The sequence below is a fragment of the Microcebus murinus genome, chromosome 4, assembly GCF_040939455.1.
Source record: "Microcebus murinus isolate Inina chromosome 4, M.murinus_Inina_mat1.0, whole genome shotgun sequence".
In the NCBI taxonomy this organism is placed as follows: Eukaryota; Metazoa; Chordata; class Mammalia; order Primates; family Cheirogaleidae; genus Microcebus; species Microcebus murinus.
Genome location: NC_134107.1, coordinates 55,169,069 through 55,291,360, shown reverse-complemented (window position 1 = coordinate 55,291,360; position 122,292 = coordinate 55,169,069). Strand labels below are relative to the sequence as shown.

At 35.9% G+C, this 122,292-nt stretch overlaps 9 protein-coding genes and 1 pseudogene across 11 annotated transcripts; 5 read left to right on the top strand and 5 right to left on the bottom strand.

Annotated features, from left to right (window-relative positions):
* Positions 1-6,388: 6,388 nt before the first annotated feature.
* LOC105883392 (olfactory receptor 52E8-like) lies at positions 6,389-7,330 on the bottom strand. Its single transcript, XM_012786458.2, has one exon. The coding sequence runs from the start codon at positions 7,328-7,330 to the stop codon at positions 6,389-6,391; it is 942 nt and encodes a 313-aa protein (XP_012641912.2).
* Positions 7,331-18,080: 10,750 nt separating this feature from the next.
* LOC105883391 (olfactory receptor 52E8-like) lies at positions 18,081-19,022 on the bottom strand. The gene has a single exon (XM_012786457.2). It carries the CDS (start codon positions 19,020-19,022, stop codon positions 18,081-18,083), a length of 942 nt encoding a protein of 313 aa, XP_012641911.2.
* An 11,250-nt stretch (positions 19,023-30,272) lies between these two features.
* Positions 30,273-31,214, bottom strand: LOC105883390 (olfactory receptor 52E8-like). Its single transcript, XM_012786456.3, has one exon. It carries the CDS (start codon positions 31,212-31,214, stop codon positions 30,273-30,275), a length of 942 nt encoding a protein of 313 aa, XP_012641910.2.
* A 12,783-nt stretch (positions 31,215-43,997) lies between these two features.
* Positions 43,998-44,961, bottom strand: LOC105883389 (olfactory receptor 52E8). The gene has a single exon (XM_012786455.3). It carries the CDS (start codon positions 44,959-44,961, stop codon positions 44,020-44,022), a length of 942 nt encoding a protein of 313 aa, XP_012641909.2. The 3' UTR covers positions 43,998-44,019.
* A 9,714-nt stretch (positions 44,962-54,675) lies between these two features.
* Positions 54,676-55,651, top strand: LOC105883330 (olfactory receptor 52E8-like; annotated as a pseudogene).
* Positions 55,652-58,315: 2,664 nt separating this feature from the next.
* Positions 58,316-119,711, bottom strand: LOC142870474 (olfactory receptor 56A4-like). 2 transcript variants are annotated; one of them, XR_012918843.1, is made up of 2 exons: positions 119,417-119,497; positions 58,316-59,012 (listed from the first exon to the last, which is right to left on the bottom strand). XR_012918843.1 is itself a non-coding variant. In XM_076001288.1 (2 exons), the coding sequence occupies exons 1-2, from the start codon at positions 119,663-119,665 to the stop codon at positions 117,943-117,945; spliced, it is 945 nt and encodes a 314-aa protein (XP_075857403.1). In that variant the 5' UTR covers positions 119,666-119,711; the 3' UTR covers positions 117,911-117,942. The 2 variants fall into 2 exon arrangements, 1 of the variants encoding a protein (XP_075857403.1); XM_076001288.1 differs by lacking the exon at positions 58,316-59,012 and adding an exon at positions 117,911-118,638 and having other exon boundaries at positions 119,417-119,711.
* LOC105858864 (olfactory receptor 52E4) lies at positions 72,608-73,546 on the top strand. Its single transcript, XM_012742274.3, has one exon. The coding sequence runs from the start codon at positions 72,608-72,610 to the stop codon at positions 73,544-73,546; it is 939 nt and encodes a 312-aa protein (XP_012597728.3).
* LOC105883466 (olfactory receptor 52E5) lies at positions 84,629-90,429 on the top strand. Of its 2 annotated transcripts, XM_076001287.1 has the most exons (2): positions 84,629-85,560; positions 90,423-90,429. In XM_076001287.1, the coding sequence occupies exons 1-2, from the start codon at positions 84,629-84,631 to the stop codon at positions 90,427-90,429; spliced, it is 939 nt and encodes a 312-aa protein (XP_075857402.1). The 2 variants fall into 2 exon arrangements, with proteins under 2 accessions (XP_075857402.1, XP_012642039.1); XM_012786585.2 differs by lacking the exon at positions 90,423-90,429 and having other exon boundaries at positions 84,629-85,582.
* On the top strand, positions 99,279-100,226 carry LOC105883329 (olfactory receptor 56A3-like). Its single transcript, XM_012786392.3, has one exon. The coding sequence runs from the start codon at positions 99,279-99,281 to the stop codon at positions 100,224-100,226; it is 948 nt and encodes a 315-aa protein (XP_012641846.3).
* Positions 108,478-109,425, top strand: LOC105883468 (olfactory receptor 56A3). The gene has a single exon (XM_012786587.2). The coding sequence runs from the start codon at positions 108,478-108,480 to the stop codon at positions 109,423-109,425; it is 948 nt and encodes a 315-aa protein (XP_012642041.2).
* Positions 119,712-122,292: the final 2,581 nt, after the last annotated feature.

Here is a 122,292-nt window from a genome sequence, read left to right as displayed (position 1 = left end):
GCTGGTCCTTATGTGACCTTATAGCCTGATTTTATACCAGATGCTCAGAAGGAATTTAAAGTTATCTTGGATTGTCCAAAGTACCAGAAAATGACAGAATCAAGTCCAAATGTGTTCTTGGGGAACCAACTTTTATCACAGGCCTCAAAGAATTTTAATACATAACCTTCTGAAGAAATATACCTGTAGTAAAAAATAATTAACACAAAAAAAATGAAGAGAAAAGTCCACAGTAGTAGAATCCAATGCACAAAAAAGTTGGTATTATTTGATAAGGAATATTGGACAAATTTCCTGACTAGATTTGAAGAAATGAAAGATAAGCTTGAAAATATAAGAAAAGGATAAGCTTAATTAAAAGAAGAATGTCATATCTCTTAGAAATGAAAAATCATAATAATTAACATTAACATTTTATGAGATATGTTTAATAGTAATTAAGTAACAATGGATGAGATAATTAGTAAACTAGAAGACAGAACTGGAGAATTTTTAGAATTAAGTTTCAATGAACACATAGAAAATGTGAAAGCGTAAACAAGGATATGGAATTCTGATTTGACTTAATTACTCCATGTTTTTATGTTTTACTGGGATTCAGAAGATAAAGTCCATAAATCAAACTTTTTCTCAGGGCACTGGAAGTATCAAAAGTAACAAAGCAGATCTAAAAGAAAACTAGACGTATTTAAAAAATACAATAGGAATAATAATAATTCAAAGGGTGAATTTAACAATAGATTAGATACAACTAAAGAGAGTCAGGAAACTTTCAGAAGGAAGGTTAGGAGAATCTTCCAGAGTGGAGATAGAAATAAAATAAAAACAGATGGAAAATACTGAAGAAAGTGTAAGAGAAATAGGAGATAGAGTAACAATGTCTAACACACGTCTCATAAGACTCCAGATTGAAGAAGAGAGAATGAGGCAGGGCCTTTTGATCTTATTATCAGAAGAAATGAAATACAGCAGTCATCAGACTTAAGAATTCTAATAAATATCATTTGGGATAAGTAAAAAAAAAAAGTATACCTAAATATATCTAGATTATTCTAAATGTATACCTATATGTCATCTCATGGTCTAACTTCAGACACCAAAGACAGAGGGAATATTTTAATGATCAATACATATGACTAATACAATCAGAAAAATAAGTACGTAGAAGGCCACTGGAACTAGAATTCCAGGTTAAGAGTAACACATTAGCTACAGAATTCTTGGTCTGCTTTTTAAAGAGTAACTTTACTCTCAAAGCACTCATGCTTCTCCTTCTAACTCCCTGAATTCATATCATTCTTCCTTCTTTTTCCCAATTGTTAGCTTTCTTTGCTCATGTTAATAAGATTTCTCTGCCCATTTTATAGTTCCAAGTAGTCTGCAGACAGCCCTCTAGGGCCAACACTTGAGATCTCTAAAGGGGCTGTTGCACACAGGGATCCTACCCAGGGATTTGAAGACTGTTGTTCTTGGTGTCTGGAGTAGCCATGTCTGTGCAGAAGCTTTTCTCCATGATCACTTTTGGGTATCAAATAGAGTATATGGGATTCTCATTAATCTCAAAAAAATATTGGCTGTGACATCAAACTTGTTTAGTAGGGCCTGTAAATAAGAAAGGGGTAAGGAGTGATAAATAATGACAAAGGGAAGAGAGAGAATCATTGAATAGAAAAAGGTGCTATAAGTTTACTTCCTCTGGGATCTTATTGGTCTGGAGGAAGCTGCGCATAGTGGGGGTAAATCTAGGTTAAATAAGTGGAAAAAAGACTGAGAGAGTGAGTAGAAGGAATGGGGAGAACAAAAGCATATGTATCCAGAAAATAGATGGTGTGGAAGAGATGGAAAAAGAGAAAACTGAAATTAGAACAAAAGACATTGCCCTGAGAATAGAGAGGACAAAGAAAGCAAAAAGGAGTAAAGAGCAAACAAAGGAGTAGGTACTTTTAAAAAACAGAAAAAGGAAGGAAAAGGCAAACTAGTAAAGATTTCTAATTAACGATGATCAAGAGAAGGTTACTGGAGACCTTTTTTTCCCTTCCGAATTTGCATTCTCCTTCAGACCTCTGAATTCCCTGTTCAAACCCCTTCCTAGGGAGCACAAGAGTCTGGGCTCAGCCTTGGAACAATCATCTGCATCTGGGGTTCCATACCAATTCTCTGCTTAAATGCTTTCTGCTACTTTCCTTTAAGCCCCAATCCTCATACTTCAATCCTACAGCCTTTTTAATTGCAAGCCAGTTCCAGTCTCAGCTCAATTTCTGCTCTAGCCAGGTGTCTAATATCACAGTGGTAACGTGGAGCCTTCATTTTCCCATGGGGCCAAACTTACTAGATGGAATCAGGGACCTCTCCCAGGGAGGAATATTCCTGGTGCTGTGTGTCTGAATCTTCTACTCCTGGGCTCTCAGAAAGGAGAGTTTATGTCTAACTTCAGCCACCTAGGCTTCCCCAAGGAAAGACAGCCTTGCTGTCCCTGAAGGGGCTGGAGAATCCAGAGTCCAGCATTCTCTTATTCCCAAAGGAGAGAGCTTTCCTCCCAGCTCTTCATGCCCTGTGACTCCCTGAATGAGGTTGCTATTTCCCCTAAAGGCAAAGGGAGAGTCTCAGAGTTGATCACCTAGCACCAGTTGAATGGGTAGAATGTGATACTTAGGACATACTTAGTATGATTCATTATACAAAAGTAAAACCTTTGGGCAAGAAGGTTAAGATGAAATGCTCTAGGGTACCAGGTTCTGATTTCCAGAAATGTATTGATTAAAAAGTACACATAGTTTACATAAAACCAATCATGTGTACTCCTACACTGATAGATTGTAGTAATTATAATATGCTCAGAGAAGCTCCCTAGTTGTACTTGAGTGAAATGTTTCAGGAAGCCCTATTCTTGTGACACTATTAATACAAAAATCCAAGAAGATTGTATAAGCTTCATCATTTACTTCATCATTTACTTCCTCACTCCCTTCATCGTCAATTTTGTACATGCCAAGTAGATAACATTTTAAGTAAGACATTCTAAAATTCGTTGAGATATTGTAATTTGTTTTGTTAATGAAGATAAACTTAATTTAATAATATTTAAGCTATCTAAGCCTCCTTTCTATTTTTTAAAATTGATTCACATTGGGGTGATTGGAAGATGGAGCAATGTTCATAACAAGGACCTTTATTAATGTCAGTCTCATGACAACAATTGAATACTTGGCTCCTTAGAATCATTTTGTGATTCATCATTTTCTTAATTTCATAATTGTTCTAACAAAAATACAGTTACAAATTTTTTGTGACCTGATCAGCATTTATGATTGGTACTTACTTATAAAAAATAGTTCCTTTGAGTGTCTTCTGAGAGTTCATTTTCCTCATAAGAACTGCTATATTGGTGTTGCCATACTTCATAGGAGGCCCTAATGTTGGAAGCTGAGGCCCAGGAGGCTGGTGAGTGATTCATTCTTTCTTTATTGCTTCTATAAGATCAGTTCTTGTCTTCTACACAAGGCCAGTGACAATTTCCAGGACAGGATCTGTTATTGGTTGAACAGTGTTGGATAAAACTCTAATGATAATAATCCAATGACTTCTCTTCAACAATAGAGGGTGGCTGGCCTTCACACAGTTCACAAATTACTTTAGAATTCAGATGCACAAATTCTTAGGTTCCCATTCAAGCCTTGCTAGCACTGTCCTAAATATTTCTGTGTGTATATCGCAATGTAATACCTTCTTTTTCCCAGGCTTCAAGTACTGCAATTAGTGGCTGCAATTTTCACTGATTCTTACACTTGGATTTCATCTCCACTAAAGAGTTGAGCAAATAAATTAAGGAGTTATTGAGTAATGGAGAATTGTGGATTAAGAAACAGCTGTTTCAGGGACAAGGCTAAAGCTCAAGTTATTCATATGGCTAAGGACATTAACTAACATAGATGTCTTCTTAAATAACTGGCGATACAGGGTTGGTGGAAGAGATAATAGCTACAAGTGAATGGTCTACCTATGGATATAGGAAAGCATTACCTGCCATCTAGAGATTTCAAAACTCTGAGACAATTTGGCTACAGGACCAGTGAGTGAATCAGTAATAAGAGATTTCTTCTTATGGCAATACCTCCCATAACTGACAAATTGTTCCTTTGAGGCATTTCCACTAGAGGTTCTCCTTTGCTACATAATTCCAGTAAAACACTAATAGACCCAGTTATATTATTTATCAAAAAGAGGCAAAGAAAGGTAGCATAATGAATGGCTAATAAATAGTAATATTTATTGAATATATTTTATGTTCTTTGCATGCTTTTTTTTCCTCTTAATTGTCACTAAAGCCCTACTAGGTAAATTGTATCATTTGACCCATTTTATAGATGGAATATCAATATTCAGAGAGATTAAGCAAATTGTCTATCATAAAAAAGCAATAATTGGAGGATGCAAGGTTAGAGAGTATATCAATGTGATTTCAGAGAACTCTCTGTAGAGATATTATTATCTCAGTACCAAGTAGTGCCTATGAGACATGTAGTCATTTACAAGACAGTGTAGACTTCCAAAATCTGTGGATATATAAACTATCAAGGACAGACCTAATAGATTTGTCTGTTCTACTTTTTAAAAGACGTTTTTCAGTAATTTCATTAAAACATACTATAATGTATACTTTATTAAAATATACTATGAAGAGTATAGTGAGGATGGCTTTCATGGTGCTTTTAATTGTAAATTTAACTTTATAGAGGTTTCTGAAGACAACACCACCAATTTTAATACTTTAGTGCATATACTTTTGTGTGTACACACTTTTTCAAAATGAGATCAGTTTAGTAATTTGCTTTTTTCAATTAACAATATCCTAGATCTCGTTCAAATTTTCTGTCAATCTAATTAAAATATTTTTTTTTAGTTGGCTCTCCCAAATCATTAATATCCTTTCAGGAACATTTCCTCCCACCTAATACCTAACTACAACCAAGTATTCTGTTGACCAAAGGACATTTTTCTACAACCAGTGCTCCCAAATCAGTATCTAATCTAGGACCACACATTGCATCTGGTTATACCCTTTAAGTCTTTTTAAATATGATACTTAAGGAAAAATAAATAAAAGATACTGGCTCATGGCATAAATCAGGCCACTTATACAAAATTTCTAGATTCGAATGGTTGCTTCTCAAGAAATCATTGAGGCTCTTCCCCTCAGCCTTGTATTTCCTGCAAACTGGAATTTGTATCTGAAGGCTCAATGGATGCAAGTCAAACATTTGGGGCTAGTACACGTCATATGTGATGTTGTATTATATTTTATGTTTCCTTATATTGGATATAATATTATGTTTGTATCTAATGTAGATATGTATTATATCTAATATAATGATACTAATGTTGACCACTGAATTAGTGATGATATACATGCTGTTTTTATTGAGTTCATTTTTAAAATAGACTTCATATAGTCTATTCCAATGCCATACATTCTAATATTTTATCCCATTCACAAAAAACTAATTTTGGTTTGCAAATACACTCAACTTTGTTCCAGTGGCTTTGTAACTTAGAACACATGGTTATAGTGTATGAGCAGAATATGAGACTGGTATGAGATAAAGCAATATGGTAGGCTGGAGCCAGAATGGGAACAGCCTTGAATGCTAAAATGAGGAAAGTGAAGTTCACAAGGGTGCCTTGGATATTTTTAAGAACAGTGACAATATCAGATTTGGGTTTTTAAAAAGATCAATCTGGTAAGACTAGAGCAAACAGAACAGTTTGGAGGCTGCCTAAGATCATGAAGGTTTGAACTAAGGAAGGAGAAAAAAAAAGGAAACAGGGTTAGTGAGATATTTAAAAAAATATCTTCAAGTTTGCTGATTCTTTCCTTTACTTGCTCAAATCTGCATTTGAATTCCTCTTGTAAAATTTTCATTTGTTACTGGACTTTTCAGCTCCAGAATTTCATTTGATTCCTTTTTATAATCTCTTTCTTTAGTGATATTCTAATTTTTTTCAAACATTGTTTTCTTCACTTCGTTCATGTCTTCCTCTACATCTTTGAACAACTTCAAAACAGTTTTAAACCCTTTGTCCATTAAGTCAGACATCTGGGCATATCCAGGGACAGTTTCAGTTATTTATTTTGTTCTTTTGAATGGTTCATACAGAAATAAATAACACCTATTTATGTAACAATAAAATTTATATTTAGTACAGGGATAAGTATTTACTGTATAAACTTAGCTCCAATCTGATATTGCATGTAAGAAAACATTTCCTGTTTAACATCAAATTCTGTAAAGCATTTACTCCACTGAAGCTTCATAACACTTAAATTTCCCTTTTTAAGAATGCATTAAATAAAAGATTTGAATACCATCTCCAAATCAAATATTCAGAGTCAAACTTCCTTAGAAAGGAAGATCATCACCACCCGATCTCGGATCTGCTTAGTTCTTACCCCATAAATGAGGGGGTTTAGAGCAGGAGGGATAATCACATATAAATTAGCTAAGAGGATATGAATATAACGTGGAATGTTGTGGCCAAATCGATGAGTCATAAAGGAGAAAAAGGCTGGAGTGAAGAAAGCTAAGATGACACACACGTGGGAACCACAGGTATTAAGAGCTTTGAGCCTGGCCTCCCAGGATGGGAGTTTGAAGACGGCATAGAGAATCTTCACATAGGAGATACCAATCAATATAACATCCAAAAGTATCATAGAGATAAGAATTAACCCAAATAATATATTGACCTTTATGCTGACACAGGACAGACGAGCAATGCCCATGTGTTCACAGTAGGTATGGGGTATAATATTTTGTCCACAGAATGAAAGCCTTAGAAGGAGAAATACAAGTGGAAAAACCAAAACAAAATTTTTCAACATTCCTACTCCAATAATAATACAAATTGTTCTGCTGGTGAGGATTGTGTTGTATCGGAGGGGGTGGCAAATGGCAACATAGCGATCAAAAGCCATGGCTACAAGCATGAATGTTTCAATGCCTGTAAACAGATGTATGAAGAACATTTGAGCTAAGCAGTCCCCAAAGGCAATCTCGCTGAAGCCAAACCAGAATATACCCAGCATTTTAGGGATGGTTGCAGTGGACAAACCCAAGTCAGTCAGAGCCAACATGGCCAATAAGTAGAACATAGGTTGGTGAAGGCTGTGCTCAATCTGGATCACAAAGAGGATGATGACATTCCCCAGGAGGGCAACCAGATACACTGCACCAAATGGAAAGCCAAGCCAGAGCTGCACATTTTCCAGTCCTGGGATTCCCAACAGCAGGAAGGATGAGGGGTGAAAACATGAGCTATTGGCTGAGGACATACTGTCAAGGGCCTCTGATGGTCACACTCACTTGAAGGGATCTTTAGTTTTATATGAGAATTCTCAACACCTCATCAATATTGCTAATACTGAATAAAAACAAAAAGATGCAATTAGTACATTTTCTCTCTGAGCAGAAGAAAGTCATGTTTTTCCTCATACTTCCCCTCCTCTTTTACTTTTCATTAATATATATAACAAATGAAAGAAAATATTCCTCAAGAAATAAATGGGCATTTGGGTATTGGACTACATGATTTAAGTTATTTTAGTGAGAACATAAACCAATCCAATTGATATGGGATTCTATATTAGACTCTAACGTTTAGAAATATTTAATTATAAATTGGGAGAAGATGCACACTTTGACATACCAATGATAAATGATTACAGACTGGGAATGTGGGTAATACTGTAGGTTTAAAAAGCACACCTTAAAGATCATTTATTTAACTTGATATATGAGTTCAATATATGCCTCTGGGATTTCCACTAATAACCAACAAATCTTTATTTCTGCTCCTTATATGGACTATATTTCTACCTCAATCTGCTTATAAATAATTTTCATCAACATCAAACCTTTTTTTTCTTCTTCTAAATTTGTGTTATTAATTTTTATTTTGTCATCAATAGATGAATACATTAGTTTTATTCTTTGAAACAAGTAACTTGCTCTATGAGGCCACTAACGTCACAAAATTCAAAGCAATATAATTGATCTTAGACATAAAATCACCTCTTATTAGGGAGATTGATCCGGGTTTAAAGCACTGGCTGAACTCTTCAAGCTCCCAATTTAGTTCCCCGCTTCCTCACAGAAGACAACATGGGCTCACTTCATTTCTAAATAATGCATACCATATCCAACTTTGTTCTTAAATGGGGAATCATGGATACTATGATGATAATGCTTATTATTATCATCATTGCTATTATTTAGAAGAGAACAATTATTAAAATAATGGTATCACATAAGCATTTAATATTATCTATTTTATAAGAAATTTTCAGACGTATAATTTTTACTCATATTAGTTACATAAGAAAAACAGCACAGACTCTAATTCCTGAATAAATGGATATCTTTTATGTCTGGATCACAGGTGTGTTCTCCATACTCAAAATGAAGCTTCTCTGTCAGTCACCCAGCTCTCTGATTTCTTGGTATTACTAAGGCTCTTCCTAAATGTATTTATTCCCTGGACTTTTGCTTCTGTTCAACCATTTAGTCCATCATTCAATTTTTTTGAGCTAAATTGTCCTTCATGATTAGTTACTTTCAGATTTCCTCCCAATTTACTCCTCCTATTCTCTGCTATCACTTGCATATTTTACTAATGTAGTTGGTCTAAATTCACATTTCTAAAAGTGGGGGAGCCAAAGATCAGTAGGACCTTAATTATAATCCATAAGGAATAGTTCTTTGAAGAGGGTGAAAGAGTATTAATAATGGGAAACATGATATCTTTCTAAGCACCAAGGAAGTCAGGACATGGCACAATATACAATGCACTTGAGATTTTAGGAAACAAAACTAGAAAATTTTAAGAATAAAAGAGGCATGATTCTGTGATAGAAAGAGAGGAAGATGAAATCTCTAAATATGGAAATGTACCTGATGGAAGCTTCTTAAGACAAGTGTGGGGAAAAGGAAGGAGGAACCAATGTCATCTCCTATTAATCCTCCATGCCTGTACTTCAGTGACCCATTCTCAGAAAGGCCTTTACTGAACTCAGTGCGGTGACTTGTAATATTCCCTCCCAGAACTCTCTTATTCTACCACATAGCACATTGTATGACCATTTAATCAATGTCTGAGTTTCCATTTAATTGTAAGTTTCCTGAAGAACTGAGGGAGAAGGCAGAGAGTAGTTTTGTTCATCATTATTTCTCTAGCACACCATCTGGAATATAGCTACCATTCAAAACATATTTGTTAATGATAGATTGAATAATCAGGTAATTATTAATTTTGACTCTTGGTCAAAAGTCCTCATGTTAGAAGGATATGACAGAAATCACACAATGTATCTAGAAGCTAAGGTTAGAGAAATGAGAAGAAAACTGTAATCCTCATAAAGGAATACTGTGGGTATAAAAGGAAGATGACTCTTCCATCAGAGGCTTTCCTGACAAGGGGAGCCATCAATGGGACTGTGATATAGTAACAAGACACTACAGGGAAGACACTCTAGGGAGAGTTTAGTCAAAGCAGGTGATCATGACAATAAACCAGAAATGAAAAGGAAAATGTAATTGATGGACTTATGTGTAATTTATTTTTTATGGAAATTCCTGCCTTTTGTGCCTCTATATGGCATCAATGAAACATCAATAAAATAGTTTTCTCATGGTACATCTCCAAAATCTGAATTTTTAAAACTTTTATGAAATCAATTTGTTGTCAGCATAAATCATTATCTATTCCATATAAAGCAGTGGTCCCCAACCTTTTTGGCACCAGTGACTGGTTTCATGGAAGACAATTTTTCCACGAACGGGATTGGAGGTGGGGTGCAGAACTCGGGCAGTGATGCCAGCAGTGGGGAGTGGCTGTAAATACAGATGAAGCTTCTCTCACTTGCCAGCCACTCACCTCCTGCTGTGAACCCGGTTTCTAAGTTTCATGGAAGACAATTTTTACATGGTATGGGGTGGGGGATGGGGGAGAGGCAGGGCTCAGATGTTGATGTCCGGCAGCCTGGTTCCTAACAGGCCACACACAGGTACCCTCCTGGAGCCCAGGGGTTGGGGACTACACATATAGAGTATCTAAACAAATAGAATTGCTCAAGGAGCAAAAGAATAATGCTAGAGACTTGCAAAATCTGTAATAAGATCCTTAAACTTGTGAGGAAACTCATGCCTTTATGTAGGAGAGAAATACACTAGGAGTAGTAGAGGAATTGCTGCAAACAGCTTTATTCTGCATGCTAGGTATTTAGTTCTTCATTTTCACTATATAGGAGATCCTTATCCCTACACAGAATGAACAGCAAAAGCTCAGGAACTGTGTTACAACCAGAAATATGTTCCATTAAGTATTCTGCCATGCTGGGTAAAGGAAAACTTTTTTTTCTGAGATAAGAATTTTTCCTCACACAGTACTGAGCATGCCTCGTTCAGGAGCAGCTGCTTACCACTCAGGAGTCTGTCTGCATCTGGGAAAAATTTGGAGATAGGGTAATGTTAAAAATGTCCAGGTTATATGCAACTCAAGAGTGTTCTTGAACAGCCATAAACCAGATAGATATATATCAGCTCAAAAAGATCCATCCTCCCAACTCATACCAAATAGATAAATAGAAGAATAGCTAAATAATTACATTTTCATGATCTGGGATAGAAAAGGAGGATCTGAGTGAGTTCTGTCAATTGTCATCTTTATGGAAAAAAAGTGATATTTTTAAAAACCTCTTCTCTTTTTGAATGTGTTTTTATCTACAGGTTATATTTTTAATGTTAAAATAGCTTGATAATATGAAAGAGTATAAAGCAAGAGTGAATATGTATGTTAACATATAGCCATAAATGCACATGTCAGAATGGAAGAAATCCATTGTACGCTTTTCAGAAACTACATACAATTATCTGGATTCATGAGGTATTAAAGTAATGCTGTTATTCACCATTAGTGTCAATGAAATAAAGATAGAAAATGTATTGATTGGAAAAAATTTGAGAATGCTATTTTGAATATTAAATACAAATTCTGAAATAGCCAGTAACATGATAAAATTCTGTAAAATTAGACTAAAAGAGAGAGCTGGGAAAAGAGAGAGAGACAAGGGAGAGAGAGAGAAGACAGAAGACAGAAAACAAAAGGTAGAAGAGAAATAACAGGAGAGAAAAGAAAGGAGAAGAGAGAGAAATTCAACAATACTTCAACAAAACTAGTTGCTTGTTGCCTGTCTGTTTTTTCTTTTTCTTTTCCTTATTGTTAAAAGTAGATATATTTATTAATAAAAAAGGTAAAACACTAAAATATGCAGAGTCACCTGAAATTCTACCAGTTACAAATAAGCATGCAAAATATTTTGGTTTATCTCCTTCAAATTAATATTTGTATCATATACAAAGGTAATGAGGGGATTAAAACAATAGATCCAAGTCTAAACCTTCTCAATCTATACGATCAAACATGTATGATATGTTTGATCTATCCTATATCCACCTCACCAACCTTAACTATAGCCAACATTGAAATAACCTGCAATCCTGGCTGATAACTTCTCCAAGTGTGTGTCTCAGCTTCATAACTGTGGTTCAAGGAGAAAAGTTTATACTGAAATTGAAAATCCTCTCTCTGACCAGGAATAGCTGCTCTTCTGGGGCTCCATGGGATGTCAGCACAAAAGACAAGAATTCAAAAATTCTCACCACAAATTTATTGGCATAAATAAAGCATATGCACAAAGGAACCCCTTGGGACTTCAAGTTTCTCCTCTTAGGTCCCCAACTTATAATAACTTCTCATTTTCTAACTACTCACTTTCTAATTACTCTGTTATCATTATTCCCACAAGAGTAATATTTCAACCAATCTGTAGTTCCCCATCTTATTGTTCAGGGCTGTTATATTTTCTAATGACAAGGCCATTTTTTCTCAACAGCTATCATTTACTCCTTCTAGAAGTCAGGTAAACCATTGAGCATTTATTTAAGATTATATATTCAGATATGTTTTACATCTGTAATTCATTCCCTCAAGAAACTTATAAGCTGGGTGTATATATAATGCTATAAATATAAAATATTTTATAAATATCTATAAATATAAAAATAATTAAGTTGTAAGTTATATGCTAAGTTTAGAGTTACAGGAATTCAGAGAACCAGTAAGTTTTCTAGGCTTTCCAATTCAATTTTCTTTCAAATGGGGTTGAAAGGTATCATAATAAAAACTGCAAAGTAACATGGACTATATGCACAGACTATATGCACAGTAAGATTGTCTAGCCAAGTAAGATTGTTCTAGACAAGTGTAGAATCATGGAAGACTGACTTTCTTCTGAGAAAAAATTAAAAAGTATCTCTAACAGCTGTCAGCTGATAACTGACCTGACACAAACATCTTGGCCATGGTGATACCCACTTAATAAACAGGTTTAAAAATATGAACATCAGGCAAATTCATTTTGTTTCCATGATAATAGATTGAAACAAAAACAAAACCCTTCCATTATGTATGTGCAGAGGTGAAAACAACAACACTGTCAAAAAAAAAAAAAAAAGATGTCTGATGTCCTCCAGGCTAATATGAGTGATAATGGCTATCTTATCAAATGTAGTTTTAGCCTTACTCCTTTCCCCCTACCTTCTATATAAAAAGTATTAGGATACTCAATAATAGACTTAGCTCCTCATCTTGAAACCACCTGTTTCTGAAACCATCCCCAAAACACACTTACTGAGACCAGCAACATTTCAGCACTTCATGTGGTCTCCCTTGTTGCAGCGAGTAATAAACCCTACTTTTTTAAACATAAGTGCATTGACTAAAAGGCATTGATATTGCCTATATATGAGAGTATCAGTTGCTTCACATGGCTACGATAAATTGGCATTCTGAGGGATATTTTTAAACCATTCTAATAGGTTTTAATCATACTTTCATTGGGTTTTTTGGTTTGCATTTCCCTAAAGTCAAGTGATGCTAAGCCTCTTTTCATGTGTTTATTTGCCATTCATATCATTTTCTTTGGTTAAGTGCCTGTTCAGATCCTTTACCCATTTCTTTGTGATTAGTTTTTTTTTAATTATTGAATTTTGAGAAAATTTTAATTTTTAATTTTTATTTTATTTTAATTGACAAATAATAATTGTATATATTTCAGGATGAAAGTATTTCATCATATATTTATACTTTGCAAATATTTTTCCTAGTCTGTGGTTTGTTTTTTCATTCCCTAAACAGTGTCTTACAAGTAGAAGTTCTTGTTTTTTAATGAATGCTATTATTTTCCTTTTATGAATAATGTCTTTGGTACCATATCTAAGAGAGCTTTCTGTTAGTCAAGGTTACAAAGATTTTTCTCGTAGGCGGTCTTCTAAAAGTTTTGTATTTTTAGATGTTACCTTTAAAATGTATGCTCTTTATTTCTTGAGATATATTTTAGTATAATTTATATTGAAGTTTTACAGACTTACTAGGAAAATGTAGGAAGCATTAAGAGTAGGGTTTGGTAAATTTCCACAAAGTATTAGTATAAAACAGATCCATAAATGTAATATTATTCATAATGCAGAAGCCATCTCAGATCAGCTCCTAGTTACTACTACTCCCAAAAAGCAACCACAATCCTGACTTTTAACACCATAAACTGCCTACTAGGAAACAAAGGATTAGCAGCAGGTTTGAAAACATTTTTCTCTCCCTCTTTGGGAGGCTCCAGAAAATCAACTACTCCAGTTAATTCCGCTTGTAAACATACTAATAACTAGTCATCCTGGTAAGCATATTAATTTTGCTGACTAGCAGATAGTAAATATGAATGCAATTATTAGGGTGTACATGGTTCATATAGGTTGATTTTTTTAAAAAAAAATAGACTTTATGGATTTATGGGAACTTAGCTTGATAGATAATGGTAGATAATCAATAATTTTATAAATAACATGATTAAGATGAGGATATACCACAAATAGAACAGCTCACTCTATGCAATCAATTTCTACACATATGTTGCTCAAACAAAACAAACCTCATATAAAAAAATAAAATAATCAGGAGGTTCTTAGGTCAATTTACATGCAAAAGAATGAAATTATCTTATACAGTGAACAAAAATCAAGTAAAAATGGAGGAGATACTTAAATGTAAGACCTGAAACTGTAAAATTATAGAATATTTCTAGAAGAAAACTTCATGACATTACTCTTGGGAGACTACATCAAACTAAGAAAGCTTCTGCACAGCAAAGTTAACAATCAATAGCATGAAAAGGTGACCTATAGAATGGAGGAGTATACTTGTAAACGATATATCTGATAATGGGTTAGTCTTCAAAACATACAAAGCACTCCTACAACTCAATAGGGAAAAACAAATAACCCAATTAAAAAATTGGCCTAAAGATTTGAATAGATATTTCTCCAAAGAAGACTTTAAAATGGCCAGCAGATATATGAAAAGGAGCTCAATATCACCAATCATCAGGGAAATGTAAATTAAACCCACAATGAGATATCACCTCACATGTGTCAGAATAGCTATTACTAAAAAACAAAAGACCAAAAGTATTGGCAAGGATGTGGAAAAATTGGAACACTTGTACATTGTTCGTCGAAATGCAAAATGGTGCAGCCTCTATGGAAAACGGTATAGAGGTCAGTTCTTCAAAAAAGTATAAAATGAACTACCACACAGAGCTTCAAGCATGTCCATCCTGCAGACGGCACGCACTGCACTGATTAGGTGTGAATATAGCCATCCCTTCCTCCCCCCTCCTATCTGCCCAACACCTCATGAATGTTACTACTATATGTTCACATAAGTGTTGATCAGTTAATACCAATTTGATGGTGAATACATCAAATTGGTGGTGCTTGTTTACCCATTCTTGAGATACTTCAATTAGTAGAATAGATGGCTCAGTACCATTACTGAATATCAATTATTTCCTCTACTTGATCTGCAATACCAATATCAAGTGCCATGTATCAAGTTTCTATATATGCTCCATTATAATCTTATGGGACCACCATTGTATATGTGGTCTGTCCTTCATTGAAATGTCTATGCAGTGCATGACTTCACATTTAATGAATTTTTTCATCTGATTCATTTCACTCAGTATATTATTTGTAATTATAGAGTATATCCCAAAAGTCTCCATTCAAAGGAAGAATTTCGTAAAATTTTGTCATGAATATTTTGTAAGTGAAGGTACATTTAGCTACAATTTCCCATTTTTCTACATATGGCAGCTTTTAGGACACCCTGTATTTGTTCATTCTCAATGCCACTTGATATTTCATTATATACATATATCACACTATATTTATGCATTCTACTATTACTGTACATTTAAGCTGTGTCAATTACTGGCTGCCATTTATAGTATATTTGTGATAATTGAGGCACATATCTTTAGGTGAAAATATGTAATGTTTTTGATGGATGTATACCTAGGAGAGGAATTTTGGGGTCATAGAATATGCATATGATTAGCTTTTAGAAATACTGCCAGTTTTCAAAAGTTATTTTACTAATTTACCTTCTCACCATCAATGTATGAGGATTCCAGTTACTCCACATCTTTCTATATTTTAGACATTCTGATCAGCAAATAGTGGAACTGTCTAGTGGTTTTAAATATTATATCTCTTTTTACTAAGTTAGTAGAGCAACTTTTCATATTCACTAGAAATTTGGATATCCTCCTGTTAAAAAAACATACAAATTTTTTGTTCATTTTTATGTGTTTTTCTTCTTACCAATTTGTAGGAATTATCTATATATTCTGTACACAAGTCAGCTGGTTTGTCTATTTTCTCTGTTAATTGTATATTTGATTAAAGAAGCTCTTCATTATACACTAATTAAGTAATATATTTCCGATATTGTTAGCATATGTAATTGTGTCCTATTTTTTAATCTCTCCTTATTGTAAGGTCATGAAGATAGTCTCCTTGCTTCTAGAAGCTGTACTATTTTCCCTTCCAAGTTTACATCTGCAATCCACTTGGAAAGAATTCTTTGTATGATAAAAGAACAAAAACACATAATCACTGTTTTTGTTTTTGTTTGTTTTGTTTTGTTTTTTGAGACAGAGTCTCACTCTGTTGCCCGGGCTAGAGTGCTGTGGTGTCAGCCTAGCTCACAGCAACCTCAAACTTCTGGGCTCAAGCGATCCTCCTTCCTCAGCCTCCTGAGTAGCTGGGACTACAGGCATGCGCCACCATTCCCAGCTAATTTTTTCTATATATTTTAGTTGGTCAATTAATTTCTTTCTATTTTTAGTAGAGACAAGGTCTCGCTCTTGCTCAGGCTGGTTTCGAACTCCTGACCTTGAGTGATCCACCTCCCAAAGTGCTAAGATTACAGGCGTGAGCCACCTCACCTGGCCCACATAATCACTCCTAAGCGTTTCCTACAAGAATTGACACAAGTCCCTTCTATAAATATTTTTATTTGCCACAGCAAGTCACATGGCCAAGTTTCACTACAAGGAGCTGGGTATGGGTAATCATTCCATGTTTCTGAAAGAAAACAAAAACTGAAAATATTGATGAGGTACTTACATTAGACAATGTAATACAAGGAGATATTTTTAATTTTCACCCTCTAATTATTAAAAAACCCAATCTGTATATTATTTCTTTAAGAAATCTTCAGAAACTTATTTTCTTCCCATGATTGTTTTATCCAAAGGCCAAGTTATTATACGTAATGTTTTTAATTTTTGCCTTTATTTATACATGAATGTCCAATACTATTTTTGCTCATCATGTACCAAGAGATAAGTTCCCATGTTGTCTATTTGGCTAACTAAAATTTTCTTACCTTATCTAGCTAGAGACAGAAAGCTTTAAATATAAAGGCTAGCTTGATTTAATTTGCCTGATATCTGTTTATTCAATTGACCTAGTATGTTCTCTTGATCAATTAGGTTTTCTAAATACAAAAAAAAAAAAATTAACTATAGCTTATGGAATTTTTAACAAGTATTACATCTATGCTTTCCCATTCACAATATTTTTCCTAGAATTATGACAAAATTTAGAAGGTACTACCTAAAATTCTTTATCTATGACCTTTTCTGGTCATGCAGTAGAATTTCCATTCTCATAAATTGAAAGAATTAGAAGATTTCATTGAAGTAAGAGAGAGAACGTAAATTTGGTAGATTCACTTGAATGTAGTTTCAAATGACAGCTTTTTTAATGAACTAGGTCAATAATTTGTCCTATGATTATCATAGAAAGTAAAAAGAAGTCAAATATACTTCCAGTTTTGTGTGGCTGTCTTCAATATATTGGCTTAATATCTGAAATATTTATTGTATATTATTATTAATACAAAGTTTCTAAAAATCCTCTCCCAAATATAAATTAAACACGTAAATCTATAGCATAATGTTCTTAGCCTAAATATCTTCCCCACATTGATTTCTCAGGACATAAGATTCTGTCACTTTATCTGTCTCTCAACAAATAGCCACACAGAATTCACATTAGAAACAAATATATCAACATAAGTAAGTGGTTATATAAGTAAACTTATATAAGTAAATTATTTAGAACAGCAAATGGTAATGACAAATAATGCCATTATTATTTTGTGAACCCTGTCACCAAAGTTATGTATAATGCCTAAACAAATTTTATTCCATTGCTGTCACATTCTCTTGGTTGATTCAGAAACTGCTACAATTTAAAAATCATATGGCTTAATTATCTACCTTCAACTAATAGCTGTATTTTCAGATGAAACATTTTATAGACTTAAAAATCAAGTTATTGATCTGAAAACTAAAGAATAACTTCTTTATAGGGTTACCTTGATGATCAAACAATATATGAATATAATCACTTTGTGAAAGATCTAATTCATACAGATTATGGTATTATCATCAATAAACTCATTAGTATCCTTAAACTGAAGAGGTTGTGGAGAAAGGAATGTCATTACTGTTCATATTCCTTGTTGCTCCCTGCTTTCTATCTTTTTAGAAATTAAATCCCTTCTAGTGAACATATGGAAGAAATAGGAACTGTAAGACATTCTAAGACTACTGATGATTAACCATCTTTTATGAAAAAAATCCTCAATATTCGTTCCCGAATCTGCTTGGTCCTGACCCCATAGATTACAGGATTGAGGGCTGGTGGGACAACCACATATAGGTTGGCCAAGAAAATGTGTATATATAGAGGGATATTGTGGCCAAAACGATGCGTTAAGAAAGAGAAAAATGCTGGTGTGAAAAAAGCTAAGATAACACCTATGTGGGAGCCACAGGTGTTGAGAGCTTTGAGCCGGGCCTCCCAGGAGGGCAGGCAGAAGACAGCATAGAGTATCCTGACATAGGAAAGAATAATAAAAATCACATCTAATAGTAAAATAAACATATCCCCAAGGCCAAATATTATGTTGACTTTGATGCTGCCACAGGCCAGACGGGCAATACCCATGTGCTCACAGTAAGTGTGAGGGATGATATGGTTCCCACAGAAGGGCAACCTTAGCAGAAGGAACACCAGTGGAACCACCATGCACAGACTCCGCAAGATGGCAATGCCTGCAATGAGGCTGATGATTTTGCTGGTGAGGATCATAGTATATTGAAGGGGCTTGCAAATGGCAATGTAGCGGTCAAAGGCCATGGCCACCAACACAATGCTCTCCATGGCAGTGAAGAAATGAATAAAGAACATCTGGGAAAGGCAATTTTCAAAAGATATTTCCCTGAGACTGAACCAGAAGATGCCCAGCATTTTGGGCATGGTAGCTGTGGACAACCCCAGGTCAATGAAATCCAGCATGGCCAGGAAATAGTACATGGGTTCATGGAGACTGTGCTCAGTCTGGATCACAAACAGGACAGCAGCATTCCCCAGGAGCGCAACAAGATACATAAAGAAAAAAGGAAATCCAATCCATATGTGTACATCTTCTAGTCCTGGGATGCCAAGCAATAGAAAGGAAGAAGGATGGAACTGGGAGTTATTAGGAATGGACATTCTCCCTGTCACTCTTGGTGACTGTGCATATCAGAGTCAAATATTGACTTCCCATCAGTGATTCGTTCCTCATTTCTTTCTTTTTCCAGCCTCCTGGTAAAAGGTAAAATAACATTTTAATATTTCTTTTCTCCCATTCAATGTTATCAACATTTTCTACTACGCTTACCTGAATAGCAGATGATTTCAGTAGACTTACTCTTATTCAGATCCTTTCATCCATAAAAGTTTGAATAATAAGAGAGAGGAGGAGAATATCCATCTATTACTCAGGGTAATAAGTAAGAACAATAAAGGTCTTTGCTCTTTGCATCTGGTGGTGTTATACATACTGCAGCTAAGGTACATGAAAAATGCTTTCGCATATATAACGTAATCTAGTCTCCTATTAGGGAACCTAAGGATCATAAATATATATATATACATATTAATATATACTCAATATATATTTACATACAGATCATTTTATATATTTTTAATGCATGTGTATACTGCTGAGTATCTGATTCTGAAAACAAGAGGTCACAAATTTACTTTTATTTATGTACCTAACTTCCTCACACGTACAAATTCTCAGAACACATGTTTGTTCAGCGTGCATATTATTAGTAGCATAACTTCCATCGTAACTTAGTCTTTCAAAAGCCATCTTCATCTAGAATATTTTGGATCATGAATAAAGACATGGTGAAAACATTTTGCAAAGGGACTTTTAAATTTAGGGTAAAACTTGGGTTTATAAAGTATTTTAAATTGAAATGGTCTTATCCATCAAATATACAAAAATTCAAATTTATTAATGAAGCTATCTTGGGAATGTCAATCAGGGGTACCTAAAGAGTTTCTCATTTCTTGACTCTACTCTATTTAAATCCTATCTAACCCTGCTTTTGCATGGAAAAGAGCATATTATTTTAGATACCCTTGAGATTGGAGTTCAATGTCTGGAGATTGTGATTATCACAACTAGAGGAAGTGCTGCTGGTATCTAGTGGGTAGATGTCAGAGATGTAGCCAAATGTCCTGAAATGCACATCTCCCCCCAGAACAGAATTATCTGGTCCAAAATGTCAGTAGCATAGAGGTTGAAAAACCCTGCTGTACAGCTTTTTAATCTTATCTCTACCTAATTTCCAGGCCCCTCGCATGGGCTACTATCAAATGACCTGAACTATCCGATGTTATCATATTTCTCAGCTGCCTTCCTACTTTATTCTTGAGCCCTATTATAAACAAAACAAAATAAATTCTACCATCATTCATGGTTATAATTTATTCATTCATGAATTCCTTTGTTCAAAATCATATTTGTTGATCTCACTTTCTAGCTCTGGCAATGTGCTAGGTACCAGGAAAACATAATCCTTGACCTCTTGATACTCACATTTGGTTCATAGCATATAAGGTGAGAAAAAGTAGCTGATCTAATACAGAATTTCTGTCAGTGTCTCATCAGTAGTTGCATATGTAAGATGCAAAGAGATAGATGTGAATGTAGGGCAATGTGTAACCATGCTAGTTTATGCATATAAAATTTGAAATGCCCAACACTTGCCTGTGGGTACTTTCTTCATCCTTTACAAACTCTCTGTATCATATACTTATTTTCTCTCCCCATTTTTGTCTTAGTTTAGCATGAACTCATTCCCCATCTCCCATACTATTTCCTATAGCCCTAACCAGTATACTACAGCCTTACCATGTTTTCCAAATATCTCTGAAAAGCTAAACTTCGAAAACATAATCCGATATCTCTCTGAACCCACACCTTCCTAAGCAAGGATAGGTATTTATACTCATACAGTAGCCCTGCTTCTACTGGAATGGGGACTGCAGTCTCCCGAGGTTCTCGGCATAAACTAAGTGATATTCACTGGAGAGTTCACCTAAGAAACCTCTTTCCCATACTGGAACTATGGGCCAAGAGTCATATACTCTTTATTTTCCAATGATACATTCTGTATCTTTTCTGCTTTCCAAAATAGAAGTCAAAGTTTCTGCTTAACAACTGAGTAGTCAATGAGTTTTTGCCACCTACTTCAATGGCATATTCCCTTAGTTTTCCATTGTTGTTCCGTCTATATCCTCCCTGTTATAGCTTATATCTTGGTATGTCTATAATCCTTTTGCCCTACTTCTCATAAATTGTGCAGGTGAAAGGCTGGATAAGACAACAGAGATATACAGGACAAAGATCCTGGTGAGAAGCTCACTAAAGTGAACACAACTTCCTACTCACCATTATTTCTACTGGTTTTTTAATGACTGTTGGAGCAGGGAAGAGGTAAGCCACTCAAACACAAGGAGACTTGCAGAGCTTTGCCAAATTATTACTGCTAGGTGGGAAAAAAATGCATCTGGGGATTCAAAAGCAGCCAGGATGTGAGGAAACATGATCTCACAGTGAAAAGAGGTGCAAAAAAGCAAGCCCAAAAATCTACACCACTCTTCTTGCAGCACATTTTCTTTCAGTTAAATCTGCATAAGGCAAATGGAGAAAGCAGATATAAAGCACAACATAATGTTGGCAGTCTTAGAGTGCTAAGGAGACAAAAATTAGTATTCAGGGCACACCAGGAAGGACGAGGCATAGTAAAAACCTCTGGAAAGCTATATCCCAAAAGTAGATAGAGTCTTACAAAGGTGATGAAATCTGGCAAAGAACAAAATAAATATTTTCTGCAGCAAAATAATGTATTCAAAAGCTTCTACAGCTTTTCAAACAAGTTATATGAACTTCAGTAAAAAGCTATCAGGCAAACCAAGAAAGCAGGCGAAGAAAATAAAACAGAAAACAGATTCACAAGGCAACCAGACACTGGACATATCATGCAGAAATTTTAGGATTACTGTGATTAATATATTCAAGAAAATATGACAAGACTAAGATTTTCACAAGGGAATTGGAGTCAATAACAATATTTTGTTATCTTATAACAAAATAAAAACTTGACAGATGATTATAACAGCATTTTGGTTATTCTTAAGAAATCTTAAAACAGGAGTTAGAAAACTATAAACTGTGAGCCAAATTCATCTCATGGCCTTCTCTGTTTCAGCTAGCAAGCTAAGAATCATTTTCATGCATTCAGTAAAGGTTAATGAGGGAGGAAGAGGAGAAGGAGAAGAGGAAGGAGAGAAGGAGAATATGTAACAGATACCACATGTGGCCCACAAAGCCTAAAATATTTATTTACTGTCCTTTTGCAGAAAAAGTTTGCCAACCCCTGATTTAGATTAGTGAGGTCAAAATATCAGCACAAAACACAGAGAGCAAAAAAATTGAAACACACACACAAATCCAAATTATATGTCATAGGTTTGGGAGCCATGCCTTGAATGGAAGACTGATGGACCTTAAGGAGACCAAAAGTGAGGGCAGGAAGAAAAGTGAGAAAAACAGAATTGGGAGCTAAAAGAAAGGAATTCTTTTTTATATGGAGACAGAAAGCCTGGCCAAACTGTTTTCTTCAGTAACACAGAAAATAGAAAATTTTCAAAATACACTGGTGGATTTGGCTAAGGAGATTTCTAGGCAGAATGTCGAAAGTGCCAAGTGATTTCTTTTAGTTAGTACAACAAAATTTGGATAAAGAAAAATGAGTTAAAATAAGATCATTTCAGTTTCAACCACAATCTAAAAGAAATATAAAGGAATCATTACTTTCTGGTTTAAAAAACCAAGCCAATTTTCATTCTTAGCTTCTCCTGACTACAAAAATTCCTCAAAATAAGAAATGACCAAATAACAAATTAAATGTGTGACTGTAAAACCTTTGTTAAGATCTTGGAAAGATTTAGGTTAGTTTCCAATTTATCAATTTATTCTTTTGCTGCTTGCATTTTGGTGTCATATTTAAGAAACCATTGCCAAATCCAAGGTCATGAAAGTTTATCCCTATGTTTTGTTTTAATATATTTTTACTTATGGGTCTTATGTTTGAGAATTTAATTCTTTCTTTTTTTTGAGACAGAGTCTCACTCTGTCACCCTGGCTAGAATGCCGTGGCATCAGCCTAGCTCACAGCAACCTCAGACTCCTGGGCTCAAGCAATCCTTCTGCTTCAGCCTCATTTTTAATTCATTTTTGTGTGTAGTGTGAGAAAATGTCCAACTTCATCCTTTTACATGTGGATATCCAGTTCTTCTAGGACCACTTTTTTTTAAATTTCAAAGTATTATGGGGGTACAACATTTTGGTTACATGTAATGCCTTTGCCTCAGCCAAGCCAGGGCTAGAAGTGTGCCCTCCCCTGATACAATGCTCTCAGTCTCCATTAGTTGTGGGTTTACCTACACCCAATCCCCCCCCCCCCCAACTGACCATTTTTTGAAGAGACTTTTCTTTCCTGCATTAGTTATCATGGTCATAGGTATTGCACCATAGATAATCAAATTTATTTCTGGAATCTTAACTACTTCCATTCATTTATATGTCAATCTTTATGTTATATTAATTACCATAACTTTACAGATAGTTTTGAAATTAGAAAGTGTGAGTCCTTCAACTTCGTTCTTTTTCAAGATTTTAACTATTTGGAATTTCTTGCAATTCAATATAAATTTTAAGATATCATTTTACATTTGTGCAAAAAAAGATAGGATTTTAACACAGATTCTGTAGAATCCTTAGATTGCTTTGGGGCATATTCACAATTTAACAATAATGAGCCCTCAACCCATAGACACGAGATGTCTTAACACTTATTTAGTTATTTTATTTCCTCAGCAATATTTTGAGTGTCTGTTGTGCAAATCTAGACTTTCCTTAGTTAAATGCATTCCTGAGTATGTTTTTCCTTTCATGCTATTGTAAGAGAATTATTTTCTTATTTTACTTTTAGATTATTTACTGATAGCATATACAGATACAATTGATTTTTGTGTGTTTTTCATGTCCCCTGAAACTTTGATGAATTTGCTTCTTAATTCAAGAGTTTTATTTTTCTTTGTTTGTTTCTTTTTTATAAAGGCAGCCTCCAAAAGATATTTTCCTGAGACTGAATCAGAAGAGGCCCAGGATTTGGGGGATGGTGGCCATGAATAAGCCCAGGTCAGTGGAATCCAATATGGCCAAAAAGTAGTACGTGGGTTCATGGAGACTGTGCTCAGTCTGAATCACAAACAAGATTGCAGAATTCTATAGAAGTGCAACAAGAACCACAAAGAAAAAAGGGAATCCAATCCAGATATGCACATCATCTAGCTCTGGATTGCCCAGCAGCAGGAATGAAAAAGGATAAGATTAAGTATCATTAGGCATAGACATTTTATTCTGCCAGGAATAGCTGTTGTGCATCTCAAAGATAATTATTGACTTTCCATTAATGATTCTTGCTCCGCTTTTCACTTTATTCTGATTGCAGGTAAAATGTAAAATAATATTGTTAATTTTTTATTCTTTTTTTTTTTTAAAGTAAAATACTCTTCTCTTATTCTGCTAGCTTCATGTAAGCATAAAATTAACCTCACTATGCTGTCACTTTCCCTGCTAGAACTTGCTACACATGAAGAAGAGAGGGGAGAAAAATCTCTACCTTCCTTATATAAATTAATAATGAGGAGTCTAGGCAGAAACAGATGAGAAAATAAAATTTCAGGATCTTTGTATTTGGTAGTTTTATACCCATTTTTTTTCATAATGTATATGGTGATTTATTTGGTATTTTCAATCTCAACCATTCCCTTATAAGGAATTCTGTGGACACTAAAGATTGTGTGTGTGTGTGTGTGTGTGTATGAGAGAGAGAGAGAGAGAGAGAGAGAGAGAGCATTTATTTTTATATGCATTGATGAATACTAGAGGGTCTGAGTCTGACAGCAAAGCAAAAATTCTAACTTGTTGATTCACATGCAATAAAATACATTTTAAAAGGTCTTGATTTTAAATTTTCATTAAATAAAAATAATTGTTGATTTTTCTGATTTCTGTATAGAGTCTAGTTATCAACCCTTTATTGCAAGTGTAGCATGCGTATATTTTCTCCCATTCTGTAGGGTGTCTATTTGCTCTAGTGATAGTTTCCCTGGCTATGCAGAATCTTTTTAATTTGATCATGTCCCATTTATTTATTTTTGTTGATGCTGTGATTGCTTTTGGGATATTCTTCATAAATTCTTTACCTTAGGCCAATTCCTATAAAAGTTTTTCTAACATTTTCTTCTACAATTATTAAGGTTTCATGGCCTTAATTTTAAGTCTGTTATCCATCATGAGTTGATTTTTCTGAGAGGTGAGAGGTACAGATCCTGTTTCAGTCTTCTACATGTGGCTATCCAATTTTCCCTGCACCATTTATTGAATAGGGATTCTTTTCCCCAGTGTATGTTTTTGTCTGCTTTGTCAATATCAGAGGACAATATGAGGATGATTTTATATCTAGGTTCTCTGTCCTGTTCCATTGGTCTATGTGTTCTTGTGCCGGCACAAGACTGTTTGGGTTGCTATAGCATTGTAGTATACTTTGGAATCTGGTAGATTGATGCCTACCAATTTGTTCTTTTTGTTTAAGATTGCTTTCACTATACAGAGTCTCTTCTCTGGTTCTATACGAAGCATAGCTGATGAAAAAACATACCATGTTCATGGACCAGAGGAATAAACATTGTTAAAATGTTTATACTACCCAAGTGATCTATAGATTCAATGCAATCCCTATTAAAAATACCAACATCATTTTCCAAGATCTAGAAAAAAATAATTCTATGCTTCATATGGAAGACCCCAACAGCAACGACAAAAATAAATAAATTGTACCTGATCAAATTAAAAAGCTTCTGTGCAAAGAAACTATCATTAGCACAAACAGACAACCTACATAATGGGAGAAAATATTCCCTTGCTATCCATCTGATAAAGGGCTGATAACTAAAATCTATTTAGAGCTCAGAAAAATCAACAAGCAAAAATCAAACAACTCCATTAAAATGTGAGCAAAGGACATGAACAGAAACTTTTCAAAAGAAAATATACTAAATCTTGGCCAAAAAATGCTCAACATCTCTAATCATCAGAGAAATGCAAATCAAAATCCCAATGAGATATCACTTGACTGCTAATAGAATGGCTTTTATCAAAATGTCACAAAACAACAAATGTTGTCATGGATGCAGATAGATAGGAATACTCATACACTGCTGGGTCTGCAAATAAGTACTACCTCTATGGAAAGTAATATGGTGATACCTTAAAGAAGTAAAAGTAGAATTAGCATTTGACCCAGCAATCCAACTACTGTGTATTTATCCAAAGGAAAAAAAGACATTCTATAATAAAAATATCAGCACTCAAATGTTCATAGCAGCACAATTCATAATTGCAAAGATGTGGAAACAACCCAAGTGCCCCTTAATACAGGAGTGGATTAATAAAATATGGTACATGTATACCATGGAGTACTACTCGGCCATAAAAAATAGCAAACTACATCTTGTATTATCCTGGATGGAGCTGGAGCCCATTCTTCTAAGCAAAGTATTACAAGAATGGAAAAACAAACACCACATACATGCACTCACCATTAAATTGGTACTAATCAATCAAAATTTGTATGCAAATATGAAAGTAACATTCATCAGGTGTCAGGCAGGTGTGAGGGTAACTCATACCTAACGGGTGCAGTGCATGCTGTCTTGGGGTAGGCATACTTGTAGCTCCGACTTGGATGGAGCAAAGACAATTCATGTAACCAAAGGGTTTGTACCCCTGTAATATTCTGAAATTTAAAAAATGAATAAAAAATAAATGGATAAATAAACTTCTTAAGATGGTATGTTTCCCTTGAATTACTCTTCAATACCATCTCTTGCTATTCACTCTTTCCTTCACTCCACTCCAGGCATGTACTTTGTGCTATTTCTCAATTCTAAGCTCATTTTTTCCCAGAAATTTTGTTTTTTCTACTCACACAACCTAATACACTCTTCTCTGATATCTTCAAAAGTCTTATTCCTTCACTTCCTTGATGAATGAAATTGCAGATGATACAAATGAAAAAATATCCTATGTTCATGATTAAAAGAATTAAAATCCTTAAAATGACCACTCTGCCCAAAGCAATCTAAGATTCAATGTAATCCATAACAAAATACCATTATCATTTTTCACAGAAAAAAATGCTAAAAATTCATATGGACCAAAAAAAAAAAAAAAAAAAAAGCCTGAATAGCCAAAGCAATCCTAAGTAAAAAGATTAAGGAAACTCTTATGTATGGTTAGTGGAAATATAAATTAGTACAACCTCTATGGAAAGTGGTATGGAGATTTCTTAAATAACTAAAAATAGAACTACCAGTGAATGCAGTAATTCGACTACTGAGTATCTACCTAAAAAAAATGAATCATTATATACCTGCAATCAAAAGATACCTGCACTTGTATGTTATTGCTGCATTATTAACAATATCAAAAATGTGAAATCAACCTAAGTGGCAATCAACAGATGATTGGATTCAAAAATCATGGTATATATGTACAATGGAATACTATTCAGCCATAAAAATTGAAATCATGTCTTTTGCAACAACATGGATGTAAGTGGAATTCACTGTCTTCAGTGAAACAAGTCAGACACAGAAAAACAAATATCACATGTTCTCACTTATAAGTGGGGGCCAAATAATGTGTTCAGGTGGAGGTAGAATGTGGAATGATAGACAATGGAGACCGGGAAGGGTAGGAGTGTGGGAGAGGGGTGGATGATGAGAAATTACTTAATGGGTAAAATGTACATTACTTGGCTAATGGATACTCTAAAAGCCCTGAAGCAACCAATAGGCAATCCATGCATGTAACAAAATTATACTTGTACCCCATAAATTTATCTAAATAAAAATAAAACAAAGTGCATTCAAACTGATACATACAATGCATTCAATCCACATTTGCCAATTAAATTGTCATTTACACTTTCCCCTCTGTGAGTATACAAACACACACACACACACACAAAAAGATTTTTAAAACTGTTTTAAGCTATTTATTTAGAGGCAGAAACACAAAGAAAAACTAGAAGATATTGAAACAAAACCAAAAATGGATATTAAAATATATTTTTATATATATATATAGTTGGGGACAATTCTTTTTGAATGTGTCTGTAAAAGAATATGTAACAATTCACTCTTACAATCCTTCTAAATTCCATCCACGTTCTTACCCACATTGATCCAAGTTTCTCTCTACCTATATTCCTTGGTGTCCCTTTTTTTCCCCTATTTCCCGCTGTTCCCTCAGGTCTGAGCTTTTTATGTGTCCAAATCCCCGATCCATCCTTGTCCATTTAGCATCCTTTACAATACACTCACCTGCCTTACCATGATCTGAGAATTTTCTCTGGGAAAGGAACCATCAAGCACTTCCAAAGCCTTCCAGCCTAAAGTCTGCTAGTAATTACCTGCCTTACGTTATTGCTGTGGACCTGAGGAAGAAAGATTACTATGACAACTATTATAGAACTTCATTGGGAGCCAAGAGAAGGGAAAGCCTCCATGTATTCATTCCCTGGAATCTACCATAGAAAAATAGAAATTGAGCCTAGATCCTTGTACATCCGAGTATTTGGAGACATACCAGGATGTAACAGTCCAGAAATGCCATCTAGTTTCCTTGTTCCATAACATGAGCTTCGGCATTGGCCTCTGTCAATTTGATTGGCAACTTTATCCTTTTTCCTCCCAAGATAACCACTGTACCACTTGGGAGTCTTATTAACTGCACCAAGTCTGGTTTTAACACATTTCCCTTTTGAAGGAGCTCAAAAGCAAATGACATAAATTAAACTGTCAGCTCAACTCTTCATTCTTGGAATAATTCTTGGTACATTCCCTGCTTCCAAGAACAGAGGGTGCTCTGTTATTTTATGGTGTCTATGGGTAGCAGGAAAAAGCCATTCCTGCACAATACATTCTGCTTTTATCTGATCACCCAGTGAGTGCCCTTATGACTGCTTTCTCTAGGATATCCTTGAATCACAGCTAAATTTAAGTATCTTTGCTTTATAGTTCTCAACATGCCAGCTGTGTGATCTACTGCCTGATATTGTATCTTAACTGTGTAAATGGCAGAGCAAGAATAAAGAACATGTATTCAAAATCTTCCTAAAACCATCTGCCTCCAAATTCTTTCTGAGTCCTCTATGCATGGAACAACTTTGAAATCTGCAGAGGGGAAAACATATTTCTCATAATTTCTTCTCTCCCAATGTAAATAATTTAAACATAATTGATTATGTATCTTTCTGTTATTCAAAAATCCATACATATAACATAGTAGAAGTATATATAGACACACACACATATATACACACATATAAATAATTAATGTACTATATAAATAATATTAATATAATTAAATAAGCAAAATAAATTAATCATATGTTTATGATGCACATGCCATGTGTAGACTTTATTTTTTCCCTTTTCCTTTATATCAACTTCTAATTTCATGAGTATCCCTGCTTCTCTATGCTCATGGGGGGAATTATAGTAACTTATAGTAATTATAGTAATCCTGAGTAGGATTATGATGAGCATAAAATGAGTGTAGGTGTGTAAAGTATACTTTCTATATATAGTACATTTATATAATCCTATATTCAGGTAAGTTCTTATTATTTTTAAAAGTCCAAAATGTTTGTACCCTCATAATACTCTGAAATAATATAAAATAAAATAAAATAAAACAGGACCTCTGGCAGGACCCACCCTTTGAAGCTCATTAGCTCCCACTCCCATGGCTGGTGTGGGAGGTATTATACTTTAAGAAAAAGAAAAGAAAAGTCCTGGAAGTCATTTATGCTGTTTGTAATCTTCTTAAAAATAGCAAGGTTATTCTGTATCTGTTCAACCTTTGACCACCCTGGAATAACAGAAACTGATGAAAAGTTGAAGGTAAGCTATTTGGCTAAAATCACTACTTCTTACTAAACATGGAGAATGAATAAAACACTTAACTTTCCCAAAAATCAGTATGTTCATTGAAAAATGAGGGGAAAGTAATATATTCTTTATAGGTCTAACTTAAAGATCCAGCATAGAAATAAAAGAACTTGGAAGAGAAAAATTTATGCAAATTCTACTATTCTTACTATTACGTGTAAAGACAAAAACTTCAGTTCATAGGTAAATAATGTCATTGTTGCAGCATTCCCATAGCCTTTGTTCTTTCTACTGGATTAAGCAAAAGATAACTTTACTTTCTAACAATGAAAGAAACATGAATTCCAAGTCAGACCTTCAACCTCCAAATAGTTAGCGATCTGTCTTGAGGAAAATCCTCAGCACTCGCTCCCGAATCTGCTTGGTCCTGACCCCATAGATTATAGGATTGAGAGCTGGTGGAACAACCACATATAGGTTGGCCAAGAAAATGTGAATATATTGGGGGATATTATGTCCAAAACGATGTGTCAAGAAAGAGAAAAATGCTGGTGTGAAAAAGGCTAAGATAACACCTATGTGGGAGCCACAGGTGTTGAGAGCTTTGAGTCGAGCTTCCCAGGAAGGCAGGCAGAAAACTGCATGGAGGATTCTAACATAGGAAAGAATAATAAGGAACACATCTAACAATAAGAGAGAAATGTTGCCAAGGCCAAACATAATGTTCACTTTGATGCTGGCACAGGCCAGACGGGCAACGCCCATGTGCTCACAGTAAGTGTGAGGGAGGATACGGTGTCCACAGAAGGGCAGCCTCAGGAGCAGAAACACCAGTGGAACCACCATGTACAGGCTCCGCAGGATGGCAATGCCTGCAATGAGGCTGATGATTTTGCTGGTGAGGATCATGGTGTACCGAAGGGGTTTGCAAATGGCAATGTAGCGGTCTAAGGCCATAGCCACCAAAACAATGCTCTCCATGACGGTGAAGAAATGGATGAAGAACATCTGAGAGAGGCAGCCTCCAAAAGATATTTCCCTGAGATGGAACCAGAAGATGCCCAGCATTTTGGGGATGGTGGCCGTGGACAAGCCCAGGTCAATGGAATCCAACATGGCTAAGAAGTAGTACATAGGTTCATGGAGACTGTGCTCAGTCTGGATCACAAACAAGATAGCAGCATTCCCCAGGAGCGCAACAAGATACACAAAGAAAAACGGGAATCCAATCCAGACGTGCACATCTTCTAGCCCTGGGATGCCCAGCAGTAGGAATGAAGAAGGATGGAACTGGGTGTCATTAGGCATAGACATTCTTTCTGTCACAAAAGCTACTGTGCATACCAGAAATGATTTTGACTACTCATTAGAGATCTTGCTCGATTGCTCACTTTATCCCAATTTCTGGTAAAATGAAAAATAACATTGTAATCATTTTTTGATCCTTTCAGAAAAACCATAAAATACTTTTATCTTTCTACTTGCCTCACTTGAGCATAAAACAGATCCAGGAATAATAATCAGCCTCACTGTGTGGCACTTACCACACATGAAGAGGGGATGGGAGAAAAATCTCTATGTTCCTTATAGAAATTAATAATGGAGAGAAACTGATAAGAAAGTAAAGGTCCTGAGTCTGTTTATCTGGTAATTTTATATCCATTTTTTCTTAATGTGCACACTGATTTTTAGATATTTATAATCTCTGCTATTTCTTTACTGGGAATCCCACTAACAATAAAGCTTGCATTTGTGAACTCTGTGTGTATGTGTATGCATTTTTACTAGAGAGTTTGATTTTAGAGCCGAGAAAAAAAATTATATTTTTTATTCACATGCATTAAAAATGGTCTGCAACTTAAACATTCTCAATTTTAAATGTTAAATAAGTGCATTAATTGAGAAGCAGGACAACTAATTTCAATGTGTTGTTTCAGACAATGCACAACTCCCTTTATATCATAACTGCTTTTGGAAAGAGAAAATTGTATTGTTCGTATTTGGAAAATGAGTAAAGCAAAGGCGAAGATACTTATTAAAGGTTATTTTGCATTAATAATTGTACTTAGGATGAAAGATTACTTTAAATAAGTATAGCATAGGTAAAGCTCACAAAGAAACACATCCATTTAAAAAAAACCCTATTAATGTGCTACTAGAAGGGAGGGTAATTTTTTTCTGCTAGACAATTTAAAATATTATCTCAGATTGCATGAACAGGAAGGACAGGGAGAAGAACTTTGCCATACAATATTTCCTATCATAGCAGTTCTCTATCTGGAAGTATTAGTGTTTTTATGGATATAGTCTTTTTTACAGCACACAAAGAAGAATAAAATGATTTTGTTTTTTAGCACTCTTCCTGACTATAGGAAAATTCTGAACTCATTCCTAATGAATTAAAAATTTCAAGCAATCAATATGAAAGATGTTATTACTGGCCAATTTATTTTATAAAACTGATTTTACAGATAATGTGGAAGTGATTGACTGTGATTTGCACAGTTGCACAGAAAATTTTGATTCAAATTTGAGAACTCTTTGATCCTGGGAGAAGTCAAGGTTGAGGCATCCCTATTAGAGATAAATATGTTTTGTACATTCTAAACTCATGACAAGAAAAGTGTCTGAAACAAAATATTGTATCCATTTGAAGTTAATGATAGCTAGAAGAAATGGAAGATAATTTGGGAAATTCTCTCTGAAGGGAGAATCTATATGTAAACATGGGTTTTTAAGGCTGAGGAGGAAATCTTTAAAGTTCTCCAGTTAGTAACGAGAATGTCAAAGATAAAGATACAATTCTGCCTTTCATTAGTGGATAATACACAGAAGATACAGAGGACAACCCTTCACAATTTATTCCATCAAATACTAAGAGGTCTTATATTTGCCAGTATTGATTTGAATAATTTGAATAATGCCTATCACATACTCTCAAGAAGACCATGGTGTATGAGGAAGATACAATTCCAAAGAAGAAATCTGAAAACTGCATTTCAAGTGCTATGGGAGAAATATACATTCAGTGCTGTGGGTGTAGAAATGGGTTAATATAAATTCCATGAAGATGATTAGGCTTATGCCATAACTTATAGAGAAATTTTTCCAAAAAATGAGAAGAAAAAAGACTTTATTCCAGATGGAAAGATTAACAAGGGCAAAGTGAGGAAAAGAAATATATTGGCCAGTCAGGACAGAATGCTGGAATCTCAGTTCTTTATACTGCGTTTTACAGAGATTCAGTAGATACCTAAAGTCTGCTGAACTCTAATTGTCTATGGACTCTTAAATCTTAAAAAATATCTCATGTTATTAGCTGGGCATGATGGCATTTCCCAGCTACCTGGGAGGATGAAGCAGGAGGATCGCTTGAGCCCAGGAGTTCAGGGTTACAGTGAGCTATGATAGTGCCACTTCATTCCAAGCTAGGTGATAGAGGGAGATGCCATTTTTAAAGAAGGAAAAAATATAACTCGTATATCAGTCACTCTTAAAGGTACAACAGAAAACCAGAAATATAAAATATGACTACTTGCCAAGAAAATCAATTTATCACACTTATCCTTGTGGATTTTTCAAAAGAATTGTAAAAGTGGGACTTCCCTTTAGCCTGGAAAAATATCATTTCCAAATCTATAAACATTTCTGGAAAAATCCAGTCAATTATTCTACAACTGAATACTGACCTAATATATATCAACATTCATTTGTATATTCTCCAGTCTGTTCTGGATTCAGATTTAAGACTAGGTTCTAGCCACTTTATTTTTGACCTCCTAACTCTGAGACCCTACATTATATCCAGCAGCCATGATCTCAAACCTTACACCTTTTCACTACTCCATCTTACTCTAATCACCAGCATCAAAATCTGCATACACACCTAATTCCATGTCCCATGTCAAATGACAGTAAGAAGATATAACATACATGTTCTCATTTTATATCTCTTTAACCACCCAGTCTCATGCCCATCATTCTAGCAGAAAATCTCATTTGTTTTATCAGCTTCTTCATCACCTTAGCCCTGGGACCTATTTTTACAAAACTCTATTCCTCAGGTCCATGCTTCATAAATCATTTTTTCACAAATTCATTCATTAATAACATATTTACAGTTCACCTTTACTATATCTGATACTGTTCTATAAAAATAGGGAAAAGTAGCCTTCTCCCTCTTGATATTATATTTTGGCACCTGTACACCGGTTCAGAAACAACAGCTAAACTAATATAGGATATATGACTATTTCTCCTTCCTCATCACCTTTGCAGTCCTGTTAGTTTTGCATGTGTAATTTTGTATTGTAATAGATATGTGTATGTAGGAAAACATGTATAGTCTTGGGAGGTCCTGAAAATGATTGTGCTCTCTTCCTCCATATGCTTATTATCTTTTGTCTCACCATATAAGCTTGACATAAGCCTTTCCCCATCTCTCCTCCTGTACTTTGCAGTTAAACCTTGATATGACTTACCTTGATCACTAAATCTCTAAGAAGCAATATTTTGAAACACCACTGGCCATCTGCTGAGACACACAATTTAATCTTCTAAAGAGAAGGTATTTATGTTGTTACTAAAGCCCATATACCCCTGGGATGAAACTATTATATCTATGAGACTTTGGCATAGCTTAATTAATAGGCACTGGAAATTTGTTTTGAAATCTCTTTCTCCCTACGCTGAGACTACAAGACAAAAATCCTTCATTGCTTCTTTATATTCCCAAATAATCTATTCTTTTACCAAGAAGAATTTGTATGACTTCTTCTTTTTAAATTAAATTTCAAAGTCCCTGATGAATACCTGGTTTATTGGCTCAGATACTATCCTACTTTCTTCATTATCTTATAACCATGTAAATCAATTCTTTCTCCCTCTCTCTGTCTCTGTCTCTCTCTCCACCACCCCACCTTGCCTCTCTCACTTGCATTTTACATATCTTGAAATGTTTATCTATAAGCCCCTTTCTACAATCCATATAAAATATTCAAATTTACAATTTTAACTACCTCTCTGATATATGTACTTCATGGAATGAAATTCTACTAATCCATCCCTTTTCCTTCTTTATTAACACTATTCAATAAAAACTTCTTAAGATGGTGTGTTGCCCTTGAATTACTCTTTAACACCTTCTCTTGACACTCATTCCTTTCTTCACTCCATTCCAGGCATGTATTTTGTGCCATTCTTAATTATATGATCATTTTTATCACAGGGATTTTGCTTTTTCTATTCACAAAACCTAGAACACTCTTCTCTGATACCTCCAAAAGTCTTGTTTCCTCACTTCATTCACCACACCTCAAATGCCTATGCCTCAAAGCAGTCTTCCCTGGTCATTGTATTTAAAATGCTAAGCCTCCCAACTCTATTTCTTTAGCCTGCCTTATTTTGCTTCATAACATTCATAGCTACCTAGAGTTGTATTGTATTTATTTGTTTTTCTCTCATTTTATAATTATATTAGTCCCATAAGGGCAGAGACTATGTCACTCTTTCATGGTTGTACCCTGAGTCATTGGAGCAGTGTCTATAATATAGTGATTGCATAATTAATATTTCTTTAATGAATAAATAATAAAGAAAATCTAAAAAAAAGAGTCTAAACACATTGGAAAATATTCTTATTACATGATCTCCTCTCGTTGCCACCTGTGTCATAGCTCAATGTAAACTGACCCTTTGAATACACTTTTCTCATTACCTTTTACAACTTCTCTCACACATCAGAATATCAGTGAGTCACTCCTCCAAAACTTGCTGTCTTCACAAGACTTCTATGAAAAACAAGTCTTTTATTTCTTCATATATCTCACTGGTAAAAGTGCAAGTGCACATTAGACATTCAAATAGTGCTAGTTCTAAAACCTTGTGTGAGAAACCACAGCTCCATATGAAAGAAAGAGCAAGCGTATAAATACATACCTTTAGAAACAGGTAATGCTGACAATAAGTGATTTAATATCCATTCTAACTAATCAGAATGAAATGGCAAATTAAATACAAAGAGATTAAAAAACAGAAATGAATAAAAATATGAAGTAGAAAACAAACATAAAATAAGAAGACTCAATGAGGTACATTCTTGGTTTTCAGAAAACCTACTAAAATTTTAAAACCCTTACCAATATCAATCCTGAATAAAAAAAGAGTAAATTCAAAACACATATTATAACCTCAATAAAATGTTATCATGAATAACTTTATTTGAATGAATTTGCTACTTGACATCAAATTACAAATTACTTGGGAAAAAATCAAAACAAAAAGTCACAGGAATAAATAGAAAATCTGCATAGTGCCTATGCTCCTAAGATACCACAGCAAGCATCATATTCAAAATATTTTGAAATATGTTCCCCATAGACCAAGAATAAAACAGACATAGTAATTATTACCATTTCTATTTATAATTATACTAGAGGTGTTTGTTCATTTAAAAAGACAAAAATGAATACATCAAAAAGTAAGAGGTATGAGGCAGCCAGGGCTGCAGTCACCTCATGGCTCATCTGCAGACATGCACTTCCAACTCAATTGCATAGCCATTGAAAGGCCTCAAATCCTTTCTGGTTGTTGTTCTGTGATATGTAATTTCCTTGCCTTATGGTCCTCTTCATAAAATAGGTCACATTTAGCTCTCCTCAGGTGAAGTAAGCTTGAGATGGCAAAAGATGATGCTGAAAAACATAAAGCTATAGTCATCTCATCATTCTCTACCCCATTCAATTTGCTAAAATAAAATACCTAAGTGGATAACAAAAAAATTAAAATTAGAATGTGTGTTTTGAATTTACTCTATTTTTTTCAAAACTGAAATTGATAAATGTTTCAAAATTTCAGCAGTTCTTTTAAAAATCAATGTTGTACCATGTTGAGTCTTTTTATTTTATGTTTGTTTTCTACTCCTCCTCATTCAAAACCAGGAGGTAGGAATTAGTGGGTGCCATTTCAGAGGCTGCCCATCACAGGCCAAAAGTAGAAATAACCCTAGTGTCAACAATAGAACAGATAAACTTTGATATATTCACACAGGAGAATAACATACAGCAATGAAAATAAGCAAACCACTGCTACATGCAAAAACTACATTCAAACATACATTTGAATTTTAAAAAGCCAGATATAAATGTGATCATGCTATGGTGATTCCATTTATACAAAGTTAAAATCAGGTAAAACTATCTGATAGTGATGGAAATTCAGATAGTGGTTATTTTTTGGTATGTAGAGACTGCAAAGGGGCATAATAGATGTTTCAGTCTGAGTTCTTCATAGCAACATAAATAGATAGACACACACACACACACACACAACTAGTAGAGACAATGAAGCAAGTTCCAGTTTGAGTGTAAGGGCCTGAAAATCAGGAGATTCAATGATATAAATTCCAGTCAAAGTCTGAGTCCAAAAGCAGGCAACTGGTAGCTTAACTCAAAGAAAGTTAGGCAGAAAAAAAACATAATTTTTATATACTCAAACTTTTATTATATTCCATCCTTCAATGTATTGGATGAGGCCTACCCACAGTAGGAAAGACAATCAGATTTACTCAATCTATAATGCAAATGTTAAACTCACCCAAAACATCCTCATAAACACCCATAAATAATGTTTATCCAAATATCTGGGCAACCTATAGCCCAGTGAAATTGACATATAAAACTAATCATGGCAATGGGGTTTAGGGGCAATTAGGGTTCTTTTTTCATGAGACAGAGTCTCACTCTGTTACCCTGGATAGAGTGCCGCGGTGTCAGCCTAGCTCACAGCAACCTCAAACTCCTGGGCTAAAGTGATCCTCCTGCCTCATCCTCCCAAGTAGCTGGGACTACAGGCACTCGCCACCATGCCCAGCTAATTTTTTTCTATTTTTAGTAAAGACAGGGTCTCACTCTTGCTCAGTCTTGAACTCCTAAGCTCAAACAATCCCTCCACCTCAGCCTCCCAGAGTGCTAGGATCACAGGCGTGAGCCACCACACCCAGCCAAGGTTTCTTTCTCTAGATTTTTGTTGTGGTTACATGGATTTTATCACTTTTTGGAAATTTATTGAACTGAATACTTGTGTTTTGAATGTTTTTTGTATTTACTCTGTCTTTACCTAAAGTTAGGAATTAAAAGAATATATCTTCTCTTTCCTCTATTTTAACCCTAGATATATTTTCTCTGACAGTATGAAATAAACTTGGCTTCTCATAGGAAACCAATAACCATACTAGGAAGTAGGTACAGCCAAAATGAACTTTACAAAGGAGAAATCATACTGTCACTTCCTTTGTCATTAACCTGAACTAGCACCATTCTTCAGGGAACAACTTAACATTCTCTGTATTCTAATGTGAGTCCAGGTAAAGTTCAGATTACTTATAATGTAGCCTTGACAAAATTTGCTAAATTCATATATAATACAATAGAGTATATAATACTACATAAGATATATAGTATAATAGAATGGAGATTGCAATAGAGAAAACTATGCATTTACTTCAATAATTTCACACAGACATAAAAAGAAATATACACATGCAGGGACATATACTGTGGAGATTAGTGGTTATATTGCAAAACTTTATAATTTTTGGATAAATATACTCAACTATATAGACTGAACTGTTCTGACATCTGTAACTTACCTTAAAATGTTTCAGTAAGAAATTATGTGTATGTGTGGATATGTGTGAAAAATGTGAGAAAATATTTATAATTGTTAAATGTGGTGTTGTGGGTGTTTTCTGTTCTATTTTTTCAATTTTTTGTAAGTATGACAAATTCTATGAAAAGTTTTTAAATGACAAATAACTGTTAAACATATAAATATTTTTAAAAGTTACTGAGCAAACAATATATAAAAAAGGTGGTACATCAATAGACTCATTATGAAAAAATAGAATTCAAAGTAACAATTGTTAGAGACAGAATGATACATGAGAAACCAGAATATTTATCTACCTTGAAATATAACTTCAAAATAATCACAACAACAGATAATGGAAATAAAAAGGTAACTGATATATCAAAATCCATATAGGGAGATTTTTAACTCCATTCTTCCATTCTTTTAGAAACTAAGTACACAAAAGTAAGTAAAAGTAAAGAAAATGTACATTTAAAAAAATAATTGGTGAATGAAAATTCCTTTTAAATCCATCAAGAATATAGTTAAATTACCATTTTAATGACACACCAAATTATAAACATAAATATCTTTTGAAATAAATAATAAAATACAACCCTACAAATGTATTAATATGCAAATTAATGCACAGTTTAAAATAATTGATGGCTTAACATGAGCACCCAAACAGAAATTAGAATCCATTTCAATTTAAACAAAAACAAAAGCTCTACATAGAAAAACTACTAATTTTCACCCAAATCAGTACTCAGGGGGAGATACAGAGACTTTAGTATACATATTATGAGATAAAAAGGATGAAGTATATTTTCAATTCATTACATAGCGAAAAATTAAAAATAAAATAAGAGTAAAACAAAAATATGACTTTATTTTTAAAAATATCACTTTAATAAAATACAAAACACAACATAGTAAATCTGGGGTCAAAGGTGATAATATATGTAAGGTATGTATAAAAAACTAAGATCTCAGAAATGGTTTTTTTCTTGCTTCCTTCCACTCAGTTTTATATGGCTAATCTGTTCCTGCATTCTAAAAATTCACTTTTTGATCTAGAATATCTGTTCCTCACAATTTTTTTTCTCTCATCTGAGTCCCAGACCTGAACCTGATATCTCCTTTGAAAGCCACCTTGGAGCTCTAGAGCCAACAGAGCTCTAGACTGTCATTTTAGAAAGTTAATCCTTCAAGAGGCTCAAGGACTGGGTTAGTCATTCAGAAGAAATTAATTCTCATACTTCTCAGATTCCTTGGCTAAAGATACATCAGCAATAAGTGTTCACAACAATGCAGGTCATGCAAGTTCTATGGTGGTCTTCATCAAGGTCTGAGGAAAAGGAGCTTTATGTTCACCTATAAAGACTTCGTATTTAGGTGATGGGTGACTAATTTTGATGGAAGCACAAAATACAAAAGATAAGGCACCTGGTATCCTATAGAAGAGATAAAACAATGGATTAGGTTTCTTTATTGTCAGGAGCTTCTCTAGGAGAGTAAATTGTCAGAACTCTATAACTGACAAAAGTAGTTATCCCTACTACATTAGAGTAAAGCCTCTAAGAGAAAAATCTCACTCTAGCTAATCATCTAAGCTGCCAAAACAGTTTTCTAAAATGCAAGTCCAACTCTGTCTTATCTCTGCATAAAGGAGTCTTTCGATCTCTATCATCTAGTTAAAATTTCTCAGTTTTGTACATAAAGGTGTCTATCTTCAAGACCAATATCAACATCTAAATACTCACCAGAAATCACTCATCCTCACATTCATGGCACAATCAACATTGGAAACTCTTTGAATTTAATGCGCCGTTTCACATTTCCTGGGCCTGGGATGTGCCCTCCAACTGTCCAAGTTCCTCTGTTTCTCATAATCACCATTTTAATATTTAGTAACTTATTTAGTAACTTATTTCATTATTCATATTTCATTAGACAGGTCATATCTTAAAGAATTGATCTGCTATCCCCCAAATAAACCCTGCATACCACATCTTACTTGATACATAAGTCCATCTTTTGATTTATAACTCTGCAATAGTATTTAATATATGCTATATGCCTATCTATCCCATACCAGATGTAAAGATTTTTTGAAAAATGGAGGCAGGAGAAAAAGTCTTGCCTATAACTATGTAGAAAGTGTGGGTTTAAGCAACAAAAATAAACAAATGGGACCTGATCAAATTAAAAAGCTTCTGCACAGCCAAAGAAACTGTCAAGAGAGCAAACAGACAACCTACAGAACGGAAGAAAATTTTTTCCAGCTACACATCCAATGAAGGGATGATAACTAGAATCTATTTAGAACTCAGAAAAATCAGCAATAAAAAATCAAACAACCCTATCAAAAAATGGGCAAAGGACATGAACAGAAACTTCTCAAAAGAAGACATAAGAATGGCCAAGAAACATGAAAAAATGTTCAACATCTCTAATCATCAGGGAAATGCAAATCAAAACCACAATGAGATATCACTTAACTCCAGTGAGAATGGCCTTTATCAAAAAGTCCCCAAACAACAAATGCTAGCGTGGATGCAGAGAGAGAGGAACACTCCTACACTGTTGGTGGGACTGCAAACTAGTTCAACCCCTGTGGAAAGCAATATGGAGATACCTCAAAGCAATACAAGTAGATCTACCATTTGATCCAGCAATTCCACTACTGGGCATCTACCCAAAAGATCAAAAGTCACTTTATGAAAAAGACACCTGCACTCAAATGTTTATAGCAGCACAATTGACAATTGCAAAGCTGTGGAAACAACCCAAGTGCCCATCAATCCAAGAATGGATTAATAAAATGTGGTATATGTATACCATGGAGTACTACTCAGCTTTAAGAAACAATGGTGATATAGCACCTCATGTATAATCCTGGATACAGCTGGAACCCATTCTACTAAGTGAAGTGTCTCAAGAATGGAAAAACAAGCACCATGTGTACTCACCAACAAATTGGTATTAAAAGATCAACACCTAAGTGGACATATAGGAGTAACATTTATCAGGTGTCGGGAGGGTAGGAGGGGGAGGAGGGGATGAGTATATACAACCACAACGAGTAAGATGTGCAACGTTTGGGGGATGGACATGCTTGAAGCTCTTACTCAAGGAGGGAGGGGGGCATGGGCAATATATGTAACCTTAACATTTGTACCCCCATAATACTCTAAAATAAAAAAAAGAAAGTGTGGGTTCAGATAATGCATTTAAACTAATACATACTATGCATTCAATCCACACAGATCAATTTAATTGCCATTTACCCTTTCTCCTCCAAGAGCATATGAACACACACACAAATACACACACACACACACACACACACATACACACACACACAAAAATACATTTGTTAAACTATTAAAACTATTTATTCAGAGACAGGAACACAAAGCAAAACTAAAAGAAGACAGTAAAACAAAAACAAAAATGGATATATTTTATGTTTGTCTGGTATATTTCTCTGAATGTGATTGTGAAAGAATATGTACCCAACAATTCATTCTTATAATTCCTCTAAATTCCATGCAAGTTGTCTTACTTTCTGGGATCTTACTCTCTACCCGTACTCCTTGGTATGCCTTTGCTCCTCCCTATTTCCTACTACTCCCTTAGGCTTGAGCTTTTTATGTCACCAAATTCCCCTGGCCCTGCCCTGACCACTAAACTTCCTTTAGAATATACTCAACTGCTTTACCATGGTCTGAGAATTTTATCTAGAAGGGAACCATGAGCACTTCCACAGCCTTCCAGCCTAACTTCTGCAAGTAAATGCCTGATTTGTGTCATTGCTATGTCCCTGAAGAAAAAAGATTTATATGACATCTAAAACTTTATCTGGACCAAGAGAGGGAGATCTGCCATGTAATCATTATCTATCATAGGAAAATGATAGAAATTGAGGCTAGATCCTTGTACTCTGGAGGTTTTGGGGACGGGCCAGAATGCAATAGCGCACAAATGCCTTCTAGTTTCTCTGTTATACCTCAACATTGGCCTTTATCAATTTGATTAGCATCTTTATCTTTTTTCCTGCCAAGATAACCACTGTACCACGTGAGATTCTTAGTAACTGCACCAGGTCTGGTTTTAACACATTTCCCTTTTGAGGAAGCCCAAAAGCAAAGAGACAAACTCTCAGCTCAACTCCTCATTCTTGGAAAATCCCTAGTAGACTCCATGCTTCCAAGAATAGAGAGTGCTCAATTATTTCATGGTATCTATGGATAGATGGCAAAAGCCATTCCTGCACAGTACATTCTGTTTCTATCTGGTTGCCCAGTGAGTAACCTAATGGGTGCTTTCTCTAGGAGATCATTGAGTCACAGCTAAATTTAAGTATCTTTGCTTTATAGTTCTCAACATGCCAGCTGTGTAGTCTACTGCCTAATATTGTATCTTAACTGTGCAAACTACAGAAAAAGCAGCAAAAAGAGCATGTATTCATGGTCTTCTTCCTAAAACTATCTTCCAAATTCTTTCTGAGTCTTCTATGAATGAAACTGCTAATAACCACACATCTTCCAAATCCCCTGAGGAAAAGTGTGTTTTTGGTGATACTTTAGGACTAATTTATTATCATTTCTTCTTTCCCAGTGTAAGTACTTAAAAACAATAGACTGTGTCTTTACATCTTTCTGTTGTTCAAAACCAATCAAATATAATAGAAGTTTATATATATGCATATATATAATGAGTGTACTATATAATATAAATAAATGAGCAAATAAATGTATGTTTATTTATGCATGCATGTGTTTCACGTAGACTCCATTACTTCCATTTTCCTTCATGTTAGTTTCTAAGTTCATGACTATGCCTTCTTCTCTATGACCACTGGGGAAATTATATTGACTACTAAGTAGGATTATGGTAAGCACAGTGTGTTTAAAGTAAAACTCTCTCTCTTTCTCTTTATATATATATATATATACATACTTATATATATTATGTGTTTATAGTGGGTTGATATAATCATATGATAGGTTAAGCTATTATTGTTAAAAATCCTGGAAGACACTTATTCTTTTTATAATTTTTTAAAGTAGCAGTGCTATTCTGTATTCTTGACCACCCTAGAATGAGAGAAAATGATTAAAATTTAGCAAAATATTTGTCTTAAATTACTACTTCTTATTAAACATGGAATATGACTAAATTACTTATTACATATTTTGAAACATCAATGTATTCATTGCAAAAGTGAAAAAAGTAATATATACTTCATAGGACTGTCTTGAGGATCTAGCTTAAAAATAAAGGAACTTTTAGTGGTAGATTTTGATACAAATTCCAATATTCTCATTATTACATTTAAAGACAAAAGCTTCAATTCATAGATAAATAATGTTATTGCTTGCAACATTCCCATCTGCCTTCGTTCTTTCTACTAGATTAGATAACTCTACTTTTAATAATGGAAAAAAACATGAATAAGTGTGACCTTCCAACCTCCAAATGGTTAGCGATCTGTCTTGAGGAAAATCCTCAGCACTCGCTCCCGAATCTGCTTGGTCCTGACCCCATAGATTATAGGATTGAGAGCTGGTGGAACAACCACATATAGGTTGGCCAAGAAAATGTGAATATATTGGGGGATATTATGTCCAAAACGATGTGTCAAGAAAGAGAAAAATGCTGGTGTGAAAAAGGCTAAGATAACACCTATGTGGGAGCCACAGGTGTTGAGAGCTTTGAGTCGAGCTTCCCAGGAAGGCAGGCAGAAAACTGCATGGAGGATTCTAACATAGGAAAGAATAATAAGGAACACATCTAACAATAAGAGAGAAATGTTGCCAAGGCCAAACATAATGTTCACTTTGATGCTGGCACAGGCCAGACGGGCAACGCCCATGTGCTCACAGTAAGTGTGAGGGAGGATACGGTGTCCACAGAAGGGCAGCCTCAGGAGCAGAAACACCAGTGGAACCACCATGTACAGGCTCCGCAGGATGGCAATGCCTGCAATGAGGCTGATGATTTTGCTGGTGAGGATCATGGTGTACCGAAGGGGTTTGCAAATGGCAATGTAGCGGTCTAAGGCCATAGCCACCAAAACAATGCTCTCCATGGCGGTGAAGAAGTGGATGAAGAACACCTGAGAGAGGCAGCCTCCAAAAGATATTTCCCTGAGATGGAACCAGAAGATGCCCAGCATTTTGGGGATGGTGGCCGTGGACAAGCCCAGGTCAATGGAATCCAACATGGCTAAGAAGTAGTACATGGGTTCATGGAGACTGTGCTCAGTCTGGATCACAAACAAGATAGCAGCATTCCCCAGGAGTGCAACAAGATACACAAAGAAAAACGGGAATCCAATCCAGACGTGCACATCTTCTAGCCCTGGGATGCCCAGCAGTAGGAATGAAGAAGGATGGAACTGAGTGTCATTAGGCATTGACATTCTTTCTGTCACAAATATCGTTGTGTATACCAGAAGCAATTATTGACTTTCCACTAGTGATTCTTGTTTCCACTTCTCCTAATGTTCAAATTCCTAGTCAAATGCAAATAACACTTTAATCTTCATTTATTCCTATCCACAACTAAGGTAAAATACTCTCCTCAGTTTCTGTAAGCCTCTCCTGATCATCATATGGTACCAGGAATAGAACCAGCCTTACTCTACTGCCCCTTTACCCACAACAAAGACTTATATAAAGAAGAGATGGCAGAACAATGTCATCTGCCTAATGCAAATTCAAAATCTGGAATGTAGCCAGGAATAAATGGGAAAAACAAAGTTCCAGGGCCTATGCATATGGTAGTGTTACACTCATTTTGCTTAATAGTCATGGAAATTTCTTTGGTATTTGTAATTTCAACTATTCCTCTATTTAAAAAACTAAAACCCTGAAATATATCATACATAATCCTGTTTATGTATGTTTATCCATTTTATGAGTGTTCATGAATACTAGACAATCTACTTCTGAGAGTACAAGAAACAATTTATCTTTGTTCATATACATGAAAAAGGTCTGCCACGTAATAGATCTCAATTTAAAATTTCCACAAATAGACAAATTGATTTAGAAGTGAAAGAACAGCAGGTAATTTAAATTTTACAGTTTAGAAAATAAATAATTTCATTCCCCTCCTACTTGTTTTTGAGAAAAGAAGCACTCATTAGACTTAGTAAATGGATAAAAACAGAGAGGCAGAACTTGACAGTATTTTGCAGTTATAATGAAAGGAATTGAGAGTTTATTTTAATCTAGATAAGCCTATCATTTCGAGAATACATAAGTAAACACATACAGTAAAAACTCTGGCCAGAGAGAGGTCAAATTCTGTGGGGCAGACTAAATATTCTTGGCTATACAATTTCCAAATATATTCATGGAGAGAAAGCAGAATCATTTTAGATATCCTATAATTTAATTGCTACACATATTCTGTGCCAGCTCTTATGTTTTTATGGATGACTGTATTATAGTAAATTCTGAACTTACTTATAGTAAATTTAAAATTTGAAGCAAATACGGGAGAAGTGCAATACTGTGCAACTCATTTGGAAAAAGCTAGTTTTAAAGATAATGTAGAATTGGTTGAATGTGATGTGGCAATTGCACAGAAAGCTTTGACTCGAACTTGAGAATACTTGTGTGTTGGAGGAAGTCAGAGTTGAGATGCACCCAGAATGGATAAATATATATGAATGTTAGCAGTTTCTACTAATACTGTAAACCTATGATAACACAAATGCCTTGCTAACAATGCCCATTTGAAGCCTATGAAGAATAGAAAAAAATGAGACATAATTTGATAATTTGGGAAATCATTACAGGAAGTGTGTGTGTGTGTGTGTGTGTGTGTGTGTGTGTGTGTGTGTGTAAACTTGGAATGCTGGGATGGGAAGGAAAAAGTTGAAGCTTTCAGTTTTGCCATGTGAAATTATTAGAGATAAAGGTCTAAATCTGTTTTTCATTAGTGGAGAATACATAAGGTAGGTAGAGAAATACCTTCCACAATTTATTTCATAAAATATTTCAGAGGTTCTCTCTGTACCAGTGTTGATCAGAAATTTTGAATAGAACATTTAATAAAACTGGTCATGTACCCTCAAGGAGACCACTGTGTAATAAAAAGATAAAATTCTAAAGATTAAATTTAAAAATTGTACTCCAAGTACTATGGTAGAATTATACACAGGGTGTTTTAAGTATAGAGGTCAAGAGTCAAGAAAAATTCTGTGGAGGAGGTTAGACTTATGCTAAGACTCATAGAAAGAAAATTTTATTATAGATGGAATAAAGATCAGGGACAAAGTGTGGAAAAAGAAAACATAGTGACCAGTCAAGACATAAAAAAAGGAATCAGGCATCCTCTCAATGACAAATGACCATATCCAGAGATTCAGTATATTGATGACCAGACAGACTCTTCATTCCCTGGTGCTTTGGTAATGCTGAGAGGGTCCATACAGTAAAAGCAAGAAAATAAAATATGCCTACACCCCCAGGAAATCAACTTATCCCACTCATCTCTGTGGATTTTACAGTAGGGCTTAAAAATTAGTGCTTCCCTCCTCTCTGGGACATCATTTCCAAATCTGTAAACATTGGTCAAAGCAACCCGTCACTTAATTACTCTATAAAAGTATACTGACTATTATTTCAACATACATTCATATAGCTTCCACTCTCTACTGGGTTCCAAAAATAAGTCTGTGTCCCAGCCTCTCATTTGACCCTGTAATAGGAAGTTGCTATATGGGATTATATTCAGCTATGTAGCAGCCGTTTTTTCAATGTGTCATCTTCTTACTCTACCCTATTCCATCAACCTCCACCACACTCCACACATCCACATTCCCACATCCTAGAACTGATGAAAATAACAAAGGATAATGTACACCTTTTTCTCTCATCTTTATCTAATGTCACAATCTCATGACCATTCTGCTATCATGCAGCGTATTCCCCTTCACAGATGCTTTATCACTCTAGCCCTGGGTCCTATTTTCACAAAAGTCTATTCCTCAGGGCTATGCTTCGTGACTCATTTATTCATGAATTAATTTATTCAAAAATGTATTTTTGATCACCTTTACCATACTTGGAACAGTCCTAAAAAATATAAAAAGCTAGTCCTTTCTTCCTCGTTATTCATATGTGTGCATGTGTACACTGGGTCAGAAACAATAGCTAAATTGATACAAAATATATTAGTACAATTCCTTTCTCGTTAGCTTTCACCCTTTTGGCTGATCATAGGTAAATGTAGATAAAAGTCTAGCCTCAGGAATTTGTAAGTATGACTGTGCATTCTTTCTTCATCTTGTCATTATACTTTCACCTTTCCTCCATCTCTCTGTACTTACTTGCTTGGCATAAACTCTTTCTCCATCTCTCCTGCTATTTGTCACAGTCTAACCACAATATAACTTACCCAACTTTATCCCAAATCTCTAAAAAAACGTCCCTTGTCAGATTCTTAAGGAACACCATTTATCATGCCAAATAGAAAATGCATATACTTTACTTGTAGCCTTGTTTCCCCTGTAATGGGGACCATAGTATCTTGGAGATCCTGATATAGTTTGGTTAATAGGCTCTGGAGAATTCTTTTCAATCTCTTTCTCCTTATGATGAGACAAAAGAGAGTTTACCACTGTCTTGGAGACTTTGATGTAGTTCAATTAATAGACTCTGGAGAATTCTTCCCAATTTATTTCTCCTTATACTGAGATAATAGAGCAAGAGTATATGGCTGCTCTCTTGCTTTTCCCAAACTTTCTACTCCTTTATTTACACTGATAGAGTATATTTACTTTCTCACTTCCAAATTAAATTGCTAAGCTCCTGATAAATACCTGGAGTTTTGTCCTTATCCTTTTATCCCATCTTTATTTCTCTCTCTCTCTCTCTCCCCCTTTCTCTCTCCCCAAATTCCTCTCCCTAGTCCTAACAAGATATTTAATTTCTCATTTAAAAATATCCTTGATAGAGTTTCTCATGGATTCAACCTCTAGTTATCTATTCCATTGTATATAAATAGAACATTTTTAATTCATCCATCCATTAATGGACACTTGATGGCAGCTTCCAGGCAATCCCTTCTCATAATGTTCATATGTATTTGACCTGACACAAAGCTCACTCATTCTGAACAAGATTTTTGTCAAACTATTAGTCAAAAATAATAAACAAAAAATGTTTAACATCACATCTCCCAGGAGCAGGAATAACAACTGGGGCTAGCAAGAAACTGACTAAAAAATTCAAAGGGAAAAATTGGGGAATTAATTGATCACAGAAGATTTCTCAAAGCTCTGAAATGTTCCTGAGAAGCTAAAAAGCCTTACACAAGTACATGACTATGAAAATGTCTATGAAAAATCTAAGAAGGCCCTAATTTGTCCCCTCTGGCTGATCTTGAGGACATAACATTAAAATATATAATGTGGTTCATTATACAAGAAAATGGTGCATTCAAGAAATCATTTTCACATAGACATATATATATACACAAAGAGAGACACAAACATAGTGGGGTTTTAATATTATGTGGCAGAATATACATATTTTTCAATAACAAAAAACAGAATACTCCTTATGAATATAGATGGAAAATCCTCAATAAAATACTAGCAAATCATATTTACCAGCATGTTAAAGAATCACACACCATGACAAAATGTGATTTATTTCAGGAATGTAAGAGTGTTATGCTAAAGAACAATCAATCCAGGCAATAAATCACATTAATAGAATGAAAGAAAAAAATGATCATCTCAATTGATGCAGCAAAAGCATATGTCAAAATTAAATACACTTTCATGATCAAAACACTCAGAAAACTAGGAATAAAAGGAAACTTCCTCATACACAGAGCATTTATGAAAAATCCACAGCTCCTATCATACTGAATGGTGAATACTCAAAGGAGAAAGTAAACTTTCCCCCTAAGATCATGAGCAAGACAAGGATGCTTGCTTTCACCACTGATGTTGGAAGTTCTAGCCAGAGCAATTGGGCAAGAAAAAGAAGTAAACGCCATTTAAATTTTTAGCCATCTATTTGTAGATGACATCATCTCTAATACACAGAAAATATATAAGGGAGCTAAATGATGGGTGTACATGGGCACAAAAAGATGTAAAGGACATTGGAAACTAAGAAGCAGGGAGGTGGGAAGGAGATGAGGGATAAAAACTTACCTCTTGGGTACAATGAACATTATTGTCCTGGTGGCAGGCACACTGAAAGCCCTGACTTCAACATTATAGAGTAGATGCATGTAACAAAACCTTTTGCACCACCTTAATATTTTGAAAGGAAAAAAAAAATTTAAAAGAAAATTATAAAGAATTCACAAAAAATCTATTGCAGCTAATAAACAGTAAATTTTCACCATACAAAAGCGACATAGAGACATCAGTTGTGTTTTGCTGAATATTGCTGAAAAAGTTTAAAGAATGTCTAAATAAATGGAAAAACGTTTTGTGTTCATGGATTGAGAGACTTAATACTGTTAAGATGTCAATTCTCCCCAAAGAGATCTATATATTATGTATAATCCCTATTAAAGTCTCAATATCTTTTGTTTACAGAAAAGAGAAAGCTGATCCTAAAATTTACATAGACTATCAAAGGCCCTGGAATAGCCACAACAATGTGAAAAAAAAAAAAAATTAGAGAACTCACTTCCTTATTTTAAAACTTACTACGAAGCTACAGTATTCAAAACAGTGTGGTGCTGGCATAAGAATAAACATACAAATCAAGGAAATAGAATTGAGAGTTAAGAAATAAAACTGTATATTTATGGTGTATTGCTTTTTGACAACGATGTCATGATTATTCAATGGGTGAAAAATAGTCTTTTCCCCAAATGGTGTTGACTCTTGCACAGCACTGTGGCTATAATTAATAATAATGTTTTATTTCAAAATTTCTAAATGATTTTAAATGTCACCACAAAGAAATGATAAATATTTGAGGTGATGGCTATGCTAATAAGCCTAACTTAATCATTCCACAATGTATACATGTATCAAAACATCACATTGTACTCTATAACATATAGATTTATTATTTGTCAATTAAAAATAAACCAAATATTTTAAAAAATGGTACCTGGATAACTGGATATCCACATGGAAAAGAATGAAGTTGGGTCCTTAACTAACACTATATACAAAATTAAATTAAAATTGACAAAAGACCTAAATATAACTAAAACAATGAAGCTCTTAGAATAAAACATATGGTAAAATATGAGCTTGGATTTGATTTCTTATGTAGGATGACAAAAACAAAGCAATAAAAGAAATAAATAAATAAATTTAACTTCAGGATTAAAAACTTTTGTGAATCAAATGTAACTATCTAGAGAGTGAAAAGACAACTCATAGAATGGAAGAAAATATTTTAAAATCATGTAACTGATAGTAGTCTAGGATCCAGAATATCTATAAAAAAGAATTCATAAAACTCAACAATGTAAAAATAAACAGTTTAATCAAAAATGGGCAAATGGCTTCAATATACATTTCTCTAAAGTTGTACAAATGTCCAATGTGCCCATGAAAAGATGCTCAACATCATTTAGTCACTAGTAAAATAAAAATCAAAAACACAATGAGATACCACTTGACACCCACTAAGATAGCTGTAATTTTTAAAAATGGAAAATAAGTGTTGGAAAGGATGCAAGAAATAGGAACCTTTATACATTGCTGATGAGAATATAGGTTGATGCAGTGACTATGGAAAACCATTTGGCACTTCATCAGAAAGTTAAATATGGAATTACCATAAGACCTAAAAATTTCACTTCTTGGTATGTACCAATGGTATGTACCCAAAAGAATTGGAAACAGGTGTTCAAACATAAACTTATACAAGAAAGTTCATAACAACACTATTGACAATAGCTAAAAGATGGAACAACCCAAATATCTATGAACTGATGAGTATAGAAACAAAATGTGATATACATGTACAATGGAATATTATTTAGCCATAAAAAGTAATGAGGTACAAATACATGTTACAATATGGATACAATTTGAAATCATTATGCTAAGTGGAAGAAGCCACATACAAAAACTATATATTGCTTGATTCCATTTATATGAAATATCCAGAATAAATTAATAGAGATAATGGAGATAATGCATAGAAACAGAAAGCAATTTATTAGTTTTTAGGGCCTGAAAAAAGAGAAGAATTGGGGAATAACTGTCTAATAGGTACAGTAATCACTTTTAAAACTCGATAATGGTGATAGCGTCACAATATTAGTAATGTAAAACATGCCACTGAATTGTAAATTGTAACATGTTTAAAATTTTAAAATTGTAAATTTTATGTTATATGTATTTTACCACAATAGAAAAAAAGTTGATGGTTATATAGATGCCCAACAAAACCCAAAGGATTAGTCCAAGCAATTCACAGACTGATAGAGAGAAGGATAAGAAAGAAGAAAGGAGAAAAGAAGATAATGGGACCTGTCACAAATATTATGTGAAAAACAAGAACTGGCTATTGACCAATTGACCAAACAGTGGGCCGAAGTTCACTGAGCTTTCCCTAGAGCTCCTTTGCAGTTGATGCAATGACAAAGGGGAATTTCTATTCACTGTAATCTCAATGCCCCAGACTCTGGCACCTGGAGACTTTATTATAAATCTACCATCCCAGCAAACACACACAAAGACATTTTGTTAACATCTTTCAGAGTGTATTGAGGCTCTATTCTAAACCATTTATATATATTTCAAAAAGTGAATGCACAGTTGTTACATGATTCAAGAAAGAGGAAGGAATGTTGGTAAGTATTTGTGATAAGTCTGTGTAATGTGTGCTTAAGACTGGAATTTGAATTCACAGAAATTGAGTTAGGACCTAGAGAATTGGGATAGGGAATAATATGGCATGTATCAGTGGTCTAGAAAGAGGTAGAAGGATGAATAAAATGGGAAGAAATTGGAGAGAAAAATATTTGCTGGACACCTACACTACTTCAGGCATATATGACCTCATTTATACCAGCCTTAATAATATGAGGTGGATAGTACTGTTTATTTCTAATGAAACTCAAACTCAGAACCTGATATAACTTACCTAAGGTCACAAAGGCAGTCAGAATGGAATCAGAACTCTATCCCATGCCACAGTTCCAATAATATTAAATACTCTGTGTTTTTGCTTCTACACGTCTCCCTTACAGTGATATAGTGAGTGATACACAAAGTTATATGAAAGCTACAGTGGGCAAAGAAAGATAGAATAATGAACTTGAACTCCTTTACACTTAGAATGACTGCACATGTTCCTTGATAGAAAAAAAGGATACAATATGGTGATCAGCTGTTGGTCTTCATGCTTCGCAAGGATTAAAATAAATTCAAATTTAATTATTGGGAGACCTAGATTTATAATTTAGGGCAGGGTCCAAGATGAGGCATAAAGTAAAAAGTTTAGATACAGTAGTACTAAAGAATATCTTTGGGACTGAGCAAACAGATAAAGAATTTGCCAAAGAGAGGTCTGGCATTTTCTTTTGGCTTATGGGAGGTAATCTACACCATAACTGATAGGTGTGTTTTTGTTTATAGTAGGGACTAGCCATACCAGATCACAGGGTAGGCGCTAGTCATGCCATAAATACCAATAATATGACTTAGAGTGGGGGCTTTGGGTCATGTGACATCAGTTGACCTGGAGACTGAGTTCAACCACATTTGCAATCAATCAAGCAAGCAAGCATGCTTATGTCATGAAATCATAAGAAAAATTCTGGACACCAAAGCTTGCATGAGCCTCCCTGGTTGGCAATGTGACTCTTCATATATTGTTACACAAAATGCGAGGAGGGTAATGCATCTTGACTCCATGAGAGAACAACAGATGCTTCACATTTGGAAACTTCACAGACTCTTGCCTAAGCATCTCTTCCTTTGTCTCATTTTGGTCTGTATCCTTTTTCTGTAATAAACTTTAGCCATGAGCATAATAGTTTTCAGTAAGTTCTATGAGTCCTTCTAGAGAATTACTAAACCTGGGAGTAGTTTTGGAAAATCCCTGAAATTGCAGTTAATGTCAGATGTGAGGTCAATCTTGGGAACTGTCCCCTCAAACTTTGCAGTGTAGTTAGCTCTAAGCAGCAGATCTGATTTGATGTTACATTTTTGAAAATTGTTACAGAAGTCAACAGGCTTCTGCAAAACAATTTCATATTGGGGATGAAAATTTACAGGTAAAAAGTTCCCCTTGAAAATTTCTCTTATATTCTCCCTTGGAGATACCTTACTTCTAGATACCTAGGCCCTAAGAAATATCTGGATCTGCTTCTGGACTTTCGATTCTGTTCCACTCTTTCTCTATTTTTGTTTTGCCCCTAATACACTGTTATGGTCATCATAGCTTTATAGGAAGTCTCAATATCTGATAGTGTAAATCCTGAAGACTTACTTTTCTTTGAGGAAGTTTTAACTATTTTCAATCCTTTTATTCTTTCCCAAATCTTACTTTTCTTTCTCTCTTACTATTTCCATTAGCAAGTATTGCAAAAACAGATCCAGATTAATGTCACATAGCTGAATTTCAAACTGGTTTCAAATCTTGACTCCTTTACTTGTTCACTTTGTAAACAATATAAACAATTAACTTATCAAAATCTTTCTTTTACATAAAACCAAATACCAGCAGGACTTGTGTCATAGAATTGTAGGGAGAACTACATGAGATAATATATTCAAATAATGGCAGGCACAATGTTGGAAAAATAGTTATCTATTTAATGATAGCTATCATTATTTTGGTAGTTGATAGTATTACTGATTTATTATTACCTCGTAGTGTCTATTTCTTGAGGAAGAGGGGAGTAAGTTCATTTATGTACTCTGAACTTTTATAATTTTAAAAGAGATATCATTAGCTTCTATTTAGCATCTCAGCCATTCACACTTGGAGTGCAGGTGAGGAGTGATCCTGCGATTACTTATGGAGAGCTGAAAGAAGGAAAAAAAATCAAAGACCTTTACAGAAACATTTCCATAATATGAATTCTTTATTTGAGTACTTTTTATTTTTAATTGTTTTAGATCTCAATTAAGTCCGGATGGAATGCCAAATGAAAACTGGCAACAGCCTTTAAAACCATGGCCACCATCAGCCTGCAGAAGAATGTTTTCTCCCAATATCACTGAGCTGCACCCCTCTTCATTCCTGCTGTTAGGGATTCCAGGACTGGAAACTGCACAAATCTGGCTTGGCTTTCCCTTCTGTGTTGTGTATCTGATTGCTCTTGTTGGAAATCTTACCATTCTGTTTGTGATCTTCACTGATAATAACCTTCACCAACCCATGTTCTACTTTCTGGCCATGCTGTCAATGATTGACCTGAGTCTCTCTACTGCTACCATCCCCAAAATGCTGGGCATTTTCTGGTTCAGCCTTCAGGAGCTGTGCTTTGGGTGCTGTGTTTCTCAAGTATTTTTTATCCATTTTTTTACAGTCATGGAGAGCATTGTACTTCTTGCCATGGGCTTTGATCGGTATGTGGCTATTTGCAACCCCCTCAGGTACACCATGATCCTCACCAACAAAGTTATTGGTGCGATTTCTGTGGTTGTAGTTCTAAGAAGCTTATGCATGATTGCTCCTATCATTTTTCTCCTCATGAGGCTGCCTTACTGTGGACATAGAATTATCCCTCATACCTATTGTGAGCACATGGGAGTGGCACGTCTGGCTTGTGCCAGCATCAGTGCCAATGTCTATTATGGTCTTGGGAATATTTCTATCTTGTTTATGGATGTGCTTCTTATCATTATCTCCTATGTGAGGATTTTATTTGCTGTCTTCCACCTCCCTTCCCAAGATGCCCGCCTAAAGGCTCTTAATACCTGTAGCTCCCATATCTGTGTCATCTTGGCCTTCTTTGGCCCAGCTCTCTTCTCTTTCCTCACCCATCGCTTTGGACATGGCATTCCCCAATATATCCATATCCTCCTGGCTAATCTCTATGTAGTCATCCCTCCTGCCCTCAACCCAGTCATTTATGGCATCAGGACCAAGCAGATCCAGGAGCGGGTGAAGAGTCTCTTTGCTAAACAAAGATTGAATGAGAGATAATCTATTCAGGTTATAAAAGTATAAGCTCCAAAAAGACTAAAATTGTGATAAAAATAATAAAGAAGTTTCTTTCACTAAAATTGATCATCAATTATATATATGAACATATATGTGAATATATGTAAGAAATATGGACAGCAATTGTTGGAGACATGTGTTTGTGTCTGAGTGTATACTTGCAATGATATTATCTGTTGACCCCTCACACAGAATACATCATACAAATGTAAGTTTTAAGGAGGAGCATTTTATTTATATTTATTTATTTATTGTTTCAGAATATTATGGATATTTCAAAGAGTTAAAAATGAAGGAGTACTTTAATTCACTAAAGAAAGAACTTTTTGGTATAACTGTCTGGTGTTTTAGATCTCTTTCAGGTAGTAAAAATAGTTCTTTCACAGAGTTATTCAAACAGCGGTCACACGGCCACTGACAGGAGTACTGGCATGTGGGTAGCAGTAATGCAAATAGGGAGGAGGTACCAAGTTGAGATACAGGGGAGAGACATAAGATTTAGTCACACACTAGAGAGAGGAAACAAGAATGTTTATTTATTTTGTTTATTTTTTTTAGCTGGATGACTTTGGTAGAGCATTAAAATATGTGGAAAGAAAAAAAGGAAAATTATTCATGAATTTGGAAAGACACGAACATAGAAAACAGAGGAAACAGAAATCAGATTATAAAGAAACTTCAAAATGGTTTTCAAAAATGGCAATAGAAAAGAAAGAATGATAATTTAAAGTAAAAGGACATTGAAAGAATTGAATGACCTGAGTAGACTATCATTCAAGCAGAGTTAAGGTCAAACTTGACTTTGAAAGGTACCACAGCAATCATTTCACCCAATTTTATGACATTCCTAGTGATTTTTACTAATTTAACATATAAAACAAATATTTTGAAGATACATTATTAATTATCATTGTACAATCTCAGTGAGAAGAGTTAATACTAAGGTAACTAAAAAAAAAATAAGAACTAACGTGTTCACAATTTTTTATAACCATCAATTTAATTTGATATATATTATCTAGTTTCATTTTTTTTTATCTCTTAAAGTAATGAGGTGTAAACTACCCACCAGATATAGCTATTTTATGAGTATTTGTTATAAAATTTCTGCCTAAATTTCTATGTCAATATTTTTGGGGGTACAGGTATTTATTTCTGACATGGATATAACAAAAGTTTCATACGGTGAAATAAAAATAAAGAAGGGGAGAATAACAAAGAAAATTCATACAGATGAAAATTATTTAAGACTAAATATTAACAGTTTCAATAACTGCCCAGTGGGGACACAGATATTATTTAGTGGAAATTGTAAATATAAGAAATACAAAGAAAATCTTAAACCATTCCATGGAAAAAGTGTCAAGTGAAAGAGAAGGAAATTAATATAGAGATACCTCAAAGAACTCAAAGTAGAACTACCATTTCATAGAATTTTCCCAAAGGAAAAAAAAGACATTCTGTAAAGAGAACATCTACAATTTGATGTTAATAGCAGCACAATTCATAATTGCAAAGATGTAGAAACAACTCAAATGTCCATTAATACATGAATGAACTAATAAAATGTGGTATATGCATACCATGGAGTATTACTCAGCCATAAAGAAAATCATGAACAAATATCCCTTGTACTATCCTGGATGGAGCTGGTGCCCATTCTTCTAAGTGAAGTATCACAGGAATGGATAAACAAGCACCACATGTATTCACCATTAAATTGATATGAATTGATCAACACTTACATGCACATATGGAAGTAACATTCATACTGTGTCAGGCAAGTGGCCAGGGGGAGGGAAGAATGGGCAAATTCACACCTAATGGGTATAGTGCATGATGTCTGGGGGTTGGGCATGCTTGTAGCTCTGACTTGGGTGTTGCAAAGGCAATATATGTAACTAAAGCATTTGTACCCCTGTAATATTCTGAAATTTAAAAAATAAAAGAGAAAGAAAAGGAAAGTTCAAGTGAGAGAGACAGGTAAAGAAAATAGCATAGAAAATAGTATAGATTCAAGGTAAACATAATCTGACTGGTATCAGAATTCTCAAATGCAAAAGTGGATGTTTAAAAACAGTCTTCATATTATAAGAAAAATCATTTTGCACTTGGGATTCAATGCTAATTCAATCAATTATTCATATTCAAGAGTCAAATGAAGACATTTTCAGATATATAAGGAAAATTTTAAGTGCATCTCTTCCAAAGGAGGAAAAAAAGTTTTAACTCTAACAAAACAAAAACAATAGAAATGTCAAAAAGAGTAACATATGGTATGAAAACATGATTTATACTCAAAGTAAAGCATAAAAAGGCATAATTACATCAATACAATTGTTGATAACTTGATTATGATAACATGGTTTTTAAGTAGTGCATTTGGTGGATTTCCACTTCCACTAATAATAAACTAGTTTATTTCTGATTAATGCTTCTGCCAAAAGAAAAAAAGCTAGAAAACTGGACAGAATGTTTAAAACATATATTTAAGACATTGCAGAGCTAACAAGTTAGCAAAGATAAAAAGTCCAGGATCCCAGAAAATAATGGAGAGCTAAGAGAAATAAAGCCTGCCTTTTGTACTCCTTTTCCTTACCATGTACTTTGCATTTTATAATTTGGAAGAGCCCTCAAGGATACTGGTACTATGAGATTATCATGGAATTGCATAAGATTAAGCATTGGTATTCAGTGTTTGGCAAGGAATAGAGAAAATAGATCACCAACGGAGTACTCAAGGAGTGAAGATAAATCAGAAAAAAGAAAATCAGGCATTACAAAGTATGTAGCCTCATTTAGAATTACCTCACTTCTTAATCTGAATGAGGTGATGTTCTCTTACCCTAACTGCCTGGCAGAACCAAAGTAAAACACTATGGTGGATAATATTATTGATAACCTTAAAACATCCTAAAAAGTTTTACTTCTTAATGTCTAGCATTCAATTTTTTTAAGTTTGAATAGATAATAATTACCCAAATAAGCAAACAAAAAAAGATAAGATTAAAATATTCACAAAGAACCAGGCAATGAGATTATAAAATAACTATAACTATTATATACACTAAATTCAATGAAAAGATAGAGAATTTTAGCCATGAACTGAAAAGTAAGAATAATCAGTTGAAAATTTTATTTTTAAAAATTGCATTACTTTAAAATAAGTACTCTCAATAGGGGGAAAAATGGCGGAGTAGGGGTGCCCTCCTGGCTCTCTGCTCCCAGAGTGAAGAGTGAAGAAAGTGGATAGCCACACTCGAGCGATCTGCACTTCCACGGGACCAGCTTCCCAAGCCTGCAGACATCCACCAGGAAACGGAGGGATAGGACCATTTACAGCCTAAAGCAAAGGTGAATCGATTATTCTTCCGCAAAAATCGGGGATTCGGAGGCACACAACAGGGAGGGAGCGAGGTGCGGCTTAAGCCGCTGCCAGCTGGCAGTGGCACCAGCCCTACCTGGTGCTGAGAAACACCCCCTCCTACACCAAGTTCCACTTCCACGTAGGCCGGGAGGTGCCTGAAGTTGGTGAGAAGTGGCAGCGTGGGACTAAGCTGTGTGGAGAGGAGACTAGAGGTGGGAACACTCTGAGTTCTCCAGAGCACAGAGCTGCTGCAGTTTAAGGTGAGGGAGGGTCCGAGCCCAGCAACCGCTCTCTGTTCAGCAGGAACCAGAGCCCACTCGGGCATCTCCCTGCAGAACACTCCCAGGTCAAGGTTAAGGGGAGTTTACACAGAAGGAGGCTTTGACTTTGGATATAGAGGAGGTTTGGGATAGCACTGAAAGGTCAGAGTGTGCAAAGTTAGACTCCTTGATCCATTAGGACCCCCCCTCCCTCTGCCCCTCCGGCACCGCTCCCGTCCCCACATTCCAGCGCTGACTTGGCATTCCAGCGCTGACTTGGCATTCCAGCGCTGACTTGGGCTTGGGGTTTGGAGGGGAAGCGCAGAGAGCGTGCTGGTATTCGCCCCTGCTCCACCAATTTGATATTGGACCATCACTTGCTGCACAAGTGGCACTGACTTGTGCTCAGAGAGTGGACCCTGCCTGGACGGGGCAGTACTCCAGGGGAGATTGCCCTTGGCGGATTTAAGGCAGAGAAACATTGCCTTCCACACTCTCCTGCGACCCAGAGCCCCGCTCTGGGCTCCAAAGTCTGTGTCCCAGCCTTGGGGGCGGGGCTGAGATGGGAACTGTTCCCATTCCTGCCGCTTATCTCCACCTGTGTAGTTAAGGAGACAGAAGACAGGGATTGGTGGGTCCCATTGACTGCCTGCCCACTTCTGGTCAGTCTCTCCCTGCACAGGTCTCCCGCGCTCTGTGTCCAGAGTGCGGAGCCCGCCTGGGCAGAGCCTAGCCTTGTAAGAGGCTGTATTTAGTGGTTATAAGGCAGAGATATTCTACAACCCCCACATCCAGGGATTTGGGGCTAGGCCTTTGGCCCCAAGGATTGTATCCCCGCCTTGGGGGCGGAGCCAAGATAGAAACTGTTCCCGTTCCTGCCGCTTATCTCCATCTGTGAAATTAAAGAGACAGAAGATGGGGATCGGTGGGCCTGGCTACCTGCCTGCCCGCTTCAGGACAGTCTATCCTTGCACAGGTCTCCTGTGTTCTCTGTCCAGGCTCTGGAGCCCGCTGGGGCAGGGCCTAGTCTCGTAGGAGGCTGCCTTTAGTGGATATAAGGCAGAGAGATTTTACGACCCACACACTCTGGTGACATGGGGCTGGGCCTTTGGCTCCAAAGTTTCTAGCCCCACCTTGGGGGAGGAGCTGACATAGGAACTGTTCCCCTTCCTGCCATCTATCTCCACCTGTGTAATTAAGGAGGCAGAAGACAGGAGGCAACCGGAGCAGCCCAGAGAACAGCGGGAAGGGTAGGTGAATCTGCTGTTTCCCCTCCACTGCATCTCGGACTGTTGGTGGGCTCCCCAGCGGGTAGAGAGACCTGCAGACACCAGCCCAGCGACGGCCACCGCCAGTGAGCAACACCACCTACCGGCTCAGAAACTAAACAAGACATGTGAATACCCAAATGAAAATCTAAAGGAAAGAAACAACCACTGAGCGACATGGGAAGAAATCAGCGAAGGAACTCCAGAAATATGAAGAAACAAACGGAAAACACACCCGCAAAGAGGAGCACCAGCCCCTTAGAAACAGACAACAACCAAAACCTGGCAACCAAAATGACAGAAGAGAAATTTCATATGTGGATCATAATAGCACTCACCAACCTGCAAGAACAACTCAATAACCAACACAAAGAAACCACAAAAGCCTCCAGGATATGGAACAAAACTTGACTAAAGAGATCGACACAGGGAAGAAAACTTTAACCGAATTCCTGGAGATGAAGAATCAACTCAGGGAACTACAAAGTACAATGGAAAGTCTCAAGAACAGGGTAGATCAAACAGAAGAAAGAATCTCATAGATTGAGGATAACACTTTCCAATTAAATAAATCAGTCACAGAGATAGAGCAGAGAAACAAGAGAAAAGAGCAAAGCCTACAAGAGATGTGGGATTATGTGAAAAAACCTAACATGAGGGTCATAGGGTTACCAGAAGGGGAAGAAGACATCACTCAAGGGTTGAACAAGCTTTTTGAAGATATAATAGAGGAAAATTTCCCAGGCCTTGCTCAAAATCTCTATATACAAGTTCAAGAAGCTCAGAGGACCCCTGGGAGATTCAATGCAAACAAGAAGACGTCACGACATACAGTCATCAGACAGACCAAAATATCAACTAAAGAGGCCCTTCTAAGAGCTGTAAGGTGAAAGAAGCAAGTAACTTACAAGGGAAAGCCAATTCGAATAACACCAGATTTCTCTAATGAGACTTTACAAGCAAGGAGAGACTGGAGCCCCATTCTCACTCTTCTGAAACAAAACAATGCCCAGCCTAGAATCTTATTCCCTGCAAAACTAAGCTTCGTATACGAAGGAGAAATAAAAACATTCACAGACAAGCAAAGCCTCAGAGAATTTACCAAGACAAGACTAGCCCTACAAGAAGTACTCAAAACAGTGTTACACACGAAACACCATAATAAAAACTCACAAATATAAAAATAACCAAAACCCAAAGATTAAAGCTAGATATTACTATGGATCAAGAGAGAAATCAAGGCAACAACATCCAACCCAAAAGAATGAACAGCAATCTACCCTACCTATCAGTTCTCTCAATAAACGTGAACGGCTTAAACTATCCACTCAAGAGACATAGGCTGGCTGAATGGATAAGAAAATACAGGCCAAGTATATTCTGTCTTCAGGAAACACATCTAACATGCAAGGATGCGTGTTAGACTAAAAGTAAAAGGGTGGAGATCAGTATTCCAGGCAAGTGGAAGCCAAAAGAAGGCTGGCATGGCAGTTCTAATTTCAGACGACTTAGTTTTTAAACCAACAAAAATAGTGAAAGACAAAGAGGGTCATTATATAATGGTGAAGGGCACAGTTCAACAAGAAGAGATGACAATTTTAAATATATATGCACCCAACTTAGGTGCACCGATTCATAAAGCAAACCTTACTGGATCTAAACAAATTGGTTAATAGCAATACCATAATCGCCAGAGATTTCAACACCCCACTGACGGCACAAGACAGATCCTCCAAACAGAAAATTAACAAACAAATAATGGACTTAAACAAAAGTCTAGAACAATTGGGACTGACTGACATTTACAGGACATTCTACCCAAAATCCACTGAATATACGTTATTCTCATCAGCTCACGGGACATTCTCTAAGATTGACCATATCCTAGGACACAAAGTAAACCTCAAGAAATTTAACAAAATAGAAATCATACCAGGTATCTTCTCAGATCACAGTGGAATAAAAGTAGAAATCAACCATAACAGAAACCCACATTTCTACACAAAAATGTGGAAATTAAACAACCTCCTACTAAATGATTACTTCATAAATGAAGAAATAAAGATGGAAATAAAACAATTCTATGAAGAAAATGACAATGGAGAGACAAGTTATCAACTCCTCTGGGACACAGCTAAAGCAGTTCTGAGAGGAAAGTTTAACTCCATAAATGCTTATAACCAAAAATCAAAAAGATCACAAATAGACAATCTAATGAAATGACTCAAAGAGCTGAAAAAAGAAGAACAGACCAACCACAAACCCAGCAGAAAGAGTGAAATCAACAAGATCAAATCAGAACTAAATGAAATTGAAAACAGGGAAGCTATTCAGAAGATTAATAAAACAAAAAGTTGGTTCTTTGAAAAAATAAACAAAATAGACATGCCATTGGCTAAGCTAACAAAAATCAGAAAAGAGAAATCCCTAATAAGCTCCATCAGGAATAAAAAAGGAGATATCACAACTGATTCCAAAGAGATACAAGATATAATTTATGAGTACTACAAAAATCTTTATCCACACAAACTGGAAAATGTGGAGGAAATGGACAAATTTCTAGAAACACACAGCCTCCCTAGGCTCAACCAGGAAGAAATAGATTCCCTGAACAGACCAATCTCAACAGCTGAAATAGAAACAGCAATTAAAAATTTCCCTAAAAAGAAAAGTCCTGGTACAGATGGTTTCACACCTGAATATTACCACACTTACAAAGAAGAACTATTACCTATCTTGCAGAAACTATTCCACAACATCGAGAAGAATGGAAATCTCCCCGACACCTTTTATGAAGCGAATATTACTCTGATACCAAAACCAGGAAAGGATGCAACAAAAAAAGAAAACTACAGACCAACATCCCTAATGAATATAGATGCAAAAATTTTCAACAAAATCTTAGCTAACTGAATCCAGACGCTTATCAAAAAATTAATCCATCACGACCAAGTGGGCTTCATCCCAGGGATGCAGGGATGGTTCAACATACGTAAATCTATAAATGCAATTCACCACATAAACAGAAGCAAAAACAAAGACCACATGATTCTTTCAATAGATGCAGAAAAAGCTTTTGACAAAATTCAACACCCTTTCATGATACGAACACTTAAGAAAATAGGCGTAGAAGGAACATACCTAAAAATGATACAAGTCATATATGACAGACCCATAGCCAACATCATACTGAAAGGGGAAAAATTGAAATCATTCCCACTTAGAACTGGAACCAGACAAGGCTGCCCACTATCTCCACTTCTGTTCAACATAGTACTGGAAGTCTTGGCTACAGCAATCAGACAGGAAAATGGAATCAAAGGTATCCAAATAGGGGCAGAAGAGATCAAACTTTCACTGTTTGCTGATGATATGATATTGTATCTAGAAAACCCCAAGTATTCAACCAAGAAACTCCTGGAACTAATCAATGAATTTAGTAAAGTCTCAGGATACAAAATCAATACACAGAAATCAGAGGCATTCATATACGCCAACAACAATGTAATTGAGAACCAAATCAAAGACTCAATTCCCTTCTTAATAGCAACAAAGAAATTAAAGTACCTAGGAATATACTTAACCAAGGACGTAAAAGACCTCTACAGGGAGAACTATGAAGCACTGAGGAAGGAAATAGCAGAGGATGTAAACAGATGGAAATCCATACCATGCTCGTGGATCGGCAGACTCGATATCATCAAAATGTCTATACTACCCAAACTGATCTACAGATTCAATGCAATACCTATTAAAATCCCATCAGCATTCTTCACAGATATAGAAAAAATAATTTTACGCTTCGTATGGAACCAAAGATGACCCTGAATATCAAAAGCAATTCTAGGCAACAAAAACAAAATGGGAGGCATTGATATGCCAGATATCAAACTATTCTACAAAGCTGTAGTAATTAAATCAATCTGGTATTGGTACAAAAATAGAAATATTGACCAGTGGAGCAGATGTGAGAATCCTGATATAAAACCATCCTCATATAGCCATCTAATCTTTGACAAAGCAGACAAAAACATACGCTGGGGAAAAGAATCCCTCTTCAATAAATGGTGCTGGGAAAACTGGATAGCCACCTGTAGAAGGCTAAAACAGGACCCACACCTTTCACCTTTCACAAAAACCAACTCACGCTGGATAACAGACTTAAACCTAAGGTATGAAACTATTAGAACTCTAAAGGAAAAAGTTGGAAACACTCTCCTAGACATTGGCCTGGGCAAAGAGTTTATGAAGAAGTCCCCAAAAGCAATCACAGCAGCAACAAAAATAAATAAATGGGACATGATCAAACTACAAAGCTTCTGCACAGACAAAGAAATAGTCATGAAAGTAAACAGACAACCTACAGAATGGGAGAAAATTTTTGCATCCTATGCATCCGATAAGGGACTAATAACTAGAATATACTTAGAACTCATGAAAATTAGGAAGAAAAAATCAAATAACCCCATTAAAAAGTGGGCAAAGGACTTGAACAGAAATTTTTCTAAAGAAGACAGAAGCATGGCCAACAAACATATGAAGAAATGCTCAACATCTCTAATCATCAGGGAAATGCAAATCAAAGCCACAATGATATATCACTTAACCCCAGTGAGAATGGCCTTTATCAAAAAATCTCCAAACAATAAATGCTGGCGTGGTTGCGGAGAGAGAGGAACACTCCTACACTGCTGGTGGGACTGCAAACTAGTTCAACCTCTGTGGAAAGCAATATGGAGATACCTTAAAGCGATACAGGTGAATCTACCATTTGATCCAGCAATCCCATTGCTGGGCATCTACCCAAATGATCCAATGACACTCTACAAAAAAGACACCTGCACTCGAATGTTTATAGCAGCGCAATTCATAATTGCAAGGCTGTGGAAACAGCCCAAGTGCCCATCAATCCAAGAATGGATTAATAAAATGTGGTATATGTATACCATGGAGTACTATTCAGCTCTAAGAAACAATGGTGATATAGCACATCTTATATTTTCCTGGTTAGTGCTGGAACCCATACTACTAAGTGACGTATCCCAAGAATGGAAAAACAAGCACCAGATATATTCTCCAGCAAACTGGTATTAACTGAGTAGCACCTAAGTGGACACATAGGTACTCCAGTAATAGAGTATTGGGCAGGTGGGAGGGGGGAGAGGGGCGGGTACATACATACATAATGAGTGAGATGTGCACCATCTAGGGGATGGTCATGATGGAGACTCAGACTTTTGGGGGGAGGGGGGGAAATGGGCATTTATTGAAACCTTAAAATCTGTACCCCTATAATATGCCGAAAAAAAAAAAAGAATCAATAATAAGATTAACAGCAAATATCTCAAAAGAAACTATAGAATCAAGAAGACAATAAAATGGTGTTTTTAACAACATAGTGGAAAAAATAAACTGCCAACTTAGATTTCTATACCCACTGAAAATATCTTCTTAAATTAAAGGATTAAAAAGTACATTTCAAATAATCAAAAGCTGAAAGAAGTTGTTACCAATAGACTTGCTATAACAGAAATACTAAAAAGGATTATTCAAGAAAAAAGTAATATGAATCAAGACAAAAGCACAGAGAAGCAGAAGAAATGAAAAACATCTGAGTAATGAAATATCCATAAAGAAAATGTTACAAAATTAATACCGAGATATATAAAAAGAATGATATATGAAGGTCAAGTTAGAATTATCCTAAAAATGCATGATTGATTTAACATTTGGGAACTTATTAATTAACATTATAATATCAAAATAAAAGTGTTGAAAAAGTAATGTGAGTGGCTCAATAGGTAAAGAAGAATAATTGATAAAGTATAATGTCTATTAATAAGTTTTAAAATCTCTTAACTAAGCATTAAAGAGTCTCCCTTAATCTGATAAAAATATGCAGACTTGAAGGATGGAAAAGCATGTATATTATGGTAATATATTTAAATATTTCACGTAAGGTTGGAAACAAGATGAGGATGCTATTACCACCATTTCTACTCATCATAGAACTGAAGACTCTATGTAGTGCATAAGATAAGAAAAAGAAAAAGACAAAATAAGTTTGAAGAGAAAAAAATAAAATTGTTATTATTCACAGATGGCATGATTGTATATACATAAAATGTAAAATATCCATGGAAAATTTCTTAGAATTAACAAGTGAATTTATCAAAGATATTTGATATAAAGCCAATATACAAAAATTAATTACTTTTCTGTATACTAATAACAAACAAGAAAATAAAATTTTGAAAATTATATCGTTTTAAATAGCATTTGAAAACATCACATACTTCAAGCTAAATCTAACAAATGGCCCACAAGATTTCTATAATAAAAGCATAAAAATACTGAAAGTAATTTTAAAATATATAAATACATGAAAAGATATACCAGGTACATAATTTGGACTGATATTTTTAAAAAAAGCATTCTTAATAATTGAGCTATGTATTCAATGCAATAAATATTTCTGTGACTGTTTACTCATGTGTTCATTTGTTTTTGTTTTCAAACTGCTATATTTTAAAAGTATTTGGCCAATCTTGAACAAAATTTTAGAATTTATACTAGCATATTCCCCAATTCATTATATATCTTCACTAATTAAAATTGTGGGATACAAGTAGAAAAGTAGGCAAATTGGCAGAATATTATAGTCTAGAAACAGAAATATACATGTAAAATGTATGATTTATGACAAATAGCACTGCAGAGCACTGGAGAATGCATAGACTTTTTGATAAATTGGTCAGGGTCAAAGAATAGCCAATGTAGATCAACTGGATACTAAAAAGTAAATAATCCTAACTCCTGTATCACTGCCCTTTCAATGTAATATTTAACATCCTCTCATCAAAGGATGAATGCAAGCAAGATGGACAACTAGAAGCTCCTAGCACTCAGCTCCCTCACAAAGACAGCCAGGACAATGAATAAAAAGCTACAGTTTAATAAAAATAACTGATGGAGAACACTGGAGTGCATCAGAGAAGTAACAAATCCTAGTGAGCACAGAAACTCATCATAGCTTCATAGAAAATGGAAGAAAATACCAGGCCTCTACCAATCCATCCCCCAGTCAGGATCATCTGGGAAACCAGGTAGAGCTTCTATGATGAGGAGGTAATCAAGACGATCCCAGCAAGCCGGATCAACACTTTAGACACCTACAACATTCCTTTTCTGTGCTAACAATTCAAACTAGTCAGAAGACAAAAAAAATGCCAACTAGTCATCTAATGTAGTCAATTGTTCCTCCGCCTATTTCTAACTATATTCAGGAAAACCAGGACCTGTAGCATGTCCTGGTAGTACGAGTAGTTCTAATCCCAGGAAGGGAGACTCTCAGAAAATACTGCTTTTTCTCTGGATAGAAGGGACAATAGAGTGTTTTCTTAGGAAAATGTGGAACTTTCTGCACCTTCTGCCAAAAGAGTTGAAACACATACAAGCCCTTTGTCAGAGACTTTATCTTTCACTTTTAGTTATAGACTGGGAAGGAGAATCTTGCTGTGTTAGAAGGAAGTTTATGCCATTATCTGCAGGCATGCATGCTGCCAATAAACAGAGTGGCTGCCACAGAGTCTAATTTGTCTATTTTAAAGGTCTTCTTCTTCATCCTTTAAAGTTCCAGTTGTAACAACTGCCAACTGAATCAGTATTTACACAATTATATTTTACAAACAGAAGAGTTCTTATGGACATATTCCCAAGAAATCATACTTTGAAGACTTAATGGTATAAAATAAATGCTTTCATAACTCTTCAGGAAAACTGAATCAATATTATCCCCCAAACAGATTCTCTCTTCAAGATATTTCCCTTCCTATTATTTCATGCCTCACCTCCTCCCCTGAGCTAAGGAGTTATATCTAGAATGGTGTTTCTCTACAGATGCAGTAAAGAGGAATACTTACAAGGACTTAATGACCCTCAAGCCCATGTTTATGCTCAGAGGACTCTGAAGACTCAGCTTGGGGATTCTGGGACATGCTTAGTCATAGGGATGACTGCCCTCACTCAGTATAAAGTTTTTCTCCACATGACCAAGCAGGCTTGGGGCTCGGAGGATTGAAAGGGTACCCAATCACCGTCTTTAAGAACCTGGGCTCATGCTGCACTCTGCTCCAACTGGGGCCTGGGAGAGGAATTATTTTAGAGAAGTAAGAATGCTTGGACAAAAGAAGTGAGATGCTACAGAGAGGAGAAGAAGAGAATAAATGAAGACAGAAGGGGTCAGAAGCTTCTGCTTTGCTGAGAAACTATCCCAAGCACCATTCTCTTCACAGAGGAACACAACAGAGCCCATGGGATTGGATTAGACATCCATAGGTGAGAACAGTGGCATACCAATAAGTTATATACAGAATTTCTCTTTCTTTGGTACATGCTCTCTCTCTCTCTCTCTCTCTCTCTCACACACACACACACACACACACACACACACACACACACACAGTCAAACAGTACACTGTTCAAAGCCAGATTTCCACAAATAAAGTCTCATAGCAGCATGGCCACATCTGTTGTCAATAAGAGTGAAGATTATTCTGGCTACCAAATTGATTTGTTGAGAGAGAACTAGGCCCATTGACTAAGCTTGCTGCAGCTTATCTGAGACAGAAAGATGCTATTGCAGACCACAGTTTTATGTGTGAGTGCTTGAGGTGAGGGGAGCTGTGACATGTCAGTATCCAAATAAAATTACATAGGTAGTTTCCACATACAATTTTATTCTCTCTCCATCATTGTCCAAGTATATTCAGATGTCGCCAGTTGTAACTTGGCTCCCCGTGTCCCTACTACTTTATGGAACCATATCCAAACTATTTCTACTATAACACAATAGCCCTGCTACATCAACTAGACAGTCTGCTCCTCTGGACTCCACTGTATGCACAGTTATGAAAGAACCTGGATGAAGGTAATTATCCACTTATAGCAACTGCTTTGGTCCTACAAGCTAGGGAAACCTGTAAGAATGAGGACAGAAAATTTCCTTTCTAACTGAACAGTACTGAGTTATGTTTGCATCCATAAAAATCTAGAGATAAACAGAAATGTCTGTTGTATGCCACTCCTTCATTCTGACCTCTTTGGAGCCATCTCTCTATAATCTGATCTTATATCCAGCTAAGACTTAATTACAAATAAGTGGACTTTTTACAATAAAATAACTTATTTCTGCTAACAGGTAAATTATTTTAGCTGTCTGGGGCTAAAAGAAAAATAAAATGTCACGAGGCATTAATAAAATAAATAACTACCATTTATGGAGGATACCCTATATACAAGCACCTATATACATACATTGGTCTTATTTATCCTTAAATAAACCACATTAGTAACATTTATCATCTCATTTTCACAGGAGAAAAAAAATGATCTACATAGTTAAGGAATTTTTCCAAGAGTCTCAAGCTAGTAAATGGTTTAGCAGGATTTCAAGCCATGTCTGAATAGTTTTAAAGTCTATAAAAATCATTTATAATATTCTACTAGAGTCAGCAGAAAAAAGATCCAGCAAAGTAAAAAAAAAAAAAAAAAAAAATCACAAGTCCAAAATTTGAGCATTGATGGGCACAATAAGGGTGAGATCCCTATTATCAATTTATATTTTGAAAGTAACTCTTAGGCAAGGATCTTTGTCAATGTGAATATCTAGAAAGAGTCAATTAATATTTTTCCCTAGAAATGATTTTGAGATTATTGGCTATACACTATCTGCTACTATTTGTGGCACACAGCTGCAGCAAAAAGAAAGCCAGTATTGAGTCCAAAATTGTGAGAGGGAGGATGTCCTGATGGTTTTGAACTATACTACCAGAGAAGCATCCCCTCTGCCACATACTTGGGCACTTTTCCCTCAGGTAGCAAAGTGCCATGTTGACAAACAGCTTCCCTGAAGATTGGACTGACTCTTGATTGTCAATCTCACAACACATCATCCTAGGTGTTTCCCCAGACTCCTCCAAGTCAAGTCACAAAAACCACTGCCCTCTGATTTTTCAGCCTGGCATCTTCCTCTCAACACTGGCACACTTTCTGCTCTTCTTTCAATTTTCTCTCTAGCTTCTCTGAAAACAAGAAATGCTCTTTTTCTTTTCATATAGAATAGGGGATTATTAACCCCTTTGTTGCCTTTGCTGTGTATTTCTACTGTGTAATAGCTACCCAGCAAAGTTACAGGACGACTGATATAAGCAATCACATATGTGATAAAGCCTGCTTTTTCTCCCTATTCCTCTCTCCAACCCTCTCCTGCCCCATACACACACACACACACACACACACACACACACACACACACACAAATAAAAAAAAAGAAAGAAAAGAAGAACACACCTAATATAATCCCCCAAATCTTGATTCAATTAAATGCTGAACAACTGGTAACCAACACCCATGTGGCAGTGTTGAGGATATTAAAATGATTGCCCATGGTTCTTTCCTCCTAGTTGCAGCTCTTCTCTTGGTAGAAATGAGACAAATACATGCATAAATATTATACAATTCAGATTATGTTAGTTGCTACGGGTTGCACAGTGTCCTTAGGAACACAAACAGATAAAATAAGGTAACTTTGTTATTTTCAAGGAAGATTATTTAACATTTTAATTTCAATACCATTAAAATTTGCTAGATATTTGACCTGTTTTATATCCAAAGATATGCACAATTTTAGGACATACGAATACTTTTGTGTGTTAATCACTGATGTGATAGGTTTTAAGGAAGATAAACATAATTTGACTGATAGCAAAAAACATTTTATTGGAAGAACATTAGGGAATCACAGGATAAATAGAATCTTGGAAAAAATGGGATTGGAAACCAAGGTGGTTCATGAAGATTCAAAAGCATCAAAAATAGCAATCACCCATACTATAGAAACACACTATTAGGTTAGGTGAGTTAGAACAAGGAAAATTCTAAGAAAGGCCATCTAATTAACCATCCTGATATGATATCATTGTACAAGATCCATAAGACAAATCCCTACATTTATATCATAACAAAACATACAAAATTGTAGAAGGTAGCAGTTTGCATTTGGACTAGGAATCTTTATCATTTTTAAAAATTAAGATACTCGGAGATCTTGGGTATCTGTGAATTATAGTCATAACATTTATAATATTAGCTATTAAAGCTAATTTTAATATTTAATTTTAAAACATTAATAAACCCATTATATAAAAATATAAATTCTATACTTTTTGTTAAAAATAACTATTTTTTTAAAATTACTTATAAGAATGGTATTGTTTTATTTTGCAAATCTCTTTAATGTCTGGTTTAGGATAATGGAGCTGGAATTTCATGTTTACATCATTTACAAATACATTTAATCTACTGTGATAACACCTCATATAGTCTATGGAAAATTCCACTATGTACTCCTGAGAGAATGTGACTGAAAATGGCTAATATTTTCTATTTTCATAAAAACAGTTTTTAGCTGTATACTTCCATAAAGGTATTCAGGAATCCCAAAATCCCAAGAACACAAGACATGGTAATTTCCCCAAAGTAAACAAGGTCTACTTAGGAAAGTAATGGAAGGGAATGCCATAATGTAAATATGCATTGCATTGTGAAATATTTCCAGTTCTTTCAAAATTTCATAAATTAGAAAACATAAATCCATGCACTATGTTGTCTATGATGGATCTCAGAACAATATCCTGTGTCAAAAGACTTCCTCAATTACCCTCTGGAAAGAAGTGAATCTTTAATATTTGTAAAGTAACCACTTACATCTGCGGTCCCCAACACCCGGGGTGTCCAGTACCGGACCGTGGCCGGTTAGGAAACAGGTTGCGCATCACCGCCTGAGCTCCACTTCCTCCCAATCCTCATCCGTGGAAAAATTGTCTTCTATGAAACTGGTTCCTGGAGCTGAAAAGGTTGGAGATCCCTGATCCAGAACACTGAGTAGAGTCTTTCCATTTCTCCAGGGCCTTGAGAAGAGAAGATCTTAAAGAAAGTGAGATCCTTCTTACTTAACAGGAATTCAATGATGCTTGCTAGGAGAATGTCTTCAATCAATGACACCCAGTTCCATCCTGCCTTCTTTCTCTTGCTAGGGGTACCAGGACTGGAAACTTTACATATCTGGATTGCTTTCCCGTTCTGTATTGTGTATCTGATTGCCCTCGTGGGGAATATCATGATTCTCTATGTGATCAAGACTGAACACAATCTCCACCAGCCCATGTTCTACTTCCTGGCCATGTTGTCTATGATTGATCTGGGTCTGTCCACATCCACTATCCCCAAAATGCTGGGCATCTTCTGGTTCAAACTCCAAGAGATCACCTTTGGGGGCTGCCTTGTTCAGATGTTCTTCATTCACATGTTTACAGGCATGGAGACTGTTCTACTAGTGGCCATGGCTTATGACCGCTTTGTTGCCATCTGCAATCCTCTCCAATATACCATGATCCTTACCAATAAAACCATCAGTATCCTAGCTTCTGTTGTTGTTGGAAGAAATTTAATTCTTGTAACCCCATTTGTGTTTCTCATTCTGCGGCTGCCTTTCTGTGGACATAACATCATCCCTCACACGTACTGTGAGCACATGGGTCTTGCCCGGTTGGCCTGTGCACCCATCAAGGTCAACATAATCTATGGGCTCATGGTGATTTCTAATATTATTGTGGATGTGATCCTGATTGCCTCTTCCTATGTGCTTATCCTTCGAACTGTTTTTCGTCTTCCCTCCCAAGATGCTCGACTAAAGGCTTTCAATACCTGTGGTTCCCATGTCTGTGTCATGCTGTGCTTTTACACACCAGCATTTTTTTCTTTCATGACACACCGTTTTGGCCGAAACATTCCCCACTACATCCATATCCTTTTGGCTAATCTTTATGTAGTTGTCCCACCTGCTCTTAACCCTGTCATCTATGGAGTCAGGACCAAGCAGATCCGGGAGAAAGTTGCAAAGATATTTGTACAGAAAGAATAATTCTGTGCAAAGTTTGGATTAATATAGTTATATACAACCCAAATTATAACCATCTGAGCTCTCTTTTTAATCTTCTGTGGCACTAAGTTATGCTTGCCTGATTTTTCCTTTTGACTGGAAGGGGCTTAGGGTTGACAGATAATGTAAAGTTACCTTTGCTGCCCATTTCTCCCACCTCATTCCATGTATCTGGACAAAGGTTAGAGACTAACAAAGAAAGCAACAATGCTGAAGGTGGCAGTGCTCTGGAGTAGAATTGCTTATAAAGGATGAGAACTGTACCTATTTCTCTATATGTCTTCTCTTTAGGTAAGTGTAGATTCTGAAGGACACTGATCAAATAATCTTATTTTATAGATGACAAAATAAGGTATATTCCAGTGGCAGTGTCTGAATTAGAACATCTCCTGTTCCATGGCTTCTATTTTTTGCAGTAATCCCAACTTTTGTCTTCCTTCTCTGGAACATTTGATCATTAGTTTAATGTGCTTTCACCCTCATTCTTACTGTCACTTTTGCTCCCATTCTTCTTTCAGATTTCTGTTCTTTCTCTCTCCCTTTTCTTCTTCATTCTTTTTCCAATAAACTAAGTTTGTGACATGAGGAATATGAGAGACTACAGTGTAGACATTAAGGAGATATGGCACTGTTTTCTTACTTGAAATAAAGTCATTTTAGATGTGAACACTTGTTTGTGTTCTGTGTTTAATTCTAATTGAATTCTGTCTTACAGTTTTCCTTCAGATATACAGGACTTCATAAAACTTCACTCATTTAAGCACAAATCCAGGCTTGATATCAGCCTCAAAATAATTTATTAATCTTATAGATTTCCAATATTTAGTCCCATTTCCAAACTTCAGCTATGGCTAGAGATTGTGGTTTGCTTTAAAATAAGTCAAAGGTGCACTGAACTGAAATTTGTGACTAACCAGAGAACTTATGCTTAGAAATCAGGAGAACTCGCCCTCATGTCCTACAATTTGGAGCCACTGTTTAAATCTGGATGACAATATGCAAAATAGTCAAAAGTATACAGAGAAAGATGTTTTTAAATGGGGGTATATATAACCAAGAAGAAAAAGACAGCAACACTACCTGTTCAATTTCTGTGAATCTGGGAAGCTCTTAGTCTGAACTTGACACTGGCTAAGCATAATTCCTGCATCCTAGAGTACTTTGTGGAATTTCTTTAGGTCTGCATACATGGGTTATATATATATTTTTTTACAGCCACTGCTTCATATATTTAAATTTTTATGAGAACAGAATTTTAAAGGTGGAAATACATTGAAACTGATCTATCCCCTTTATCTTACAAATAAAAAAAACCCTGAGGTCCAAAGAAAAGCAGGTTCTTGCATGCATAAAATGTATAAAAATGTACCCATCTTTACCATCATTTTTATGTAACAAGAGAAGGAAGATCACTCGGATAAATTCTTTTGACCACAAATTCTTAACTCTTGTAGGACATTTGAGTAGAAAATATTTTATGTGTATATGTGAAGCTTCACCATGGATCCAAGGTGGGGATATATATTAATAGAAAAGTGGGAGATAGAGTGAGTAGCCTAGGGTTGGTGCTGGTACTAAGAAAAGGGAAACTACAGAAACTCTGAGTACAGGTGTCAGTAGAATAGTAATAAACAATGACTGAAATTGTGACACCTTCATCACTGTGTTCCATAGTACTGAATGCCAAGCACTAACCAGCATCCTGATCAATGTCTGTAGCACACATAAACATGTTAAATAAAGACAAAGTTTTTTCTTCTCTCAGTGATATGAAGGAGTCTGCGACATGTATAAAGCAATTTTCTGGTTAAATATATTTAAAGGAGTGGGGAAAATTCAATATAAGCATAATAGTATGCACAGTGTAGGTTAGAGTTACTGTAATGTTTTCCCTGAAATGATTCATAATCAAACTGCAATACCACACTTAGATCTAGCTGAGCTGAGTTCAGGTCCTGGGCTCTCTTCTCAGGGGAACTATGTGTTTTGGAGTAGCTTCCTCAAAATTTTCTAAGTCTACTTCTGTTGCATGAGACCAGCTAGGGACAGCAATGCTATCCGGGCAAGGTGTCGTGAGCCTGGACAAAACATGTGTAGTTTCCATTCTCTTCTTCAGAGAACTCTGTGACTTTCTTCTTCCTATACTCACCAGCTTGTGGAGTCAGCCACTTATTGTGATGAATTCTGTGATCTATGTCTATGAAGCTGTCCTGAAATCAAATGGCTGGGATCTGGTTTCAAGAGAGTGGCTGGGTGAGTAAATAAAACTCACTCTAGAAAGCACAGTTTTCTTTCATGGAATCACATAAGATGAGGCCACCAGAAGGGTGATGACATGCTGATTTATTACGATCCTCATGTCAGACACAGGATGGATTCAGGACTCTGGTCTACCAATGATCCACTGGTGAAACTTGGGCTTCAGCCATGTTAGGGCTATAAACTGGCTCTGCACCCATCTGGGTACAAAGCCTCCTTCTGCCTTCTACTTATAATACCCAAGGGTGTTTGTGGGAGCAGCAGACACCCTTTATTTAATTACCCCACAACCCTGGCACTGGTAACCAGAGTGATCATCCCACCCCTGTGAAGTTTCCACACAGCCTGTCAGTGTCAGGCATTCTCACAGAAGTGGCTACATCTATATACTTCAAAAGCATTTGAAACCATAGCTCTGCAATGCCACCAGGCACTTGCAATCTATGTCCTGTTTTTCCTCCAATTGTTATAGCTATATCATGCTCTTCTTTTTCAGTATTAAATAATTCCAGATGAGGAAGGGGCATGAATAGAAATGTTCTTCTCACTCTGTCCACATGAGCATCACCCATTCTTCAAGCTGGTGGTGCTTTGTGAAAGAAAACTGATGCAATCAGCATTGAAATACATCACCTTCTAGAAATGCAGTCATTAGGGTCTATATCATATAAATGGTTGGAAGATATTTTTTTCTACATTTCTGCTATAAAGTTACAAACAATAAATTTAACACAAACAAAAAAAATGTCATTCACATTTTCAAGAACCTGCTAGTAAGCCTGGTATTTGTGGTCATTAGGAGTGAAGCACAAAAAGAACCTTTGAGAGAGCTGTTGAAGCCATTATGCATAGGCAACTCAATGAATGATACAATTAGCATTAAATAAGTGGAATTTGAAAATGCAAGGGCAGTAAGATCTATATTGTTCTGAAAAGCCATGGCATTGTTAATAATAACAGTGGTGGTCCCTTCTGTTTGTGGCAGGAGAAATGAAATGACCATAGTGGCCTGTTTTGACATTAAAAAAGCATGTATAGATAGTTTATGGAACTGAACAGAAAGAGCAAGTTACCTGGACACTATAAAGAATCTTTATGTGTAGTGACTATGCAACAACCAAATACATATTTCTTTACCCACAACTCCGAATCTTCATTGATAAATCATAGTATATCACAGAGGTCAATGAACTTTGTCATACATTTCTTAGTCAAAGTGTTTAAACAACCAGTGACCCCCACAATGACCCTGGCCACCACATACCCTAGGGAAGATCCTACATACAGTTTACATTTAGCCTCTGCATGCCTAATTTCTAACTTTCCACTTATCTCTTGGGGTCTGTGTCAAAGTATTACTTCTTTGACCTGGATCATGGCCCCAGTGTTCTGAGAATAATCTGATTGCAGTTTGAGTAATGATTTGTGTACAATGTTTTGTACATGTGTATGTGTGCACATTTGTTTATATTTATGTGTTAAATATGGCAAAAACTTGCCAGCATAGGAGAATATTAAATGCATTTATACAGGCTCAATAATAAATATATGTGCTATAAGAAGAAAAAAAGACACAGAAGATAACAATAATTGAGAAAATGGTGACAAGAGAAATGTCAACCTGAAATAATCAAAAGGATCAGATTCCAGTTTAAAAGAGTTTTCTCAAGCACAAGCACAAAGCTGAGGACAGTCATATGGGAAACACAGACTCCAAAGAAATGAGGTCAGTGCTCCAAAGTTGAAAAGTTAAAGTCTTACTTATATAAACAAAAAGCAAATAAATTTAGCAGAATTACAACATTTCCTATACAGTGTTGGTTTATGCGTTACAGCAATTTGATTAGTTACAGCTTTTTTGTTTCCTTTTTCCAGTTTACAAAAAGTAAAAAAGTATTTTTAACATTCTATCTTAGACAATGTGATAGCTATCATGAGGCCTTTTGTAAGAGAAGAAATGGGAAGTTAATCTAAAATAAAGATTAAAAGTAAAGAGGGTAAGGGTCTTCTCTCACATACTTTAGTCTTTTATAACATTTTACAAAATAATGTGGGTAAAGGGGAAAAGGCCAATCTATATTCGGGGAAACAAAGGTTACAGCTATGTAGGTTACAGTTGCCTGTTATTGAACTTAGTCCCATAATCACACTCCTTTAGGGCTCAAAATAATTTAAAATTCCAACAGGTTTGATCTTGAATTACTTATTTTCACACAAAAAATGCATTGATGTCAAAGTTAATCATATTTTATTGGTATTAAATGTTCCAAGATAATGCCATTTTCCACAAACCTCCCTTACCCTGCCAGACACTCTTCTCTTTGAGAACCCATTATGCATCATAGGATACTTTGCAGAATATAGAAACCAATCCATCTCACAGAATATTAGTGCTGTATATATCTAACTTTATGTTACCCACTAGCACCTTGGGAACAGATATAATTCAGTCCAACTTAAAGTAAAATTCCATGAAATTCAATTCAGATATATTATTTTCTCAAATATATTCCAACATCAATCCACTCAATTGGTTTATCAATCCATGACTCATAACATCCAGTCAGAGCCTTGATATTATTCTGGTTCCCAAAAAACCTATAAAAATCTCAGATACTTGGAGACCTTTCCATTTTCCTGGTCCAAGTTTGAAAAAAATTCTCCAGCTTTCCAAAGTGATTTCATTGTTTGACACTCCTACAAATAAAGTATGAGAATTCCCATTGCTCCATATGCTCACCAATATTTAGCATTTTCAGTCTTTTGAATTTAGTTATTCTAGTAAGGATCAGTATCTTGTTTTAATTTTTATCTCCAGAAAGACTAATAATAATGCTTATCATATTTTTCAGTACTTATTGGCCATTTTAAAACATTCTTTTTTGAAGTATGTATTATTCTTATCTAACAACTAAAAAATTAGCTACTTTGAAATATATTTGAATGCATATTATGTAAACATATGTATATTCTTAAAGTTCAAAAACCTTAAGAAATTGGAATTCAAAGATAAAATCACCTGTGACAAAATAACTAAGACAAGTAAATTGATATGTGCACATGTATGTATGTATGTATGTGTATATATATACATATGTACACACACACATCACACACACATGGTCCCTCATTTACAATGGTTTGACTTAACCATATTTTTGATTTCACAATGGTTCAGAAGAATATCCATTTGGTACGCTCCTCAACTTATGATGGGGTTATGCCCAGATAAACCCATTGTAAATTGAAAAGCCATGGTTTTTCAGAACAACATAGATCTTTTTGCCTCTTGCATTTCCAAGTTACATTTATTTAATGCTAATTGCATCATTATTTAGGATGCTGCCTCATTCATTGTGCTGCTCATGCATAATGGCTTTAAATATCTGACAAAATTTTCAATTTACAATGGGTTTATTGGGGCATAACTCCATCATAAGTCAAGGAGCATCTGTATGTATTATCATATATTATGTACCACATATTATTATATAAGATAAAAGTTTGCTCAAATAGAGAAATTTGCAGGAAAAGGTAAGGCTGCTTATTGGCAATATTAGTCAAGTTTCTGAAAAAACATAATTGGCAAACTCAAGTTGGGACCCTTAAACTAAGACAAACATATATTCACAATTTAGGGAAACCACAAGAGACCACAGGGATAGTAAATGTGGGGATATTTACAACTGCCAGTCCCAAAGAGAAGGTGTTCCTGGAATCTAGAAACCCAGAGATCATTCTAGAAAAACCTACCTGTCAGGAGTTGAGATTTACTTTGAGGGATTCACAGAGCCCATGGTGACCTACAGGTAACCCACAGTAAAGCAGCAGGTGGGAACTAAAACAGATATCCTAACCTCACTCTCCTTCTACCCTCCTGCTTATGATTTCTGTTTTCTGAACCCAACCAGATGCCATAGGTCTAAGAAGGCTATCAATGCAGTACATGCTCATGAGTCCCCTAGGACACAGAATATAAAATGAACCTGGAGAGGCAAAGAGGAGATCTCCAGCACATTGACTTACATTGATGAAGAAGTGGGAAAAAATTCTGAACAAAAAATTGTAGGCTAGTATTTCTATATATTCTCCTTTCAGTTACTATTCTATACTGTTTCAAGATTATATCTGTGATATTAGATATTGTCTCCCTTTTTTGTTCTCAGAGTTCTCTTAGAATCATTTTGAATTTTTGTATTCTTTTAGACAGCCCAAGAGTTATCTAAAATAATGCCAATAAAAAATCATTTGGACTAATACACTTTGAAATCAAATGTAGTATATTTGCGCTGAGGATTAAGATGACAAAAAGGGTGGGGAATGGAATAATCATGTAATTGCCATGCATATTCTATGTATTCCTAGGTTTCTCACATAATTTTAGACTATTCTCTCCCTGCGGCTCAAAGTGGAATGAAGGAACAACTGAGATGCTATTTGTATGTTTTAGAAGATTCATGGACATTAAGGAAAACACTGAGCTTTCTACAGTATTAACTGATACTGTAATTCAAAAATATTAATACAATAATGCATAGTAAGATATAGCAAACTTTATAGAAAATTCATGGACCAAGAAGAGTCACTAACTTTTTATACTTTATACTCTTTCATCATAAAAGAATTCAAAGTTCCTGAAGAGAAAATGATTTTAAACTTGGAACTATACCAATAAAGATATAACTAAAATATCTTGAAAATTTTCAGTTATCACAATAGCTCACATATTCAAGAAATGTACTTGATTTGTTCATTACATATACATCATATTCAAATGGCAAGAAAACTTTTATTATTTAGTTTATATTTGTAAAGCATCTGATTATTATTAGTATGTTGTCTAGCTCATAGCAAGAGCTCAATAAATGTAGGTTGAATCAAGGAACATTTGCTTGTCATGTGAGCATTACTAACATCTAGTGGTCAAACTAAACATATTTCTTGAACAAATAAGTGACAATCTTTTATATAAGCAATTTAGTGAGCTAAAGAACTACACTCTTAAATTTAGTATTTCACTGATGTTATTGAATACCAAAAAATTCTAATTAGAATAAGTAATAAAGATAATGTCCATTTTAATAATAGTTGGATCTACTGTGAAACACTCTGCTATTCTGGTCAATTGTATTATTTCATGTAATTCTGAGAAAAACCACATGAAATGTGATTTATCATTTTCATCACCTTTGTGAATCTATAAGAAGGAACATGAGGCTCAGATAAGTCAAGAAATGTTTTCTCAGTTACCAAATCACAGAAAAAAGATTTAAGTTGAAGTTGTCTAACTTCAAAGTGTTAACTCTAGATATAATGTTGTAAAAGATTTATCATAATAGCCAGTGTTAATTTATCAATTAATTTCTAACAAATAATTGCTTTCTACGTATTATTTTATTATATCATTACAAAAATGCTACAAGTTGATATAATTTGTTCTCATTTTCCATTTGAAAAAAACAATACTTAAAAATGACAAATTTAATTAACAAAGGTCATAGAACAGACAGGTGGATCAAAAGTTCATGTTCTTAATCCATGTTAAACTGCTTTCCTTTATATAAATATATATTTAACATTTATGTTGATATTTCCAGTAATCAGTATTATATATAGTGTTAGAGGCATTATATACTCCCCCAAATCATATAATATAATTCTTATAACTGATGTAGTTCATGGTTTGGAAACTTAATTTAGAATTTCATTTCTGCCATTTATTAATGTACCTCAATTTCTGAGCTGACTTGAGGAAATGCTGTCTTTTTCCTAAAGGGCTCTTTTCCTGCCTTCACCACCTACACCAAAAATAACTGTTTAGCTGGTACCACAGTGAGATTTAAAGTGATGGTATGAGGCCACTTTGCCTCTGACTGACTAGACTCCTGGGAACTGTTCAGGAGAGTGTACTTGCTAGAGGATGCACAGATTACAGATCATCAGTAAGCAGAAAACATAGAGCTCTGTCCTTAGGGATATAGAAATTTTCTGCTTTCTCCCCAGGTCCCAGGACACAGCCCACTGCAGGGAAGCCCTTCCCAGGGGACTAGAGTTCTTGTATAACTCCTAGGCCCTGGCTGTTGAGAATTCAGTCACTCAGAGGTTGCAGTCTGTGGCATCCAGTCCTTCACAAACAATTTTGCTGATGCTGCGCAGAGGTAGGTGAGTCAGCTCCTGGTTACGCTGGAAGAGAGCCCCCAATGACAATAAATAACATGATTCATGAGATGATGAAGCTTCAGTGACTCAGCTAGAGTTGCTCTGGATAAGGCCATCTCCAAGATACAAAGCAAGAGACAGAGATACGAGTTGTGTTGAGAATAACCTGGATTCATAGCCACGAATCAGACACTAAAACAAAAGCACACAGCATAACATGCACTGTGATAAATTAACTAATATCAGCAAATACAGGAACATATACATGGACACAAACATATCAACAAAATTGTTACATGCAAACACAAGGGAAAATGCTAATGGTAACTGTCATTGGCTGGCACAAATGATGTCTTTCCTTCCATATATCTTTCCATTTTGTCATCTCAAAAGAGAATTTCTTACACTCAGTAATCAGTCATCCTGGTAGAAAGAGGTTACAGCACATTTGAAAATGAGAAACAGATACGCTGAACAATGAAACGTCTGGGAGCCCAGGTAGAGAGGTTATTGAATTCTGCTTCAAAGGATGGAAGCCAGTCCCTGGGTGAAGGCCGTCATAGGCTTCCCAAGTAATTGAGTGTCTTAAAGGGAAGAGACAGGTTCAAGAAAGGAAAGTAATAGAGAGCCTCGGAGATTTATGGTGGAGAAAAACTTAGATAATATATACAGAAACACTTATTACACAGAATAAAATATTAAGTACATAAAATGAAGATTGCTACATCAATAGCGGTCATAGCAATGGTAACGATTTGTAGCAGAAGCAGTGATACAGACAGACAATAATTTTTGTTGATAACAATAAGATTATTGACCAGGAACATTCTGAATTCATAATATATTTAGAACACCAAAGGGCCTTTTAGAAAGTTTCTCTAAGACTACTAAACCATGGAAGGATTACTATGACAATAGAAATCTTGTTTAAGGCAAGGAACAAAAGACTGCATTGCTAGAATTTAAGTCTCATCTTTGTCTGACTCAATCCCTGATATATGCCTGCATTTGGAGCAGTATCTGCTACACAATAAGCACTTTACAAATACTTGTCAAATGAATTAAAGTATTGATAACTAGAAACTTCTATAATATAACAGATAAGGACAAAGAGCAGTACTAGTGGTAACTTTGGAGATGAATTTAGTCAAAAATTTAAGTCACTGGAAGCAGTTAGAACATGTAACAATCTATGAAATTTTAGCATGTTGATATCTAGCTTATATTGTTTATTGCAAAAATAATATAACAAATCTAACCAGGTGAAATAACTTTCACCTTCCTGATCATGCTACATGCTACCATAAGAAGTCAACAGAGAAATCGATTTCTCAAACCATATATAACTCCTCAAATCATCTCCCCTACTACCACACAGAGCCTCCTGTTCCCTTCCCTTAAGGTGTGAATCACTGTGTTTCAATTTCATTTTATTAATGTGATTATATTGGTGTCTCAGACTCTTTTAAAGGAAAAATATTGAGGAACACTGGTGAAAGGGAATAAATTAGAGAAAAAGGTTAAGATAAAAGATGCTTTAGTTAACTCAGTAGTTTTGAAGAAGAATAAATATTGATTAACAGCTATTTCTTTTTTAATAGATTCAGGGTGTACAAATTGAATTCTATTACATGCATATATAGTATGGTAGTGAAATTTGGGCTTTTAGTGTACTCATTACTGGAATAGTGTACATTGTACCTCATAGGTAATTTTTCATCCCTCAACCCCTCCCAACATCACCCATTTGGAGTCTCTAATGTCCATTATATCACTCTGGGTGTCCATGTGTAACAATAGTTTAGTTCTCACTTACAAGTGAGAACATACAGCATGTATTTTTCTGCTCCTGAGTTGATGATGGCATGAGGGATTGTCCATTTGTATTAATATAACACATTATAAATAAAGCAGAAAAGAAGACCATAAATCACAAAAGGCTCTGAAAAATATCTGGGAATATCCAGTGTTTTCTGTTCAGGAAAGGGAACATAATATAACACAGTGAGGGACAGGACTTTGCAATTCTAGGAGGGAGCATTGTTCCCCTGGAATTCTGTAATAGTCTCCCAATGTGTTTTATTTCTTAATTTCATTCCTTAGCTCAGATCCAAACACTAGCTACCCAATCTTTCACCTTTACTGGATTCCCTCCCACATAGCTTCCTGTTATTTTTCCAGGTCTACTTTGCAAGAAGGTATCATACCCCTCAACCACAGACTGGCTGAGTCATCATCTCCACCTCAATCCCAGTCCAGTGATAGTTCACATAAACACACACACACTTCCTCTTGGTTATTCTTTGCATTCTTATTAACAAGTATAATTAGTAATAAGTATATGTTAATTTAATGTCATATTCAGGTTCTTCCTTAGAGACTGAAGGGACAGAAGACATAAGAAGTGCATGGTTGCTGTATTTGGAAATTTTCTGCATGGTTTTCTATGTAGGTGAGGCAAATATTTCAAAGAGTGATTATCTTTTCAACTGTGCTTCATATTCTCTTTCTAGGTCTTCTCTGCTGTATTATGGAATTAAAGAATGCATTTTCTATTTCTTCAAGAGATAGGCAATATACTATGAAAGAAATTAGGGTTTCTCACTGGAAGCAAGAAAACTCCCGTAAGAAATGTGTCTGTAACAAATGCCCACCAATATGCTTCATACCAACAATACACAGTTCCACCCTTCCTCCTTCCTTCTAATAGGGATCCCAGGGCTGGAAGACGTGCACATCTGGATTGGCGTCCCCTTCTTTGCAGTGTATCTAATAGCCCTCCTAGGGAACATCACTATCCTATTTGTGATACAGACTGAACACAGCCTCCATCAACCTATGTTTTATCTCTTGGCCATGTTGGCCTGCACTGATCTGGGCTTGTCCACAGCCACCATCCCCAAGATGCTAGGCATTTTCTGGTTTAATCTTGGAGAGATTTTATTTGGTGCCTGCATCACACAGATGTACACCATCCATATATGTACTGGTCTGGAGTCAGTGGTGCTAACAGTCATGGCCATAGATCGCTATATTGCCATCTGCAACCCTCTGAGATATAGCATGATCCTTACCAACAAGGTAATAGCCATTCTGGGTATAGTCATCATAGTCAGGACTTTGGTGTTTGTGACTCCGTTCATATTTCTCATCCTAAGATTACCTTTCTGTGGTGTCCGGATTATCCCCCATACCTACTGTGAACATATGGGCTTGGCAAAGTTAGCTTGTGCCAATATTAGAGTCAATGTTATATATGGCTTGATTGCTTTCTCGGTGGGATACATTGACCTTTCTGTGATTGGATTTTCTTATGTCCAAATCCTCCGAGCAGTCTTCCATCTCCCATCCTGGGATGCCCGGCTCAAGGCACTCAGCACATGTGGTTCCCATGTCTGTGTCATGTTGGCCTTCTACCTGCCAGCCCTCTTTTCCTTCATGACACACCGCTTTGGCCACAACATCCCTCATTACATCCACATTCTTCTGGCCAATCTCTATGTGGTTGTTCCCCCTGCCCTTAACCCTGTTATCTATGGGGTCAGGACAAAACAGATAAGAGAACGGGTACTTAGGATGCTTAACCATAAAAGCTATTGACGTGTATGTCCCATTGTGAATATTCCATATAGTTTAGTAAGACAATAATGAGATCAGAACAGAACTAAACATTAGAAACATTTCTGTTAAATTCCTCTGGAATTCCCACACAAGCCAATCACATTATATTTCCCACCATTGCTTATAATTTCAGTACATGTTGGAAAGCACAGCTCAAAGATTCCAAAACAATCTCTCTACTCTGCCCTATTAAAAGTACAAAAAATACTCAGATTTAAACCCCATAATACTTCAAAATTCCTAAAGAGAAAAACAGTTTTACAAAAACTTGTCCCAGTAATTGACTTGAATGATACTTCTATATGTAGATTCTCTTCATTTACATGTCAGAAGCTGAAGCTCATAACTGTACAAAGAATATAGGATTTAATCAAAATTAAGCAGGATACAATGGCAAGAGAAATTAATTTGGAGTCATATGATCTAGATTTAAATACAGGCTATGGCCTTACCTGGAAGTTTGACCTGAGAATTTTACTTAGAGCTCTTTGAGCTTCAATACCCCTGCCCATAAAATGCCATAAATCAATATTAATTTGATATTGTGAATTAAAAAAAAAACACTATTGTGAAAAATCTTTGCAGCTTTTAAAACATTAACATATTTGGGAAGAAATAAAGTGAGTGCTTACTAAATGCAGTTATAGTATGGTTGTAATTTCCAGTGTACATAGATTTAGTTTACTAAATCCAATTCTAGTGTACAGAATTTAAATGGTTTGAAATGAGGTCTCCAAATCCAGATTACCCCAATGCATGGGGCTCTTTATGAACCTTTTGGCCTTTACCTTTGTCAGAGAGCATTTCAGTCAGGAGACTTTAAGGGGCTCAATCTGGGCTTAAAATCTCAGGGAAACCGCATTCCCCAAAGTCCTTGTTAGGGTGAGCATTAGGAAAGACTGTAGCAGTGTGGCTGCTGAAATAGTATAAAGTCATTCTCATTAGGCTATGGAAGCTAAACAAGGCAATCAGTTTATTCAGGTATTCTAGCAGCTACAAAAATGTGAATGTGGCTCCTAACTGGAAATAGAATCCTGGTTGAAAGTCAGGGTAGGATAAGCAGGAATACACAGAGAACAGAGCTAAGGTGAAGGCAATATAAATTGAGACAGGAGAAAGTAAACTGAATAAATGATACCTTGTATTAATATATAAAGAAAAAGCAGTGAAGTGATCATTTCCTAATAGCAATTATGAAATTTACACAAAGAAGAGTTAATAAAACTAAACAGATCAATTAATAATGAATGAAGATGACAAAAATTCATTGCAGATTATCTTCCAAATGAGATGTCACTTTTTAATTATAATAAATTATTGTATATTTTAATTATCAAAATCTTATTCTTTTAGAGTGTGAATATTTACATTTGTATATTTAAAGGATCTTATCTATTCAATTTTGCTTACTCTACTCTTTTCAAATATGTTTAACCACTAGACTACTTCATTTTGGTATCATACATTAACAACTTTTACCATTTGAGAGCTTTCCTGCATTATTTCTGATGCTTTGCTAAATGTCAATTGGCCCAGACAGTGAGTAATCCAAATGGAAGTGAGTGACAGAAGAATGTCATTTCTAAGCAGCATAGAAGAAAATACCTAAGAGAAAACCCCATTCATCACCAAGCACATGTTCCAAGGGCTATAACATATGGGGCATACTTGAAACAGCAGAGTGTGCTGAAAGACATCCCAAGAAGGAAAAGTTGTTTATGGAGTTCATCAATCTCTAGCGCTTTTATTTTATTTTATTTATTGTTTTTTTTTATTTCAGCATATTACTGGGGTACAAATGTTTATGTTACATATATTGCCTTTGCCCGACCTGAGTCAGAGCTTCAAGCGTGTCCATCCCCCAGACGGTGCACACTGCACACATTAGGTGTGAATATACCCATCCCCCCAACCTGCTTGACACCCGATGAATGTTACTACTATATGTGCACTCTAGAGCTCTTTAAAAAATGGATTTGTACAAAGCCATCAACACTGCAAGGAGTAGGTCTGCTGCTCTGTGCCAAATGCCGGATTAAGCATTGGATGTTGGTCATCTTGGTTGAGTCCACGTCTTGTGAAACGTTAGCATGCTTCTGGCCATTCTAAAAGGATTCAACTCCACTATTATTTCAAAATTCCAAGGCTACTGAAAACTGGGTTTTTACACAGTCACCAGATTTATAAGCTGAATGTTTTTCAGCCGGAGCAACTGTAATGCTCACTAATCATTATGTATAAGAATAAGATTCTCAATAATCTCACCTGAAAACACAAACAAGCAAAACCTACATCACCATAGTTGCATTAAATGGAGTGCTTCTTTAGGACAAAGAAATTATATTCTCAGTATCTGGGTATGGGTTAATATATGTTGTCCTCTTTTCTGTGTTTATATGATTAAACAACCCTCACCCATCTGTTTGCTTTCTTTTGTTATTTTTGTAGCTAGATTCAATCAAGTAACACATTAGCCCTATTTGCCTGAGGGTTGTTATATTCCCTTTTAGGTGTCATCAGATATCTCTTTCTAACCATGGCATTCACTGGATTATGTAGCTCAGAGACAATAGCAACATTATTTCCCCTTTTTCAAATGCTGTGCTTTGAAGGGGAGTGCACCTGTAAAAAAGATTTCTTAAACTTAATTTGGGATTTCATTCATAGTAAAAATAAGAAAATAGGAAGAAATGTCTGGTCAGCTGTGGTGGCTCACGCCTATGATCCTAGCATTCTGGGAGGCCTATGGGGGAGGATCGCTTGAGATCTGGAGTTCAAGACTAGCCTGAGCAAGAGTGAGGTCCTGTCTCTGCTAAAAATAAAAAAAGCGTAGCCCGTCACAACTAAAAATAAAAACAAAAAATTACCCAGGCGTGGTGGCTCACACCTGTAGTCCCAGCTACTAGGGAGGCTGAGGCAGGAGGATTGCTTGAGCCCAGGAGTTTGAGGTTGCACTATAGCCAGGGCAACAAAGTAAAACTCTGTCTCAAAAAAAAAAAAAAAAAAAAGGAATAAACACTGCAAAAAGGAAGTGAAATGAACAAATTTGTCTTAAACAATCACTAATGATCATCTAAATGTTTTAACTTTCAGTGAGATTAAATTTTACTTTAACATACAAAAAAAAAGCATTTAAGTCCATAAGAATTTGATGTCCTTTGAAATAAACTGATTTTAGGCATATGACACATATATGTCAATAAGACATACACTACTTCTACCATAAAAAACAAACTAGTGAGAAAGAAATTCCCAACTATGGTAGCAGAGGGGCTAGAAAAGCACTATAAAGAGTGTGGCACTCATATGTTATGTCCTGCTTGTTTAGATGACACTTTGGGACTGAGTTTGACTTCTCAGATTTTCCATCAAAAAGGCAATGAAACTCCTGGTGGAGTAAGGAATAACAGCCAAGGCACCATCTAAGAGGAAACACAACGGAAATTTCCATAGTAATGATATCTATCCCATGGGAGAACTCTCAGGAATTGAGATCAAAGGAGGGATTTGGAAGACGTGAGTGGTTATGGGTAGTTGACCTCACTATAGTCTTCTTTGTACTATGTAGGCCCAATAAAATTGGTCTCTTTTACAAGCCCACTATGAATCTCAGATCTCAGATCTCAGCCTATAAAGGCAGCTTAGAGAGGAAAAGAATATATCAGGTTACTAGACAGAATAATTCCCACCCTAAAATATGCCCAAGCCCCACAGAAAACATCTCATGTGCTTAATTTTATTGTTTGAACTAGTTAATATTTTTAGAATAATACAGTTGGATAGCCAGGAGCATAATATATGGAGAGGTTCTATGACTCCCTGCATAGCACATTTATGAGATTTATTTTTCCCTAAATATATTTGATTTGTCGTCTCTGAGATAGTCTCCATATCAGTTACCTGAAGAGGCTTTAAGGCCCCAGAGAGTTTCATTTACCATTTTGATAACCATCCCAATATAACCTTCCAAAGATTAAAATATTTTGAACATGGACAAGAGCAAAATATGATATATTAATGTCACAACTTAATCACAGTGGGGATCCTATGGTTTCTAGAGTCAAATGCATACAATTTTTGATACTGTATAAACTCATTTATATCCAAGAATTGGGCTTCAACAACAATGGGAGCTTAACCAACATCTCTGCCTACTGAGAATCTCTACTTGATTCAACATAAATTTCATAACTACATATTTCAGAATGATGTCAACATCTACACTCACCAACTCAAATAAATAAATAAAACTGTCTCCTATTATGTTCTGTATCTCAGTGACTAGTACCAGTATTCATTCATTTGCCCAAGACAGAATCCTGGAAGTCAAATATGATATCACTCTTTTTTATTACCCAAATCACATTAAACACTGTTCTCTGCCAATTTATTTTATATATCCTCATATTAGCATTCAAGGATATTCCCATTCTGCCTCTAGCCTACCACATTGCTTTATCTCATATCAGCCTCATATTCTGTTCATACACTATAACCAAAGCCACTGGAAAAAAAGTTGAGCATATTTGGAAGTCAAAGTTTTCTATGACTGGGATAAAATATTAGAATGTATGGCATTGGAATAGACTATATAAAGTCTATTTTTAAAATTAACTTGATAAAAACAGCATGTATATCATCACTAATCCGGTGGTCAACATTAGTATCATTATTAGATACAATACATCTACAGTAAATATAATACCTAATATTATATTTAATATAAATAAACATAAAATGTAATACAACGTCACAGACAATGTGTACTAGCCCAAAATGTTTGACTTGAATCCATTGAGCTTTCAGATACAAATTCCAGTTTGTAGGAAATACAAGGCTAAGAGGAACAACCTCAGTGATTTCTTGAGAAGCAACCATTCAAATCTAGAAATTTTGTACTTCAAGTGGCCTAATTTATGCAATGAACCAGTATCTTTTATTTTTATTTCTTAAGTATCATATTTAAAAAGACTTAAGGGACATAACCAGATGCAATGTGTGGTCCTGGATTAGATGCTGATTTGGGAGCATTGGTTGTAGAAAAATATCCTTTGGTCAACAGAATACTTGTCTGTACTTAGGTATTAGGTGAGAGGAAATTTTCCTGAAAGGATATTACTAATTTGGGAAAGTCAACTATAAAAAAATATTTTAATTAGGTTGACAGAAAATTTGAATGTGATCTAGAAATTAGATGAGAGGAAAATGTACTCAAATAAGATAAATAGTGTTATTTTTAAAATCCAATTACTAAACTGATCTCATTTTGAAAAAATGTGTATGCACACAAAAGCATATGCACTAAAATATTAAAATTGGTGTGGGGATGTAGTGTTTTTATTTTTATTTTAGCTTGTCTCTATTTTCTGTTTTTCTCCAAGGCATGCTATACTTACTATGCAATAAAAATTTATTTTAAAAATGAAACAGCACATATTTAATACAGTTTTTTTTTCTGATGGATAAGGACACAAATTGAGATTTGAGTTGATTTCTATTAAATCATGAAAAACACTTCAGTTTTTATTCAAAGTAATATTGTCCTTCTTTGTGCTTCTAAAACACTTTGTGCTTTATCTTAGTACAAAACCTCTGCGTGCATAGTTGTCACTGCCTGGGATATTCTTTTCATTCTTCTTTGCTTAGGTGATGCTCTTTCTCTTTCTCATTCAACCTACTTAGATTACTTAGAATGACTTTACCTGACCTTCAGGATTATATTAGGCTCCAGTATTGCAGACTCCTATAGCACCCAGAAAGTCCCTTTCTTTGGAACTGACCACAACTTCATTAAAGGAAGGTTCAATGCCTATCTTTTCCTCTCTGTATTGCACTTTCTACTAATAGTGATGAACAACATTTACAAAGTACCATATGTCAGGCACTATGCTTAGTACTGTTTATGTTACATCATTTAATACACACAATAAGCATGAAATACATGCTAATATTATGACTGTTTTCCAGAGGAGGAAATAGGCACACAAACAGATTAAAAAAAAAAAAAAAAACTTGATAAATGTTTCCCATATGACAAGTAGTGAAGCTGAAATTCTAACCCAGGAAGTATAACTCCAGCATTAGTATAACTACCACTTTTTCCTCTTTTATGAAAGCACAGGACAATATCTTTCACTTTTGTTAAATAAAACACTTATTTATTTATTTATTTATTTATTTATTTGAGACAGAGTCTCGCTTTGTTGCCCAGGCTAGAGTGAGTGCCATGGCATCAGCCTAGCTCACAGCAACCTCAAAGTCCTGAGCTCAAGCAATCCTATTGCCTCAGCCTCCCAAGTAGCTGGGACTACAGGCATGCGCCACCATGCCCAGCTAATTTTCTATATATATATTAGTTGGCCAATTAATTTCTTTCTATTTATAGTAGAGACGGGGTCTCGCTCTTGCTCAGGCTGGTTTCAAACTCCTGACCTCGAGCAATCTGCCCGCCTCGGCCTCCCAGAGTGCTAGGATCACAGGCGTGAACCACCGTGCCCAGCCAAAACACTTATTTATTATATGAAATATCCATCATACCTCTTTAATTATTATTTCAATCAAGATTCTTACATCAATTGACAAAAAATAATTCTAGGTGTTTTAAACAGAGAATAGATTATTGAAAATATGATGAATAACTCATAGAATCACTGGGAAAACCCAAAAATAAAAACACAAAGTAATAGATGCAACCTCTGTAAAATTCGATCAGAGAACTACTTCTATGCTGGTTACTGCAACCACTGCTGAACTTTGAATGACATGGTTTACATACAGTGTTCTTTCATATTTATTTCAGACAGTTTTATAAGACTGATCAGATAATTATATTTAATGAGATAATGGCTATTTTAAAAATTAAGCATTATTTAACATTTTGGCAGTTAATATAAATGATTTAGTCATAATTGTAGTAATTTTTGAAGATTTATTGTCTTCAGAAACCTCTATAAAGTTAAATTTATAGTTAAAAGCACCATGAAAGCCATCCTCACTGCACTCTTCATAGTATATTTTAATAAAGCATACATTGTAGTATGTTTTAATAAAATGATTACTGAAAAAATGACTTTCAAAAAGTAGGACAGACAAAATCTACTAGGTCTGTCCTTAATAGTTTATGTATCCACAGATTATAAAAGTCTACACTGTCTTGCAAATGACTATTTGTTCCATAGGCACTACTTGAGACTAACATATAATATTACCTCAGAGAATTCTTCTCTGAAATCACATTGATATGCTCTCTAACTCTGTTTTCTCCAGGGATTGCTGTTTGATGATAGACAATTTACTTAATCTCTCTGAGCATTGATATTCCAATCTATAAAATGGGTCAAATAATACAACTTACCTCAAAAGGTTTTAGTGAGAATTAACAAAGAAAAAAAAAGCATGCAAAGCATATACAATATATTCAATAAATATTATTATTTATTAGCCATTCATTATGCTAACCTTCTTTGTCCCTCCTTGATAAATAATTCAGTTTGTTAGTGTGTTCCTGGTGTTAGTGGCAAAGAAGAACCTCTAATGGAAATGCCTCAAAGGAACAATTTGTGAGTTATGGGAGGTATTGCCATAAGAAGAAATCCTATTGTTACCAGTTCACTCATTGAACCAATAGCCACATTGGCTCAGAATGTTGCAATCTCTAGATGGCAGGTATTGCTTCTCTACATACCATAAGTTGACCATTCACATGTAGCTACTATCTGTTCCCCTAACCCTATATCGCAAGTTATTTATATGTAGCTACTATCTGTTCCCCTAACCCTATATCGCAAGTTATTTAAGAAGATATCTCTGGCTGGGCATGGTGGCTCATGCTAGGATTACAGAATGCTAGAATTACAGAATCCTAGTACTCTGGGAGACCGAAGCAGGTGGATAGTTTGAGCTCAGGAGTTCGAGACCAGCCTGAGCAAGAGTGAGATGCTGTCTCTACTAAAAAAAAAAAAAAAAAAATAGAAAGAAATTAGCTGGACAACTAAAAATTAGGTAGAAAATATTAGCCGGGCATGGTGGTACATGCCTATAGTCCCAGCTACTTAGAAGGCTGAGGCAGTAGGATTACTTGAGCCCAGGAGTTTGAGGTTGCTGTGAGCTAGGCTGACACCACAGCATTCTAGCCCAGGGAAAAGAGACTCTGTCTCAAAAAAAGAGAAGACGTCTCTGTCAGTTAATGTCCTTAGCCTTATCAATAACTTCAGTTTTAGCCTTTTCTCTGCAACAACTGTTTCTCAATCCACAAATCTCCATTACTCAATAACTCCCTAATTTATCTGTTCAAGTCTTTAGTGGAGATGAGATTCAATGTGGGAGTAAGATCAGTGAAAATTGCAGCCTCTAATTGCAGTTCTTGAAGCCTGGGAAAATGAAGTTATTATATTGCAATATACACACAGAAATATTTAGGGCAGTGCTAGCAAGGCTTGAATGGGAACCCAAGAATTTGTGCATCTGAATTCTAAAGTAATTTGTGAGCTGCATGAAGGCCAGCCACCCTCTACTGTTGAAGAGAAGTCATTGGATTATCATTAGAGTTTTATCTAACATCGTTCAACCAATAACAGGTCCTGTCCTGGAAATGAACTGATCTCTATAGAAGGAATGAATCACTCAAAAGCCTCCTGGGAGTCAGCTTCCAACATTAGAGCCTTCTATGAAGTATGGCAAAGCCAATATAGCAGTTCTCATGCTAAAAATAAACTCTCAGAAGACACTCAACAGAACTATTTTTCATAAGTATCAATGATAAATGTTGATTAGGCCACAGAAAATGTGTAACTGCATTTTTATTAAAACAATTATGAAATTAAGAAAATTATGAATCACAAAAAGATTCTAAGGAACCAAGTGTTCATTTGATGTCATGAGGCTACATTAATAAATGTCAGTGATATGAAAATTGCTCCATCTTCCAACCACCCCAATATGAATCAATCTTACAAGATAAAAGGGAGGCTTAGATAGCTTAAACATTAATTATTAAACTAAGTTTATCTTCATTAACAAACCAAATTAAAATATCTCTATGGATTTTGGATTGTCTTACTAAAAGTTACCTCTATGCCATGTACAAAATTGACTATGAAGCGAATGAGGGAGTAAATGATGAAGCTTATTAAATCTTCTTGGATTTTTGTATTAATAATGTCACAAGAAGAGGGCTTCCTGAAACATTTCACTCAAGTAGAACTAGGGAGCTTCTCTGAGCATATTATAATTACTACAATCTATCAGTGTAGGAGTACACATGATTGGTTTTATGTAAACTATGTGTACCTTTTAATCAATACATTTCTGGAAATCAGAACCTGGTACCCTAGAGCATTTCCTCTTAACCTCCTTGCCCAAAGGTTTTACTTTCGTATAATGAATGATACTAAGTATGTCCTAAGTATCACATTCTACCCATTCAACTGGTGCTAGGTGATCAACTCTGAGACTCTCCCTTTGCCTTTAGGGGAAATAGCAACCTCATTCAGGGAGTCACAGGGCATGAAGAGCTGGGAGAAAAGCTCTCTCCTTTGGGAATAAGAGAATGCTGGACTCTGGATTCTCCAGCCCCTTCAGGGACAGCACGGCTGTCTTTCCTTGGGGAAGCCTAGGTGGCTGAAGTTAGACATAAACTCTCCTTTCTGAGAGCCCAGGAGTAGAAGATTCAGACACACAGCACCAGGAATATTCCTCCCCGGGAGAGGTCCCTGATTCCATCTAGTAAGTTTGGCCCCATGGGAAAATGAATGCTCCAAGACACCACTGTGATATTAGACACCTGGCTAGAGCAGGAATTGTGGTGAGACTGGAGCTGGCTTGCAACTGAAAAGGCTGTAGGATTTAAGTATGAGGATGGGGCTTAAAGGGAAGTGGCAGAAAGCATTTAAGCAGGGAATTGGTATGGAACCCCAGATGCAGATGATTGTTCCAAGGCTGAGCCCAGACTCTTGTGCTCCCTAGGAAGGGGTTTGGACAGGGAATTCAGAGGTCTGAAGTAGTGTATCAGGTGGGAAATATCTTGAGCAGCGTTCATTGAACCCTTATGGTGTGAAACAGAATGTAGATTTGGAAGGGAAAAAACGTCCCCAATCACTCTGTCTTGATCATCATTAATTAGAAATCTTCACTAGTTTGCCTTTGCTCTCACTTTTCAATTTTTTAAAAGTACCTGCTCCTTGACTGCTCTTTACTCCTTTTTGCTTTCTTTGTCCTCTCTATTCTCAGGGCAATCTCTTTTGTTCTAATTTTAATTTTCTCTTTTTCTGTATTTTCTACACCATCTATTTTCTGGATACATATGCTTTGGATCTCCCCATTCCTTCTACTCTCTCTCTCTCTGTCTCTTTTCCACTTATTTAGCCTAGATTTACCCCTACTATCCACAGCTTCCTCTAGACCAATAAGATCCCGAGAGGAAACAAACTTATAGCACCATTTTCTATTCAATGACTCTCTCTCTTCACTTTGTCATTATTTATCACTCCTTACCCCTCTCTCAGTTCCAGACCCTACTAAACAAGCTTTGTGTCACACCCAGTAATTTTTCAAGATTAATGAGAACCCCATATACTCAATTTGATACCCCAAAAGATTATGGAGAAAAGCTTCTTTCTGCACAGACATGGCTCCTCCAGACACCAAGAACAACAGTCTTCAAATCACTGGATAGGATCCCTGTGTGCAACAGCCCCTTAGAGATCTCAAGTGTTGGCCCTAGAAGGCTGTCTGTAGACTACTTGAAACTATAAAATGGGCAGAGAAATCTTATTAACCTGAGCAAAGAAAGCTAACAATTGGGAAAAAGAAGGAAGAATGATATGAATTCAGGGGGTTAGACGGAGAAGCATGAGTGCTTTGAGAGTAAAGTTATTCTTCAAAAAAGAGACTAAGAATTCTGTAGCTAATGTGCAACTCCTAACTTTGAATTCTAGTACCAGTGGCCTGGCACATACTTATTCTTCTGATTGTATTAGTCATATTGATCATTAAAATATTCCCTCTGTCTTTAGTGTCTGAAGTTAGACCATGACATGACAGTTAGATGTATGTTTAGAATAATCTAGATATATTTAGGTATGCTTTTTTTTTTTACCTATCCTACATGATATTTAATAGAATTCTTAAATCTGATGACTGCAGTGTTTCATCTCTTATAAGAAGGTCAACATAATGAGTGAGATGTGTACCATCTGGGGGATGGTCATGCTGGAAACTCAGACTTGTGGGGGGTGGGGGAAGGGCATTTATTGAAACTTTAAAATTTGTACCACCATAATATGCCAAAATAAGAAAAAAAAAAAAAAGGTCAAAAGCCCCTGCCTCATTCTCTTTCTTCCTCATTCTGGAGCTCTTATGAAAGGTAGACATTCTTACTCTATCCTCTATTTCTCTTACACTTTCTTCAGTATCTGCTTTTATTTTATCTCAATCTTCACTCTGGCAGATTCTTCTGACCTTCCTTCTGACTGACCCTCTTTAGCCGTCTCTAATCTATTGTTACATTCACATTTTAAGTTATTATTCCTAATGTATTTTTTAAATACATCTGGTTTTCTTTTAGATATGCTTTGTTACTTTTGATAACTTCCAGTGCCCTGAGGAAAACATTGATTTATAGACTTTATCTTCTGAATCCCAGTAAAACAAAAAAGATAGAGTGACTAAGTCAAATCAGAATTCCATGTCTTTGTTCACACTTTTGCATTTTCTATGTGTTCAATGAAACTTAATTCTAAAAATTCTCTAGTTCAGTCTTCTAGTTTACTAATTATCTCATCCATTGTTGCTTAATTACTATTAAACATATCTCATAAAATTTTAATGTTACTTATTATGATTTTTGATTTCTAAGAGATATGACAGTCTCCTTTAAGTATGCTTATCATTTTCTTATGTTTTCAAACTTGTCTTTCATTTTTTAAAATCCAGTCAGGAAATTTGTTCAACATTTTTTATCAAATATCACCAGTTTTTTGTGCATTACTTTGTACTTTTGGGGACTTTACTCATCATTATTTTTTTTTTTTACTTTTTCAATTAATTATTTTTAATTAATTTTTTTACTACAAATAGATTGATTTCTTCAGAAGGTTATATATTGAAATTTTTTGATCCTAAGATAAAAGTTGGTTCCTCAAGAACAGATTTGGACTTGATTCTGTCATTTTCTGGTACCACGGAAAATCCAAGATAACTTTAAGTTCCTTTTGAGCCACTGGTATGAAATCAGGCTACAAAGTCACATGAGGACCAGCCCATGGTTCAAAATTTACAAGGACACTGTCTCTATTATAACAACCTTGAAGATAGCCAGTTTTTCGTAAAGTTCCAGGTGGGCATGAGGGTGGAGGTGAAAGAGCAGGTTTATTTCTAGGGCATGCCATCACTCTAGGTGTGGTGCCATAGAATCCTATCTATATAGGACTATGTGGTTCTGTCTATGTAGGATTTAATAGATTCCCCATCTGCTGAAGCCAGGACTTTTTTAATTGACAGACAAAATTTTATGTATTTACCATGTACAATATGCTGTTTTGAAGTATATATACTTTGTAGAAAGACTAAATCTAGTTAATTAACATATAAAAGTAGGGAATAGAATGGTGGTTACTAGGACCTCAGATATTTGGAATAAGGGGATAGGAGATGTTGGTCAAAGGATAAAAAATTTCAGCTAGCTAGGTGAAATAAGTTCAAGAAATCTATTGTACAGTATGCTTAAATTCATTTAATGCCACAAATGCCCTTCAGTTGGAAGACAACCTCAATAATTGATTTTAGGTTCTGGATTTCCCTCAATCCCTGGCTTGAGAATTATTTTTTATTTGCCTGCTCATGATTGTATTCAAAGCATTCAAGTATAACTATAGGTATAGGTACAGTTAGAGGTAGAGGTAGAGGTATAGATACAGGTATGGGCATAAATATATGCATGTGTGTAGGTGTGGATGTGGGTATGAGTATAGATAAGATTGTGTGTGTGTGTGTGTGTAGAGAGAAATAAGAATGACAAAGCCAACTGTAATAAAGTGTTCACAAAAGATGAATCTTGATTAAGTGTATGTGAAAATTCTTTTTACTGTTTCTGTATACAATTTTCAACAAGTAGAAAGTACTTCAAATTAAAATTTTAGAAATAAAAAAGAAATATAGAAATACATATAGGTACCATATTTATTTATTTTGGTTGGGAGGTTTGTTCTTTGTACCCAGTCCATCATGCTTCTGGATACTCTTAGATTTTACTTTCTTAAAATTTGATAGTGTTTAGCATTTAGAATATATTTCTATACATTAAACTGACATGTTTTCTCAGCTTTTTCTATTTTTACTGTTTCATTTAAGTAATGTTTGATCTTTATGTAATTGTGATTCATTAAATATTAATCAACCAAAGAGATTGAAAAGATAAATTCATCCAAGAGACTATGTCAGGTGAAACACAGATGATAGAAAAAAGATGGTGAAACATCATTTTACATATTTTATGGCCACATCTTTTGTGTCAAAAATGTGTTAGGCACAAGGGCTATGGGATGAATGAGGTGAGTTGTGTCTGAAACCGCATGAATCTTATAGTTTAAGTACATAGCCAACAGAGACTATGGTAGAATTAACTCTTTCTCTCTTCTTCAGCTACCTAAAGACAGCTACCTCACTAAAGTCACTGCCAATGCTGCTTTATAGCAACAGCTCCCTTCCTATTGAAGTCTCTGAATTCCTCCTCAACTGTTTTACCAGGTCTCCCACCTGGCAGCGCTGGCTGTCCCTGCCCCTCAGCCTCCTCTTCCTCCTGGCCATGGGGGCCAATGCCACCCTCCTGATCACCATCCGGCTGGAGGCCACTCTGCACCAGCCCATGTACTACCTGCTCAGCCTCCTCTCCCTGCTGGACATTGTGCTCTGTCTCACCGTCATCCCCAAGGTCCTGGCCATCTTCTGGTTTGACCTCAGACCCATCAGTTTTTCTGCCTGCTTCCTCCAAATGTTCATTATGAATAACTTCCTGCCTATGGAATCATGCACCTTCCTGGCTATGGCCTATGACCGCTATGTTGCCATCTGCAAACCTCTGCGTTACCCATCCATCATTACGGACCGATTTGTGGCAAAGTCTATTGCCTTCATCTTGGCCCGGAACACTTTTTTCACTGCACCTATCCCTATCCTCTCTGCCCATCTCCACTATTGTGGAAAAAATGTAATTGAGAACTGTATCTGTGCCAACCTCTCTGTTTCCAAGCTCTCCTGTGATAATGTTGCCCTTAACCGAATCTACCAGTTAATTGTGGCCTGGACTCTTATAGGATCTGACCTCATCCTCATCTTTCTCTCCTATATTTTCATCCTCCATGCTGTTCTTAGACTCAAGGCAAAAGGGGCAGCTGGCAAAGCTCTGAGCACCTGTGGCTCTCACTTCATTCTCATCCTCTTCTTTAGCACCATCTTGCTGGTGTTTGTTTTTACCCATATGGCCAAGAAAAAGGTTTCCCCTGATATCCCTATCTTACTTAATGTCCTACACCATGTAATTCCTGCAGCTCTGAACCCCATTGTCTATGGAGTACGAACCCAGGAGATTAAACAAGGCATTTGGAAATTACTGAGGAGGGATAGATAACAGGAGAATGTTATTGTGTTCTTACTTTGTTTTTCTGAATCAAAAATACTCAGAATCACAATTGAAAGCCAGTGATAGAGAGGCAGAAATACTGTCCTAATCTTCTCTCAGAACATGCCTGATGATATAGACTATATGTTTTCCTTCTTACCTAGAGGCACATCCTACTTTGCAATTCCATGGTTTCCTAGAAGAGGCTGAGGATGTAGATGTATAATTTCTCACCATGCTACCCAGACAAGAGGCTGTAAATTTTGATGAGTTAAGCATCAAACCTAATTGTTTACTACTAATTCAATCCTGAGTAAAACCAGTGGAGATGGAAAATCAATCTTTATTTCAAGACAAGTGGCTGATGTGGACAGTGCATAGCATAGGCTTTAGAAGACAGTGCATGGTCTTTGGAATAATATGTAACATTAGAAAACCAACCGTTAAAAATATTTAACCATTATATTTTAACATTTTCCTTCAAGCATTCAGAATAATTTACTGATGGTTATTTTGTGCCCATGATAGTACTAGGAAATGGAAGTATAACATGAATAAATCTTGGTCCTATTACCCAAAGAGTGCACATTCTAGAGGATAAGGCAGAAAACTGTAAAATCAACTATAACTGCAATGTAATAAGGGTTAAAAAGAGTCAATTAAAACACACAAATAGAGAACTTTGTAAGCCCAGAAAACAGAGAAATTTGTTTCTCTAGGAGGAACAAGAAGATTCCACACAGACAATGGGATGAAGAATGGGCAGTATAATAAGGGAAGAATACAACAAGAAGCTGGACCAAAGCACAGAAGTGTAAAAATCCTTTGTTCATTTACAGAATATAGTGTGGCTTCCCTATCTCAGTAATGTCAACTCCATACTGCCAGTTTTTTAAGCCAAAAACCTTGTAGGTATCTTTGCCACCCACTCTCTATAGCAATTAAAAAACAATCAGCATATCCTGCCAGCCCTAAATTCCAACCATTTTTTTCCCATCTGCTATACACAAGCCCAGGCTACCTCATCTCCATTCTGGATAATTGTGATGGCCTCCTGCTGGTGTGGACGGGGACTCCTTGCTTCTGTCCATATTTCCCTATAGCTCAAATACAGTAGCGAGAGTGATCATTTTAAATATGGCAGGCCAGTCATGTCACTGCCATGCATGCACAAAACCTCTGCAGAGCTTCACAACTCACTGAGAATAGAAAGCAAAATCTTGACAATGGATTACAAGGCCTCACACAATCTGACCCTCATCTTCCTATCTGGCCTCCTCCTTTAGTCCACTCTACCTAAACTGACTCCCTGTCAATCTCTCAAAAACAGAAACCAAATTCCTGCTTCTGGGTGTTTTGTTTTGTTCCCTCTGTCCATGTAACTCTTTCCCTCCGGTCCATTGTGTCTCCCTGACCACAGTATTTAAATAGTATCCGACAATATTCCCCCAAAACACAAAAAAAATTCTGACACCTTCTGTGTTTCACTGTTCCTTGTAGGGTTTATTACAATCCAATGACCACGAATGTTGCTCACTTGTTTAGTCAGTGTCTCACTAAAACTTAAGCAGTTTGAGGCAGGGATTTTTGTCTATTATGTTCATTACTCTACCTCTAGCACCCAGAACCATGCTTGACATATGGTAGAGACTCACAAACATTTGTTAAATAAATGTTTTAATGAAGATTTAATAAATGATTGAATGTATGCTAGTTGCTAGGAATAAAATTGAGACATAGTCCTTGTCATCTGGATTTTTACATTAGATATCAAGAGTAAAAGAGGGGGCATATCTCAGTCATGATCGATGGCATGGTCTGAGCAACTGTACTGATCATGCCATAGGAGATGATGAGGGCTTAGGAATAAGATCAGAAGTATGCTTTTAGATACTTTGCATCTGAGTGCCCATGCGACATACAAGTGGAGAGTTATAGTAAGCACTCAGGCCTATAGGTTTGGCTCTCAAGTAAGACATGTGAAGTTTAGCATTCACTACAGATTGTAACTGTAGCAATGGAAGCATATTAGATGGCCTAGGGAAAGAATAAAGAGCAAGAAGAAAACCCACCAAAAAGCCTTGAAGAGCCCCACATTAACTTCTGGTGGGTGTAGGGAATTTAGCATGGAGAGAAAACAAAGTAGTGGTCAGAGGAACAGAAGCAAAAACAAGAAGGTCACAGAAGAAAGCACCTCACAATGGACCATGATCAATTAAGAGGGTCTGGTTAACTGCACCCAAGGCCATGAGAAATCCTTGTCTACATAAATAATTTAATGGTTTAAGTCCATTGCAAAAAATTATGGGCCTATTATAAAATGTATAGGCTTATCAATGAAAATTTAGATAATAGAGAAAAAATTCTTCTATATGTATAAATTGTCCAATCAGTACACATAGTGCTGTGCTCTTTGCACTCTCAAGGTACCATCTCTTCCTGTTCATACAGGTAGCATTTCTTCATGCTCTTCATTGTCAAATGTGCCATTCATAGCTAATTCTACATTTTCCACTACAAGAGAATTGTAGCAACACTGCTATTATTCATACACTCTTCCTGTGTCCATGGTAACCAGCACCATACCGAGGGGTCTTAGGAGCCAAAGAGAAGGCAATGTCTAAAAGAAGAACATTTTCATTTGTTCTTGAAATACAAATAAACAACTTTTCAATTTCATTGGCAATAGCCTCTGTTGCAAAGTATCACATGAAGATGAGCCCAGTGATATGAAATATGCAAGTGGTTAACACTAAATTATAATGTGAAACAGAATATTTCTTTTATATGCAAGAGATTCGATTCACAAACTAGTGGATATAACATATAAAATGATATATGAAATTCATTAATTATAAGTTTATCCACAAAAAATTATTTATATTTCTCACTACAGCAAAAATTATCATAGGAGTTTCCTCTCTGAAAAACACATTATATTTTCTTAGTAAGATTCTGTTCAGTTTTTTCTTGCATGTTTATCTTTATATGCCATAGTAAAGTCATGATAAGTTAGCACTGATCCATTCACCAGCGTGGTTTGGGATGTACATATCTAACAAGCATGTCCTGGAAGCCCAGAAGAATTTCTGAGTGAGTTTATTGGGTCCATGGGAGGTACTGAGTGTGTACAGGCAAATAAATATGAGCATATGTGAATATGCATAAAAGAGTCCTGCACCCAGGAGACTGACTTACTACCTACAGAACATACAGTGAACATAGGGCTGATTTGCCAAGGGTTCTTTCTTTCAGAAAAAGAAGAAAAAATTTCTTCTACCATTTGCCTGCCTATTTAAACCAAGAGGGCCTTTTGGTCCCAAGGCAGGATGGATTAAGACATTCTCAGGGGGCAGATTTCCTGATGCTCTGAATTTATAACTACCCCAGACACTCTGGAAAGCTACAGTATCAGTAGAACCAGACTTCATGCTTCACATTCTCTGTAGGTGAGTCTGGGTGGAGGCTGCTGAGGGGTAGCTATTCTCAGATTAGCCAGAGGACTGAACTGTGTTCCTTTCCATTCCTGGGTCAGGACTGCTGAAGTAGTCTGAAAGCGGGTAGTAGAGATTGCATTCTGTCTCAGCTCGGGAGGCGTACGTGAGAGCCTGTACTCTGGGATCGTCTCCCTTTTGCCCTGCTCTGGCTACTTGGTGGTGCCAGAAATGCAGAGAAGGTGGGAGCTTGGCCATAGGAGATTACTGGGTGGTAACAGAGCTGAAAAGGGCATGAGCTGGAGACCAGTTAAGAACATTTGGAGTTTCCAACTATGAATATGGAAATATAGAGACTTTAAAATAAAGAATCTGCCAACAAATGCTTTAATTAGAGGATAAAAATTAAATTTAATTTATATAACTTCAGAGGTTTGGGACAAAGACCACAGCTGGGGGCCAGTGGGAGTCAGGAAGTAGTCTAAAATACTTCTGTTCAGTCTAAAACAATTGCTAAAAGCTACTGCCAAAAACAGAAAACTATGCCCAGAAGCGTAATATAGAGCTTCCTATTACTGGATGCATTCAGTAATGTCAAAAATTACACCTGGGAGAGATGCCTCGGTGGCATGGCTCAGACTTAGGAATTTAGGTGATACCTAACAACCCTTCCACTTTTTAAAACAGGGCTTCTTCAGTACAATACTGTGGGCCTGTCCTCCGGACTGGGAAAAGGCTTAATATGTAGATCTCAGTGGTAGCCTTTGACATTGAACTTCTCTCTGGCTCCCTCATCCTGTCCCTGGCTGGAACTAGAAACATTAGGTCTCTGGATCCTTGGCTCTAGTGCTGCCATTGGCACAGTCTGATTGCAAGCCAAGATTGAAAGAGGAGAGGAGAAAAAGAGCAAGTGTGTTCTCACATGCTTTACTTCTAGGTCTCAATAGGTTGTTCTACTGAATGCTTATTGAAAAAAATGTGATGAAGAACAGGCAGGAACATCCCATAAAAAAAGAGAAGGAAAATTAGTGAGTGGAAGAGATAAAATTCCTCCTACATAATCCTGAGAAATTTCATCCTAGTGCAAAACATATTATAATTATCCCAAAGCTGTTCAGTAATCAAAATTGTACTTTTTTGCTCTAGGCTTCTCTCCATGGATCCTCATGCCTGAATCTCCAGATCTTGCATTTGGCTCTACCCTCCAAATGTCATTTCGAGATTCTCCCTCCTTCGCCTAATTCTTTCTATGAGTACTTTGTGATCCTTTATTAGAGATGGTGATATTTGGGGCTGTGATTTTTAATGTAAAATTTCACACAGAGTAGGATCAAAGGATGTAATAAGCAAAAAATAAATGAAAAACAATGAATGAGAAAGGTAGTATTTAAAGGGGATATTAGGAATTTAACAGCCTGAAGTTGTACATACTATAGATACAAGCAAATACAAATTAATAGGGTTGAATCAGTTGTGACAAATTCTGGGCTTAGCAAATCCTCTTAGTTTGTGTCCCAAACTAACAAGTTAATGTATTCAAAGAGAAGGAGAAGAGGAAAGGCAGAGTTGAATGAACATAGTGCCCAGGCCATAGAGAAGACTGTCCAGTCACCACCTCAAGTCTGGCAATCATGTTCTATGGGTTACTATCGTAAGTGCATCCTCCAATTCCAGTGTTCTCACTGTCAATGGACCACTCCATCAAGGCAAAGTGCAGAACTACTAGACAAGAGAAACTGAGATCGATAGGTGGCAGGTATGGAGTTATGAAAGAGGAAAGTAAATCAGAGCACATGGCTTATGGAAATGATTCTGTAATCTTTATCAAATCCTTAAGGGGATGTGCCTTAGGACTGAAACCTAGGAAAACAATAAGAGGTACAATACAAAAGTGAACTAAACAGGAAATCAGACCTTATGAGCAGTGGGAAGCAGTAGTCAGAGTTCTAAAAGGAAGGAAAAGAGATTCCGGAGTGCTGGAAAACTGTGCTTAACATTGTGTATGTGTGGGGAGCAAGGGTGAGAAAGAAAAGCCTTTTAAAAGCTTATTAAAAAAAAATTTGAAGTAGTATATACATTTCTAGATCACTATGGCAACACAGAGAACAAGGGTACTCACCTTTTCTATGCCTTGGACCTGAAGAAATCATTTTATCTTTTATTTCTTTCATGTTTGAACCCTACAAGTTAAACTATTATAAAGATATGAGGCCGGGCGCTGTGGCTCACGCCTGTAATCCTAGCTCTTGGGAGGCCGAGGCGGGCGGATTGCTCAAGATCAGGAGTTCAAAACCAGCCTGAGCAAGAGCGAGACCCCGTCTCTACTATAAATAGAAAGAAATTAATTGGCCAACTGATATATATAAAAAATTAGCCGGGCATGGTGGCGCATGCCTGTAGTCCCAGCTACCAGGGAGGCTGAGGCAGAAGGATCACTGGAGCCCAGGAGTTTGAGGTTGCTGTGAGCTAGGCTGACGCCATGGCACTCACTCTAGCCTGGGCAACAAAGCGAGACTCTGTCTCAAAAAAAAAAAAAAAAAAAAAAAAAAAAAAAGATATGAACCACTGAATTTTAATTTGCCTATGTGAAAGATAAACTGCTAAAATAGTCGATTTATCCTACTGACTTTAGAGTATTTTGAGTCAAAAATGAAACAATTTATTTAAATTTCATTTTGAACTTGTGAAAATGATTACTAATAGACACAGTTATCACCAAGAGAAAAACAATTAGGAGATTATTTCAGTTTGTTCTGCATATCAGGTGGGAGAGCCATGCCTGGTAGACTGGATGTGGAATGAGAGGACCTGGAGGGGTGAAGAGAGAAGCCCTGGGAGGGAATGAATGTCTTCATCTCTCCACTGACACAGAAACAGTTGCCATCAGGGTCTTTCTGGTGAGGAGAGTCTGAAAGGAGCCAGCTGAGCAAGGACAGGAAATGCATTTGGGGAACAGGAAATACATAACTAAAACTAAAAATACTATTTGAACATCTTCAGAAGTGTATGTTCCTGCCAGTATGAAAATGCCGTACAGTTCTGTGTTCACAGCTTTATTATAACTTCCTTTCTTGCCACCTTCCCATCACCCCAAAAGTCTTTCTCCTCTAACAGATTCTATTTTAAAAACTATAGTGTTATGGGTAAAGAGTGTTTTTCTTTTTATATGATAAATGGGGCGTATGATGGAATTATTTATTAGATCTGAAAAGTTCTAGAAATTAATCCAATCCAACCTGTATTTGCGGGAATAGCATTAGGATAGTACAGTATGAGTCGCTGACATTCTGGATTTTGAGATATCAGTTCCCTCATTTGTTAGTGGTGATAATCATACACATTTCACAGTTGAATAACATGAAATAAAGTCTTAGAATATTTGAGTGAGGTTTCTAGCAAATAAGGATTTCAAACATAACTAGATAATTTTATATTATTTTGGGGAATCTAATGAGGAAGAAACAGGGCAGTTCTTAAACATTTGATGAAAAAGATTTTCTAAACCAACAAAGTAACACCTTAACAGAGACTTCTCTTCTGGTAAACAGATTTCTGTACAATAGACTGCATGATTTGAAGGACCCCAGAAAGACATGACCTATACCTTTTACCAAAGCTGTATCATTCTTTGGGTTTTATTTCATAAGTCACAGGAAGGGGAATCTTAGAATCCTTTATTTTTCATGTAAATGAGGATACCATATCACTTAATTTATGATTCTTTTTCACCAACCTATCCTGCATGTCAGAGTTAGTCAACCCTTCCCTACACTTTAGTAATAATTTGTGTATAACCCTGTTATTATTCATGTATCATTTCTTCTTATTATTACCCATCTGCCAGAGAGGTTATATTTTTATTTCTTTGACATAAGGACATTTCCTTTTTCAATTTTATGACCCTGTTACCTAAAAGAATGCCAGGGGAAATGGTTAAATGATAAGAGAATAATGGCAAAACTAAACTATTATTTGCATGGTGGCCTATGTATACTTGGTTCATTATATTCAAGCTGCTAAAGAAAAATGGAAAAAGAATTTAAAAAACTTTAAGAATGAACTTCATTATCCCCACACTATTGCAATCAAAGGAACCAACTTATCATCCAGTTCAATGACAAGTGTTGCTTCCTCATAGCTATTTGGAATTGCTCATGCTCCTTTTAAAGCTGTTTCTTCCAGAAGTTGGGATCCTACAAATATAAAGACCTAACTAATAAATAGAAATACCTACCAAAAAAATGAATATTTAGATAAAATGGAAATGAACATTACTTTCAGTGTATAAGTAAAAATATTTAATTAAGCAAAATCAATACAGTTAAAAGTTCACAATGAGAACCTGGGACATTTATCTGAGTCTCTCCATTGTGCCAGGCTCTGCTAGTTATTTGGGAATAGTACAATAGCTAAGTTGTAGATATTGTTGTCTACATAATCATCAAAAAGAAAATGAAAAAGAAACTTAGCTATAGAAATTGAGTCTCACCTGTTACACAAAAGTATTTTTCAAATTAGTGTCTCCTTTTTAGTTTCTGCAAAGACATATCAATTCTCTAGAAAATAAAATTAAACAAATCAAACACAGATAGATGAATCATATTACCTCACTCCTCTATACTATCTAAAGTGATAGGAAAACCTCAGTAATATTGCACTGAGGATAAACACATGAATTCACTTGGCTCCAGATAACCTGCTAGGATCCACAACTTGTACCTAGGAAAACAAGTTTTTTTATCCTCCACTGTCTAGAGTCAGCAGCTAATTTTTGATCCTAATTTTACAGGACACTGAAAGAATATTGTAGAAATATATGGCAAAAAATGAGAACATACCAAAATGGCACCATCTCCATCGAGGTTTCAAATTTCCTCCTGAACTGTTTTGTCAGATCCCCCATTTGGCAGCGCTGGCTGTCCCTGCCCCTCAGCCTCCTCTTCCTCCTGGCCATGGGGGCCAACGCCACCCTCCTGCTGACCATCAGGCTGGAGGCCGCTCTGCACCAGCCCATGTACTACCTGCTCAGCCTCCTCTCCCTGCTGGACATTGTGCTCTGCCTCACCGTCATCCCCAAGGTCCTGGTCATCTTCTGGTTTGACCTCAGACCCATCAGTTTTTCTGCCTGCTTCCTCCAGATGTACATCATGAATTGCTTCCTAGCCATGGAGTCCTGCACATTCATGGTCATGGCCTATGATCGTTATATAGCCATCTGCCACCCACTGAGATACCCAGCCATCATCACTGACCAGTTTGTAGTCAAAGCTGCCACCTTTATTTTGGCCAGGAACATCTTTATAACTATGCCCATTCCCATTCTTTCAGCATGGCTTTATTACTGTAGGACAAATGTCATTGAGAACTGCATCTGTGCCAATATGTCCGTCTCCAGGCTCTCCTGTGATGATGTCACTGTCAATCGCCTTTACCAATTTGCTGCAGGTTGGACTATGCTAGGATCTGACCTCATCCTCATCTTCCTCTCCTACACCTTCATACTGCGAGCTGTGCTGAGACTCAAGGCAGAAGGTGCTGTGGCCAAGGCCCTAAGCACATGTGGCTCCCACTTCATCCTTATCCTCTTCTTTAGCACCATCCTTCTGGTCTTCGTCCTTACACATGTGGCTAAGGAGAAGGTCTCCCCTGATGTACCAGTCTTGCTCAATGTCCTCCACCATGTCATCCCTGCAGCCCTTAACCCAATTGTTTATGGGGTGAGAACCCAGGAGATCAAGCAAGGAATCCAGAGGTTACTAAAGAAAGGGTGGTAGTAAGGTCAACCGAATCTCTGAATTTCTAAAATTGGATGACTTTTGAATCATTAATGAGTGAGTGCGCTGAAACTCATACCTATGAGTTATAATCTCATACTGGGTAAATTAGATGTTGCCCATTATTTTCTAAAACTTCAATTTCATTTTAAGTTTGCCTTTCTTTCATCCTTCCATCAAGAATATCCTTGGCCCTTTCCTCTTTTCTCTAATGTTTACAATCTTATTTTGTTTGCAATAGTGACATGCCTTGAAGCATGTTCTAAAGTGAGAAATTTATGTTCCTGAGCATGCAACTATGAATATTCCATGAACTTTATATTCTTAAAAATACAACTGCAGGTATTTGTGGCTTATGTTGTATGTAATGTAGTCTTAACTTCATTTTCACAGAAGGGAATGAGAAAAAGACAAACAGTTAAGATTTCACTCTTGAGTGATAGAGGGTTGCTACTGGTCTTTTGTTAGGTCTTTTTCCTTCATCCTTCAGCCACATCATTGCCTTTTCTGTCCCTCTGTCTCTGTCTCTATCTCTTCTCTTTTCCTGTGTCAGACAATGCAAAATTTTGTAATGTACACTGCCTTGCACTTTACAAGGGAGGAGTTTCTGCATTGATTGTTTACACATGTGACACTTATCAATGATTTTCTTAGCTATAAGACATTCCTAAATCCTCTTCCTCATTATATCTTTGCTTAGGACACTTATCTTTTGCATGCAGGATATCATATATGGTATGCAAACATAGCTCTGCTAATGAGTCTACAGATTCTTAGGACTATAATATATAATTCAGTAATAGTACTGACATATAAAATAGCCTAGCTGAACATTATTTTCTCATTAATTGTATTAGTTTCTAAGCACACCTTTTGTCCTGTGAATTTTGTTAAATATTAAGACAAAAGTGAATAGACCATTGTTGTTGCTTTAAGGAGCTCAAATTTGGTTGGAAAAGATACAAATATAATTTCCAGAAACATATTCTTCTCAACTAGAGAGCAATGAGGATTGAACAAGGTACATGTATGGGAAGTAAGATACTTGGCAACCTAAGAAATCACTGGAAAGAGAGGTAGAAGTTCTGGGTAGTAGGTCTCAGATAATCACACGTAGGAAAAAGTTGAGTTCCTGCCTGGGAAGAAGTTAGGTCATCTCACTGTCTTTTATGTTCTCATCTATTACTTGAGAATAGTGAACAATTTGTTTTAGAATATGCTTTCTAGGTAAAAGATATTGTGCCTCAATAACAACTTATAATATGTATTACTGTTTTTGACCATGAAAGCAAAGTCTCTCAATAGTCCAACACTAAGACTGTCCCCTAAGTCTTGTTATTTCAAGCTTAGCTGAGAGCACCTGGGATTAAACTGGGCCTACTCAAACTTACATTCTGCAAAACTCTGTGTATTTATTTTACTTCTTCATACTGCAGTTAAAAACAATGAATTAGTACTTAATTTCATAGCTTTTGGATATCCTATGAGCTATGAGTAGAAATATAAGTATTCACTAACATACAGAAAGCAATTATTACACCTGGCCCAATGGCTCACACCTGTAATCCCAACACTTTGTGGGGCAAAGCAGGAGGATTGCTTGAGGTCAAGAGTTTTAAACCAACCTGGGCGACAGAGTGAGAGACTGTCTCTAAAAATTAATTAATTAATTAAAAGCATATAATCTATAATTAACATTTTATGATTTCAAAAATTTCCCAATAGTGAAAAACCACCTGTTAAAATCCAATGAGGTACACCTCTTTCTTTATTACTGAAAGATGAAGAAATCCCTAAAATCTTATTCTCCAAACATTTCAATATTAGAAAAATGGCTGGCCTTAAAATGTGCAGAACTGAATACCAAAGGGAGAGGTTCACAAATATAAAGATTTAATATACTTCTAAGGTAAATTTAAGCTGTCGCTTCTTGAGAAATATTGAAGTCCTCATGTTTTAATAACATCCTATATTAACAACCATTAGTCCCCAAAATTTGGGGGACTAATCTTTTCCAAGATTGCATTGTTTATATAACAAATCCAGATATCTACAATAACCTGTTAGAAAATAACCTTGGATGCAAGAAAAATATAAACATATAATAAATAACCTTGGATGCAAGAAAAAGGCTACATAGGAGGATTTAGACTACATACTTAAACAGAACAGCTGCTAGCCTAGACTTTTATAAATTGTAAAACTAAGTTTCATAATTGTCAGTTATATAAAATCTTTTCAAGACAAGCAAACACTGAGTGAATTTGTCAAGACCAGACCTGCCCTACAAAAAATACACAGAACTATATTATACATAGGTCAGCACATAGATACCCACAAGTATAAAATAATCCAAAAGCTAAAGCTCACAACTCTTATAAAACAACAGCATAATATGGAAAACAAGGCAATAAAGTACTACCCAACACGATGAACAGAACAGTATCCACATGTCAATTCTGTCACTCAACATTAATGGTGTAAATGCTCCCCTTAAAAGGTATAGGATGGCTGACAGGATTACAAAAGCACAACCCAAGCATCTGCTTTTTCCAGGAAACACATCTAACTCATGAGGAATCACACAGACTAAAGGTGAAGGGATGGGAAAAAATATATCACACAAACAGAAAACAAAAGAAAGCAGGTGTAGCCATTCTTATAGCAGATAAAATTGACTTTAAATCAACAATGGTAAAGAAAGACAAAGATGGTCATTACATAAGAAAGCAATTAAACAAGAAGACATAGCAATCCTAAATATACGAGGGCTGTCCTAAAAGTATCTAGCCATGCAATATTAAAAATTATATAAAAAACAGCTGAATACTTTTCAGACAGCCCTTGTATATGCACCTAACACAGGAGATCCCATATTTACAAAGGCAATCCTACTAGATCTAAGCAGAGAGATAAATAGTAGCATTGTAATTGTTGGGGATTTCAATACTCCACTGTCAAAACTGGACATGCCATTGAAGCAGTGAATAAAGAAACACTGGACTTAAATAGTACTCTAGAACAAATGGAAATAACAGACATTTAGAGAACATTCTACACAAAAACTACTAAACATACATTTTTCTCATCAACATAGAGGACATTCTTTAAAACTGACCATACCTTAGTCCACAAAACCTATCACAACAAACACAAAAAATTCAAAATCATACTAGGTATTTTTTCAGACCAGAGTAGAATAAAACTAGAAATCAATACCAAGAGAAACACCCAAAACTACATGAAGTCATGGAAATTGAATGACTTGCTGCTGAATAATTATTGGGTAAATAATGAAATTAAGATAAAAATCAAAAGAATCCTCTAAATGAATGACAGAGGGGACACAAGCTATCAAACTCTATGGGATTCAACAAAAGCAGTACTGAAGAGAAAATTTATAGCTTAAATGTCCACACTAAAAAGACAGAAAGATCACAAATTAACAAACTAATTTCCCATCTCAAGGAGATAGAAAAGGAAGATCAAACTGAATCAAAAGCCAGCAGAGGGAAAGAAAAACACAGGTCACAGCAGAACTAAATGAAATGGAAAACAATAAATCAATACAAAGGATCAATAAAACAAAATGTTCATGTTTTGAAAAGAAAAACAAAATTGATAGACCACTTGCTAGATTAATCAGGAATATAAGAGAAAGGATGCAAATAAGCTCAATAAGAAATAAAAAGGAGATATTACAAGGGATACCACAGAAATGCAAAATATCATTTGTGAATACTACAAAAAGCAGTACACACATAAACTAGAAAACATAAAGAACATAGACAAATTTCTGGAAACATACAATCTCCCAAGGCTGAATCAGTAAGAAATAGAACTCCTGAACAAACCAATAATGAGCAGCAAAATTGAAGCAATAATAAAAAATCTCCTGACAAAAAAATAGCCCCAGACCAGATGGATTCACAGCAGAAATCTACAAGACCTACAAAAAAGAGCCAGTACCCATACTACAGAAATTATTTCATAAGATCAAAAAGAAGGTAATCCCCCCAACTCATTCTATGAAGCCAATATTACCATGAGACCAATGCCAGGAAAGGATACAACGGAAAAAAGAAAGAAAAGAAAAGAAAACTACAGACCAATATCCCTTAAGAATATAGATTCAAAAATCCTCAAAAAAATACTAGCAAACAGAACTGAGCAGCACATCAAAAAAATAAGCCACCATAACCAAGTGTGCCTCATCCCAGGGATGCAAGGAAGGTTCAAAATACATAAATCAATAAATGTGATTCACCACATAAACAGAAGCAAAAACAAAGACTATATGATAATCTCAATAGATGCAAGAAAAGTATTCACCAAATTTCAGCACCCTTTCATGATAAAAAAGTAACTAAACATAGAAGCTAAGCATAGAAGGAACAAAGTAAGCATAAAAGGAAAATATGTCAAAATTATAAAAGCCATATATAACAAACTCACAGCCAACATGAATGGGGAAAAATTGGAAACATTCCCAGTAAGAACTGGAAAAAAACAAGGGTGTCCATTGTCACCACTTCTATTCAACATAGTGCTGGAAGTCCTAGTCAGAGCAATCAGTCAAATCAGGAAAGAAGAAGTCAAACAATTCCTTTTTGCTAATGATATGATCTCTTTATCTAGAAAACCCAAAACACTTTGCCATAGGACTCTTGAAATTGATAAATAAATTTAACAAAGTATCAGTTTGCAAAATCAAAGTACACAAATCAGTAGCATTTCTATATACCAATAAGTGAAGCTGAGAGTCAAATCAGACTCAACGCCATTCAAAATAACTACAAAGAATATAAAATACCTAGGAATAAAGTTAACCAAGAAAGTGAAAGATCTCTACAAAGAGAACCATGAAACAGTGAGGAAAGAAATCACAGTTGATACAAACTAATGGAAAAAAACATATCATGCTCATGGATACGTAGAATCAACATTGTTAAAATGTCCACACTACCCAAAGTGACTTACAGATTCAAGGCAATCCCCATCAAAATACCAATGTCATATTCCACAGATCTAGAAAAAATAATTTTACTCTTTGTTTGGAACGAGAAAAGAGCCTGAATAGCCAAAGCAATCTTAAGCAAAAGGAACACACCTGGAGGTATACATTACCAGACTTCAAATTATATTACAAGGCTATGGTAGCCAAAACAGCATGGTATTAGCACAAAAACAGAGGCATAGACCAATAGAACAGAACAGAGAACCCAGATATAAGACTATCCACATACAGCCAACTGATCTTTGACAAAGCAGAAAACAATATGCCCTGGGTAGAAGAAGCCCTCTTCAGTAAATGGTGCTAGGAAAATTGGATAAACACCTGCAGAAGAATGAAACGGCATCTATATCTCTCACCACTCACAAAAATTAATTCAACATGGACAACAGACTTAAATATAAAGCGTGAAACTGTAAGAATTTTAGAAGAAAATGTAGGAAAAACTCTTCTAGATATTATCCTAGGCAAAGAATTTATGAAGAAGACCATAATGGCAATCACAGTAACAACAAAAATAAATAAATCAGACTTGGTTAAATTAAAAGTCTTCTGCACCGCTAATGAAATAATTAACAGAACAAATAGACAACCTACAGAATAGCATAAAAGCCATACATCTTATAAAGGACTAATAACCAGAATCTACAAAGGACTCAAGCAAATCATCAAGTAAAAAAAAAAACCCATTAAAAAGTAGGCAAAATGTGGTGGGGGGGCGGGGAAGGGCATTTATTGAAACCTTAAAATCTATACCCCCATAATTTGCCAAAAAAAAAAAAAAATACTAACTTCAGGGAAAAAAAAAAAGAAATGGAATTTGGAAACTAAAAAAACACAAAAAAGTAGGCAAAAGACATGAACAGAATTTTTCAAAAGAAGATAGACAAATGGCCAAAAAGCATATGAAAAAATCTCAATATTACTAATCATCAGGGAAATGTAGATCAAAACCACAATGAGATATAATTTTACCCTTGTTAGAATGGCATTTATTAAAAATTCAAAAACAACAGATGTTGTTGTCAACACTGTGAACAGTTCCCAAAGTCTGGGTCATTTAACTTAAGATAAAATATTGATGAATTACTGATCTATTTAAGGTATAGTCCATGCTTTGTCAATCTTTAATCCTCCATCTAGTAATGAAAAGAAATAAGTCTTGAACTGTTTCCTACGATCTTTGGTTTTACTTCTACTGGACTCCTAGTTAGCATCTGCTTGAAAATGAAAATGCATTTACACCTCCTTGGTAAGGAGGTAAAATTAGATCTAAATTCTATTCACACAACATACTCTTTAGTTTATATATGCCAGTGTAACTAACAAAACTCTCACTTTTACAAAGATTACCACAGTAGTGCCCACTTATCCACAGTTTCACTTTTCATGGTGTCAGTTACCCATAGTCAACTGCATTCTGGAAATATTAAATGAAAAATTCTGGAAATAAACAATTTGTGAGTTTTAAATTGTACTCTGTTCTGAGTAGTGTGATGAAATCTCACAATGCCTTGCTTTGCCCTGCCTGGAAGATGCATCACCCCTTTGTCCAACGTATCCACACTGTATATGCTACCCACCCGTTACTCCCTTGGCAGCCCCTTAATTATTTAGTAGATGTCTTAAATAATAGCCACAAAACAATAAGAGTTGTGATGATGGTATATTGCTATTAATACAATTGCTCCATTTTATTATTAGTTATTGTCATGAACCTCTTACTGTGCCTAATTTATAAATTAAACTTTATCAAGGGTATGTATGAATGAGGAAAAAACAGTATATATAGGATGTGGTACTATACGTGGTTTCAGGCATTCACTGGGGGTCTGGGAACGTAGCCCCCAAGGATAAAAGGGGCCTACTATATTTCAGAAAAAAGTCTTAATTTGACATGTTTATAACTAAATACCACTGAGAAGGTTTCTCAAGATAAAAAAAACCTACTTCCAAAGCAAATTTAAGCCAACAATATTATGAAGCAGATAATTACTTACAATCTCGAAATAATATTTTCCAATATATTTCCATCAATATTATAAAAATCATAAGTTCTGATAGTAACTCACATCAACTTACCTTGAAGCAATAAACTGGTAGAAAGAAATTTAGATACAAATTGTTCCCCAGAACTGAGGAATTAATTGTAAGTTATTTCTATTATTAATAAAACAGAGTTTTGAAATTATTTTATGTTATTAAAAACTCTGTGTTGCTTTGTCTACTTACAGTTTTTTAAATGTGGGAGGAGAAATTCTGGTTCACTTAAAAAAAAGTATGCCAAATTTCCATGTAAAAAACAGATAATAGAAAAGACTAATAGTTACATCCCCCTTAAGAGGTGTGATATAAATTAAGATTTTTCTCCAGCCACTAATATAAAAACTCAGGAAAATGAATAGGAAAAACAAGTTAATTGGAGGAAAAAACTTTACACTATAAAAAAATAGCCACAATATGACTTATTTTTGTGAACTGCAGTTTCTCTCATTAGTTTCTGCTTTGAAACACATAGAAAAGGAAGCCGGGGAATTACACAGTAAATGATGACTTCTTTGCACTAAAATAATGAGAGAGCAACTTATAAAATATTACAAAGCAGGGTGAAAAGATTAAAATGGCAGAAGACGTTTTTATTAGCTTTCTACATATCAAACTGGCACAAAGACCTGCAGTGACAGAGTTGAAGATGAGCCATATTTAAATCGAGGAAAATGTTATTCCTAATTAGTTTTTATTAGTGCATAATAAGAGATACCAGCATTAGGGCAAGCAATGGTCATTCGTATTAAAAGTTTATCGGAAAGGAAACAGATGTATCATAATTTTTATTGCTTAAGTTTAAAACTTGCCTTAAACCTATTTTCACAATTTTATATGTCAGTATTTGAAATTGGCTGCTTTTAATGTTTTTATACAACACCTTTTGGAGAAGACATAAGACATGTGGAATACTTTATAATCTAACATTCAATAAGAAACACAAATAGGAAATCTGGCCCTTTAAACCATGGAACAACTGTCTAGATAATGTTAAAATGGAGATTTGTTGGTAAATTTAACATTACCAGGAATTAGGACTCTTTCCCTGTCACCACTAGGCACATCAGATAGATATCTAAGGGGACATTCAAACTGACACTAGAGATTGATCAAGGAATATACTGTAGAGAGTCCACAGGGCACAGCAGTTATCCTGAAGGCTGAATTTTGGGACCAGTTATTCCTTCATCAATATGTACTTAAATGAGTAATTAAGGGATCATGGTGGGACAGAGTCTAAACGAAGAAGATAACAGATGCTTAAAGGTGGGTTCAGCACATATTTATAGCTGGAGGAGTGAGGATAAATATTGCGATAGTATTATAGTTCAGGAAGGTTTAATTTGAAGATGAGGATAGAAGCATGGATGTCATATTGTGTCCCTTGTGACACTCAGATGAAACCATCAATAAAACATGCCCAGACTTGTATAATCCCTGATCTTTGACTCAATCTTTCAGTGCTGGTACTTGAGTAGCTTCATAATCCCCTGCTTGATTTCCTGGGTTCGTACTCCATAAACGATGGGGTTGAGGGCTGGTGGGATGAGGTGGTGTAGGACATTGAGAAGAATAGGTACCTCTGAGGGTACACTTTTTCCTGCTTTGTTTGTAAAGATGAAGACTAGCAGCAGTGTATAGAAGAAAAGTATAAGGATGAGATGGGAACCGCAAGTACTCAAAGCCTTGGTAGTGGCCCCCCCTGACTGCAGATGCATAACAGCCTTCAGAATGAAGCAGTAAGATAGCAAAATGAGCACCAGGTCTGAACCTAGTAGGCACCAAACACTCACAAACTGGTATAGCTTATTTAGGCGAATATCCCCACAGGAAAGTCTTGCTACGGAAATGTTGGCACAAATACAGTTCTCCACCACATTGCTGGCACAGTAGTTGAGCCTGGCAGCTAGAACTGGAGTGGGCAGTGTAGCTAGCAGATTGCGGAAGACAATGAAGATGGCTGCATTAATGACAAACTGTTCAGTGATGATGGACGGGTAGCGCAGTGGGTGGCAGATGGCCACATAGCGGTCATAGGCCATGACCAGGAAAGTGGAGGATTCCATGGGAAGGAAGGTATTCATGACGAACATCTGCAGGAAGCAGCCTGCAAAGCTGATGGGCTTCATGTTGAACCAGAAGATGAGCAGGACCTACCGGAATCATTATTTTCAAAAACCTTGTACATCTATTCCCCTTCTAGAGTACCCATCCCTTGGGAAAGCCCTTGAATAGGTTCAACTATCCATTTCCCCAAACTACAGTCCCATAATTCCTAGTGGTACCATATCCTCATCTCAAATACCTTCTACGTGCATTACGAGTGCCAGAGCCTGACTTTCCCTCCATCTAAAGACAAACCTTTAGTTTTAAAAATGTTTGTTTCTAGCCCTGTCCTCTCCTGAGCTCCATGGTTCTAACCCACACCCCAGGGGCACATCTGCCCAATACAGGATGTCTGTATCACAGGAACATCAAAACCAGTAAGTCCAATACTTATATTTGGACACCTTGTAATCCTTTTGTACACATAAGAAACTTCTTTCAACCATGCTTCCTATCTTAGTACATGACATAAACATAAATACAATTACATTTTAGAAAGTAAATCCTAGAGCCTTTGGGTATAGGAGTGAAATAATTCAGGGTCTAGGAGAATCTCCCTGAAACTAAAAAATTTGGAACTTGCAATATCACTAACTCAGACATTGAGAGAGGGCTTATCAGTAGGGAAATAATGAAAACTTAGAAAGACCTGGACATTAAGAATGAGAGGGGGCATATCTGGGAGCTGCAATGGACCTGGTGTGCTGGTTGGGTGACTCATTAAGTATTTTCCTTCTAGAAGGAGAGGTCCTATAGTAGCAAAACAAGGTACTGTTTAGAGAAACATGGCTGAGTGCCTAAAAGAAAGTCCAGGGAGGGTCTCACCTTGGGGATGACTGTGAGGCAGAGGATGACGTCGAGCACGGAGAGGATGGCAAGCAGGTAGTACATGGGCTCATGCAGAGATGCCTCTTGCCGGATGGCGAGTAGCAACACAAAGTTGGCCCCAAGGGCCAAAACCAGGAGAGGAGCCAGGACAATAGATAGCCAGTGCTGTGTGTCCTGCATTCCTGGGAAGCAGATCATCAGGAATTCAGTCACCTGGGTTCCTGTGTTGTTGGGAGATGATACCATGACTGTCAGGTGAGGCTAAAAATGGCTGAAAGGAAAGAGGCATGAATTCAGGTTTGACTGTTTTGTTAATAACCTCCTAACTCATCTAGCTGCCTCCACTCTAGGCATGCAGGTTTGTCCACCATTTTATTGATATAATACTCTGTCTAAAGTTTAAATTGGGCCACATCACTCCCTGTTGAACAAGTAATTTCCCTAGTACTCATAATGTTATGGATAAAGAATAATTCCCTCCACATGAGCATGTTCCAACTCTCGACAGATTCCGCAGTTCCTCCACACAAACAGATCCAGCCACACCTGTAGAACGTGCTTTGCTTTGTCCCATCTCTGTGTGTTTACGTGTGTCATATCCTTCTCTACTTTTCCCTCAAATAACTAACTTCTGCTTATCCCATTCTATCCATACCAAGAGTTACACTTCTTGGAAATGTTTTTCTTATTACTCATTTTAGATGCCTCTCCTTTCCATTATTCCTCTATGATCCTTAAATACCTATTAATGCTATTAAAGCATAAATAAAATTTTCCCATATTCATCCATGTTTCCTATTTGTCTTTTAAAAAAATCTGTGCTCCCTCCACCAGGGATGGAATCTTATCTTTTTTATAGCACAGAGAAAATCACCAGGCACTTGGTGACATAATACACAGTCAGTAAGTGCAGTTCAGATGTATAATACTGCTAGATTATTGAAAGCACCATGATGCCCTTGATGACGTCTCTCTATTATTTAGCATCTCCATATCCTGCTTTGCTATAAACCACTGGCACTCTTACTTAACACTTAAGAAAAAGTCTGGAAAAAAAAAACAAAAGGGAAAAAATAATTTAGTGGTAAAAAAAGAAATACAAAGCAACTTACTGGTGAGAAAAAATAAATACCAAAGACACCTGTGTAGTAGCTGTTTTGAGTATTTAGTAAGCAATTACTGGGTGGGGGTGGGGGGACTGCATTTCCTGGGGAAGGGAGAAGAAATGAGGAAATGAGGCCTCCAAGACAAGGAAAAAACTGAAGAAATACTTAAATATGCTCCAGAATATGAGGTTGCGCAGCAGACAGTGCCTTCCTAATTATCTAGGAACCTGCTGGTGAAGAAGTCTCCAGGTCTGGCTGTGTTCTCTCCTCTGAAGGAAAGAAAACATCACCTCTTATTGTTGGATTTTGGGGCATGTTGTTAGGATATAGGCACAAAAAACCTCTCAATCAAGGTTTGGTTCATTTTTTTTTTTTCTCAGATATATAAGGTGGGTTTCTCATCAGGATTTTTCTTATACCTAGACCAGTAGTTCTCAGATATGAGTGTGCATGAGAATCACCTAGAGAGCTTGTTAAGACAAGTTTCTGAGCACAACCTAGTTCTCTAGGTCTGAGATGATTTGTCTTTCTAACCAGGTAATGCTGATAATGCTTACCAGGGACGACACTTGAGAATGACAAAGATATACCCAGTTGTGATAACTGACCCAAGTCCTGATTTAGACTACCTGTAATACAAGACTGCTGTCTCAGGTCAGCTAGTCTCAGGTCAAATATCAAATTGGCCACTTCTCCCATTATTTTCAGTTATTTAAGCATAACTCTGGCCAACCACTGGGACCTCCCAGTGTGAAAGCTATCTTCTTTCTATGGACTGTCTGGGAGGTATCAATTGATCAACACATCACATAGTAGTAACATTCATCAGGTATTGGGCAGGTGGGACAGGAGGAGGGGGTATGTATAGTCACACCTCATGGGTGCAGTGTGCACCATCAGGGGGTAGACATGCTTGTAGCTCTCACTCAGGCATGTATGTAACCTAAACATTTGTACCCCCATAATATTCTAAAATAAAAATAAATAAATTCTATGGATTCTTTTTCATGATTTTCTCTCTCTTCTTGGGCCTATAGTTCTTAGCTACCTCAAAGCTCATTAAAGTCAAGGACAAGGTATCCTTTATTTTTCTTTCTGGCAATTGGCACAAATGGAGACACTAACATTATGCCTCTAATAATCAAAGAAGGAATCCTCCTCTCCAGTCAGCCTCCCTATCAGAGACAAACCTGAGCAGATCTTCCATGAGCTCAGCTGCCCCCCATTCTAATGTGTTCATGTTCTTCTGACATCAGTGATCTCCAGGGTCTTCACATATTAACATCTAGGGAGTGCAGTAATGTTCTCTGAAATAAACAATGAATTAAGTCAAAGAACAAACTCAAAATGTCCCTCGTGCTTGGCTTTCCAATGTATTGTTCTCAAAAATACTTACAAACAAGGTCCGCTCAAAATAGCAGTTTTGCATCCAGTAGCAATGTCTGACTCCTCAACCTCTCACTGGCACTATATGTGGTTTTGGCCCCTGGATGACTTTATGAGAATGCATCTCTATAGTAGCCATTCTCCTGTGGCTGGAAAGACAAAGAGTTGGGATTCCTATTCCCAAGGAGCTCCTGTCTCCTTTCAGGTACACAAATATTTCCAGTGTAAAAAGGGAAATTTATCCACTTAAATTCAGATGAAGTGAAAGAGTAGTAATCAGCTTACAGCCTCCCTTGAGGTGAATGAGAGTTACATAAACTGAAATGTGTTATTTGCAATGGAAGGGAGATCACTCAGGAACATGGAAGCTGTATCTAAGAG

What these genes read in the sequence shown, in the direction of transcription:
- LOC105883392 (XM_012786458.2), bottom strand. Translation starts at nt 7,330, where the DNA reads ATGTCCTCAGCCAATAGCTCATGTTTTCACCCCTCATCCTTCCTGCTG.
- LOC105883391 (XM_012786457.2), bottom strand. Translation starts at nt 19,022, where the DNA reads ATGTCCATTCCTAATAACTCCCAGTTCCATCCTTCTTCCTTTCTATTG.
- LOC105883390 (XM_012786456.3), bottom strand. Translation starts at nt 31,214, where the DNA reads ATGTCTATGCCTAATGACACCCAGTTCCATCCTTCTTCATTCCTACTG.
- LOC105883389 (XM_012786455.3), bottom strand. Translation starts at nt 44,961, where the DNA reads ATGTCAATGCCTAATGACACTCAGTTCCATCCTTCTTCATTCCTACTG.
- LOC105858864 (XM_012742274.3), top strand. Translation starts at nt 72,608, where the DNA reads ATGTCTTCAATCAATGACACCCAGTTCCATCCTGCCTTCTTTCTCTTG.
- LOC105883466 (XM_012786585.2), top strand. Translation starts at nt 84,629, where the DNA reads ATGCCCACCAATATGCTTCATACCAACAATACACAGTTCCACCCTTCC.
- LOC105883329 (XM_012786392.3), top strand. Translation starts at nt 99,279, where the DNA reads ATGCTGCTTTATAGCAACAGCTCCCTTCCTATTGAAGTCTCTGAATTC.
- LOC105883468 (XM_012786587.2), top strand. Translation starts at nt 108,478, where the DNA reads ATGAGAACATACCAAAATGGCACCATCTCCATCGAGGTTTCAAATTTC.
- LOC142870474 (XM_076001288.1), bottom strand. Translation starts at nt 119,665, where the DNA reads ATGGTATCATCTCCCAACAACACAGGAACCCAGGTGACTGAATTCCTG. An exon ending in GCCTCACAGTCATCCCCAAG is followed by an intron (nt 118,639 to 119,416) that starts GTGAGACCCTCC and finishes TGATTCCGGTAG; the next exon opens with GTCCTGCTCATCTTCTGGTT.